General features: G+C 39.5%; 12 protein-coding genes across 20 annotated transcripts; 5 read left to right on the forward strand and 7 right to left on the reverse strand.

The window, feature by feature from the left end:
• Positions 1-4,469: 4,469 nt before the first annotated feature.
• On the reverse strand, positions 4,470-6,328 carry LOC115634040 (facilitated trehalose transporter Tret1-like). The gene is made up of 6 exons (XM_030531584.1): positions 6,202-6,328; positions 5,894-6,123; positions 5,704-5,834; positions 5,314-5,645; positions 4,828-5,252; positions 4,470-4,760 (listed from the first exon to the last, which is right to left on the reverse strand). Exons 1-6 carry the CDS (start codon positions 6,287-6,289, stop codon positions 4,560-4,562), a joined length of 1,407 nt encoding a protein of 468 aa, XP_030387444.1. The 5' UTR covers positions 6,290-6,328; the 3' UTR covers positions 4,470-4,559.
• A 6,061-nt stretch (positions 6,329-12,389) lies between these two features.
• Positions 12,390-17,923, forward strand: LOC115625990 (eukaryotic translation initiation factor 4 gamma 2). The gene is made up of 4 exons (XM_030521274.1): positions 12,390-12,398; positions 12,816-15,427; positions 15,516-17,257; positions 17,325-17,923. Exons 1-4 carry the CDS (start codon positions 12,390-12,392, stop codon positions 17,501-17,503), a joined length of 4,542 nt encoding a protein of 1,513 aa, XP_030377134.1. The 3' UTR covers positions 17,504-17,923.
• A 467-nt stretch (positions 17,924-18,390) lies between these two features.
• On the forward strand, positions 18,391-19,082 carry LOC115634107. Its single transcript, XM_030531665.1, has 2 exons — positions 18,391-18,528; positions 18,595-19,082. Exon 2 carries the CDS (start codon positions 18,600-18,602, stop codon positions 19,017-19,019), a length of 420 nt encoding a protein of 139 aa, XP_030387525.1. The 5' UTR covers positions 18,391-18,528; positions 18,595-18,599; the 3' UTR covers positions 19,020-19,082.
• Positions 19,083-25,469: 6,387 nt separating this feature from the next.
• Positions 25,470-26,865, forward strand: LOC115627712 (zinc finger protein GLIS2 homolog). Its single transcript, XM_030523461.1, has 2 exons — positions 25,470-25,963; positions 26,036-26,865. The coding sequence occupies exons 1-2, from the start codon at positions 25,497-25,499 to the stop codon at positions 26,757-26,759; spliced, it is 1,191 nt and encodes a 396-aa protein (XP_030379321.1). The 5' UTR covers positions 25,470-25,496; the 3' UTR covers positions 26,760-26,865.
• LOC115626097 (DNA repair protein XRCC2 homolog) lies at positions 26,685-27,657 on the reverse strand. The gene has a single exon (XM_030521383.1). It carries the CDS (start codon positions 27,655-27,657, stop codon positions 26,878-26,880), a length of 780 nt encoding a protein of 259 aa, XP_030377243.1. The 3' UTR covers positions 26,685-26,877.
• An 885-nt stretch (positions 27,658-28,542) lies between these two features.
• LOC115622657 lies at positions 28,543-31,378 on the reverse strand. Of its 2 annotated transcripts, none has more exons than XM_030516680.1 (6): positions 31,279-31,378; positions 31,027-31,172; positions 30,788-30,948; positions 29,045-30,725; positions 28,837-28,976; positions 28,543-28,778 (listed from the first exon to the last, which is right to left on the reverse strand). In XM_030516680.1, exons 2-6 carry the CDS (start codon positions 31,092-31,094, stop codon positions 28,603-28,605), a joined length of 2,226 nt encoding a protein of 741 aa, XP_030372540.1. In that variant the 5' UTR covers positions 31,095-31,172; positions 31,279-31,378; the 3' UTR covers positions 28,543-28,602. The 2 variants fall into 2 exon arrangements, with proteins under 2 accessions (XP_030372540.1, XP_030372531.1); XM_030516671.1 differs by having other exon boundaries at positions 31,027-31,228; positions 31,297-31,345.
• Positions 31,379-32,047: 669 nt separating this feature from the next.
• On the reverse strand, positions 32,048-34,004 carry LOC115634805 (DCN1-like protein 3). Its single transcript, XM_030532717.1, has 4 exons — positions 33,238-34,004; positions 33,026-33,151; positions 32,636-32,969; positions 32,048-32,574 (listed from the first exon to the last, which is right to left on the reverse strand). Exons 1-4 carry the CDS (start codon positions 33,422-33,424, stop codon positions 32,187-32,189), a joined length of 1,035 nt encoding a protein of 344 aa, XP_030388577.1. The 5' UTR covers positions 33,425-34,004; the 3' UTR covers positions 32,048-32,186.
• On the forward strand, positions 33,615-44,409 carry LOC115634804 (Usher syndrome type-1G protein homolog). 2 transcript variants are annotated; one of them, XM_030532714.1, is made up of 6 exons: positions 33,615-33,743; positions 35,869-35,934; positions 36,030-36,173; positions 36,859-37,080; positions 37,141-38,226; positions 44,138-44,409. In XM_030532714.1, exons 2-6 carry the CDS (start codon positions 35,912-35,914, stop codon positions 44,301-44,303), a joined length of 1,641 nt encoding a protein of 546 aa, XP_030388574.1. In that variant the 5' UTR covers positions 33,615-33,743; positions 35,869-35,911; the 3' UTR covers positions 44,304-44,409. The 2 variants fall into 2 exon arrangements, with proteins under 2 accessions (XP_030388574.1, XP_030388575.1); XM_030532715.1 differs by lacking the exon at positions 33,615-33,743 and adding an exon at positions 34,590-34,706.
• On the reverse strand, positions 44,297-51,344 carry LOC115634802 (multidrug resistance protein homolog 49). Of its 4 annotated transcripts, none has more exons than XM_030532711.1 (9): positions 51,291-51,344; positions 48,860-49,053; positions 48,545-48,738; positions 48,230-48,475; positions 47,124-48,165; positions 46,569-47,052; positions 45,959-46,386; positions 45,283-45,891; positions 44,297-45,153 (listed from the first exon to the last, which is right to left on the reverse strand). In XM_030532711.1, exons 2-9 carry the CDS (start codon positions 49,004-49,006, stop codon positions 44,401-44,403), a joined length of 3,903 nt encoding a protein of 1,300 aa, XP_030388571.1. In that variant the 5' UTR covers positions 49,007-49,053; positions 51,291-51,344; the 3' UTR covers positions 44,297-44,400. The 4 variants fall into 4 exon arrangements, with proteins under 4 accessions (XP_030388571.1, XP_030388573.1, XP_030388570.1 ...); XM_030532713.1 differs by lacking the exon at positions 51,291-51,344 and adding an exon at positions 49,443-49,582 and having other exon boundaries at positions 44,297-45,150; XM_030532710.1 differs by lacking the exon at positions 51,291-51,344 and adding an exon at positions 49,443-49,582.
• A 2,275-nt stretch (positions 51,345-53,619) lies between these two features.
• On the reverse strand, positions 53,620-55,842 carry LOC115631934. Of its 2 annotated transcripts, none has more exons than XM_030528788.1 (2): positions 55,728-55,842; positions 53,620-55,116 (listed from the first exon to the last, which is right to left on the reverse strand). In XM_030528788.1, exons 1-2 carry the CDS (start codon positions 55,729-55,731, stop codon positions 53,735-53,737), a joined length of 1,386 nt encoding a protein of 461 aa, XP_030384648.1. In that variant the 5' UTR covers positions 55,732-55,842; the 3' UTR covers positions 53,620-53,734. The 2 variants fall into 2 exon arrangements, with proteins under 2 accessions (XP_030384648.1, XP_030384655.1); XM_030528795.1 differs by lacking the exon at positions 55,728-55,842 and adding an exon at positions 55,191-55,283.
• Positions 55,843-57,288: 1,446 nt separating this feature from the next.
• On the forward strand, positions 57,289-63,046 carry LOC115632442. Of its 3 annotated transcripts, none has more exons than XM_030529600.1 (3): positions 57,289-57,313; positions 61,899-62,452; positions 62,641-63,046. In XM_030529600.1, exons 1-3 carry the CDS (start codon positions 57,304-57,306, stop codon positions 62,938-62,940), a joined length of 864 nt encoding a protein of 287 aa, XP_030385460.1. In that variant the 5' UTR covers positions 57,289-57,303; the 3' UTR covers positions 62,941-63,046. The 3 variants fall into 3 exon arrangements, with proteins under 3 accessions (XP_030385460.1, XP_030385452.1, XP_030385469.1); XM_030529592.1 differs by lacking the exon at positions 57,289-57,313 and adding an exon at positions 59,842-59,884; XM_030529609.1 differs by lacking the exon at positions 57,289-57,313 and adding an exon at positions 61,349-61,460.
• A 14,938-nt stretch (positions 63,047-77,984) lies between these two features.
• Positions 77,985-95,950, reverse strand: LOC115626184 (polycomb group protein Psc). The gene is made up of 5 exons (XM_030521500.1): positions 95,671-95,950; positions 91,339-92,367; positions 87,147-87,237; positions 82,156-82,359; positions 77,985-82,023 (listed from the first exon to the last, which is right to left on the reverse strand). Exons 2-5 carry the CDS (start codon positions 92,342-92,344, stop codon positions 77,985-77,987), a joined length of 5,340 nt encoding a protein of 1,779 aa, XP_030377360.1. The 5' UTR covers positions 92,345-92,367; positions 95,671-95,950.
• Positions 95,951-120,550: the final 24,600 nt, after the last annotated feature.

The following is a 120,550-nucleotide window of genomic DNA, read 5'->3' on the forward strand; positions in this document are numbered from 1 at the left end:
ACATCTTAAGGTACACATATGTATGATCAGCATATTGACTAAAATCCAAATCGCCATGTCCCATACCCATCATTCAAGAGCATTCTACGAGGCTTTTTTTGGACGGACACAGATAACGCGTCGAGACCGAGGTTATTTATTTATAAACAAGAAAGGAATGCTAAAGTCGAGCAGGCTCAACTCTTAAATACCCTGTACCCCCCCACAAAAAATTAAATTAATTTAATTATATTTATTAATTAATTTAATTTAATTAATTTACTAAATTAAATATAAAATATTCGATACATGCATACATACATTTACATTTACATCAGAATCGTGCCTTTGCGTGTTTGTGTACTTGTACATATGTATGTATGTGTGCATTGGGCATGTTTATATGGCTATTTCTTTCTGATCAACCTATCATAATGAAACTTGGTATATATAATTACTAACTGGATGTGTCTACCAAATTTGAGTTTAAAATTCTAAGAATTACGGGAGTTATAGAAAATCTTGAATAGGGGGGGAGTGGGAGGGCGCATCGGGAAAAATGAACAAACTCGTCCTTTCTCGGGCTCAGGAGAATCTGTATACCAAGTTTGGTTATTCTAGCTCTTATACTTTCTGAGATCCTTGCGTTCATACAGACCGACAGACGGACAGACAGACGGACATGGCTATATCGACTCAGCTTGTCATGCTGATCAAGAATATATGTACTTTGTGGGGTCTGCCACGCCTTCTTCTGTGTGTTACATGTACACTCGCACAAAACTAATATACCCTTGACCCTTTGGGTACAGGGTATAAAAACTGCAGTATTTCATCAAATTGCATCGTTCATGGATTGCGCAAGATAACCATAGATGACCTTTTTTTCAGAGGTCACGTAAAATATTTTATTCTTTATATTAATTTGGCTGTTATTATAACAATAACTTTTATTAACGTGTTCCATAGTTGACCAAATGAAAATTTAATAAACAATGTTTTCTAATAAATGACGACAGAATACAAATACTGTAGACTTCGACTCATATTCATGTAATGACTAGCCACGCTAGGATAAAGTTTATAAATAAAAAAAATAAAAATAAAAAATATTAAAAAAAACAGTTCTGGTTTTAAAGCACGATGTCTTCGACGCCCACATCTACTTCCATCAAGATCATAATTTTATTTATAATCTGTATTACGATTTAATTTAATGAGGTTTTTGGTTTATTTTCTTTTAAATTGCTGCCTTCAATTTTCTCTTCCTATAATAATATGTTTTCTACGAAAGCTTATGCGCGTAGATCTCAAATGAACTTAAACTACTAATTTTGCATTACGACTTGCACATTAAATAAATCATAAGTTCTTGCCATTTACCGATATAGAATAGGCGAGTATGACTTAATTACATGTTGTCGAGCTTGGATTGATTTACTTTATTAATAATATTCAACTTTCATTTCAACCATTCACTTGAATCAATTGATATTGACAACCTTTCATCATCGTCCATTTGACTGCAAGAGTCTTTCTGGCTATCAACCGCCGCCATCTGCGCAAAGACTCTTTGCGACCGACTCATCGTGTTTGTTGTCCTCCTGCCATTGCCTTTTCCGCAACTCTTATGATTTTTTGTCATCTGCTTGGCCAACGTCAATGAGTAGATCAATCAAAAACGCCGTCCGAGACACAGAGCACCATTAAATGCCATGCAATAATGACCAATCGGAAGAATCTTAAATGCATCATCACGTTTAGCGCAGTATCCGGTCGTCGGTCTCTTGTTGTGGCAATGGCAGTGTCCGTGGTTGTGGTAGTGGATGTGGCAGTAGCAGTGGCAGTCAGTCGATTGCTGGACAAACAGCGCACACGAATGCATCGGCATTGTATGGGATGGTCGGTCGTCGCTTTTCCCAATGTGACGAACGCGATAAGAAAAACAGAAATTAATTTCGAAAAATTTCATGTTTGGCATTTCATTGGTCTTTTTTTTTTTGTGCACCACCACTGCACGAGTATGCCTCAAAGTCTCCTTACTTTGCTGATTGAACGCGAATGCAAGTGCCTGTGTCTGTATCTGTGTCTGTGTCTGTGCCGACGCATCAGAGAAGTGGTTCGTTCTTCGGTAGCCATTACTAAATGCTCTTGGGCAGGCCCCTCCCCAAGCGTCTGGCACGCAAGAGCTCATTGAGCCATTTCTGGGGTTCGATGGGTTATTAGTTAGCCGCATTGCATGTTTGCCCTCAATGCCTGCTGTGTTGGGCTCTGTTCGGGCCAAGTGTTAATTTGGCCTGCGAACAACCGCATGTGTGGCTCTAGATTTCTAATCATTGAGGCATGGTGCAGTGAATGCGCTTGGATTTCGGTTTGGGGGTACATCCACAATTGCCCAAAGGCATATGCACAACTTTCATTAAATTATTGTGCACAATTGAACCATGGACGGAAAGTGTTTAGAAAATTTAATTAAAATTTCATTGCCAGTATGCAACTCACACAGAGCTCGGACGGAGGCTGAGGCTGAGACTGAGGGCGGTCCTGGTCGCTTTATCGCCCATACCAAACGTCGCTCCTTGATGCCATGACGATTAGGTTTTATTAAAAAGCCAAATATGCACAATTATTATGCTACGCCAACCACTTGACAGTCCATGAGCCCTAATATATTGTCCGTCGTGCCCTGCACAGTCGCGCTCGCCTCGCCTCGCCTCGCCCAGCCCGCACATCATCCGACATTCTCATTCACAACCACCAACCACCCCAACCATTAACAATGCCAAAGCGTAGCTGTTGTCTGCGGTGTCCTGCATCCTGCTCATATAGCACACAATTCGTTTATTTGCTTTTTAATAAAACAGGTGCTCGACCTTCAACGTTGGTTGACGCGTAAATGGCGCGACCGTCAGAGGGTTCGTGTTCGTGTTCCTGCAACCCCAACGGCCAGGCAATAATAGTCGCTCGACAACATACGCTTTCTGCCCTCCAAGCAAAATTGTGTGCGGGTGTGTGTTTGTGTATTTGTGTCATTGCTATCTTTTATCATTTAATTTCGCATTCAAACGTTTCGCACCCTCAGCATCAAAAGGATGCAAAAAGGATCACGCACACAAAAACCCACGCACGACTCCAGCACAGAGCACAAAGTCATTCCTTCATCTCTCTGCTTACTACTATCTGCTCTGTTCTGTTCGGCTCTGCTCTGCTCCTCCATCCAAGCCTGCGAACATGCGTGCGGTCGTTGTCGCTCTAGCTATTCCCGACCCTGAAGTGTTGTCATTTTTCATTTTGCGACTCGACCACCCCCCATCCGCCCTTTCGCCCTTTCGCCCTTTTCGTCCACCACTGCCTCTGACTGGGACTGCCCTGCAAAATTTGTATATGTCGAAAAGTCCAACATTCCGAGCATCATCGTTGGCTGATCCAGCAATTAGGCCAAGCGTAAAGCGTGTGCAACTATTGAAGGGCCCCACGACATTGACGATTGCGTGGGCATTGGCATGGGATGTGAAGGCAAGGGATGGGCAGGGAACGGAAAGGAAAGGAGAGGAAAGAGGATGGTGTGTTGGCTGTTGTCAGTATGCCGCCTGTATTTCAAATCGTTTTGTGATTGCTGAAAGCTGTCTTTGGACTTTTATTGGTTTTTTAGCGCGAGATTTCATCTACACTGAACGAAATGCAACCCAAACGAAATAAAATAATAAACACGGCATTCTTTATGAAGGAATAAGTTTTAAAATATCAAAATACGTTAGAGTGTTAAAAGATTATAGTGTTCTCATTGTCAGCACATTGTCGGCTTTAACGATCTATCAGATCTCGGACCAGGCGGAAAAAATATGCATCCCACTTCTTGATTACAAAGGATGCACATTTTCTCAAACTTTAGAGGCAGTGGCTCACCCAGAGACGGCACACATTCAAATTGTAGCCAATATAGTATTTTATAGTATATAGTAAAAGGACGTTTATATCTACTTATAAGGTTCATCTTGCTCAGCGCACTCCCGGCTCATGATATCCAACCGAAGTGAATTCCGTTTGGAGGAGTATTATTTCAGTACTATTAAAGAATTTCAGGCTACCAGGCGCTTCAAACTCATAGATTAAATGTAAAGTGGGGTCTTCACCATACGCTGATTAGCAAGTCCCTGCCGACCTCGAAGATGTCGACTAGAAATCTTTTAGAATGTGTGTATGTAATAATATAATTGCTTAATAATTTGTCTAATTTCGCATTCTTTCTGGGCGTTTCAAATTATTAGTACCTGTCAATTGAGGACCGCATTTTAGGATGATACTGATACTACTGATTCCCTCCCATTTCTATTAAAATTTTATTTTCTATGTATTTATGAAACATTAGAATAGAAAGTTAAAAGTTTTAAAAAGGCAAATAAATTCAAATGAAGGGATCACTTTATCAGCATCTTTTTTTGTAATCTACAAGTAGAACTGTATGTGATAAAAAATATATGATAGCAAGCAAAGGTCTACTTGAGAGTAGTTGCCAACTGATTTAAATCATGCAACTAAATTAAGTACAATTGTAAAACATGCATATACTATTTAAATAGCTAAGAGTCCAGAAGTGATTTGCCCTTGGTCTCTTCTAGAAAACAGCAAAAGTACAGAAAGCCACAGAAGGCAACCCCGCTGCAAGACCACATTGTCACCGATATACCCCACTGTTCCATGCAAATAGGGAAGATCTTGAGTGTGACAAAAACCGAAACACTAAGACAAACAACGAAAAACGACAATGCTTGGGATCGAATCTATGAAAAGAAAAAAGAAATCGCATCAGCAACTAGGAAGGTTGTGTCCTGCAATAACCAGACTTACTTTGGCCGGAAAGACTTCGACTAGAACCACGAAGAGGCAGCCCACAAGTCCAATACCACCCAGGAATACGTCCAATGCCATTAGCAACAATGGCAGCCAATCGACTGAAGTCAAATGGGCAGCATAATCCGGATTGTCCGCAAAGTAAGTGAAACAGCCAAAGGCCACTAAGCTTACTGCGCATCCAAGGCAGGATACGAACAATAGGATTTTACGCCCGTACTTATCACAAAGCAGAGTGGCCGTATAATTCCCCATCAGTTGCACTACGCCAATTGTAATTGTGCACATATTCTCGTCCAGTGTGGTGTGAGATGCAGCAAAGATGTCGGTCATATAGCTGGTGAATGTGAAGAGTCCACTAAATTGATTTGCCAGCAGCAGGGCAAATGCTGTGCCGTACGCTCTGAAAGCGGGCCTGGTTACTGCATTGGGAGCAGAAACACAAATTTAAATGAAAGCTCAAAAGTTGAATGCGCGACTTACTAAAGTCCTTGTAGCTTAAGGCTCTCCTCTCCATCTCCCGATCCTTCGTTAGCTTCATCTTCAGCTCGTCGAATTCGCTCAGCGCTCGACTGTCATTCACATCGAGGTTCTTATAGAAACAGAAGGAATGTAGAGCGGCAGCGGATTTCCCCTTACGGATGAGATGGTGCGGCGTATCCGGAAAGAAGAAATTGCACACGAAAAATAATACGGGCAGTACCATAATGCATAGCGGAGCCGTATGGTAGGCCACATATGTGGAGATGACATAACCAGCCAATATACCCATAGTGACTGACAACATGACCATGGAACCCAAAGTTCCTCGAATGCTGCAAATACAAGCTAATGCACCCATAGGCACCGCTCAGATAAATTCTACACACTTACTTTGTATCTGCTATCTCGCTTATAAAGATAGGTAGCACCACATAGCCGCCACCACCTGCAATGCCAGCCAATAAACGACCAACATACAAATATTCCACACTCTCTGCCAAATACGCTAGCAACCAGAAACACTGAAAAATTTCATTTTCAAATCACATGTTTTTCAGAATACCAAATTTTCGCGAATTACCAAATGGGGTATGGCTATGGAGTGCAGAACCAGCTTACGTCCTACGCGATTCTGCATCAGTCCGACCAATATATTACCTATAACGTTCCCTATACCCAACACGGAGCCAATCCAGGATATCTCCTCGACAACCACACTGAAACTGAGCGGCGAGTCCTCAGTTTTCAAGTCGCGCATTACTGGCGACATCCAGCCCACACCAAGGCCATGAATGAACGTTAAAATATTGACTGTAGGAGAAAGGAAATACGAGAACTAAACTCCTGTTTCTATTATAGCTTCCTTAGCTCTCTAAAACAGCAACTCACTCAGAAATGTTGCCAGAAACTGAATGCGATTTCTGCGCCTTAGCAGACAATTTTGACTTTCAAAAATTGTCCTTAAGCTGAGCTTCATTTTATTTTTGGAGTACTCGGCCAAATAGTATTACTGAGTTAGTTTCATTGCTGCCACCAGCAAACTACTGGCATTGTCAAATTAGAAAGCTTACTATATTGTCGCCTCTTACACATTTATAAACCTTTATCTGAGTAAGATTATTTGCAACATTGTAGTGCGGAAACACAATTAACCTTATTCTTATCAAACCATGCTCGCATATAGAAAATTAGCTTATCTGTTCATTTTCGTTAGAAAGTCAAAATGCTGTATACAAGCTGTTTCATTTCTGTCTCACATTTTTTCCATGCATCTTTTCTGAATCGAGAATTTAGTAGTAGTAGTAAGTCGTCCAGAACAATATATTGCCACTCAGTTTATCAGACTATTGGTTGAATAGAGCAGGATCAGATATTGAATATTAAGCATCGTCCATAATATTGGCCGTTGAACGTGATGCAGGGCAAGGTTATATAATGTCTAGGGCGCGCGGGCCGAGCTCTTGGAATCCCAAGTATACCATATGATATAGAGCCTCGAATTTGCAATAACTTCAAATGCAACAAAATTTGAAGTTTAAAGTTAAATTTAATTAAAATATCTTCCTAAACAAAAAAGTGATTCTAGTAAGAATGATATTTGCTACGTTTATTTGCTATATTTAATAACAAATACGTTCTTTTGCAATAAACTTAATCTGCGTATGAGTAAGACAAGTCTAGTTAAGGACAGTCAGACGGATATTTGTTTACCGATTCGTCTCGTCATGTCTTCTTGCACTTGTTACATATGTAGATCTCGTGTTTTGACTTTCTAGTAGGTATACCATTTCAAACTAAAAATTAACTTCTTTACTCGATAAGATTTTCAAGTGTCCATTCCGGTTCAAAATTACTTCACCAATGATAAGTGTGGATATAAACTGTATTCATTTTCGCATGTACCATTGTTTTAAAATTGTTTGGTTAGTTTTTCATGAGTTGTTTTCCCCCACAGAATACGGAAATACAAATTTGCATTTAACATTATCCCTTTCCCCATTAATATAGCCCGGCTCAAATTTATAATACGCTTATGTTATCTTTACTTAGTTTGATATTAAATTTGTGCGATCATAAAATTTGATTAATTAAATTTGCCATACACACAGAATTTTCAAAATCTGTGCATTTGTTCAGTTGCGAACCTATTTTTATAGAAATTTACGCATGCATAAGAAATTATAACAAAAGTGCAGACGTATTAGTTACACAAAAATTTGTTAAGTGTAAAGCAGTTTTCGATGCAGGACAAAAATTACGAATATTGTACAAGTATTTTCGGCTATCATTTCTATTATCAAAAGTCATTGACACCCGTTTATTTATCTTTTCATTTATTGTTTTTCTCCTTCATATATCCTTGCGATAATCACTTACATGGCACTTGTTTGGTTCGGCCCTGCACGCCGGCGGCATTGGGGTGCTGATGATTTCGGAACGAGCTTGAGAACAATGCCGTGAAATAAGGATTAATGGTGTACACGATTATTTGTGCCGAGCGACAAACATATTAAAAAATACAATACGAAAACTGTCGTGAGGGCGGAAAGCAGAAGGGCCGGGAATCGTGCTCGTATATTCATGGCATGGTGTAGGTCGAATTTAATAAAAGTCCTTGCGCGGCAACATCTCGAGTGTTTGCTTGACGGGGTGTCTGTGTGGGTCGACGACTGCTCCGCTGGGTATGGGTATCCGGTGGAATTGTTGCTGTTGTTGTTGTTGTTGCTATTGTCAGGATTTAGCCACGCTTCTGGTTGGCTGACTGTTTGCCTGCGTGCACAATTGTTTTTCCAGCTTGGGGTTTCCTTTATTTCTATGATGAAGAATTTATTTGAAAATTAAGAAGACAAATTATTTAATTTCGACTTTATGAGCTTTTCGAGCCTACCCACCCCTCCCGGCACCAACAGAAGGGCTGCTCAAGTAAAATGCTTTAATTTCAGTACACACTTTCATTCGGCTCTCTTATTTCCTTTGCTCATGGACTGTTGGACTGGCCAGCTTAATGCGTACTTGGGCCAAAAGGGTTCTGCTCACGAAGCGGCGGCCATTTTGTCTCATTTGGTTCGACGCGTTTTGCATTTTATGTCCTTCGTGGTAATAAACACGGCGAATGCGCGCGGGCTTCGCTCACTTCTTGGGCTTATGGCTTAGCACGCCACAAACTTAATTTCATTTAGTTTTATGTACATTTCATTAAGCAAAAATTTTCTAGCGACGCGACGCCATGGCCAACAGGACTCACAATGTACACCACGTTGAAGTGTCCTGCGACAGTGCGACTGTGCGACAGTGGGACAGACCTGAGCGAAGGGACAATCAAGATAAATAGCAAGCGGAATTTTTATTGCCGAAAGGATACGAAAAAAAAGAACGAACGAGAAACAAAAACAAAACGAAACGGCTTCAAGCCAAAGAGTTAAAAGTGTTGACGTGACTATGTCGTCTATGTGTGCACAAGAATGGGCCCAGACCCTAGCACTGGTCACAAACATACACACACACACATACATATGTACATATATACATATGCACGGAAAATTGTCAGCATGTTTTGTATTTTCCAAATTTATTGCCACTTGCAACATTTTGTAGCCAGGGCGCCCATAGATTATCTCGTCGTTTAGAGCCTAATATGCTATGCACTACTGGCAGCCACAATATGATTTATCACCGGCCTACCGATATATGATCGCCACATTTGTGTGTGCCTGAGTGTGTTGACATTTTCCAATGGCAACTTTACTGCCAACGCTAGCGGTCTGTTGCTCCAGCTGCGAAGCGGACATTTTTAATTACACTTTTTACAAGAAAATTAAATGGCAACATGTCATCGCTAATTAAATTGTCCTCTTTTCGGAACTTCCTTGCTATCTATTTGGATAGCGTATGTGTGTAACGAAAAGGGTTGTACAAGATGGAACCGATAAAAACATTGCCACGGGATGGGTTAATTAAATACATTGGTTTGTATATTGTTTATTCTAGGTAGTTACATATGTATGTATGTATGTCGCCTGAAGTTTACAGATAGACTTACAGGACTAAGCTGGAATACGACTGCGTGAAGAGCTAGGTACGGGCCAAAAAAAAATCTTAATTTTATTTCTAGCAAAAAAAAAATTACTTTTATTTTCATTTCTCTAACTACTTATGTAAGCCAATATATGTATGTACTAATGACCGTAATCCAAGTTACACCCTTAAAAATAGTCATACCTTCGATTTTTACACAAGTACTTTTAATAAAAGATAAGATAGTACGGAAAGTAACATGAAGGAATAAAGATTTTTTGTAAGGCATAGTAAGGGTATACATACTTTTACACACATAAGTACATATGTATACATAGCTTTGGCTCAGACGAAGATAATAGTTTAGCTCGTTCCAATATCAATAATATTTTTTTTTAACCTTTACGTTTTGAAGAACTATAATTCAAATAACATAACAAAAACATTTTTTAGTAGCGTATTCACTTTTTCTGCTTTGCTTATAAGATAATACATTTGTTTCCAATAACCAGGTCCATGTACAATATAAATTTCGACGAAATTTTATTTGAGTATGTATGTATAACTAAGGAAAATTTACAAAAATAATTGTTAGCTACACTCGACCGAAATTCTAGAAACCCGTTTACTAACTTTAAATTTGCAATTATAAATTGTTTTTGTTCAACCAAAATGGATTATTTCTTAAACTGTAATAAAACATCAACACGATCGAAAAAAAAAACAATTCCAGTGGTAGCAAAATATATTCGAAGTACGCGCGCAACAGAAATTACTCTGTCCAAATGCAACCCTGTTGTTTTCGCAAAGCAACCCTGTGCGTGAGTTTGGGCCTTTGTACATCGCAATTGTTCCACACCACTGACTGCTATCGCTCATTGTTACTCATTCTTGGTCGTGGTAGTTCGCTTTTTGTGCACATTTGCCATAAAGAAATTATTTCGAATCCAGGTTAGTATAATGTAATTAAAGTAAATTTTTATTAAGTTCCTTTGCATTAATCAGTGTTCAGCATAAGGATGAGTTCAATTGCAAAGTGAATTAAGTTCCCTTAAATTTTGACATCCATAGCCTCAAAAATTTCTTCATGTAGTTGAGTGAAAACGACCTCGTTGAAATCAATAAAAGTGAAAAATGTGATAATTGTAAAAGTAGCTCAATTGTGGCGAGCAATGGTAGACTGATTTAACTCATTAAACGCATTTGCGTTTTAGGCAATTCAAAAGAAAAAGTTGATGAAAATGAATCACAATCACCTCGAACAAAGAAAGATAGAGAGAAGAGTCAAGTGCCAGCAAACAAAATGGCGGCGTACCAGCGGAAAACCTAATGACGTTGACTGCACCACCTCCCCGCTTCTCATGGTCTGTCCATAGCTGAGTTTTCACACAGCTTCATTTTGTTTTCCCGTTTGCCTTCGCTTTGTGCCATTAGTTATTATACAAACAAATAGATTGTGTATGTGAGTGTGCATGCACTTTGTACTGGTTTGTATGACGAAAGCAACGAAAAAGTTGGGCGCGGATGAGCTGCAGAATTTTTTTATGAAGGGACAGGTTAAACGAGTGCGGGCATACAAAGTTTGTGTACTCAAGAAATGTGTACATACATACATACAAATTTTGGTGTGTGTTTGTATGCACATACATACATACATATGTTCGATTGGTGCGCACTTGTAAGCCACATTTCAATACCATTACCATTTTAAATAGCAAAAGTAATGCATACATTTTTTATGTGGGCGTGCCTTCGTCAAAGTCGTCTCATAGTCTGTTGCCGTTTAAAACATTTTCAACTTGGTATTGACTGTTAAACATAACCAAGTACTATACACGAGCAGCAAAAAAAACGACGCGTTCGAATTGAGGTCAAAATCATCCACAACTGGGTCTTTTCGTTGTGTGGTGGCGTCGGTGGTGGCGACGATAGCATCGGGTCGGGGTCGTCGACGCCTCGTTGCAACTTTCAGACGGTTGCTGTGTGCACATTTTATTGGGGTGGTTTTACATTGGCACTTTGGGGGTGATTAGAAGACATTGCATACACACACAACAACAATACAGTGACAAGAGGAAGACTTAGCCAGGGTTGTCCGATTGTGGGGACGCGGTGGAGCAAAAATTAAAATATGTACACCTTTGTTTACGCTCTTTAATGCATTTAACTTTTATAATATTATTAATATCTGCTTAACTACGAAAATTAGCGTGTGAATCATTATTGCTATCAACCCAATATACTTGTTGAACATGCTAATCAGGTATTTGGTCTTTTGTTTAGTACGCACATAAGCTTCTCAGGTCAAAAGACTTTAATTCGATGCGCAGAAAGCTAAGCTAAATGAGGTCAATAAGATAGAAGACAAAGACAGGACACTGACTTCTACGCAAATTCTCATTTGTGTGCCAGACAACAACTAAACAGCTAATTTTCGTACATGCGTGCTATACATGTCTCACCCGATTCAACCGCGCTGCCCCTCCAGACTTCAGCATCCAGAGTCGTGCATCTGGCACAAAACAGAGAGAGAGAGAGAATAACGATTTTGTATTTTGGAGTACACGCTTCAGTTTAGCTTCAGTGAACGAACAAAGAAATGGTCAACAAAGAACAAAAAAAAGCGAACGACCTGAGAATCAGCATCATCATCACATGCTAAAAGCAAAATTTTAAGATACTCTGCTATCTCACATATTTTCATACGCACTTTGTGTGGGATAAATTGCGTTGCAAATAATGAAAATAAATATGTATGATGAGCACACAATTTAAATGCAATGCAAATAAACAACAAACATTTAGCAGAACGACAAGCCTGTAGTGCAGGTGCACACATACATACATACTAGTACATACACACGCGTACGTAACCTGTTCCAGGTTGAATGAGAACGATCTGTATCTGAGTGTTGACTGTGGGCATTGGAGCAGACGGAAATCAACAAAATAAGCTTGAAGGTCTCTTCGTACGAGGTTGCTTTAATTGATATTGCACATTTGTAATTGTTCACGCTCCCAGTTAGTGTTAATTTAGAAGCTACTTTTGGATAAATTTAAATATGGAATCTGTATGTATGTACGCGAAGCTATGTACGTATATATAATTGCAGTTTTCTTTTAGATATTTGTCACAATCGTACGTATATTAGTTTATTGTCTGGTCTAGAATTTTTGTGTATTCACCCATAAATATTTTTTTATTCTCTACTCTATCCCATCTTTTAACACGTTTCGGCACGGCTTCTTTCTTTACCAGGATTCCTATACGCAAGGCTACCAAGTAACAGAGAAGTAACAGGAATCATAAATTTCGAACAACTGAAGAACAGAAAACGCACAGGACTAAGACAAAGCAACCGGAAGGAGCCACAATAGCATATATTCGTGTTTGTGTGTGTTTGATTTAGTGTTCGTTTCGTGTGTGTCCAGTCAGTAACGGTTAACACTTTTGGACGACAGCGCAGTTGTACTGATCACTTTTTAAGATCGAACAACAAGAAGCGAAGACGAACCCGGAAATTCTGCGCGAGAAAAGCGTTAGAATATATTATTCGCCCCCCCAGTCTTCCAAAAAAGTTATCACCATTCCTCATTCAACGTACGACGCCGCTCCCCTTTTGCACTCTTACGACGACAGTCCGCAACGTTGGGATAATACCAACGGGCATCAAGCAGGCGTCATCATAGATCAGTTCCGGAGCGGTAAAACGATCACCATTGAGGGAGGCACCAGTACCGGTGACACGAGCATCGGCGGCGGCAGCGATTTACGACTGGTAATAACGGCTAATCAAAACGATAGTGAGCGCAATTACGACCAGCTCAGTAATCGAGGCGGCGGAGGAGGCGGCGGCGTTATAGGCGTCAGCTGCGGTGGCCAAACACCACCGACACCTACGGTCGGCAAGACTCTGCTCAACACCAGCCCCAATTTACTACCGATTACAACCGCTACCGATACGTTTAATAACCTTAAGAATCTGGTGAAAATCGACAAGGGTTCTTCACCCGCATCGAATCACGCCGGCGGCAATAGCAACTATCGCATCAACAAGGGTGCAGGCGGTGGGTCCAGTTACAAATCTGGCAGCGGTAGTTCGCAAGTGGTAGGCAACGAAAGCATTGGTAGAAACGGCGCACTTGGCCGATCAGTTGGTGGCCAATCTGGACACTTTTCTACTGGATATAATAAAAATTCCGCCAAAATTCGTCAACACGATTCGGAAGTGAGCCCAAGACCTCGACGATCTTACCAGGGTGACTCGTCGTCGTCGCGTTACTATAACAAAAATAGTGACATTTTGGGTCAAAGCAGCAATCAGTCGCAGCCAAACTCAGTAGTTACTGGAGGCAGCGCTGATACAGCATATAACGGTGGTCGCTATACCATCGGCAGTGAGCAACAAGCTGGAGGACATCGCGGTGGTGGTGGTCGCAACTATCACCAAAACTCTGATGGCGGCGGCTACAATCGCAATCTAAACTCCAACGGCGGTGGCAGCGGTGGTGGTAACTATCGCTCCCAACAGCACCACCACAACTCACGCTACGAGAACGGCAATGGAAATGGACAACAGCGTCATTACGGCAACTCCACGTCGAACGCTAGCTACAATAACAACAACCAGCAGAACAACGGCAGCAACAATCCCAAGTCATCATCATCGTACGGGCCGCGTGGTGGCAACGATAGCAATGTTGGCCTGAATGTGCGCTCGAATTACCGCGACGATTACAACACCAACAACAGTTATCGCGACTACGACGACTCACCGGCTCACCAGCGCTATAATAGTGGGGGCAGTGGAAACGGCACCGGAGCGGGCAACACAAACAGCCTAGAACGCAACGGCCACGGAGGCGGCGGTCGGTTTCGATCGGGAGCTGACTCGCTACCGCCATCCGCTTTGCGCAACGACGATCGTTACGAGCGGGGGCAAAACAACCGTACGCCCCCGGTGCGGAACGGCAATGTGTCTTCGGCACAGGCTTCTACTTCAGCTTCAACTTCTAACTCTTCGAATACTTCTCTAAACGCAAATCGCGGCCCTTCTACACAGCAGGATTCGGTGAATGTGGCTCAGCAGCCGTTGAAGTCAGCCACACCACCACCTGTCGCTGGCCGCTGGATACCACCATCTTTGCGACCACAGCATGGACTCACCCAGAGCGAGAAGAACGACGCAGTGTTCCGTAGAGTGCGTGGCATATTAAATAAATTAACTCCGGAGAAGTTCCAGGAATTGAGCGATGAGTTGCTTAAGCTTGATTTAAATACAATTGTCATACTCAATGGCGTTATTTTGCTGATTTTCGACAAAGCATTGGACGAGCCGAAGTACTCGTCTATGTATGCACAGCTGTGCAAGCGTCTCTCCGAGGAAGCACCATCTTTTGAAAAGGAACCGAATAATTCGTGCACATTCTTGCGCTTGTTAATTGCTGTTTGTCGCGATAAATTTAACAATCGTTTAAAGCGTGACGAGAACGACAATCGACCACCAGCCGAAAATGAGGCCGACGAGGAAGAGAGACGCCACTTGGCGAAACAGCGGATGCTGGGGAACGTCAAGTTCATCGGTGAGCTCAACAAGTTGGACATGTTGTCGAAAAATGTGTTGCACCAGTGCATCATGGAGCTATTGGACAAGAAGAAGAAGCGTACGGCCGGTGCGCAGGAAATGTGCGAGGACATGGAATGCTTGGCTCAATTGCTCAAGACTTGCGGCAAGAATTTGGATTCAGAACAGGGCAAAGAGCTGATGAACCAGTACTTTGAGACGTTGGAACGTCGTTCAAAGTCAACTGAATATCCACCAAGGATACGCTTCATGCTAAAGGATGTTATCGAACTGCGCCAGAATCACTGGGTGCCACGCAAGGTAGGCACAACCGAGGGACCAGTGCCGATAAAGCAAATACGCTCGGACGACGACTCGATAATACGCACGCCATTCGCCAATCGGAATCGCGATATGCGCAATAATGATCGTGACGGAGATAGCTGGATGAACCGATGGATGAATCTTCAGCCCGGTGGCTACAATGATATGTTCAGCGGCCTTAGTGTAACCGGTGCCTCGCCTATTGTATCACCGTAAGTTTCTCTACAGATCATGCCCAACCCAAATGACGACTAATCGTTATACTTGTCTAAATAATATGTTTTTAAATCTTCTTTTCAGATTTGCAACCAGTGCAAATAACCAACGTGAGAATCGTCAATATAATAACCGTGATCGCAACAATCAGAGTGGCGGTGGAGGCAATTACAACAATCGCTATAATAAACATAACCAGAATAGCGGCGGTAATGGTGGAAATCGCGAGGATTCACGCAACTCCTCTCATAGAAACAACGATCGAAACGATGCCCAATATGGTGGTAATCAACTGCTGGGCAGCAAAGAGCTGGCACCGCGTTTCAAACGTAATTTGATCTCGACAAATCAAGATGCAGTCGAAAATTTGCAAATGCGTCCGGCTGCCAACTCCTTGCTTTTCCGAGCAGCTTCTCAGAATCAGAAATTTCCGACAACACTTCCCATATCAACACCACCCAATGTTAATGGCACCTCACAAAATAAGGAGCAGCAGCCACAGCTGTCCAATTCTCATTATCCTTTGCTTGCAACTCCAACTTCTCATCTAATCAATCCAACGCGTCCGGCATCCACTCCGTCGGCGGAATATGCTGAGAACAAGCAAACACAGGCATCTCATTTGCAGGGTGGCGCTGAGAAGGGTCTAAAAGCCACATCGTCCTCGCCCAATTTTGGAACAACACAAGTTTGCGAGAAGCCCACTGAGCAGCAACATAATGACAACTATTTGGCAAAGAGAACACCTTCTGAAAGCAAAGATCAAGGCAACTCGAAAAACGGCTCGGTTGAACGTCCATCCACTCCTGTTGGTGGTTCCAACAAGCAACTGAAGAAAGACAAGGGGCCAAGCAAAGAAGAATTGGCTAAGAAGGCAAGTGTGTACTTCAAGGAGAAATTCTACTATGACGAGCAGACCGAAGAGATAATAAACTGCATCGACAGTGCTGTAAACGCGCCAGATCAATTCGCCGAGCTAGTTGATGGATTCCTTGAGTTAAAACTTCCAGAAAAGTCTTTAAAGGACGTGTGTATCAACTTGCTTATGGAGGTGTTGGACCGTGTGAGCGATGTCTACCTGGAACGCGTCGTGCGTTTCTTGCAGACATTGCGCAAACAGTCCAGCATCAAACCGAACGTTGTGGTCGAAGTTTTCAAGCAGCTCGTTAACAAGATGAACGAACGTGAAGCTCTAAACCCACGCATTACCGCCCTTGTTGCAAATGTGCTCAGCAAGGCAGTGTGCGAGGAGCCGGCATTAATTAAGTTAAATGATATTGCCAATTACACTGACAACGGGCAACACTATCCGCTATTTTTATTGGTGCTGCAGCAGCTTCACAAAACAATTGGAAAGGAAGCACTGGAGGAGAAGTTCCGAGCGAGTAGAATCGATTTAATGAACAACTTACCGGAAGTGGATCGGAATAAAGAACGCATGGCCGAAATTTTAGAGGATCGCCAGCTGGCTTTCCTTTATCCATTGCTTAAAGTGCAATCTGAGATGTTGAAACAGCTACAAGGCGATCCCAATCCAAATAACTTCTACAAGTGGATTAAGGCAAATGTAGACAACAAATATTATAAAGATCCTGGTTTTATTCAGGCCCTGATGACGGTCATTGTCAAATACATAACTAAGGAGACGACATTGGCCAACAATGTAGACCCAAAGGAACATCCAGAGAAATCAGTGACACAAAAGGAGCAAGCTATGCTCGAAACATACAGCCAGATGCTTCAGACCTTTTTAAGCCAAAACGAATTGCAACTAATGGCGCTATATGCTCTACAACTTTTCTGCTATAATGAAAATTTCCCCAAAGGTAAGATACAATATATTCACTAAATTAATAAATTTCTGAATTGAAATTTAATTTTTGTTGTTGCTAGGTATGCTTTGCCGCTGGTTCAAATATCTATACGATTCCGAGATTATTGAGGAAGAAGCTTTCGTTCTCTGGAAAGAGGAAATTTCCGACAAATACCCAGGCAAAGGGTCTGCGCTGTTCCAAGTGAACGCCTGGTTGACTTGGCTACAGGAAGCCGAATCTGAAGATGATGAGGATTAAGCACCTTATAAACACTATTTGTATATCACTGCTATATTTATTCAAGATTAACACATTACGTAACGGAAAAAAGCTAGAAAAACAAAAAAAAAAAACAAGAAGGTTTAAAATTGCGGTTGCAAGTCTTAGTCAAATTGTAGTAAAAGAAAACAAAAAATAACTCAAAACAATACAGATCAAAATTATTTGATATTCGTTCAAAAAATCTTAATCCAAAGTCAATAAAATGCAATAGACGGAAACCACAATTATGATATTTATCGGGAACCTAGCAATCGCAGCATTCAAGAGCTGCATAATTCATTTGACGCGCGAAATGTTAAACAAAAGTTTTTAATTATATTGAAGTCCTAATTGCTAACATACATACATATAACCATAAAATAGTGAATTCCATTTATTTTACTAACTAAAATGAAACTGATGTTTTTTCCTTTAAAATTTTGTTTTGTAGCCCGCACAGTTCTTAATGGTACATTTATATATTAATTAAGTAGTTCAAATCGAGACCATTACAACTTACGAGTATATAAAGCCCTGCCCATTAATGATCAACAAAAGTAATTGTGCGTTCGTTGCCAAGTTCACAGGCCTGATTGTAATTGTGAACTTAATAATGGACATCAGTAACAGTATCTAAATACGTATATATGTAAATTAACAAAACAAAAAATATCGCCTATAGTACATCTGAAAGCCTTAATAAAACGAAAACAACACTGCGAACGGCGAAAAACAGTAGTTTTTTTTCAACAAATGTTTTTCGCGTTTGTATAGTAATTGCGGTTGATCTGATTTCAAAACGACTTGGTCGCAATGAAAAGCGTTCGCGTGCTACTTGGTAGCACTGTTGCGTTTGGAGCCCTAGGGTGTAGTTTGACGTTGCCTAACACGCTCTGCCAGTGCTGTCAATATAACTATTATTTCACAAAAATATTGCTGATTCACAAAACAGGTTCATGGAGTCTTAAACAAACAGAATTTTAAATCTTTTACTAATATTATTTTTTGAACATAATAATAAGGTAAGATACTGCCGTGCGATTTATAACCGAAAGCATTTGTTATTTGTTGTTCTCTTTTGTCGAAAGCCCAAATGAGCTCTATTGCGGCAGAACAACCAGAAGCCGGCGACAACAAATCGCAAGTGGCCAACGACCAGACCTCATTCACTTCACATGTTGCCAAATTGAAGGCCGGCGAGGACAACTTTATTCTACGCGTGCTTAAAATGAATGGCAGTACCTTTTTAATTTTTGGCGCCAGGGAACACGAAGTTTTTGAGGAGCTGGGAATGGCCCTACCTATGCGACCTCCTAGCAATGAAATTTTGTCCTCCACCATCTTGGGTGGCATTGGTCATAGCGATTCGGCGGCGCTGGCCACCAAATTGAGCAAGCGGTATGGGCGTCAATTCTTTGTTAGCCTCAATTTGAAACTGGACCGCATTAGTATGCCACTTTTTGACAAGGAACTGTCCACTTACATGCACGACCATTTAGAGTATTTCGTATAAGATAGTTCTAGCTTAAGCATGTACATATGTATTTATTATTAAACTTGCGCTCAAAGCGCCCTAACTCAATAATAACAATATTTATTTATGGTATACCATCGCATATGCATGAACATACTTGGATATGTATGTATGTGTAGATTGCGGCGTGACACGCCGTGGAGGGTCATTGGCAACAATGCGGTTATTTTGGTGCACCACGACCCCCACGGACATACCTACGGCTCATATTTATATGCAAGCACTCGTAGGTCAGACGTTCTGCATGCGTCAGTGAGTGCGCGCTTAATACAAAAACGTGATATTTCTAAAAAAGTTCACAAATTGGTTATTTTCAGTAAGTTCTGATAGCCAATTTGGTTCGTTGTTATCAAGTTTTGTGATACGTATTGATATGGGTATGCAGAGGAAAATTACCCGGTGTGTTCGAGGATAATACTAATAATAAATATTTCTATTTATTATTTTAAATTGGCAAACCAGCTATTATCATAAAGTTATGTTTATTTGTACATACTTTCATTTGTATGCTTATGTCATTTCAATATTACGCTGCGTGTTATCATTAAAGATTTGTGTGTGCCAACCTTCAAGCGTGCTGTTTATGTCCCATGCAAAGTCTCAGTTCGTCTGCCCCGAAATTCAAAAAAGTGAATTTATATACAAGCATACATACATACATATAGTATGTACATATGTTTGTTTGTTTGCATTAAGTGTGTTGATAACATGTGAGTGGTTTGGCTTTTAATGTCACACGTGCAATGTTCTTCAAAATTTCGTCATAAAAACATAAAACGTACCCGAATATTTATGTAGATGCAGTTATTTCTAAATAAGTACATTATTGGTGAACCCATAAAGTGTGTATTTCCATATGTATGTATGTATGTATGTATATGTACACATTGAAAATAAATTGTCTTAAGCAATTACAAATAATAATAATACTCTGCATAAGCATTACATAATTATTTATAGATTTATCATGTATACATAGAAAAGCTATCTACTGCAGTTTTGTAAAAATTTTAAATTTTATTTAATAGTTTCAAATTCTAAACTGATGCATAACAATTGGGATATATAGTATTTCTATGTACATACATACATATACATGTACATGTGTATATGTACATATGTATATCATTTCTTCCATTAAGTCGTGTGCAATCGTGGGTGCTTTTTGAATAACGGTTCAGAGTGTCCCAATCTTTCTGAATGTGATTTTTCCCAATTTGTATTAACCATGAACTGTCGATAGAGGTGCTGTAAAAGAAGGAACCTAAAGTCTACATTACAAACATTCTATTTTCATGAGAAAATAAATATACAATGGGCAGAATGTTTAATATGAACTCCATTAATGGACATCGAATTCTAGATAAGGTCCTAATAGTAAAATTATGCTCAATCATTGTATATAACACACAGCACAGCATGTTCAGTAATCGTTGCACATAAAGCAAGAAATCGTTCGGAAACCATAAAACATTTCAGAACTTCAGAGGCCCTCCAAAAATTATGGGGTGTATTGTTTCTAATAATACCTAGTCTAGACAAGATATCGTCTGTAGTGGCATATTGACGGAAATAATAACAACAAAAATATCGCGCAAATATTGCCAAAAATTCTTGTCCACCTACCACTGCAAACTTGTCGCTCCCACGATAGTGTGGAATTTTTTTGTTTATTCGTTCTTCTGTTGCTGTTGTTATCATTGTTGGCGCTCGTGCTTGTTACCAATTTGTTGTTGCTTTTCGGAGGCCATATCAGACTGTCTGGTTAGCTTTTCTTTGATAAGGCGCGGCGTGTGCATAAATAATGTGCAGCATTTTTTTTTATTTTAGGCAACTCAGTGGGGAGTTAAATTTCGGTTACATGGCTTCCACTACTAGGTGGGCGATCTGTGATAGATTTATTATTAGCAGTTTTACTTGACGGGACGATCCAATAAAACGATCCACTAATATTATTTGTATACTTATACATATGCATGCATGTACATATGTACATACATACATACATATTTATGTTAGTATTAGGCTCAACTATTGCAGTGAGTATGCCACATACAGCTGACTGGACTTTGCACGTCTATCGTTGTCAACCACAATAACAACAATAATAATAATAATAGCACAAACAAAAGCAACAAAGCAATTAGCCAACCACCAACCAACCATCGGACGCCGCTATATCTGTGCCAAAGTTCGTTCATATCAGCAGGACGGCGGCCCGACTCGGCTTGGCTCACTGAGAGGTTCTATCGCTGCCGCCGCCGCTTCATCCGTCGCTTTGCGTCCCGCGTTCCGTCGCTTCTAGATAATACACGCGCCGCCTCACACCATGCAGTCCAAAATGAGACCGAGAATAGAGTCGGTCAGCCAAACAGTCAGTCCCAATGTCCTTCACGTGTGCGTCTCAAGTGCTTAACAGAGCGCCCCACCACACGCCATCAGTCTCAAGCCGAGCTGATAAACCTACCGGCTTGAGCGCACGCCCCATAACCTCACGCCCCAAAAGCTACCAGTCAGCTAGCTAGCCAGCCGTGATTCTCAACAAGTCCCCGCCGATTATCAGTGCAGTCGACGTCGCTGTCTCATGGCACCTTCTGGCAGGCAGACGACCAGCTAGCCAGCCACAGCCCCAACCCCAACCCTCATCCAGTGCCTGGGTCTTATCAGTTGAGTACGTTGTTAATGTGATAGAAATACATATGTGGCATTATAGTATGCCAGAAGTCGGGAACGCTGCTAAACCAGTCGAAAGCGGTTTGCTGTGTATTGCTTCTGATTTTTCGACTTAAATCATTTGATGAACATGTTGTTTTTATTTACTATTTACTTTTAAGCTCTGCTTTTTGACCGGCAACAACAAAAATATGAAAATAATAATTAAGCGCAATTTTTTTTTAATATGTATTTTGATTTGCAAAATCAACAGCGAACGCTTATCAGCATTAGCAATAGCAGCTTCCCGAGTTTTGATGAGAAATATATACATACATACATATGAACATACATTCGTACATAGTTTTCTCTCTGTGTTAATCTTTGCTTGAAACAAATGTTAAATCTGATGCGGCGTCGTCTTATCAGCCCCTCACGCTACAAAGTTCAGAGCTCGATCCAGAAAATCCAGTTTGAATATTTTGTCCCTACCATTTGTTGAATAATTGTGCTTAATAATTGCCCTTGTTGATGTGATTTTGCTGATTATGTTCAGTCGGTTTGATGAAAACATGGAAAGTTCTATACTAATGGAGGGACTTAGGCTGCGGACCTTCACTGGAATTTGCCAATAAAAATAATAAATAAAGTCTATGGGTATATAGTATATGTACGTGTATGTGTTTCAACGAATTGCTACCAAAGGGAGGGCCTACGTGACCAGAGAATGGAGATAAGCTTAGCCTTTACCAAAAGTAAATTGAATGAATTTTTTGAAAAAGGCCGACTAACATTTACTATGTAAAATATTTTCATTTTTTTTGTTGCTTCTTACATTTTCCAAAAGGCTCAATAATCCATTAACGCCTAGCGTCGCTTATATACATACATACATGTACACATGTATTTTACAAAAATTTTGAATATTTTGAATATTTTTTTGAGGTACAATTTAATCTTCTTTATATATTGCATTGATCCCAAGTGATTCTATTATAGGCAAAATTCAGGTGTTCTGTTTTAACTCAAACCAAGTCAATTGACAATGGCAAACAAAATTGTATACATATCTATTCATCCATACATAAATAGTATTACTTATATACTCGTATGTATGTATGTACACAAATTTTCTAATTTGATCAGCAAATGTTCTATTATGATCGCGATCTAAATAAGAAACAGTTGAAGATAAATCAATCAGCCTTAAACAAGCCATTTATAAACGAATTATAATGTTTCTAGCCATGGATTTAGAGGCAGTAAGAATAGATTACACCTGCTGCGTGATTTCACGGTCATATGCACATATGTATATGTATATACATATGTATAGGTTATCAAAATAAACTGATGTCATTTCCGACAAGGTCTTTATGTAAGACATGCAGTAATCAGAATCACGGCCAAGACCCCTGGGGTATTGTACACGCGGGAACACTTCAAAAGCGAGTTATAAAGTCTTTTGCCCGATTCAAACATGTGAATCATTTCCTATCGCTTGGCTAGGGGCGGGCTGATAACTTCACCACCCAGCAGAGCGATACGGCCTACGTTCCAACGTAAACTCAATGAAAAGTAAACACAGACGACTGACAACTGAGAACTGACGACGACTCAGCTTTTTCGTCGTTCGATAAGAACAAGACCAGAGAACGAACGCCCGCTCCCGTAACCTCCCACCGCATAGCGCAGCAGTTGCCTCGAAACCTATTGGGAATACGCGTCTGGAAGATACGGAAAACAAGTGGCGAGCCGTCGTCTTCTTGACGTTTCGCTGACAACCACGATGCTTTATCAGACACACCTAACCCAGACATAGAGCTGGGATTTCTCTCCTGGGAGTGGGGACTACTGGTCTATTCTTGGCGCCAGTGAGATCGCCAGTAGTGCATAGCCTTACTTGCAAGCACACATACATACATACATACGTACAATGTATTTACATACTATACATATATGTATGTACACATGTGTATGAATGTGTTGGGTACGAAGTACAAGCAACGCGCAAAGTAGCGATAGCGCTTGCCCCCTAGAGCTCTCGATTTTCTGTTAGCAGCTTTATTCTTGCTAGTGATCATAAACACACACATACATATGTGTATGTTTGTATGTACACATATGTATATACATATATATATGTACGTGCATATGTACTATACTATATGCAAGCAGACACACATTAGTGGTTTTTCATTTTAGCGATTGATAAGCCGTTGCCTTCCTTCCCACCTTGCCCCAAGCATGACATGGCTAGGAAAATAACTGCAGACGATAAACGCTATTTCACTCACGTAGTGCGTACTGCCGCTCTAGAACCTGGTACGCATGTACGATATCGCCCCCTACTGGCCCCCCTGGGATACTGTTACTTCACAAAAGCAGCGCCTGACTGTTGGTCGAGCAGTACGTTTGCCACGCTGCACCAATTTTGGAACCTCGCTGAACAAAAATTGATGACCAGGTTTATGCGGAGCACAAAACTCGGCAGAAGTCATCCGAAATTATATTCCAAATTTCATATAATATTTTAAAAATTCCACAAGGATGAGGGATTTGTCTTTATTTCCGAGTAAATGGGAGTATAAAGGGTATTCCTAACTGAAACGGAAGACCATTTTCGAAACACAAATAAACGTGCCAGGTTTTGTACCTGATATTTATTTTTAGTCAAAAACGGTTATATGCATTTCACGATTGGCATATAAGATACATTGTCTAGTTTATGAAATTTATTGGCAGATATACAATCCTTGCCTTTACTGTCTTTTATAAAAATAAAGATTATGGGAGCGTGGCATTCTAATCGCAACCCTGTTTTCGGCTGTTTGTTTTGCCTTTGTTTATATAATCAAGAATTCAATGCTAATGTGCCATTTTCGGCTTATTTAAAAATAATATTCCAATACTCACTAACTGGTCTATTTGGAGGCTATACGATTAACGCCGATAAATTAATCAGCTTGTCAGTCAGTTGGGATAAATCGCTCTTTATAGGCAAATAAAAATGTATTACATTTAATTAAAATTGTTATTTATGCAGACGAAGCGATAGCAGAGGATTTGGGGGGCCTACGGACCACAAAATAATGATTTTATTTAAATGTGTCTTAATTTTTTCGTGATGACCCTGCGTGTATTTGAAAAACAAAAGTGAAGACTTTCAAATACAAGTATATGTATTTCTGTGCATTCGAATTTTTACAAACTGTTTATAAAAAAGCTCTTAACAAATGGGCGATACCTAAACAAATATTGAGAATTCTTTTTGTTTGGGGCTTTTGAATTAAAATTTACATTAAATTGTGTTAATTGATTTGATATAATTCTACACCAAAAATGTCTCTTCTTGCTTTGATAATTCACCTCGAATTCTCACTTGCATTGAGAGAGAGAGAGTTATAATTATAATTATTAAGTACAATTAACGATTTTTTGGCATGGTATAAACTGTGGCACTTTAGGCATACACACATGGATATATGTATGTACATTCTAAGTATATGTGTAAAAGACACGCGCACGCACCTAACATGCCGTTGTTAGTCTGTGTCTGGTGTTTTGGTTCTGATTATGTGAACCCACTTTCGTTCGCGCACTCTCCCCTGGCCTGTCTGCGAGCTACGCAGCCTTCGCCTGATAAGCGTGCGCAGCTCTCTTATCGCGAATAAACTTTCAATATTACACGAATGCCTGCAGACAAAACGCTCATTCGTTTGAAAATCGCACAAGCGCACGCTTCAATAAATTATATACAAATAAAGAGCTAAATCTTTAACAATTACAACAACAAAACACAACATGGATATAGTACAAAAGTCTTCACTCTATCACACCAGCAGCAGTGGCAGCGGCAGCGAGGTTTACGTGCCACCTGCAGGCTTCTACACGCCTTATAATACGCCGCCATACATAGCACCGTCGTATTGTCAGCCTAGCTGGCTGAGCGAGTCAGCAACACCATCATCTTCTTCACTGCCAATCTCCCTGGACGATGTTCAGCAACAGTTGCAGCAGCAGATGCAGCACGTAAGATTTCCGACGCCACCCAACACTCCACCGCGCGCCGATCACGTAGCCATAGCTGCTGCACCAACGTCCATACCCACACACAGTGCCCGCACCCAGTCCGTCATCATGAAGGTCCACAGTCCGCTGCATGCCTCCGCATCCACGCTGTACACGCTCGACGAAGGCAAGTCATGCAGCAGCAGCAGCGAGTGCGGCACTAGCAGCGACTTCCTCTGTAATTGGCTCGATTGCGGCAGGTAGGTTGGCACTTCCGTTTGCTTATCAGCATGGCGTACTAACTTGGCGCTGTGGTCTCTTTTTCTATACAGTATTTTTGATAGTCTGGAATCGCTTGCGCAACACGTCACCCAACTGCACGCGGTGGCATCCATGTCCGATGGTCTCTACTATTGTCGCTGGCTGGACTGCCAGCGTAGCGAGCGCGGCTTCAATGCTCGCTACAAGATGCTTGTTCATGTGCGTACGCATACCAAGGAAAAGCCTCATCGTTGCCATTTATGCGAGAAGTCCTTTTCGCGTGCTGAAAACCTCAAGATCCACATACGCTCCCATTCGGGTGAAAAGCCCTACAGATGCACCTTCGAAGGTTGTCAAAAGGCCTACTCAAATTCATCAGATCGTTTCAAGCACACGCGCACGCACTCCATGGAGAAACCATATATGTGCAAGATAGCTGGCTGTCAGAAGCGCTACACAGATCCCTCATCATTACGCAAGCATGTGAAGACGTTTAAGCACAGCATCCAAATGATGGCCAGTCAGCCGCCTCTCAGTGTGAGTGTTCATCAGCCCGCTTTTCATTTGGACGCGAGTGAACCGTCCTACACGCTTTGTCTGCCTGCTGTCAGCGGAGAAGCACCCGCTCGATACTACCTGGACATGTCCGAAGAAATGGCAGCCACTGATTACACATTGGGGTCCAAGCTGAATGCGGACTCCCGCTACTGGCGTGCACCACCGCACGGGTATCTGCATGGTGACGACTTCGCCATGGTGGACTCGCCGTTAGATTTACGAGTGAATCGAAGCTGAAAGTGGCGCCACAATGCGTGTACGCACTATCCCTCTAGTCCACATGCCATCTAGTCCTTTTAGGTTTACCCATTAGTGTTTAATAAATAATATCGTTTATTGCCTACATCGAAGTTTCTTAACTCACATCCAAAAAGTTCACGCCATCATCGTCTATAACAATTGGCTGATCGTTCAAGGTGCGTTGGTTATCGGGCAACAGTTTCAGTTGTATTTTGTGGTCTACTTTTATTTGAATGGCTAACTGCGTCCCTGTAGTCGCCTTCTGCTCCGCGAAACTCTGATCCAAGGTGTACATGCAGCAGACATTATGCTTGTTGCAGATCTGACTCAAACGGGAAAGCCACTGCATATAGTAGCTGTGTTTGCGCATACGCTTCTCTCGCACATCCAGCCAATAGAACTCGCAAAGCGTATCGACAGCTATTAGAGCCACACCCTCGTTCTCTGCAAGCAAATGATCCAACATTACCAGAGCCAGCTCCAGTTCCTCAGAAGAATAGCAATTGAGGATTTTTATAGCTTTTAGGCATTCATTAGCTGCTTTGTTCAGTTCATCAGCTGAATGAAGATGATCCGTAGCCGTTTCTTTCATCATGTCCAGGAAACGTCTCTTAAACAACGGCCCAGACAACTTGTGGCTCAGATTTAGCAGTATGACGTCACAGCCCTTGCCATCAAATGAGCTGGGCAGCGCACAACGTGCCATTAACTCCATCAGTAGAAAACTTTTGCCCGTGTCTGTTTTGCCCGATATTTCAACCAAAGCTTTTGCAGCAGGTCCTTCTTGGAAAATCCGCGGGCTTAATCCAGAAATGCGTGGACGTTTTTCCCCGCGCTGCTGCAGCACGAATTCGGACAGTTTCTGGACCCTGTTAACGCGCCCCATGCCCAGCATTTTGTAATTTAATAATATTAACTACAAGCCAGTTAATTAAAATAAAGATTAATAGTGTTGATAATTCCCGCTCAATTGTTTTAAAATATCGATACCTTATGCAGTGTTGTAAAAGCCAAGCCATAGATGATAGTCGCCCGCCAATTTTAAATTAGTGTTACTTTATTAAATGCTACACGAATTTTTACAGTTTATATTATTTTTTGAATGCATTTAGAATTCAATGCATTATTAATTGTATTATTAGAATCAATTTTAAATATGTTCATTTTAGCGGAATGTTAGTCAATCTACTTCCCCGCGCATATTATACAAACAACAAGAACAAATAAATTAAAAAGGAGAAACCTTTACACGTACTGAAAATATATATCATATGTATGTAGGTACTTGTTAAAAGCTGAAACTTAATGAGTCGGAAACAAATGTTTCCAACGTATAAATAATGCACAAAATTCATTTTTCTGTATAAGGTATAAGGAAACAATGATGTTCTTTTTAGTTTTATAGCTGTTGAGCATACTGGACAGCTAATTAACGATGGTTAAGAGTGCGTTCGAAAAAAAGGTTACGAAAAACTGTTGGAATACATATTCTTAAACAAAATTTATGTCCAACAAGGAAGAGTTCCTTTGAACGCAATGCTTGGTACATATACGAATATATGTATACAAATATGGACATAACATTTTTTATAATTTAAGGAAGAGTTCCTTTGAACGCAATGCTTGGTACATATACGAATATATGTATACAAATATGGACATAACATTTTTTATAATTTAAGGAGCTACGACAAACAGAACAAGTAACATTGCCTGCAGTCTTGTGGCTCTAATACATACACATAGTACATTATAAATAAATATATGAGTTTTAAACCCACATAAGCCACATCCTATTTATATTAATATTGGGCCACCACAAACGAACCTAAAAACGAGCTTATGCTCTAAAGAATCTTACAACTCTTACAACATATTGTCGACAAATTGGACACTCGGGGCACTGCTTGCCACAGCTGGTACATGTGGCCATATGTCCGCACTCCAAAAATACGCACTCAATGGGCGCATCCATGCATATTTTACAAAGCTCATCAGTAGGAAGTTTCTCAACGGCTGGAAAAAGCGTAGTTTTCTGATATTAGATCACTTGAAGAGTTTTGAAGATACTCACCTGGTGTTGAGTGCATATTCTTCCATAGTCTGGTCACGCGATCCAGCAGTTCCTGTTTTTCGCAGCAGCCTTTGTAGTCAACACGATGCAACATTAGCACCTCTTTTAATTGTTTCACCGTTAAATTCTCCAAGTCTTTTCTGTGATATATTAAAAGAAACAAAACGGTTTGATTTGCAAATGCATAAATGTACTTGACCTGACTTACATATCCTCAAAGTCTTGCAAGTTAATAAAGCGCGAGTCTATGCAAGCTGAAGGCTCAAAACCCAGTGGCGCTGCATACACATGTATGCCCTCATCATCATCCCAATGCGAATCATCGTTTGTCGGCGAAAATTCAATCGTGGGCGTTATCGGCATGCCGAGGGCACTGCCCCTGGCACCCGCACCGCTTCCTGCGACGCTATCAATCTCCACACTTAGCGGCGACAGCGCGTGACTTTCAGCATCCGAGCAGTCAACAGATTTCGTACGCTGTTCCAAGTAGCAAAGAAATTCCTGCAGTTCGCGCTTAATATCCTCCTCCGACATTTGTGAACTCTCCAAATGCCGTCGCATGCGCTCTACATGACGCTTGATGCTAGTTTTATTTTTACCACAGCGCTGACAGCTATTTCGATTTTCCTGTGTCTCAGCAAGAGTTCCCGCCTCTGGCTGTTCACTCAACGTGGCCAAAACGATATTCTGGATAGCGACGGGCGACTCATCATCGCTGGAATGATGCCGACGATTCAAGCATCCATCGGATCGACGTCTGATCACCTTTTTTGTGCGTCCATGCGGTGCGTCGGCATATGATGATTGTTGGTATACTGACCCACTCGGTACATTGCGTTGTTCGATATTTAGCGTCTGTGTTGAAGTCTGTCCCTGCTCTCCAGCGCGTACTGTCACCTCTAATATTTCCTCTGGGCCATTTTCCGTTGGTATATTCAGGCTCAGATGGGGAGCGTCTGCAGCTGCTGCCGAAGTATCAATATGCTCGTTCCGACCGACCTCGAGCACTTGCCACTGATCCAAGTTGCTGCTGTTCGTATCTGTTGCCGCCTTGCTTTCATCGGAAATGCCACCAATAGCACCTAGTTCTTCAAAGCTGGATTGCGATGAAACATCGGCACCACATGCGTCCACTTTAGAGCTTAGGGAGCCATGTTTGGAATAGCCTGGACTAGTGTTGGTTGTCGTTGTGGTCGATGGTCCCAGGCCAGCTGAATTTGGCTCCGCCGGAGGTTTACTGAGGCTTACCTGACCACTGTTGTCCGTTTTGAGCGACAAGCGCTCGCTGAAAGTGGCAATGATTTCATCATCTGAGCACTCGCAATCTGATCCATCCAAATCGTTATTTTTATGCTTAGCTGCCTCCGCACCATTATGAGTTGTTGTGGCAGGATTCCCACTAGTGGCTGCTTGTGCTGTCGTTGGCGACGTTAAGGTATTTGGTGTTGCTGCTGCACTAGAGGTCGTGGGGGTGTTGCTGCTGCTGTTGCTTAAATCACTAACATGCACATGAACACGTTCAGCCGAGGTGTTACTAACAGGTGCAGCGAAAAACGATGTATTAGTAGCACTGGCATAAGTTGGAATCTCACGCGTAGAGACACGAGGCTGTTCAAATATATGCGAAGGTCCATTGTCGTTGGAGGTATGACGACTGTTTGCACGGCTATTGCCTTCCGCTTTCGACGTCGGCTTTGTGTCGAAAGACGCAAAGGAATCACTTAAATTGTCGCTCAGGTTGGTGAAGAAATTTTGGCACGTCTGTTTCAGGTTGTCAATGGGATTGGATTGACCCCGACCGGGACTATTCGGGGAATTGGGGGAACAAAAACTGTCACGATCTATTTGGGCGACATGATTCATCACGAGCCCGACTAGTTCTTCTTTTTCTGCAATATCAAAATCAAGTTCATAAATCGGTTTGTTTTTAAGTAAATAACAGAGTACCTACCCAAACAGCCCTCCGTAGAAATGTGTTTGGACTGTAGGAAGAATATTAAATCCTTCGGTTTCAGTTTCAACAAATCGGTTCGCAACAGGGGTCTTTTGGCAAATATTGCACATCTCTGACATCGCTTCGTTGCAGTGAGGCAATTGTTGCAGTAGTAACGCCTAGATATTGACGAGTGATCGTTATTTAAGATTCGTTGTGTATTATATTTTAAAATATCATGGTGAAAGTGAACTTACCTGCAATCGAAGCAGCTGCGCTTACGGCGAAATACCGTAAATTCCACACGACACGTCTCACAAGGCATGGTAAAAGACCCCCCTTTCGTGCGCCTTTTCGTTCGACCCTGCTATCCTTGTCCTTCGTTCCTACGCAGTAAACATTGCTGTTCAATTTCAAATTAATGAATCACCTCAAACTAGCATGCTGCATTGACGTAAGCTGCAGCGTGGAAACGGATAAGATAATGCATATCGAAGATAAGAACTTACATCGATCTACAATACAACCTCAACAAAAACTACTTATGTATCCTTGCCCCTTTACATCAAACTGCTTTCAACTAAACTATACAAGCTGCTGAGGCTGCAATATCCAACATGTTCACAATAGCACATTCACAATAAAAACCATGGCCGAAAACCAAAAATCCATTATGTAGAATGGGTAGCATTGAAGATAGGTAGCACTCCTCCAGAAGAGATAAATAACTGAGAATTGAATTTTAACGACCCCCTCTCAGATCCAATGCAGGCAGGATTAAAGTTTTATAGTTCAGGCGTGTTCACATAATTTTTGTTTTTACATTTATTTAATACACATCCACTACTTAAGATTAGGCATGTAACTATGTATATGCATATTATAAGTTAGGTGCATTAAAAGGTTGCAGTTTTCTTTTAAATAATACATTTTTTAATTGCTAAATATTATAAGATTTGCGATCATTAAAAATACTTTTTTATAGATACTAAGTAAATTATGTATATACACATGCGTTTTTATATGATTGAGCTTTCAGAAATTCTTGTGGATAAGTCTTTAATTAAATAAACAAATGCGACCGTTGCTCCTGTTACGGGAAAAATATTTGTAAGTAAATTATTTGCTTTGTTTGCTGGTTACTCTTTCTTTTGCAAGTTAAGCACATGCTTTGCGATGAATCATTTAGCAGCGCCAGCACCGCATCGTACGGCCGCCTTTTTTGCGGCGTCAGAGTGGCTACAATCGATTTAGTAGACATATATGTGAACATATGTATATAGCTAACAGCGAGCAAGCAAGCAAATAAATATTGAAGTTGAAATGTACAATTTGTTTAAAATCTATTGGCGAGTTGAAAGTTGCTTGACCTCTACTTCTACGTGCATTCTGCGCTGACTACGTGCTCAATTTAATACTATGACACATGGCTTGGATCGCCGCCACCTTTGACATGGGCCTGTAATGGGTCGTCATTATTGTTGTCGTCGTCATGCATTGCTGTAGGTGCAATCGATTCAGTTGCAGTTTTCCCTTCCAGCGCTCGAGACTTCTCATAGTCGACGAAGTCGTCGAATAGACTTGGCCACGCCTCGGTATCGTCGTAATTGTCTATATCACATTGTTCTGTAAAATTGAGGTACATGTTCCATGTATCCTTCGGTATGCGGCGTATATTTGGATGCTTTTCGAGAAAGTGTATCCAGTTTGAAAAGAGATCAGGCGTTTGAACAGTGAACACCAATTTCCACAGATCGATGGCCATGTCGAGCGAAAGTACACGCTGATCTGGCTCCAGACCAAAACTGTAAATGCAATTTTTCATAATTTAGCAACAATTGATATAAAATATTAATGATGACTTACCGAAAGGTAAAGCGGTAGAGTTGCTTGAACATTTCTGTGTCCACCCTCAACATTTCTATTGTTTGCTCAAGCCTAATGCGTATTGTTGCAATCGTGTCGGCGCGCATCTTATGCAATCCATCGATAAACTCTGTTTTGGTAAAACGACACATTTGCGATGCATCCAAACACCAGGCGAGAACCAGAATAGCGAATTCATCGGGCTGATAGTTCAAATCATTGCACAAACGTTCAATGCCCTCAGGGAGTATCATATCCTCATCAACAGGATCTTTGTACACATCGAACAGCCTATTGAGGGTTTGATGTGACACCTCCATTGATTCTTTGACCGCTACAAATTAGGATTGTTAGCTTAATAACATAAATACTACAAGAAATTGTCCTTACCACTTGTTATTATATCACTCATTGTTGGTGCACTTCCATTAAGCAAACCAATAGGCTTAAAACTATTACGCTTAGTATCACAATTTGATTTGAGTGGACTTCTTGTAGAAAGCAATTCGTCAGTTTCTGCAGCAAAACAAATGAACAATGAGAATTTGGCATTAAAACCCCCGGCCTTAGTGATCAAATGTAAGTTGGCTACTACTACTAACCTCGTGGCCTGTCGTAAATGGCGCAGCGATCATTCGCATTGACAACTCTTGTTCCGTAGCAGTTGTTGTCAATACTTGTGGCAGCTTGGCAGGCGTGGTTGGAGTGAGAGGCGTATGCGTTAGGAGACGACGATGTTGGCAACGAATTTTCGGTAGACGTTTGGAAGCATTTCAAGCAATTGCCCATAATTGACACTATTTAAAAATGTTGCTCCTGTGAGCTGTTGCTGTGTTGCTTCCCCACACGTTCCTTAATATCTTTTACTAAATGTTCTATACATATACACACATACATACATATGTATATCGTTCTATATGTATTTCCGAAGAGTTGACACTTCCGCTGCACTGACTGGCAGAAACAGCACGAATCGTTGTCAGATTGGATGGCTGTTAGACTGTTACTAAGTAAAGCGATGGCTGCGGGGTTTGGCACTATTTTTACTGGAATCTGCATGAATCGAACAACTCCAACTGATGTGACGCATAGACGAACTAAACATATGGTAAGGACTCCTTGTTGTACCCTGCTGGTGTTGTTATTTTGGTACTTCCTACGCAAACGCACTCATGCAACCTCTCATATACGTATATATGTATGTACATACATATACACAGTAACGTAGACACACACAGCTACTACTACAGTAGTAGTCCACCAACGTGTGTGAGCTTGTATATGTTATTTTAGTTTTTACATTTTCATCTGCTCCACTGCACTACCCATATTTAGTTCACACTATTGAAAATAATTATTTGGAATTTAAATATGTCTAAATAGCAATGGCAAACGTTGTTTTTCCGTTCAGAGTATGCTTCTTCGTGCTCCTGTAGCAGTGTGTGTCGATACTTGTATGTATTATCGTTTATCGAGTGTACGTACGCAATCGAAACAATATCGTTTTAATTTAAAGAGCTGCATGTTGAAATTAAATAATTGAAAAAAAATGTTAATATTTACTTTTACCGTTTATGCTTAGGTTTCTTTGGCATATACGCGATTTATGTTTGACATTTTCAAACGATATATTAATTTCTTTTCGATGACTTGGCACCTCTACCCTAATTACGCGCGCTCTCTTGTTGGCCATAACAACGAGCAATTGCTCATTCCCGGTTTTAAACCAACTCCAACCAACTTCAGTTACCAAGAAGCACTCGACGCGATAATTTGTGTGTTTCAGCTCTTCTAGTGATCGTTGGAAGTTTTCGCAAAATAAGCAAAAGAAAGCCGTCAACTTTTGTCGTTGTGTTTGTCTCAAAAAGAAAAGTGTTAAGCTGTTCACTGGGAAATTTTTATTTTTTATTTAACGTAAAAAAGACGCGTATGAAATTCGGCAAGATTTTAGAAGCCCCTTTGTAGTCATCAACAGTTAAGGTTGAGTGACCCAACTTGGCTTTTTCGTTTTTTTTTTATTGTTTTGACAATTGCGACCAAACAAAAAAGGTTGAGTGAACTTGTAAGCTAGGTAATGAAATTTTCTAACCATGCTTATGCGGTTGTGTGTGTTTATATGTTGTGCATGAATTCCGAAACGTACGCAAGTGCGCTTTCCACATCATTGTTATTACATTCATCGTGTGAATGAATGATCGTACATTTTTTAAAGGAAAAGTTGCACATCATTTTCTTGTGGTCAGTTTCATTTTTGTTCTTATTGGAGTTGTGTTATACTTAATATGCGAGTTTGTTGGGGTGGGTTCATTGCTTAACGGAAAAGATAATTCTAAATAAGTTTTTATTTGTTCAATGTATATAAGTAGTTTCCTAAATAATGCAAAATATATGGATTTGGCGCTTTGTATTCAGTCGTCGTGCTCTATAAGTACATTGATTCGGCCATTTGGGACATCTTTTTGGGTAAAAGAAGCATGGTGTCGAGATAGCTTGCGAGCTCGTTAGCGTTGACATCATTCAAAATATCTACATGCATTGGTGTAGAACGGTTGTAATTCTTGGGGCTTTTGTCCAAATACCCATAGATATTTGCAAACGAATGCCCATCATCTGTATCTCCATTCGCAGACGGACACTCGACTACAAAACTCGTGAAATCGTAGGGATCCAGCTCATTGGAACACGGGCCAGTTCTCTTGGTTATCCAAGATACGTCCTCGTCATCTATCAGGTTGCATTGTAACCATTGGCGCCCCATATTTTTTACTTTATTCTGCAAGCTTTGCAAGACTGGCTGCTTCAAAATAATTCTGGGCTTCATTGGCTGCACTTTAACGCGCAAAGCACTCTCGTCTTTCAAGTTCTCGACATCGACCGAACTTTGCAGCTGCGTTTCGTCTGCCATAGAGAGTTGCTTAATGTCTCCTTTAAGTGGCGCAAGGCTCGTACTTAAAGTACAGCTACAATAGTGGGAAAAGAACGGATTCCGATCGACGGAAAGGACACCTTGCTCTTCACTGATTTTTAGATTACTCAACTGAACATTCAGCTCTTTAACAGACATAGTTATAATAATTGGAATTAGAATGTTGATGTGTATGTGTAGATGTTTATGTGCAAAATGAAATTTTAACTAATATTTGAAAGTATATTGGCATGTAATACCCATGTTGTCTGTTTGTTACAATAAGTAGTATTAATTTGATTTGACATTCTTTCCACTTTTAACATAGTTTATGGAAATCAAGTAACTGGCAGATAAAAACAGCAACAACAATGTCTTCGGATCGTTTTCACAAGTGAGTACATGCAATTAATTTTATTCTATCTTATCTGCATTCGGTTGCACACAAAAAACAGAAACTCATTTAGATATCAAATTTGTTTGCATTAGAGCTGCTAAAGATGGCTTGCTCGATGTGCTCAAAGAAGCTACCCGCAAGGATACGAATGCCAAGGACGATGACGCAATGACGCCCGTTATGTGGGCTGCATTCGAGGGACGTCTGGATGCCCTTCGTTTGCTCTGTGGCAGAGGGTTAGTAGGCATCCCACTCTCAACATTTTCGTTTTCTTACAATTAAGGAGACAGCTTATTCATGTTTTATCTTAGCTTAGGAAATGTCCGATTAGGTTTTTTTTTCAATGTAAAAAGTCCTGCGTTTATACATTTTCATATGTACATATACAAGTATGATAAAGAATCGAACCATCTTAATTTTCAATATATGAATATCAAAGTAAATCTGATTAAAAAATTCCTATTGTTATTTTAGAGTTTTAATGAACTCAGAAGGTGTGCCAGACTAAGATAGGATTTATTTTTTTCAAAACAACTCATACCCATCCTTAAAAGCAATCATCAATTTAGTGATAAGATGAGAAAAATACTAAAAATTCGGCTATATAGAAGTCAAAAATGTAGAGAAAAATTGCTTGTGTCCAGATGTTGCTTGAGACAATAACAATCTTTAACTTCAAAATATAGTTTATAATTACTCTTTTGATATAAATTTGATTAAGGTTTTCTAATATGTTTATTAATTATTAAAAACGTATTTCAAGCATTTCCAATGAGCTCCTCAGATTATTTCCAACATATCTTACAAGGTAGAGATAGGGCACTAAATGCTTACAGTACAGCCTTGCTTTTAAATGCTCTCCGAAATTCAAAGGCAGTTTTATAGTTTGGGTTGGATAGTAATTTTCCGTTTGCTTTATAGGGGCGATCCCGATAAATGCGATCAGTTTGGAAATTCTGCACTGCATTTGGCAGCTGCCAAGGGCCACTTACATTGTGTCGATTTTCTCGTTAAATTTGGTGTCAACATCTATGCCTTGGATATAGATAAGCATACGGCAAAGGATTTGGCAGCTATAAATAATCGCGACGAGATTTTGCGCTACTTGGATACAGCTGCAGCCCAATTTGAGGCAACGGAAAAGTGAGTTAAAGACTCGTAAGACCGACAACTGAATAATTAATGAATTTATTTGTTTCACAGAAAAAAGTCGAAGGCCTTAAAGGAGTTAGCTGAGAAAAATTGTGAGAAACGAGTGCGTGAATACATGAAGCGCCAGCAACTGCAACAGCAGCGCCAAGAGCACGAATATTGCGACCTAAAGCCACCGAATATATCCACCTATGGCATAAGCAAGTCCAGCAATATGCTGTCCACTTTAAAGCAGAAAATATGGTCCAGCCAGGGCAATCTGAATAAAACACCACGGGAACAACTACCCGCCCCGGCAAAGAGTGGTGCCAGGTTCAGTGACCTGGTTGGTGCTGGTGGCAACGGTGGCACCAGCAGCAGCGGTGGCTCCACTATAGCGAGTCGGTCAGGTGCTTGTGGCATGCACAAGATGCAGCAGCAACTGCAGAAACCACAGCATGGTAAGGCTTGTCCGCATGCCTCAGATAACGGCGCATTCAAGGTGCGTGAAACGGAGGCGGATGGGAAACGGACAATAACGTCGCTTACGGGACTACAGCGTGACTCCGAAGTGCTATATGTGGGCACATTTAGCTCCACGGAGGACGGCAATGGCAAGCGTGGCAAAATTAGCGACGTCTTCGAAGTAGAAGAGACCTGCAGCGATTCCGAACGCAATGGCGGCCGAATAGGCTACAATACGTCCCTGGCACGCTCATTCTCCCAACCCGACATACTGGGTGATTCGCGAGAGACGGGCGAACTGAACGAGGACTTGACGCTGCAAAGACCTGTTGGCCTTTTCGATAGACCCACTATGTTGGGCAGCATTGCATTTCGGCGTTCGGTAACGGCGGCCCTAAGTCAGCTGCATACTGACTCAACGGATACAATATCCACCTCAACAGCCGCCACAGCCCGGCTTCGCAACACGATGGTGGGGCGTGGTAGCAGTAGTGGCAGCAACAATACCAATAGCCACAACAAGACTCGTTCGGGTGCTGGCAAGGCACGCTTGTACCTGAATCTGTCCGATGACACAGACTCGGAAGATGGCAATGATGTTTACAGCGACGACGATGAGGACGATCAGGAGAGCTCGGGAGGCGCCTTGCAGCGTTTTCTTGCTGTTTGGGCCTTGGAGGAATATTTGCCAGTGTGAGTACTCTTATAGTAGCATATTAGTTGTCACTTTCAAATGGTTAACAAACGTTTCTTAATTTTAAAGTAAAGCTACAAAAATTATTATTAATTCATTTATTTGATTTTCTTGGTTTTTGATGCTGACGTGGCTTCACTTAGGTGCCTCGTAGGAGAAGCGCAGAGGAGGGCAGACTTTTGAATTTAATTTCAAAAAATGTTATTTATTTATTTGATTTTTTGGACTTTTGATGCTGACGTGGCTTCGCTTAGGTGCCTCGTATGAGAAGCGCAGAGAAGGGCAGTCTTTTGAATTTAATTTCCAAAAACTATTATTTATTTAGTTGATTTTCTGGGTTCTTGCTGCTGACGTGGCTTTGCTTAGGTGCCTCGTATGAGAAGCGCAGAGGAGGGCAGTCTTTTGAATTTAATTTCCAAAAACTATTATTTATTTAGTTGATTTTCTGGGTTCTTGCTGCTGACGTGGCTTTGCTTAGGTGCCTCGTATGAGAAGCGCAGAGGAGGGCAGTCTTTTGAATTTAATTTCCAAAAATTATTACTTATTTATTTAATTTTCTGGGCTTTTGATGCTGCCGTAGCTTCGCTTAGGTGCCTCGTATGAGAAGCGCAGAGGAGGGCAGTCTTTTAAATTTAATTAACAAAAATTATTATTTATTTATTTAATTTTCTGGGCTTTTGATGCTGCCGTAGCTTCGCTTAGGTGCCTCGTATGAGAAGCGCAGAGAAGGGCAGTCTTTTGAATTTAATTTCCAAAAACTATTATTTATTTAGTTGATTTTCTGGGTTCTTGCTGCTGACGTGGCTTTGCTTAGGTGCCTCGTATGAGAAGCGCAGAGGAGGGCAGTCTTTTGAATTTAATTTCCAAAAATTATTACTTATTTATTTAATTTTCTGGGCTTTTGATGCTGCCGTAGCTTCGCTTAGGTGCCTCGTATGAGAAGCGCAGAGGAGGGCAGTCTTTTAAATTTAATTAACAAAAATTATTATTTATTTATTTAATTTTCTGGGCTTTTGATGCTGCCGTAGCTTCGCTTAGGTGCCTCGTATGAGAAGCGCAGAGGAGGGCAGTCTTTTAAATTTAATTTGCAAGAATAATTACTTATTTATTTATTTGATTTAAATAAATAATAATTATTATTTATTTGATTTTCTGGGTTCTTGATGCTGCCGTGGCTTCGCTTAGGTGCCTCGTATGAGAAGCGCAGAGGAGGGCAGTCTTTTGAATTTAATTTCCAAAAATTATTACTTATTTATTTGATTTTCTTGGTTTTTGATGCTGACGTGGCTTCACTTAGGTGCCTCGTATGAGAAGCGCAGAGGGCAGTCTTTTAAATTTAATTAACAAAAATTATTATTTATTTATTTAATTTTCTGGGCTTTTGATGCTGCCGTAGCTTCGCTTAGGTGCCTCGTATGAGAAGCGCAGAGGAGGGCAGTCTTTTAAATTTAATTTGCAAGAATAATTACTTATTTATTTATTTGATTTAAATAAATAATAATTATTATTTATTTGATTTTCTGGGTTCTTGATGCTGCCGTGGCTTCGCTTAGGTGCCTCGTATGAGAAGCAAAGAGGAGGGCAGACTTTTGAATTTAATTTCCAAAAATTATTATTTATTTATTTCATTTTCTGGGTTCTTGATGCTGACGTGGCTTTGCTTAGGTGCCTCGTATGAGAAGCGCAGAGGAGGGCACTCTTTTGAATTTAATTTCCAAAAATAATTACTTATTTATTTATTTGATTTAAATAAATAATAATTATTATTTATTTGATTTTCTTGGTTTTTGATGCTGACGTGGCTTCGCTTAGGTGCCTCGTATGAGAAACGCAGAGGAGGGCAGTCTTTTAAATTTAATTTGCAAGAATAATTACTTATTTATTTATTTGATTTAAATAAATAATAATTATTATTTATTTGATTTTCTGGGTTCTTGATGCTGCCGTGGCTTCGCTTAGGTGCCTCGTATGAGAAGCGAAGAGGAGGGCAGACTTTTGAATTTAATTTCCAAAAACTATTATTTATTTAGTTGATTTTCTGGGATTTTGATGCTGAGGTGGCTTCGCTTAGGTGCCTCGTATGAGAAGCGCAGAGGAGGGCAGACTTTTGAATTTAATTTCCAAAAATAATTACTTATTTATTTATTTGATTTAAATAAATAATAATTATTATTTATTTGATTTTCTTGGTTGATGCTGACGTGGCTTCGCTTAGGTGCCTCGTATGAGAAGCGCAGAGAAGGGCAGTCTTTTTAATTTAATTTCCAAAAATAATTACTTATTTATTTATTTGATTTAAATAAATAATAATTATTATTTATTTGATTTTCTGGGTTCTTGATGCTGACGTGGCTTTGCTTAGGTGCCTCGTATGAGAAGCGCAGAGGAGGGCACTCTTTTGAATTTAATTTCCAAAAACTATTATTTATTTAGTTGATTTTCTGGGTTCTTGCTGCTGACGTGGCTTTGCTTAGGTGCCTCGTATGAGAAGCGCAGAGGAGGGCAGTCTTTTGAATTTAATTTCCAAAAATTATTACTTATTTATTTAATTTTCTGGGCTTTTGATGCTGCCGTAGCTTCGCTTAGGTGCCTCGTATGAGAAGCGCAGAGGAGGGCAGTCTTTTAAATTTAATTAACAAAAATTATTATTTATTTATTTAATTTTCTGGGCTTTTGATGCTGCCGTAGCTTCGCTTAGGTGCCTCGTATGAGAAGCGCAGAGGAGGGCAGTCTTTTAAATTTAATTTGCAAGAATAATTACTTATTTATTTATTTGATTTAAATAAATAATAATTATTATTTATTTGATTTTCTGGGTTCTTGATGCTGCCGTGGCTTCGCTTAGGTGCCTCGTATGAGAAGCGCAGAGGAGGGCAGTCTTTTGAATTTAATTTCCAAAAATTATTACTTATTTATTTGATTTTCTTGGTTTTTGATGCTGACGTGGCTTCACTTAGGTGCCTCGTATGAGAAGCGCAGAGGGCAGTCTTTTAAATTTAATTAACAAAAATTATTATTTATTTATTTAATTTTCTGGGCTTTTGATGCTGCCGTAGCTTCGCTTAGGTGCCTCGTATGAGAAGCGCAGAGGAGGGCAGTCTTTTAAATTTAATTTGCAAGAATAATTACTTATTTATTTATTTGATTTAAATAAATAATAATTATTATTTATTTGATTTTCTGGGTTCTTGATGCTGCCGTGGCTTCGCTTAGGTGCCTCGTATGAGAAGCAAAGAGGAGGGCAGACTTTTGAATTTAATTTCCAAAAATTATTATTTATTTATTTCATTTTCTGGGTTCTTGATGCTGACGTGGCTTTGCTTAGGTGCCTCGTATGAGAAGCGCAGAGGAGGGCACTCTTTTGAATTTAATTTCCAAAAATAATTACTTATTTATTTATTTGATTTAAATAAATAATAATTATTATTTATTTGATTTTCTTGGTTTTTGATGCTGACGTGGCTTCGCTTAGGTGCCTCGTATGAGAAACGCAGAGGAGGGCAGTCTTTTAAATTTAATTTGCAAGAATAATTACTTATTTATTTATTTGATTTAAATAAATAATAATTATTATTTATTTGATTTTCTGGGTTCTTGATGCTGCCGTGGCTTCGCTTAGGTGCCTCGTATGAGAAGCGAAGAGGAGGGCAGACTTTTGAATTTAATTTCCAAAAACTATTATTTATTTAGTTGATTTTCTGGGATTTTGATGCTGAGGTGGCTTCGCTTAGGTGCCTCGTATGAGAAGCGCAGAGGAGGGCAGACTTTTGAATTTAATTTCCAAAAATAATTACTTATTTATTTATTTGATTTAAATAAATAATAATTATTATTTATTTGATTTTCTTGGTTGATGCTGACGTGGCTTCGCTTAGGTGCCTCGTATGAGAAGCGCAGAGAAGGGCAGTCTTTTTAATTTAATTTCCAAAAATAATTACTTATTTATTTATTTGATTTAAATAAATAATAATTATTATTTATTTGATTTTCTGGGTTCTTGATGCTGACGTGGCTTTGCTTAGGTGCCTCGTATGAGAAGCGCAGAGGAGGGCACTCTTTTGAATTTAATTTCCAAAAATAATTACTTATTTATTTATTTGATTTAAATAAATAATAATTATTATTTATTTGATTTTCTTGGTTTTTGATGCTGACGTGGCTTCGCTTAGGTGCCTCGTATGAGAAGCGCAGAGGAGGGCAGTCTTTTAAATTTAATTAACAAAAATTATTATTTATTTATTTCATTTTCTGGGTTCTTGATGCTGACGTGGCTTTGCTTAGGTGCCTCGTATGAGAAGCGCAGAGGAGGACAGTCTTTTTAATTTAATTTCCAAAAATATTTACTTATTTATTTATTTGATTTAAATAAATAATAATTATTATTTATTTGATTTTCTGGGTTCTTGATGCTGCCGTGGCTTCGCTTAGGTGCCTCGTATGAGAAGCGCAGAGGAGGGCAGACTTTTGAATTTAATTTCCAAAAACTATTATTTATTTATTTCATTTTCTGGGTTCTTGATGCTGACGTGGCTTTGCTTAGGTGCCTCGTATGAGAAGCGCAGAGGAGGGCAGTCTTTTCAATTTAATTTCCAAAAATAATTACTTAATTATTTATTTGATTTAAATAAATAATAATTATTATTTATTTGATTTTCTTGGTTTTTGATGCTGACGTGGCTTCGCTTAGGTGCCTCGTATGAGAAGCGCAGAGGAGGGCAGTCTTTTCAATTTAATTTCCAAAAATAATTACTTAATTATTTATTTGATTTAAATAAATAATAATTATTATTTATTTGATTTTCTTGGTTTTTGATGCTGACGTGGCTTCGCTTAGGTGCCTCGTATGAGAAGCGCAGAGGAGGGCAGTCTTTTCAATTTAATTTCCAAAAATAATTACTTAATTATTTATTTGATTTAAATAAATAATAATTATTATTTATTTGATTTTCTTGGTTTTTGATGCTGACGTGGCTTCGCTTAGGTGCCTCGTATGAGAAGCGCAGAGGAGGGCAATCTTTTATTTGATTATTTGATTTGATTATTTGATTTGATCGTATGAGAAGCGCAGAGGAGGGCAGTCTTTTTAATTTAATTTCCAAAAATAATTACTTATTTATTTATTTGATTTAAATAATAATTAATTTTTATTTGATTTTCTTGGTTTTTGATGCTGACGTGGCTTCGCTTAGGTGCCTCGTATGAGAAGCGCAGAGGAGGGCACTCTTTTAAATTTAATTTCCAAAAACTATTATTTATTTATTTAATTTTCTTGGTTTTTGATGCTGACGTGGCTTCGCTTAGGTGCCTCGTATGAGAAGCGCAGAGGAGGGCAGTCTTTTGAATTTAATTTCCAAAAATGATTACTTATTTATTTATTTGATTTAAATAAATAATAGTTATTATTTATTTGATTTTCCCGGCTTTTGATACTGACGTGGCTTCGATTAGGTGCCTCGTGTACTTTGAAATATCCCTCCCTCCCCCCTCTCGCATATAATCACAGATTTTCCAAAACTGCCGTATTTCTTGGAATTTGCAACTAATAATGATAGGCCGATTTAACAAGAAGTTATAGCCATATATGTCATCTGTGACCAAGAACTACCCCACGATATTGTTGTTGTTGCTGTTTTGCTTTTGAGCTTTTATAAAAAACTGACAAATACTGAACTTCGTTGAGATATCGATCGATACTATGGCATCTAATCGGGTAATATTCTTGTTCTGCATACGGATAGTATTTGTAAACCAAGTGTGATATCCCTAGCCCAGATCTATCGTCTCGGCGAAAATACATGTTGCATACATCCATACTTTCTTGTATACTCTTGTTTGTAAATGATTTCGGTTCAGTACACCTTAATTATTTATGATTTTCCGCATTAAGTGTTTAATAAGCCTCTACTTTAGTTTTCAGAAGCAAGAAATAGACCTGGACACTCTGATGCTCCTAACGGAGGCTGATCTGAAAACGCTCGCCCTTCCTCTGGGGCCCTTTCGAAAGCTAACGTATGCTATACAGGAACGTCGTAATGCCCTTGCCAATCCCGGACCCATGCTGGACAGTCGTTTATAATTGAAGCAACACATCTGCAGCTACATGGCATTTAATGTTTAAGAATTTTCGCTATGTACAATACAAAAGACAAATATACATTCATTGGACAATGAAACTAATCAGCCACCTGTTGTAGTTGATAGAGCTCGGCATAGATGCCATTCATGCTTATGAGTTCGTCATGCGTACCCTGTTCCACTACAATGCCCTTTCTGAGCACACATATCAGATCTGCATCCCGCACAGTGGTGAGCCGATGAGCAATGGTGAGACAGGTGCGACCTGATCGAGCAACATCCAATGCCTCTTGCACAACCTTCTCGCTCTCTAGGTCCAACGCCGATGTTGCTTCGTCCAGAATCAGGATCTTGGGATTACGCACTAGGGCACGAGCGATGGCGACACGTTGCTTTTGACCGCCCGATAGCTGAGCACCCTTGCTACCCAGACTGGTGTCATAGCCCTGCGGCAAGGTTATAATAAAGTTATGTATGTTGGCTTTCCTTGCAGCCTCCATGATTTCGGACATGGGTATATCATCGCGGAAGTTATTGCCGTACGCAATATTCTCAGCAATGGTCCGGTCGAAGAGCACGGGCTCTTGCGATACAAGGCCCATTTTGGAGCGCAAGGTGTCGAACGAAAAGTCTGTGGTTGGCACACCGCTGAGATTAACGCTGCCGCCAGTCGGATCGTAAAACCGGAGCAGCAACTGTACACAGGTAGACTTGCCGGAGCCAGAGGGGCCCACCAGCGCCACCGTAGTGCCCTTTTTAATGGTTAGATTGAGATTTCGCAATATGGTCGTGCCTTTCCGGGTGGGATACTCAAATTCGACGTGCTCGTATGTTATGTCTCCTTCGGACTTCTGTTGAAAGTAACAAATTAGTATGTATACGTATCTATTATTGAATCCGTGTATAAAAGAGCAGTAACAAGTTTTGACCGAAAATCTAGGTGTGTGTAATCAGATATTTTATACCTGTTTCCAACTTACCTCGGCTGTGTTATAGGGCTTATCGGCAGGGTTGTGCACCGTTGATTTACGTTCAAAGAGCTTCATTAGGCGACCAGCTGACATGATGCCCTCGTTGACATTAGGCGCATAGGCCAAGGCCTGACCCAGCATCCAAGAACCAAAAATTAGCGCCTCTGATACTTTGATGATGTCCTCGTAGGGCATTTCATTCTTAGCGACAAGCGTTCCACCATAATACAAAGACAGGCCGTAGGCCAGGAAGGGAGATGCCTGTCCCAAGCCAAAAACAAGTCCTCGGTAGCGCACCTTACGGCGACAAGCTTCCTCCATCTGATCGATTCGGTCAGTATAGCGCTTAATGACATCACTCTCCTGGCCCAGACTTGCCACCGTTCGTATGTTGGCAATAGCCTCAACGGCCACTTGCGAGGCATGCTCGATGGCTTCCCTCTCGGCTCGGGCACTGGACTCGACAAAGCGCGATTCCAAGAATATGGTGAAGCACACTACGGGTATAGTGACGAGGGTAAGCAGGGTCATTTTCCAAGAGAAAATGAAGGCTATAATCATGCCAACGATTACCGTAGCCGCTGCCTGTACCATAATCCCAATGCGCGCTCCAGTGGCCTGTGGGAGGAGTGGACCAGCCATGAAACACTTTCCTTTTGACATGAGATTACAAGCTTCCACTCACCCCCTGAACGCTGGAGCAATCGGTGGCCAAACGGGCACATAGTGCGCCCACCGAGTTCTTTGGATCATCGAAATACGCCACTTCCTGTGAGATTATCGTCTTAAAGGCCGTCTTTCTCAGCCGGGATGTCATCTTTACGCCAGCTGTGTTAAACATATATGTCTGAGCCAACACTCCCAATCCAGCCAAGAGTCCAATGCCAACAAACACCAGCGCCAACTTGTTTGCACTAGACCGAACATAATCAGCATCTTCGTCGGACATAATGCCGAAGAAATTGCCGAAGAATACGGCCCATATTGGAAAGGTCGCGCCCAGAGCAACGGCAGCAATGCAACCACAGAGTAAATAAGGCCATTCCGGAGCATTTAGTCTCAGCAGCTGACGAAAGGTGATATTATACTTCTCCTTCTTCTGCTTATAGCGGTCTACAATATAATAAATAGTATACTTAGTATAATCAGAATGCACGAGGCCCTAAAGCTTAGATTTTCATTTAGAAATGAAAACCCTAAGCGGCTCAGGTGTTGCGCCTTTTAGAGAATTTCAACAGACACTACAATTTTGCAAAACAGTGTTTCCTTGTTCGTTGTGTTTAGTTTATACTTACGTCTTGATCCCTCGGCCGTATCTATTTTTTGATGGTACACATCTGCATCGTCGTCCTCCGAGGAAGATTCATAAGGCTTGGGTGTTCTGCTATCGAGACTAGGACGTATTGTCTCAGGGTCTTCAACGTCCTCAGTAGCCTCTTTACGCTTCGTAATATTTACTAGCTGGTTGTAAAATCCACCCTTGGCCATTAGTTCCTCATGTGTGCCCTGTTCCACCACCACACCGTCCTTGACAAACACAATTTTGTCCGCGTTAGTCACCGTTGAAAGGCGATGCGATACCACAAGGGTTGTTCGTCCCTGACTCGCCACCTCGAGTGCGTCTTGCACGCGCTTCTCGGACGTTGGGTCGAGTGCGGAGGTTGCCTCGTCGAGCAACAAAATTCGTGGATTGCGCACCAATGCCCGAGCTATGGCAATTCTCTGTTTCTGGCCGCCCGACATTTGTGCCCCTCGTTCGCCCACCAATGTGTCGTAGCCCTTTGATAACAAAAAAAAAAAAAACGTAAGCAACAGAAACTGGAGACTATGTGCTTCGATTGAAAACCCACCTTTGGCAGCCTGACAATAAAATCATGACAATTCGCAGTTTTCGCAGCTCTTTCGATGTCTTCTTGAGTTGCCTGCGTATAGCCGTAGCGTATATTTTCCCGGATTGTGGTCGCAAACAGCACCGGCTCCTGGCCCACAACCCCAATCTGGGCTCGCAGCCAGTTAACGTTGAGTGTGCGCAAATCCTGGCCATCCAGCTGTACGCTACCGTCTAAAGGATCGTAAAAGCGTTGCATAAGCTGCAGCAATGTACTCTTGCCACATCCGGAAGCGCCCACAAATGCCACCGTCTTGCCTGCCTCTATATCCAGTGATAGCCCTCGAAGTATTTCAATGTCTGGTCGTGCAGGATATCGGAAGGTGATATCTTTAAACTGAATATTCCCAGTTATATCCTCCGGCTTCTTGCCATGCTCGTCCAATGGATCGATTTTTGACTGACGATCGATGACGGCGAAGACGCTTTGAGCTGCACCTCGAGCCCCTGCAAACGCCTCTACATGGGGCGATGAGAATCCCACATTCTGGGCACCCATAATGATACCAAAGAGCACAATGACCAGCACAGCGGGTGTATAGGTGCGCACCTCCTCGCCCCGATCGTCAAGAATCAATGTGATGCCATACCACATGGCTAGGCCATTGCAGGCGAAGATAATGAACCACATGACGGCTGATCCGATGCCAGAGTAAAGGCCCTTCTTTCGGCCTGTTTCTTCAGCCGGCCCCAAAAGCTTAGAGAACCGCTCTGTCTCCTTTCGTTCGCCACTGAAGGCGAAAACTGTACGTATCCCGGAGAAGACTTCCTCAGCCACTGAACCAGCACCTGAATAGGACTTGAGCTCCTTTTCGGTCAGAGAACTTTGTATCTTGGCCACCATCGCCGTCGAAACAATGATGAACGGACAGCAGGTGAGCACCACAAGCGTGAGCTTCCAGCCGTAGAAGAATGACGCCACAATGGCTAACACGAATGTCATAATCAAAAATGTGAATATGGTGACCTTCTCGCCAATGCCCTCCTTCATTTTATCCAGATCCCTGAGAAAAAGTTGCATCAATAAATAAATTGTACTTGTAGAAAGTTCTTGGGCTGAACACGTACTCTGCAACTTTGCTCGCGAAATTCGTGGACGAATTGGTGTCATACCAAGACATTTCCTGACGTAAAACGGCCCTCAGAAAGACTTTCCGTATGCGTCCAATTTGCTTGAGGGCTATGCGATTTACTATATCCACAGCCATAGCTATGAAGACCAGTAGTAATATCGCACCTGCCAGACTTCCTAGCCCATAGGCAATTGAATCATCGACTATGGCCGCATTATTCTCCTCCTTCGTGGCATTGGTTCTACAAGTATAGAGTGTATGTAAATATTTCAAAATTTATTCAATATCTGAGCTGATTTATTCCACTCACAGCACTTTCCCCCCTCCAAACAGGGCAAGTATGAATGTGGGCGACGAAGTTCCCACGCCCCCCGTGCGATCTATAAGCAGGGAAGAGAACTCTCCGTATATCACAACAGAGTAGGGTATAAACACAGCCGCAATTGTGGCCAGTATTACGGCCAATATGATTAGCAGTCGTTCTCCGCCAGTTGAGTAGCGATACTGTTTAAGAAAAGAGCATTCGATTGAGTTGTGAATTATTTCAGATCCGAATATTTAGTTTAATGTAAATTAAATTATTAAATTGTAAAGCAACTAACTAACTCTAATGTGATTTACTAACCAATTGAAAATAGCTGATCCTTTTGGCGTGCTCTTCTTGATTACTGTCTACTGCCGCCTGCACCTGAAAGTCATCTAAGCCGGGCAGCGTGTGGGATTTCCTCTTCCGTACCGAATGCGGTGATAATCTGAGCTGATTTTTAACCATTTTGATTTCGATATTTTGTACTTTCGTCTAGAGATCTTTCTGCGTAGCTGTAAAAAGTACATGAAAATATAACCTACTTATTAATTTGATGTTAGTCGCGGAAGGAAGGGTATTGTTTTGATATATGATATTTATAGATGAAAGAATTGCTGTTAAAATGAATATAATAATTCCAGCATTCACATTGCGCTTTTTCCCAAGCCGCTCTCAAAAGGCGATTTCAAACTGCAATTTCGATGAATTGAAACAAAGTCGCACACTTTGTCGGGCATCCATATATAAATAAATTAAGAGCAATTCGAAAGTAGAATGTTTCTTAATTATTCGCGCGATAAGAGTTGACATTTAATCTTTTGCCGCTTTAGATCTGAGTGCATGCTTTTGGACAGATACTTGGCACGGGAGCAATAAACCATTTAAGCACTGGTAAACAAACCGTATATAAGTATAGAATTCTAGTGTAGCACGTTTCTATGGTTTCCGATCACGCGAAACGTTTCGCATTAGCTGCGCTCCTAATGCGATTTCACAGTTTGGCCAACAATTCCGCAGACCTGTACGTCCACATCTCGCAACTGCGCGATTTCAACTGACTGAATTGTGGACATTGGGCCTCTAACGATAGCTCGGTAGATGCCGACACTCGACTAGCGACAATCGGGAAAATTCCTAGCTAAGAACACTCGCCGCTCAATTGAGGCAATAAAAATGTTTGTATAATATTAATCGGCAATGTTAATTACCGCACTCACTAAATGCTTCTCGCGTCTAGAGAGTCCGCCAGCGAGTTTGGCGAAAACAAATCCAAGAAGTTGCACAGTCACAGCCGCCTGGACACCCACCCACTGATAAACACATGTATATAAGTATATAGTATAGCACGATGATATGGCGAGGACAATCGTCTGAACAGATTAGATAGCCATTCTCGAAATGCACAGATAAAGTTTGTTTATAAAATCTTAGAAACGTGGCATTGCCTTTGAACAATAAGCTGTCAGACTGTCTCAGTATATACCCGTGAGTACGCCGGATTTTCCAAGATCCAGTTAGTCGTTAGTAATGTCATTAGTTATGCGTTTCAACATTCGACTGACTGACTGAATTAAACTTGGCATTTCCCCGTGCATAAGTGAGGCTTGTGGGGGATCTTAACACTCGGAGGCGGCGTATTACAAATGCATTCGAAGCATACGAATATTACATCTTGTTTCTTGTAAATTACGTGATTCCACATACTATGTACTCGTATTGGCAGTTATGATGAAATTGAAATTGAAATACAGACTGTGCTTCGGTTTTACAATTCGCTTATCAAAGTTTTTGTTATTATTTGTCCATAAAATTTCAAAAATAGGTGAGACTGCAGAGCTATATACTTATTTGTATTGTATGTTGTTAATCGTGTTGTTCTACTCAACGAGTTTCGGTTATCAGTTCATTTAACTTAACTAATTGCCGAAGAAATTAGTTTATATTCTGATCCAATTGACAACAAACCTCTAGTTACTAAAACAATTAAAAAGAAGGTTGAGAATTTTAGGTTTGATTATCGTAACTCTACGAATGAGTCTACTAGGTAGACAAAAAAACTATTTCAACTGGAAGCAGCATGTTTTCGACCAACAATCAATATTTTTTGCTATCCATTTTCCAGATCTACTGAATTTTTTAAAAGAATTTGTAGCCAATCATTTTTGTTAAGTAAAGTTACTTTAACACCTTAACAATACGGGTTGGCAAATACAAAATAACCCAACCTCGAGCACTTAGTAAAGTTATTATTTTTATATATTCAGAAAAATGATGGCATACCCCCGAACTATCGAGGCTTTGTGTTATATTAAAATTTCAAAAAATGTTTAATTATAATAACAACTATATTACTTTTTCCATTAACAGCTACAATTTTGTATATCCTGTACCCGAAGGTTAAAAATGTATTGTTTGTAACAAGGAGAAGGACCATCTTTAAAGTATATATATATTCATTTATTGACAATAGTAGTATAAATTTATCTATATGTCCGTCTGTCCCTCTGTCTGTTTGTCTGGATGAATATCTGAACTTTGGTAAGCAAAATAAGTTTTATTTTTTCCCCATTTTCCCTGTTACAGAAGTTTATCTCTAAAATTCCAAATCGACATACTATATATTCGGATATATATTTACTGAGTCAGCAGACATAGACTGTCAGATGAAAATACTTTATAGCATGTAATACGATCTAAGAATGCTAGGCAGGCGAACATTCTATATTCGATTCTATATTTTTTTACTTACCCAGGCTCTACGAAAATAAAGCAAGACCATATAGTTTCATAAAACTTTAAAGCCATCAGTTTTTGAAAATAATCTGGAGCTTATGTTTATAATTCTAGCCTTCGCCTGCATAAAATAATGCATTCAGTTGTCACAAAAAATTTGTTTTGGGTATCCAAGAATTAAAAATCGGAAGGTGTTATAGAAATAATAAATTAAAACTAAAAGCACACTACGTTCGAAATATTCTTTCATTTCCACTGCCAATTATGAAAAGCCTTGGATTGTTGTTATTGTTGGGAAAGCAAAAAGCAGCAAAAACAAAACTTCAAAACATTTTATTAATACCTGATTATACGAGTATGTGTGAGTGCATACATACATATGTACTATATAGTAAGTAGTACTCGTTGTAAAGTTACGTTCCCCAATAGTAAAAAGAATATAGACCTTATCGTTTGATGGCGCATTCTAATCGCGTTGCCCAATAAAAAACGCTCTTGTATTTGCTTTAATATGATAACCGAAACACGTTTTATTGACCCTTAAATAGAATTTGCTTACATTACGGGTTTATTGTAGTAACATTCTACGACACACCCATGGATGCAATATTCACGGATAAAAAGATCACCTACAGACTCCAATGCCTTTATTTGTGCGAAAGCCAGTAAAGTGGCATACCCTTTCATTTCGTCATTTCGTTAGAGCGTATTTCGGGGAAACTTCTTTAATGTAGCGATGTGAAAATTACTGACAAACATATATAACTAGCGTCCTGCCACTGCTTTGCACGGCTATTTTTACAAAAATTTTAAAAATTATACCTTTTATAACACACACACACACACCAGGGCGTAGGAGCTTCAGGAGCTCCGAACCGTGATAAGTCAACATACAGTAAAACATTGCTTTCGAATGTCGATCCCTACCGCCTTGAGACTACCGGAAATTGAAGCCATATAAATGATCCAATGGGATCTGCGGTATCCTCATTATATGAGCTAGTAATAGTTGCCTCATTTTAATTGTCCTGCAATTCCTTAATAAGAAACCTCGCCCCATTGCACATGCTTGGAAGGCTTTAATTTCTCAAAATCATAATTGTAATTCCGAATTTTACCGTCAATTCATGTGGCGGCAGTCCAGAAGGGCTTAGTGAATTTAAATGTCTTCAATATTAATCGCGGTGTCGATCGATTTGTAGTTTTTTATTTGGCTGGGGGCTTTTGAATAATATTGCTTTAATATTTAAAGTGACAATGTTGCGAGGATGATTATGAACTAACAGCTTTCTATTCAGGAGTTTTTTAAGGTAATTTTTGTACACCTTTGGTTACATTATTGGCGTTTTAGTAAGGATTCCATTCTTTTTTGCACATATAATAGCTTACCAACATTGAAAGAATCCATTAAAGCGGTCCAGTAGATTCGGAGCCTTTGCAATTCAAACAAACAATCAAATCTTCCCTCTTTATAAGATTAAGTATAAATTAAATTATTTGAGCCTAGGACGAACATAGGAGTACTACAAGTATGCACAGAAAAATGGAACGGAATTTTTTACCTCAACTTCAATAGTGACAGCGCAGGGAAATTCTTATACCAATAATTTAAAAATCCCGTTTTGTTGTTTGATATTAAATCGCGCCACAATAATCCTATTTGAACACTTAATAAAAGATTAAAATTAAATTAAATTTGAAAATTAAAAATATTATATATGGTTGCACGACTTTATTCCATTTAGCACGATTCAAAATAACATATGACCAATGTATTTTTTACACGATATATTAAGTAGATATATTAAGTATTTAGATAGATATATTAAGTAGATATATAAAGTATTTTTTTCATGAAATTAACTTATTACCATGGCTATATTTTTTTTGGTCTTGAGTAGATCTTGATTGGATTAAGATACACTCATTCAACAATTTCATACTTAAAATTTCAAGTACGATCTCACCTTATACTAAGTACATATACATTTTTCTATCAGTGTAGAGACTGAACGCCATTAATAAGTAGCGAACATTTCCAACTCAATTCAGAGTTGGTTTCTAAGTTGTATTTGTTTAACAAGAAGAAGACCGCCGTATCGAAAATTGTGAACCATCACATCACGTCTATGGCACCACCTTTGACTGAAAACTAAATTTAAAGGTGAAATAGCAAATCCAGCAATAGCAAAAAGTCCAGCTCTGTTCCGAAGCTCATAGAAAGTCTCTATCGGGCCACAATGTAACGGTATTTGCGTATTTCCAATATATTGGAATCCAATATAAGTACTATATGAGTCATTCTTTATACATAGTTCAAATAAAATTGAATTTATTATACATCATTAAGCTGTTTTTTATTTATTTATTTATTGTGTATATAAATAATAAGTATATATATGAATGTTTAGGTTAATCGTCTTTGGTTTACAGGGAAACATTTCGTATGCCTTAATGTCCTTAATAAGTCAGATATATGGCTTGTTGCTGGTAGAAATTCTTGCGTACCAGAACCTCATAGTTGATAATACGGTGTTCTGTGCCGCCGAACGGAATGTACAAACACTTATGGGAGGGATGCACTTTTCCGGGCGTCAGGGTGCCGCAATATAGAGCACGGCCTATGTACAGGATCTCGCCGTTTGCATTGCGACCCGCTTCAACCGCACCCAGAGGAATGCTGCCGTCGTAGCCGGACACCCAGCGGTATTTGCTCTGACCAATGAGCACTTCATAGTGTGTTTGGACAATTTCCCGGCCAGCATGGGAAATGTAGGCGCAGCCCCGACTGGGCACCGCTTTTCCTGGCACATGGAATCCATCGTAGTAGGCGCGACAAACTAGTAGCTGTGACATATCCGCGTCATGGCCGGCGACTACCGCGTCTGCGGGAGTGTAACCGGGGGAGGCGGTAACCCACATGTCATAGCCGTCTGCGGGAGGCGCCACCGAAACAGCATACTGTGTTGTAGTTGGAACGCATTCAGCCGGTACGTAGGAAGAACAGCCTGGGCCATATGGATCCAGTGGTGGCTTGTAGCTATCAGCCGGCGTAAACGTTGAAGAAGCGGGAATATAGGACGATGCAGGTACATAGCCGCCAGTTTCTGCAGGTGTGTAGACTTGTCTGAGGGGCGGTGGAGGTAGAGGATCGGTTGACATTAGAGGTGAGGCAGCAGCAACAACGATCGGCTGAGGTATAACAGGTTCTGGAGGATATGTTGGGGCAGCTGTGGGTGTATACATGGGCGGTGGCTCCTGATTGGGAAACGGCATTGCCACATTTATGGGATAGGGAAACCGATATGGTTTCTCCGATACTGGTGCGGGAGGTGACGGTGGCGGTGGTGGTGTGAGCGGACACTTCTCCGCCTCCTCTGGTGGCGGTAACTGCCAGCCAGGCACCACTCGTCGTTCCTCCACTAAAATTTCATAAGAGTCCAAGCGACGTTCCGCTCCACGATAGGCTATAAAAAGGGCACGATGTACCGATGATATTTTGCCAACGATCAAGTGTCCCTCGTAATGCCCCCGCCCTATGTAGACGGGCTGGTCGAGCGTAGTGCGACCGCAGAGCACGGCCGTTTCGGGAATAACGTGGTCGTAGCACTTCACCCAAGCCAAATTCTGGCCGCACAGAACTTCGAAAATATCCTTCGGCAGCGCCTCGCCACGCGTCGATATGAAGCCGATCTGCTTCGATGGAACCACTTTGCAGACATGCATGTCGCCGTCCTGCTCGGCTCGTCCCACATAAATCATGGCCCCATCCTCATCATTGCCACCGACTACGGCATTTGGCGGTATGGAGGAATAGGCAGACGACTGCACCCATTTGTAGGCTACGGGAGAGGCAGGAAGAGTTTTTTCATTAATTAATTAATGCCGTAGCGCCCATACATGAACGGGGACTTACACTAGACAAATGGGTACCCATACACACAGCGACCCATTAGCTTACTCTTATTTAAATAAAAGGCCCGCCAGCAGACACTATTTACGAGTATTCTGCAATAAGAGAGGCGGACAACGGGCGTTAAGAGAGTTGAGAATTATTTTTGAAGACCGTCAGCATAGAGTTTTGTAATCATTTGCTTGTGACTCGACTCAGGTGTTAAGGGATTATGAGTTAGAACTACTATATACTGGATTACATTTAAATAGCACTCTATAGTGGCAAAAAAAAATTAGTTGAGGAAACGAGTTAATAATTAGTTGTTGAAGACCCAAGCTTAGTAAGCATGACGAAAAAGTATCAATATCGGAGGTGCATTGCTTGTGACTTGACTCAGGTGTTAAGGGATTATAAGTTCGAATTTTGAATTACGGAAATATATATATATATATATACATTTAAAGCCACTCTATATTGGCATTAAAATGAGAAGAAAGTGTGTGCCAGCTATATGGGTTACATATGTATATAAGTATTGCTGTGACTTCAATTTCTTACCCATAATTCTCTTTAGCTGATAAGTAGGTACTTTTTACCCGTCTAGGCCCGGTTGCAAATATACACAATACTTGTTTTACTGCCAACTGCTCTGTTCTGGCTTTGTTTTTCTACTGAAAGGTGTACCCTCTGACAGCGTTGGCGAAAAACCAAAACAATTCGTCATCGGGAGCTAAATACTTATCAAAAAGCTCTGCTGCTATATCGTATGAGAAAACGAAATTGATAATAATGGGGCCTCTAAGTCGTTATCAATACCAATGCCAAGTGAGTCATAAATGTTTGCGCCAGAAACCTTTTTGAGAGTAGGGAACTTTTTGGACACCTGTTCCTTTACTATAGTTTGGAGATAGAGTCCATAACAAAGGCCACAAAATAGGTGACGCTATAGTGGCTCCCACATTTCATTTCAATAGCAATGCCTATGGCGGATTAATTAATCCAATATCTTATCTCAAATATGTAGTTTCTACCTTAGCAATATTGAGAGAAAACATTTTGTACAATGGAAACAGCTCGACCCTTCCTTAATAAATCGTGCTGGCTTCTGAAGGACTTTGTACATATTCAGATTGTTAAAAGAGGCCTCTTCAAGCCATTCAATGACAATAGTTACAGATTATATACCTGTACTATATAGTACACTAAATATCTTTCCGATAATGCGGCTTATCTATAGGCAGACTTTTGCTTTTAATGTCGACGTTGTGCTCTCGACTATGTCTAATTATTGTACACTAATTTATTGGTGCACTGGTGTCATTATTCATTACATTTATTATTAAGTTGCTTCAATGAAACATAATTTTAGAGTGATTAGTTTTTGATTAACAACAACTTTTGACTCATACAATTTTTCTATTTTTGACGCAAGCAATCTTTTGATTCATGAAATGATTATATTGCGAGTGGAGTTTAATTTCTGACGAACGAAAACTTTTGACTCAAGAAGAGGTGAGTTTCAAAGTTAATATGGCCTTAGGCATGTGTTGGTTGGAAAGGTAAATCCCTTCCCGACTTCCTCTACAAAATGCATGGCTTAATTCATCAAACATCAGCCAAAACCTTCATTAAACATAAGACAGCAAATATCAATTCAGTATTTCCCAAAATTTAGTCCCTTTCGACGGATTTTTGAATTAAAACCTTGCATTTTAATCATCAACCACTTTCCGCATTCCGGAAAAATGCATTTGCCGATGGAACTAAAGCGTTATGTGAATGTAGAAGCCAATCGAAAGGGTTATACCGACATCGGAGGGCAATCCGACCAGCGAGCTAAAGCACTTCTTCGAATTTATTGAAAAATAAATTGATTTTTCAAAACTGTTGTTTGTTTTTAAAAAGTCCTGTTTTGAATCACTTTGGAGCACATCTTGTATTTCTTTGTTTTGTACACTAATCTATCGATTCATTGCGGGAAAACAAAAGAACTGAGGCAGTAATTAATTTATTTTAGGCTCCTGTGTTGATTCGGCGTGGCTGTTTTGCTATAAAAGCAGATGCAAGGCTCGGGATCACAGTTTAGTCCGCATCAGAACTGTACTGCAGTTACAAGTTTAGTTTAAAATCGAAAATGTTCCAGGGTAAGCTGGAATATCTATTTATCAGAGTGTGTTCAGTGGTTTCTTAATTGCCTTTTGAAAATGTTTTAAAGAGGAACAGTGCGCAATTTTATTGATAGTTTCTCTCTTTTTTTGTGATGTAACTCGTCCGGTAAAATAAAACGAATCTAGGTGTTTGCAAAAAAAGTGCGGTGTTTATATGTATCTGAAGAATTGTCAGGTGTATTTTCGAATAAGTTTGGAGAATTTTTTTGGATGGAACAAGCGCGAAAAATTGATTTGGCGACAAGCAATTTGATTGCTAATTTATTTTTATAGAAATTTCATTATTCGATTTGATAAAAATATATTTTAACATACATATGTATGTGTACAGATGTATATGTAGAGAGAGAGAGAGAGAGAGAGAAACAGAGAGATTGTTTTTTTTTTGTTGGGAGGCCACGGCCGTTCCCCCCGTAGGCAGGGGACCCTTGGTTGTTACTGTGAGTTGTTTCTGTGCTCCCCAAGTTTAATAAATCTATCCGATTTTAAATTACCTCGAAGGACATTCTATTGTGCGTAGAGCGGGCAATTGTGCATTTAAATTTGTTAAATATTTGTTAAAGCTTTGGGTTTTTAATAATATGGCGAATTTTTATGCTTGGGGGTTTCACAGCTATGCACAATTTTGTGGTGCACCCCCCTCCTCCTCCTCCCATAAATTCAATCTCTGCCCAAGCGCTGCCGCAGCTGTTCTTGTTGCTGCTTTGGTTCAACTCTATACTGCATACGTGGTCACATGCATAGATTCACTTAGAAACAATACCTATGTTTAACTCCTGGGAACACTCATCAGTCGCATAACTGTCTGTACATTCCCTTGGGGGGTCAGGAGGTGCCTTTGGACCACTACAAGCACCTCGTAGTAGACCTAGACCTCGTAGTAGGCCTAAATAGTAGACAAGCTTTTGGATTTTGTATTCTTGCACCTGTTGTAACCTAACTTATGCATTCCATTTGTAATTAAAATTTATTCTGTTCTACTTTTTGCATTTTCACAATTGTTGACGGGGCAAAGCTTTTGCAAAAGCTTGCATGTGCTTTGCTCAGAGTGTAGAGTATGCAAGAGAATGTGGACCAAGTCTACAAAAAGTCGGCAGCGCCCCGTGCTCAGCTTGAGAATAGGATTTTAATTGCATTTTTGTTATATACTGGAACACATATGACAACACTCTGAACTGGCATTAAAATTGGAGGAGAACATGAGTCAAAGATTTCCGGAAAGATGGGGTCATATGGACCTGGAAGATACTTTTTAAGCGTCTGCAATTATACACTACGAGCTGCTCTGTTCTGGCTTTGTTTTCCTACTGATTGGTGTTCACTCTGACAGCGTTGGCGTCAAACCAAAACAATTTGTCACCACCGGCAGCTAAACGCTTATCGAAAAGCTCTGCTGCTTTATCGCATGAGAAGACAAAATTGATAATAATGGGGCCTCTGGGTCGTTATCAATACCAATGCCGCTACTCCCTGGCCCTCTCTTCGATGGTCGTCTGTTTTTCTTATCTGACATGTTGGTGTCTGTGAGTCATTCATGTTTGCGCCGGGAACTTTTTGACACATATGGCCAAAGTAGGAAACTTTTTGACACCTGTTCATTTACTATAGTTTGGAGTTAGAGTCCGTAACAAAGACCACAATATAGGTGACGCTATAGCAGTGGCACTTGGCCCTCCCATAACTTGAAACCCCGCATTCGATTTCAATAGCAATGCCTATGACGGATTTTTGAATCCAATATCTAATCTCAAATATGTACATTGTTTCTACCTTTCGTACTTGTATAATGCCAATCGCTCGATTTTGGTCTGACTAATCCGTTGTCCAAAGAAAGTTCTGTAAATACTCAGGTTGTTGTCACTTCTCAGCTATAAGGGGACTCTTCAGTACTTCCTGTCGTTTGTCCATTGCATGACGATAGGGACAGATTAGCTATAGTAGTATATGAAATGTCTGTGCTTCCGATAATGCGACTAATCTAAAGGCACACTTTTGCTTTTAATGTCGAACTTGGGTTCTCGATTATGTCATAATATTGTACACTAATTTATTGATGCACTGGTGCATTATTATAGTTAATACTATTTATTATTTTGTTGCTTTAATTAGACATTATTTTCGAGTGGTTCGTTTTTGACGAACGCTGAAAACTTTCGACTCATAAAATATAGTAGTTCTATGGGAACCAAATAGTCGATTCAGCTCTCAGAACGTTGTGCTGTACACTAATCTGTTGATTCATTGCAGAAATGAGGGAAACCAAAACAGCTGGGTCTTTAATTGTGTTTTCTTCTGGCTTGTGTATGTGGCTCGGCTAGTGACCTCGAGATATGAGAAATGGCAATGGAAAAATATGGATATCGCAACATGTACTAGTATATCTACATATATGTATGTATAGATTGTTGTGAATTGCATTTATTTTAAACTCCTTTGTTGACTGACTGTTCTCGATAAAAGCGAGTGCCAGACTCGGGCGCTCAGTTTAGTCCGCACCAAGCCTTCACTGCCGTTACAAGTTTAGCTGAAAATCGAAAATGTTTCAGGGTAAGCTGGAATGTCTATTTATCAGCTGGTTAAGTCAGAACTATTGACTGTCATTTAAAGTGCTTTTTGGAAAGTTGTGACTAGTCTGTGCTAAAAGAAATGCTTGCAGTGTTTATATCTGAGGAACTGTCGTTCCTCAAGCGCATTTTAATTTATAGTTTATATGATAAAAAATGTGATTATAAATTAATCGTTATAATCGTTAGATTGATTGGAAAATATCCAGTTTTTTATAAATATGTACACAACAATAGAATACATCCAACTTATAGTTCTTTAATTCTTTTTTAAATGAAAAACTACTTATTAAGCCCATTTAGCCCGATTAGTATTTCACTATATCCCGTGCAGATCTGTTTAGATGAAGATATAGTACATTATTAGTGAAATGAGTCTTCTTTCTGTCTGCTCAAAAGTGGCAAGGAGTATCATTTGCTGATTCGATTTTTTTAGGAGGTACAAATTAAATAATTAAACCGAACAGACTTTAGCTGTTTCATTTATGTTATGGCTGTGCCAAAATACACTTAAGTGTAACCCATACACAAAATGATTAGCGAGCAGGCAATCGATTAGAGTTGGCCATAAGCTCACTTCTATATTACTCACAAAACTTAAACGATAAGAAATTCATTAGTATTATATGAAATCATACAAAGTTAAAGCGCAACATGAGAGATTACAGTTCAGTTAGCTCGACCGTAAAATACTCTGCACCCACAAGAAAAGGAAAACATCATTAAGCAGCTTCGTATTGATAGAACAATTGTTTCGTACAAAGAAAGTGCTGGAGCATTTTTAAATTGGTTTCATAATTTCGGGACTAGACTTTACAAGACTACACTGGCTTGAGGGCTTTGGACATTTAGATTGTTGAATGAGCTAGACTTGGGTGTACTTCTGAGTTTAAAAGGTGATAACAAAATATCACAGATTACATATGTACGTAAGTTTAGATATAAACATAGGCTGTGATTTGAAGTGTTTCCCAATCCAGGCATTCGCTCTCCGAAGACTTCCAAATCAGTTCCAAGTCTCGATCAAAAATATTTGTTTACCCATTACATACTAGAAAACTGCTAATATATTGTAGACTTTTACCCCTCGTGTAGGGTGTATAAAAAAAAGTTGTTTTTTACCGCCATTTAAAAATACACGCTCCTAGCAATTCACACCCTCTAATGCCTATGTACATACAAGTATGTATGTATCTGTGTGTTTATGAATGTACTTAGTACTAAGAAATTGTTTGTTTGAGTGGGCCCTGATGACAAAATTTGTTCTGCCGGCCGGTGACTTTTAGAGCCAAATATCATTTAACTGGAAAGCCTTAAGCAACAGCACGATATATTGTATAGTATGTATGTATGTAAGTGGTATCTTATCGGGCCTCTGTCAACGACCAGTCAGTACTCTAGTGATAACAGCTTTAAATACGCACCTGCCGCGCCGGCCACAATTCAGTTCTGTTCTAAAAGCTTGCGAGCGCGTTCCAGTAACGTGTCTGTCAGAAATACATATAACCTTTTGATTTTTCCTTCATTTTCAAAATTAAATACAGCAAACACATAAATGGGTGAGTCCAGTGAAGTGGTGCAGTGGTGCAAATTGTCATAAAATCTGAGATATTGTGAAAATATCGACTGCATTTTTGGCCCAAACACTAGGCCCTTCTTTCAAAAAGATTTGTCCCCAGTTCGTTTGGAATACTCTCGACTAATTATAAAATGTCCTGTCGCTCGGCCATATAAATATCAAACATTTGGGCAGTGTTTTAAATTATTGATTGTGTCTCTTGTGATATCGCTAGTTAAAGCAACTAAGCTAGAAAATGTAGAGCTTTTATGGCTCGCAGATAAGGTTTCAAGTTCGTGTGATTAATGGGCATTGGGTTCGTTGTTGGCAACAACAGGCGGGGCACCTGGGTGTGCAGCCACTATCAGAGATCCCGAACACCCGATAGATACAAAAATGTAACCTTGATATTTATTGCTTTCTTTCGAAACCGTTTCAGATCACACTTGGGTACCGTGCAATGTCTACGGGGGCTTGCCACCCTTTGCAATTGTGGCTGGTAACGACTCCGATGGCGACACTATTTACGTGGGTCGTGCCTATCACAATGGCGATATGCTGCCCGCCAAGATCATTCCCAGCAAGCAGCAAGCCTATGTGGCCTGGGGTGGCGAGGAGATCAACAAACACGACTTTGAAGTGCTAACTGGTCATCATTACTGCTGGATTCCAGAGAGCGGCGGACGTGTGCCCCCACATGCCCTGCGCGTTGGTCAGACCACGGATGGAGAGCCTTTGTTTGTGGGTCGTGGCCATTACCACGGTAGCTTGACTCCCGGCAAGGTGCATCCTTCGCACGGCTGTCTCTACATTCCGTATGGCGGTGCCGAACACAAACTGGACTCCTACGAAGTGCTTGTTCAGCCAGAAACCTGGGTCTCCTCCCATGGCAGCAATATTGTGCCCGGCACCATTTTGGCTGGCCACGATGCCGATGGCGACGCTATCTATGTGGGACGCGCCTATCACGAGGGCGATTTGCTGCCAGCCAAGGTGGGTATTATCTTAGATCGGAAGGTTATTGGAAAGCTCCTTTCCAAATCTATAACTTTCTTTTTTTATTACTTGGCCAATATCATAAATGCTTTACTTATTATAGACAAGTTGAGGTCATTAACCCCCAGTTACACACATATTAGCAATACTTGTGCAATTTTATATTTATATATTTTATATTTCAGGTGATTCCCAACAAGAGCTGCGCCTATGTCCCCTACGGCGGACACGAGCACGTGAAGCACGACTTTGAACTGCTGGCTGGTTATGGCTATGGTTGGGTGCCAGACGCCAATGGCCATGTGCCACATGGCGCCGTTGTCTGCGGTCGCACCAACGAGGGGGAGCCCCTCTATATCGGACGTGGACACTATAACGGCAGTTTTACTCCTGGAAAGATTCATCAGTCGCATAACTGCCTGTACATTCCCTTCGGCGGTCAGGAGGTGCGTTTGGACCACTACGAGGTGCTTGTAAAGGCCTAAATAGTAGACAAGCTTTTGGATTTTGTATTCTTTCACCTGTTGTTGGCATTTTCTGTATCAACCTAACTTATGCATTCCATTTGTAATTAAAATTTATTCTGTTCTACTTTTTGCATTTTCACAATTGTGGACGGGGCAAAGCTTTTGCAAAAGCTTGCATGTGCTTTGCTCAGAGTGTAGAGTATGCAAGAGAATGCAGACCAAGTCTACAAAAGGGTGTGTAGACTATGGTGTCTCACTCTTCCTCTCTCACTCTCACTCTCACTCTCCCTCTCTCATGTAACACAGTTTTCTCTCTCACATGCAACTGTGCTCCGCTCGCCGCTAATTGGTTGCTGCTCACTCACTCGTAAATACTGCTCAACCCCTATTGGTTGCTATCAGCTATTCAAGCTGTTATTGTCACACTTCGGGTGGAGACGGGAAACCTGTGACTGGCTGACGTTGTCTCTGCACAACAAGCGTGTATCCAATTTAAGGCGTGTCTTACAATCTTCGTTTTTGTCAAACACACGATGAGCAAGTTTTTATTATTGCATACTAAATTAAATTTAAGTTTTTCTTTTTTTTTTGTCAACAAATACTTAAATAGTATTAATTTGCTACAACCTGATTTTAAACAAAGACAATTTTGTAAAGAGAGCTTGTGTAGTGGATAAACAGGTTTTCGACTAATTTTATTGAATATGCGCAGCAATCGTTCAAAATGCCGTCGGGCTGACAGCAACCATTCCAGCTACTGTAGGCTTTAATTGGTTAAGAAGAATATTTGTTAAAAACACGTAATTCGAATGCAATATTACAACTGAACAGAAACATGCTGTTTAACTCTATCAATGACGATGATAAATGAAGATGTATGGAATTAGGACTTAGTTTTTAAACACAGCCATTAGCTTAAATCTACCTGCACATATGCATGTTTGTACTTTTATGTATATTTTAAATTATTATTCGCATGAATTTACGGAATTAATTTATTTTATACTGTTTTGCGGTCCACTATGGTACCAAGCAGGCATTATGTTTGCCATGTTAGCTATAATATTGAACAAGAGAAGCAAGTTTAGTATACACCTGCATGGGGAAGGGAATGAACATATATAAGATTGACCTTACTAAAAAGCTTGAATCTGCCACAGTTTCAAACAAATTTAAAACGAAACACATTACTGAATGTAACATTAAGCGCATACATATACTTGTATTAAATTGATTTTTTATTATATCTTAAGATGTTGCTTAAATACTGATCGATAAGCCTGCATCTCAGTTCGCTATTAAGAAAATAATTCGGATTTTCAACGTACATTCGTATGCTAACAATTAATAGTTAATTTTATATAATACAAGTAACCATAGATACGTGCGTAACTCGATCCATGGTTACAGTCCAACTGATTCTTCTGAACATTAACAATATTTGGAGAGCTGTGGGGGTCATAACTTGTAGAGCATGTTATCCAAGCATTTTTCTTGCATAAACTCTGTGTAACTCTGCACTTCGCAGCTTAATTTGCTTTTTAAAAAGTAATTGCATAAAACGGACATTCCACACACACACACTAAAGCATTCGCACATCCCAAAATTCCAGACCCAATATCCATTTAGCTAAAAGATATTAAATGAAAAAAAAAAAGAAAGAATGAACTTCGATGCTATCAAAAGCCATCCATTCAACGACAAGCTCTTGCACACGGCCAAGCAGGACCACAGTTGGGCATCCAGCGACGAACCATCCCTCAAATAATCTTTGAAATGCTCGAAATTCTTGCCCAGAGCATCGCACGGAATATCAGTTTCTTGGTCGCTTTGAGGCAGCGTGGAGCAGGCGAATGAAACGAATGACAACATTCTGCCCGTGGGCTGTATCTGTACAGTTATACATATGTATGTATGAAGAAAGGCGCTGAAAGACTCAGAGACAGCAACACACACACACACGCTTACCCAGCCAGGCAGCGACAAAGGAGGCAGCAACAGCAACAACAACAACCACGCACATTTATTTGATGAGCAATGGGGAGAAATGCCGAATAAAAATACAAATCAGAATATTTAACAAGCAGCCGTCGTTCTGATGGATACTTTTATATACTTACATACATACACTGCTGAGCTCAGTTTGCAGCTTATCTGTGCATGTATGGATGGATGTTTGTATATAGAAAATATTTGTTACCGCTGCTGTTTTTGTGTTATGTACATATATACTGCGAAGCGGCACTCATCAGCGTCTGTTTGTGTGTGTGTGTGTTTGTGTTTTGGGCAACAAATGCGATACAATTAGCTGCGACAAGCTGTAGTATCTAACAATGAGCGCTGCAGACATGCGGCAATGTGGCAAGTAGTGTGGCACGATTCGGGAAGTGGGTATTAGAGTGAGTGCGAGCGTTTTTTGAGTGCAACTGCATGTGGCATGTTGACGGGGTTGTTGCTTCTTGTGGCTGGCTTGTGCTGGCCGCTGTTGCAGACTCTGCCTCTGCAGAGTGTTGTGGTAAATTGCTTCCAGGACAGACATGCAATGTTTGTTGGGACTCAGCTGTTGATGTTGTTGATGTTGGGGTGCCAGTGTCAGTTTTCATATTACAGCTCGTCCGAGTGTGGCATCATGTCTGCGCCTGCATCTGGCTCCGCATTGCGTGCCTCTAACCCCAGACTTGAATTTTCCTGGAGGATGTTAATTTAAATGTCCATTATATTTCTACAGATTTTAAAGATTTAATTTTAAGTATATTTAAATGTATGATACCTAATTTTTGCATGCCTCTAGGATTAAGCAGACGATCCACTCAGCTCTCATATACACCACATATGTACTATATGTACGTGACCATTATAATAAAATAAATATACTGTGCTGCTTGCAACTAACGAGGAAGGTTTTAGAATGGCTGTGGCGATTGTGGTGAAATGTAAATGCAAAGAAAATAACGAATAGTATGTACGAACAAAACGCAAAATGAGAAATGTACATAAAAATGAAAATGCTGCGGCTGCGGGGTTCGTAAACCCAACTCATCTCGCTAGCTAGTTACCCTCGTCCCAAAAACGAACAGGGGCACAAATACAAGCACACATACATACATACATACATACATACATAGTATATGTGTGCTTGTATGACCATAAAATGAAGTTGAAATCTTTTTTCTACCGCTCTATGCCGCCTGCCGCAAAATACACACAAAACTGGCTGGCCTGTGAGAGGGGAAACCGTTAGCAACGGTAGCTGTACTGTTCCCCTTCCTTCCCTTTCAACAATGTTTTCGCGAGCACTGTCTTGACAGTGTTTAGGTAGTTGAAGGGAGGGGGATTGAAGGGTGGGCGTTGAAAGTGAAAGCAGCGCCCAGGGATGCAGACACAGATGCTAGCTAGCTTGCTAGCCCTTCAGCACTTTAGATTCTAATTAGTTTTTACAGTAAAAATAAAACGGAAAAACTCTAAAAATATAACAAAACGCATACATTTTCAAATGGGGTCGGGTGCTGTTTGTCAATTATCGGTAAGATGTGGCGGCATTGGAAAAAAGAAAACACATTTCATCTGGCGCTGTCTTCCCTCTCTTATGCGTGATAATTCAATTAGAAATGTGTGAATCAGCGACAACAACAACAACAACAACAACAAGAGCAGCAGCAACATTACTGAATGCAGCAACAGCAACGACGGCAACAACAACAGCAGCATGCAAGCGGAAACAGAAAAATGTCCACAGCAAATGCTCTTTTTCTAACTCAAAGAAACAAAACAGCAGAAACAGAAACCCAAGCCCAAGCCCAACAACAACAACAACAACAACACTTCCAGAAAAACCACACCAAAGCAACTGTCTACGTTGTAGAGTTGTATGCAACCCTGTTTTTTTCTGGCAGTTCGCTCACACAACAAAAACAACAGCAACAGCAACAACAACACAGCGTGGTGGAACTGAGAATCGGTTCGGAGGCATGAAGCAATTTATGTGCATGTATTTGTACATAAAAATAGCGGTCGAGACCGTTTCCGAGGCAGAAGCAGAAGCAGAGGCGAAGCATAGGCAATGTGTATGTATGTATGTATGCATGTATATTATGTATGTATGTAGATGGCTGTGCTCAGCCTGTACACTCTGCTAGCCCCGCTTGCCGCCTTTGAGTGAGCAAGTCGGAAATATTTCAGCACTCTGGCATGGGACGACAGTGAGTACGCGCAGTGGCGTAGCGCTCAGGGGGCCTCTTAGCATTCAGAGTGCAGCGGTGTGATATAAAAATATGTATGAATATTAATCGCATTTTAATTAAGAAATGGAAGCAAAAAAATTTACTTACAAACATAATTGAAATAATTAATCGTTTATTTAACAAATTTAATGATTGTCCACGATAGACAGTTTTAAAATTTAAATAAAAATAAAAACACTGCTAATACAAAAAAAATATATATGTACATACATGCATAGCTACTTTTGTTAATTCAAGGATAATAAAGCGATTCAAAAGGGAAAGTATAAGTAAAAATGTTTTCAAAGTTATCATAAAATTTAATAATATTTATAAAATTTAATAAAATAATAATTCTAAAAAGGCAAAAATATGTTACTATTATCTGTACATTAATTTGACTATCCCTTCAGACCCCTTCACACAGCAAACGCCGCCACTGCTTTGTACCTCACAGTTTGCTATATATGCTTGTATTAAATACATAAAATCATATACATACATACATACTTACATAAGTATATATGTATGTAGGTAAGGTCTGCGAAATAAGTCACCTTATCATGCTTATAACGTAATGCCACAGATTTACCATTTATGTTTTCCACTTCATTTTTTGCATAGTTTGCTTTCATCTAATTCTCTTACTGAAAACAGTAAGGAGAAGCAGAAATCCGTTATTACTACCGTTATTTCTATCGAAAATTGCTGCTGCCTCTCTTTACAGAACGAAATAATTGAGCTGATCAAATCAGTTTTTGTCATTGTACCAGTGCATTCAAGGGCCATTTTCATTAAAATTTTGGGATTTATAATTAAAAAAATTAAATAAGTGAGTTTTGACTTTAATCCAGGCTTAGAATATTAGATCAGATTATAATTAACCATAATTTTAGTAGAAATGCATCAAAGCCGTTACCTATCTGATAAAGAAAGAGCTAAAATATTAGTATATCGAGAAACTGGAATGCCATTACGTGAAATTGCTTCCAAAATACAAAGGAGCTTTTTTACTATACAAAAGTTTTTGAAAGACCCCGAACACCACGGAAAAAAGCGACGCTCCGGTCGCCCGCCATTGGTACAAAATCGCGATAAGAGGAGAATAAAATCGTTAGCACTCAAAGAAAACTTGAGCGCAGGCGAAATTTGTCAGAAACTGGATCTCTCAGTGTCAAAACGTCGCGTGCAACAAATTTTACGAGCCGATCAATTCATTTCATATGAAAAAAAAACCGTCAAATGTGAACTACTTCCTCGGCACAAAGTTGCCCGCATGCACTATGCAGAGATGCATAAGTTTTGGGACCTGGAGTGGAAAAAAATGATTTTCAGTGATGAAAAAAAATTTAATTTAGATGGACCAGATGTGTATCAATATTATTATCGTGACCTCAGGACCCCCAAACAAATGAAAGTGTCGCGCAATTTTCAAGGAGGATCGCTAATGGTGTGGGCTGCATTTTGCTTTGCTGGAAAGAGTCCTATATGCTTTGTCTCACATAAAATGAGCTCCGAAAACTATGTAGAGCTATTGGACGAAAACCTGATTCATTTTGGAGAAGAAATGTGTGGAGATTATTGGACATTCCAGCAGGACAATGCTCCAATCCATGTCTCAAAACGCACAAAACAATTTTTTGAGGATAAAAAAATACCACTTTTGATGTGGCCTGCAAAAAGTCCAGATCTTAATCCCATAGAGAACCTTTGGGGAATCCTTTCCAGTAAGGTTTACATGCATGGCAGACAATTTAGATCCTTGAAAGAATTAAAAGAAGCAATCGTAACAGAGTGGGCCAAATTGGACGGATCACTTCTTCAAAACTTGGTTAGTTCAATGCCAGATCGCATGTTAAGAGTAATGAATAGTAATGGAGGACATATCTAAACAATTACCGCTAAAAACACAAGTAAATCGAGATATAAATATAGTTTTTTGAATTTGATCAGTTCAATTATTTCGTTCAGAAAAATTTTCATTTAATTTTTAAAAAAGTTTCTTATAATTTCTTAAATATTACTAAACTGAATTTAAACTTTCATTTTATAAAGTTTAAGGAAAAATTACAATCATTTTAAAATATCGAAGATTTTTGTTTTAATTAAGGAAAATATGTTGATAAGGTGACTTATTTCGCAGGCCTTATGTACTTATGAAGTATGTAGCTAAGTGTGTTGTGACCATAGCGCCGCTTTTGCCAGTACATGCACATAGTATATGCATGAATATCTATGTACACAAGTATTTACTTAACTCTGTATGTGTGTGTGTGTGTATGTGTGTACTTCTTGTGTATTCAAGTGTGTGCAACTACGATAGCGACAACCACAAAGACAACACAGCAACGGCTTAGGCCTCGTTACATTACCAATTTAAATTTCCATTCAATGCCTACACGTTGGCAAGGTATGAAAAGTATTTAATGAGCACTCTTATGTACATACATATACATACATATGTATGTACGTTCGCACCCTCGCTTATGGTGTGTGTGTGTGTATGTTTGTATGTATGTTTAACGTCTATGTAAGTAGCACGGCTCACTGGTTGCTTGGATGTTCCCCGACTCCTGCGTCCTGCGGCCAGGCGTTGCGTTGACAGTCATTGTGGAAGTTGTACGTTCATACCCTTCTCTATTTATGTATGTGTATGTTTGTATGTACATAAATTGTGTGCATTTATGTATGAGTGTGGCTATGTGTTCTCTGCTCTGTAGCTGGCATGCTGATAATTCAATAAGCCGCAAGAGCAAAAAAAAATGAGGCAATAGCTGATGAGTTGGGTTACAAATTCTGCCGATGAGTGCATGTACGAGCATGCCTGCATTTGTATGTGTGTGTGCTCTCTGTCTGAAGCTTTTATTTACTGTGCCAGCAAACGGTAAATGTTGTACAATTTTTTATGCAAACTCACACACTTGTGCGACCAACACTCGATGTTATGTAAAATTCAGTCAGCCAGCAATTGGCGTCACGCAGCCAGCTGAAACTTCATTTGCAATGCAAACGCAGCCAGTGTGTGAGCGCGAGAGTGAGTGAGAGGGGGTGAGAGAGAGAGAGAAAGAGGACTTTCGCACGAGCGTCAGTGTTGCCAATTCTTGAGTGCGAAAAAAGCTAGATCAACAACTGTGTACCCAAATGGTAAATGGGATACTTGTTTATTGACAAAAAAGTCTCTGTCCGACCGTTCAATTGTCTGCCCGTATAAACGAAAGCACCTCAGCAAGTATAATAGCTAGGCTAACCAAACTTGGTATCCACATTCCTCTAAGTCCCAGAACGGGCAAATTTGTGTTTTATTGTGGAATTTTTCTTTGACTTTTTTACTCAAATTCGACAACTACATTACGTTTAAGGGTCTATGTGTCCTCATTTTTCAAAATTTTGTTTTATTATTTTATTTAAATAATTTCATTTTTTATTTTAAACAAATATGTTTTTTCCTTGAGTGAATTTATAAGTTGAGCTCCCTCGACTCTAGCATTTCTTGTTTCTGTTATCAATCCCATAAAGGAACTATGTGCTAGTTTTAGAAGCTATTGTGTTTAATTCAAGTCTGTTTCTGGTCCAACTGAACTCTATATGACTGTAAGTATTAGTAAATCGATTCAAAATTTGGAACCATCTTTCTTCATAAAGAACAAAAGCTTACCACCATTGGCCTCGTTAAAAGAATTCTCATTTCTCAGACGCTAGACCACCAACTATGTATCTAAGCTGATCAGTTTTGTGTCAGCTTTTCTATGCCGCTTTGTCTGAGTTCCAACATATTTGTCTTCCAAATATAATAAATGAAAGCCAAATAATACCTACAAAAATAGAGGTGTGAGATTTTAGGGCAGCACTTATAACGATCTTATTGAGCAACCAAAAATTGAGTTCGCGAATATATCGAGAATTCTCAAACGTACCGGTTGGTTAAGGGTGGATTCTCAAATACAAGAGATTTTTAGGTATTATAAGGGGCCTTTCAGACCTATGTAAGTGGGTTGCATGAATATTTGTATCTGTTTTCTGTTTGTCTTTTATTTTTAAAATAGCTACCTCAAGTTTAAGAAACGCTTTGAATCGCATCAGCATGTAACCATTTTTTTCCGCAAGCGGTAATTGAAGACATCCTGAGCTGGCGGAAAAATAGCCAAGTTGGCAACACCGATGCGAGTGCGACTTGTGCAATCAACTAATTACAGGCGACAGCCGCCAATGTCAACGCCACCAAAGCATTACCTCCTGCACGGCGAGTCGTACTCACAACTCACACACCCGCTCATTAATCTCGTTGAATTGACTTTTAGGCGTTTGTAAGCTCATCATGGTGCTTATCGAACTCGTAGAAAGACAATTGAGTGGCTCTCCAATATTGCGCTACTGTCAATCAATCAATGTGCGGCCCCAATTGCCCCGCCAATGTTTTCCTTTCCTGCACAATTGCTGGTCATGCTGTCCATGTTGCCCCAGCCCCTGGCCTCCATCTTCATCAACTGTTGCCGTTTTTTTCGCCAACTCGTTTGGAAATTCGCGCAGTTATTATTCTTATTTCCGGTTCAAGAATTTCGTTGATTTGCCGGCATCGACGCACTTTCTTCTTTTCGCTTTTCGCTTTTTGCTTCCCTTCCTTTTCTTATGCTCTTTACCCGCGCATCTCCTTTGCGGTACCCTTAAATATACTTGAGTCCTCAACTCTCTGTAAATTGATACTTTGCTGCGATTCACATTTGTTCAGAGGGCTATTGATGGGCGCAAAAAAGTGGCATTGGGTTTGTCTTCCTGGGTCTGCCTCGTGCATATTCATAATGGCGCACTAATTGGAACTTAATGCTGGGATTTGATCTGATTACATTATTCAGTTTCTGATAAAATGACAAAGAATTACATCACATAATTTTGTTAATTAAAAAAATGCCACAGTTTTCCATTACTTTAAAGTTGCGATTTGAATTGGAAAAGAGAACGCTTTGTATTTAAGGCACTTTTGTTGTAAATCAATTTGGTTTATGACTGGTCTCAGTGACATCAGTGACGATATATAATCATATAACTTTTTAACATTTAAGTTAATACAGCTTTATTTCTTAAACAAATATTAGATGCTACATTTTTAAAGTGGCTTAAATGTCAAGATTTTCATTAAGCTCTTCAAAATAATCTTCTGCAGAAGCATAATTAAAGACAACTGTTTAGTTTGATAATAAAGACAATAAGTATTCTACTGGTTTTTACAGCAAACTTCTTGAGCTCATATGTCTATACAAAAACATTCATTCATTTATACAGTCATATTTCCGATTATTTTTGTGCTGACGGCAAGAGCTAGAAATCTGAAATTGAAACATAAGTTTCCTTACACAGCAATAAGAAGTGTTTTTTGAAAATTTCAACTCCCAAAGTGGAAAAACGGGCCCCAACGTTTGTATGAAAATTCTGTATTTCAATTAACTTCAAATTGGATGTGTATACTATAAGAGGAAAAAACAATATGAAATTTTCTTGGAGTCTGATTTATTGGGGTTTTCCTTTATTTTTATTAACATGTCCCTTTAAATTAAATATGCACTTTCAATCATTAGTGGCGTCATGTCGCCAATTTGTAGATAATTAATAATTAAAAAGGAAAATTGATCAACTAAGAAGATATTTATTTAAAAAAGGGCTGCAATTTTTTGGTTCTATTAATAATTAATGAAGAAAAGGCATTATTCAGTACAATTTTAAAATAGTGGACTTTCAATTACTCTGCCCCCAAAGGCATAAAAGGTACACTAGATTGGTGAGGGTGTAGTATGTCTAATACCAAGAACATTTCCATCACCAGTTTCAGGGCGAAAAAGTATTATTGACACCTGTTTTTACTACAATATTACGCATTTCAATACAAAATAAAAGTGGATTTAAAAAGACCTAATGCCCGAGAACTCATTACCCTTTAGCAGCAGATTATTAGCCAAATGGCGCCTGGACTACTATTTAAGATAAATTTTACTACGCTTGGAAAAATATCTAAGTGCCCTTTGGACAAAATTAAGCTCTTCTTAAATATACAAACCCTAACTAAAGATAAACATATCTCTGTAAGTGCAGCTTTTAACATATTTTTTCAGAACAGCCTTATTATTAAATATTGCATTATATTTTTCGTTTAGTAGTCGCTGGATTTATGTACAGCTAAAATGTTTGAGAATAAAAACGGTGAACAGAGTGCCTGAGCCCAAGTGGTAAATCAAATTGAAAGAAATATTTCACTTTTACACCAATGTATGTAAAGAAGTTGAGGAATTATTTATTATATCGAAAATTAAATTATGTCTAAAACATATTCGCATATTCCCCACATAAATTGAGAGAAAAAACTGACTTGCATATTTTATAAGGATAAGCTCAAGGGGACTTGCGTGATTAATGATGTTTGGAGGAGAGGAAGAAGTACGTCTTGTGCTGTATCTAATAAATGGCAGCACCTGCGAATGGGTTTATAAAATGCATTTGACAAGACAGGTGGCGCGATTTCTACGAATCGAACTGCACATAAAAGCAACGCTGCGGATACTTGAGAGTCGGAAAAATAGCCCCATTTACCTCATTTTCTCTCGATTTTGTAATCAACATTATTTTGCACCCATGATCAAAAGCACCCGCCGCCGTCAGCTCGTTACATATACTATATAATGTATATTCTACTTATAATAGCTATGTAATTGATGGCGCACACGCCGGCAAATCAAACTCGTTTGAGTGTCCAGCACACACACACACACACTTACAAATGCATAGATACTAGTAGTGAGTCTGTGTGAGTATAATTAATGAAGCTGTATTAAATTACGAGCGTTTATTGAAATAACCGGCACACACGACAATATTGCGAATGATGCCTTTAATTCAGTTTGTGAAAGTTTTGCGCAGACTTGTCTAAGCATTGCCATAGCCTGCCGGAAAAGTTTCTCCTGTCCTGCCATGGCTATTTGCATCCTTTATGTGTATTTGTTTAATGTGTGCTGAAAAAAAGATTTACGTGCTTAACACTCTCTAGCTAATGGCACTTAATTCGATTTAACTGGAAAAGGCACAACGGTTGCTGGCAATACAAAATCTAGCAAATCTAACACTTACAGAAAGAAGGAATCAATACAAACAAGGGCGTGGGCAGAGGGGGAGATGACCCCCCCCCCAACCCCCCCCCCCTCCAATTCAGATCCATTTTAAGGCGAAATAGTGCGTCATAATAATGAACGTGTGGTCGATTTTATATAGCCCCCCCCCCCCCCCCCCCCCCCCCCCCCCCCCCTGCCTACGCCCTTGTATATATATAGTCGTATATGGGCTAGATGGTTGCAGAGTTTGCTTACAGTAGCAAATAAACAATATAGTAAGGTTGATTCGAAGGTTTCGAGTTTTTCCGTTAAATTCCAACTGTGTTCCTGCTTCGATGATTCATCGCAAATAAAAAGGGATCCGTCAGTACTCTCCAAAATCTAAGAACCAATTCAAACAGCGATGTTTTAAAGCTGGAGTCGACCATCTAGGTGGTGACCTTCTTGTACAAGGGGTAATATTAATGGAAAACGTCCATATTGGGTGAAGAATAAAAAAATTGTGTTGGTGGAAACACAATTAACAAGTCTATAAATTTGCAGAAAAGGAACATACTATGTTTAAGGTATATGTTTGGATTGAGGACCTTTCGAAATAATTTTAAACAGGATAAACCAAGTGGCTCTTTTTCGATACAAAATACGAACCTGACCACACAACCCATATTAAACCAGATTGTTATAGAAAGCTCTCATCAGAACTACAGCTTAAAAATCACCTTTGATAGAACAATTAATAACAAAATCATTTAAATTTAAAAGTATTTAATGTTTCCTTAATATGTACATATAGTATATGTTATATATTCTTAAATATGATCAAAATCTTCAATCGCTGTCAAATCTGTGGGAGGATTACTGTCTCACATAAAATACGATAATCCTATTCATATAAATGATTTTTAAAAACCATATTCAAAGATTGAACAATTTTATTTAAAAGAAACAGGAAACCACATCAATATTTGCCTTTCGATTTTACGAGTATATAGTGTAAGTTATTTCCGAGATCCTTGAGAGCCTGTCCTTGACTTGTCAGGTCATCATACTTTTTGAGCAGCCAGAAGGTTGGTGAATATTGTTCTTTTGAAACGATATATTTTAAGCCGGGTAGAAAAGCATTACATATTGTATCTGGGGCGTAAAACTTTTTTTTTGTTTTACAAATTTCAATGTGTAAATTTTGAATAAGCAATACAGATTCCTGTTTTCTTGCTTGCAAGTTGATGACATAATGGATAACAACATATTTCTATACGAAGATGGGAATCTTTAGAAACCAACGTATTTTCAATCGGTATATTTTGGTTAAGCAATAGCGATGGGTAACAAATTTTTAGTCGAATATTGGATACTTCAAAAGCCACTTTTCGAAAGTTTCTGGGTCAGGCACTTTAATTTTTATACTCTTTACATGAAATGTACAGAAGTATATAAGGTTTGCGGGAGCTGAAAAATATAACAGGCACAAAGTATATATATTCTTGATCAGCATGACGAGACGAGTCGATCTAGCCCTGTCTGTCTGTCTGTCCGTCCGTCCGTATGAACACCTGGATCTCAGAGACTATAAGAAATAGAGACACCAAATTTTGCACAAAGATGCCTTATGTGTGTATTCTATACGAGTTTGTTTTATTTTTTTGATCCCCCCCCCATACAACTTCACCCTATGGGGGTTTTCCCGATTTTCCATTCGTATAATTGCCTATATCTCGGAGACTATAAGACCTAAGAACACCAAATTTTAGTCCCAGATGCCTTATGTGAATACGCAGAAAATGCTTGGAATTTCCCTCCCTCCCCCCTCTCCCATGCAAATCGCGATTTTCTCTAACTCCCGTAATTCTTGGAATTTCTAACTAATTTTGCAAATACCCCCAGTTAGTTATTATGTGTCAGTATGCCAAGTTTCACTATGATAGACCAATTTAACAAGAAGTTATAGCCATAAATATATTTGCTGCTGCAGCGCTGCTCAAGCGCTGCCCGCGGCTGTTGTTAATGTTGCTGTTTGGTTGACTGCTAACATGTTTACACAGGCACGAATAGATGCGCATAGGCATTCATACACTCACACGGACGCAATTGCTATGTAAATGTGAAATTATACACCCTTTACGTGAGTTCGAATACCAAGAAAGGTAAAATCGATCAAAATTTTTTTTTTTAATTTTCTTAATTTTTTTATTTTCTATAACTATTGTACAGAGTATTTCAAAGTCGGGACACCCGACTTTAGCTTTTTTACTTGTTTTTTTTTTTAACACATTTGATGTACATTTTTTAAAGATTTTTCAGGTTATTATATACTGCCACAAACTGAGCTTTATAGGCTATATCTTGTTTGTATTACCACACTTTATTATTTGTACTATTGCGCTGGCTCCAAGTATACTTACAAGGCCGCCAAATCACACTCAAAATACCTTTTATTTTGATCACACACTGATTCTTATCCTCGAGCATACTCATTATGGGAATTATATGTTCATGGACGTACGAAAAAAAAAACAGAACAATCGCATCCACTAGGGACTCGTTGGTGAAAATTGCCAATTTGCGAAATCGGAAACTTGTTCAAAATAACAAGAAAACATAAGAAAAAGGGAGTGCAACTACAAAGCGCGGGAATTTCCAATCGTTTTTACAGATTTTCCTCTAGCTGGCAAAAAGGAAAACACACACACACACATACACATATGAGCCGTCACATACAGATAACAAACAAATACCAGACAATTTTGCCTTAAAGCGCCGCAGCAACAGCAAGAGACCCAATAAAGTCTTTTATATTCTTTGTGCTGTGCATTTTCAATTTTCGACAACAGCAACAACAACAACAAAAGAAAAACACAAAGCCGTTTGACATTTTCCCAAAGACAGAGATGCATGCCGAAAATTTGAAAATAGGAATGCGGTTCAGCAGCAGAGCAAGGCTGAATCAGCGACCTTCGCATTCCCGTTCCCGTTCCCATTCGCATATGCATCGACCTTGACCGATGCGTCGAGTTCGTCGAGACAGACAGGCAGACAGACGGCCAGACAGTCGATATGAGTGGAAGGAAGAAAAAGGTCTTGTTTTTAAATTTGTTACTTCAGTATAAAATTGGTTTATTTTTTGTGCATGTACCTGTATTGTGGTATAAAAGTTATATAAAACACTAATACATATATTTGCTTAAATAGCTATTTATATCATCATGTACATTTGCTTAAAATATATAGAGATGCTTAGTCGCAGTGGCTATGGTTTTAACTTGGCACTTATATCTACTTTAAAATTAAGATTACATTAATTAATAGAGTCTGTGCTAGCTTCAGATTCTGAATCGTAAACTAACGCGTTATGCTATATACTATGTACATGAATAAGTCATAGATTATAATTAAGTGATACATATATCTACTATGTACAAAGTCTGTTTGGCGAGAATGAAAAGTTGTACGCTCGCAATAATAAAGGGTTAAGAGTCAAGTAACAAGTTCGAACTAAAAACAAAAGTCTTTAAATATTAATTAGAGGAGCGTGCGTTGGCGTTGGTCCTCGTGCTATGCTCATGGACCTCACAGGTCGTTCTCCTTCAACCACGACGACACCTCACACCTGTCCTCAACTTCCGATAAGGGCGCCCTCCTTGCCAAAAAAAAAAAAAAAAACAACAACAAAAACCGACTGACGTGTTTTACACGTGATGTGGTGGTGGATGTTTTCCGAATCTTTTTCGTACACGGAGTTGGACTCCGCGCTCACTTACTCTTCGTCGACTGTGGGGTGGCCGCCGATTGTGGCAGGGGGCTGGCATTACCCTTGGCCAGCGTCCCCGGAGTTGCGGCTGCCGTCAGGTTGCCCGTTGGCAGTGGCGAGGTCTTGGGACTGCTGGCCGCCGTCACGGGGCTGGGCAGCGTCACCGTAGGTAGCATGGGCATAATGGGCTTGATGCCGCCACTGCCACTGCCACCGCCGCCGCCCATGTTGCTGCCATTTGTTGCGCTCTTTAGCTCTTGCAGGTACTTGTTAAAGACTTCGTTGCCGGCGCGTTGCATGCGAGACAGTTGCTCAATGAAGTAGGCCTGATGCTGATAGTTGGTTAGCATGTTGCCCATTTGGGCAAAGTTGAAGAACAGATCGTTTTGGTTGGCGGCCGCTGCTGCTTGTACGGCCTTAGCATGAGCCTGGGCCACCTGGGCGCGCATTAGGTTCTCCGTGATGAACTGATTCAAGTCGAATTGCGAGGCAGAGGCGGAAGCAGCGGCGGAGGCGGCTGCGGCGGCCACAGCGGCGTTCGAAGCAATGCTCAGCGGTGCATTAACTGGAGGCAGACCACCCCGATTTGCAATGCCATGGGGCACATGTGGCAGGGTGGCGAGTGTGGAATGCGGCAACAGTTTGTTCGTTGGCTTCGCAGCCAAAGCTGAGGATGAAGGCGCTGTCGAGGATGCCGGTGTCGCACAGTTTTTGGGTGTCTTGCTGTTCTTGGCGGTGGGCGATGATTTCGGTGGCGTTGTTGTCTTGCCCATTGAAGGCACATTTGTGCCATTGGCCAGTTTTGGATTTTGATTTGGCGACTTTTTAGTGGGTGGAACCTTCTTGGCACTGGCATGCACCTTAACCGGCACGCCACTGGGACCGGAGTAGGTGCCAATGGTCACGCCATTGTTCATGCCGGCAAGTTGCGGCACTTTGTGGGCCTGTTCAGCAGTCTGGGAATTCTGGCGCGGCAGTATGGGACGGAACTTTTTGGTCGCTGGGTCGGACGAAGCGGTGGTAGTTGAGGAGTTGGCAGATTTCGGTGACTTATTCTCACTGGCCGTGGGAGAAATGCTGCCCATTTGTGTGGCGTTGCGTTTCTCCGGACTGGGCGTTTTCTTGTCCATCTGCGTGGGTGTCAACACCTGTTTAGGTGGCATGGCCTTCGAGGCACTGCCTGTCAGTGGTGTCGTAGGTGATGTCTTGGGTGGAGCTGTTGACTTGGACTCAGCCGAAGATGTTGTCTTGAGACCATTGAGAGGAGGTACTGGCGTCTGAGGTGCCGCCATCCGAGCCATCAGATGTTGAGGGGATGGAATGGTCTTCACGCTGCTATGATGCTGCATGAGAGACTGTGCGCTGGAGGTAGGCACCGAGTGCGACAGTGGAGGCATGGTGCTCGAACTGTGTGGCTGCTTTACGGGCGCGGGCGGTGAGAGACGTTTTTGTGCCTCCAAAGCTGCTGATTTGTCAGCGGGTTGATCCGGGAGCTTCACAATTTCGATGTAATTGTTCACGGGGCTCTTGTGTTTCGGATGCGAGCCATTGTTGGTGTTGCAGGCATCGCCATTATCTCGCGAAATAGTGATGGACAGTGAGGAGGGTATGTTGATGTTGCAAGAGTTGAGCAGTGATTTAACCTTAACCTGTTGCTTCTCGGGCGCATCCTCGCAGGGGCTGGGACTCCGTTCAAAGGGATATACACGCTTGCCTGCATTGCTGGAAGCAGCCTCATTTGTTGGTTGCTTCTCCTTTGGTGTGGGATTCGTGTTTTGATCCGTCTTCGTGGGTGGTGAGGGGAAAAGACCGGAGAGCGCACTGTTATTACCACTGAGTATATTTTGCAGATAGTTGGTCGTGTTGGCCGGCTTCGGCGTGTACTTATAGGTAGGCATGGTGGGTATGTTGTAGTTGGGAACGTACTGCGGCGAGCTGGGCGAATAGATGGGCGAGTTGGGTGTGTACATCGGTGTGCGGCAGCCAGGTGGCGCCTCCTTACCCTTCGATTTGCCGGAATTAAAGAGCGCCAGGCTCAAGTAGTTGTTGGAATTGTTTGATTTATTCGATTTGTTGCTGTTATTATTATTATTATTATTGCTGTTACTGTTATTATTGTTATTGGTATGCGGCGACTTTCCACCGGCATAGAGGTTCACCCCACGTCCGGGAGAGTTCTTTTGCCCGCCAGCGGCGCCGGTAGCCGTCAGTGGAGGTGGCGGTGGACCCATTTTGTTGGCATCCACTTTGGGTCCATAAACATGCTGCTTGTGGGCCCCACCGGCAATGGATTTGATCTCGGTGCCGGCATTATTCAGTAGCTTATTTACATCGTCGGGTATGTTGGCGAATGGGTTCGGACGTGCCGCCTTAGGCAGTATTGGCTGATAGCGCTTGGCAATAGGAGTACGATTGCCAGGAGCAGCCAATTGTACGCCCTGATGAAGTGGCGGTGGAGGGGGGAATTGCATTGCAGGTTGCTTGCGAGACGGGGGCACGGGTACGCGAGAAGGCGGTGGCATGAGTGGCTTATCGCTGCTCCTGCCTGCCGTAGAGATCGTTGTTGTAGACGTGCTGGCTGATGAGGAGGAGACAGAGGACCCAGGCGTAGGGGTGCCATTAGTATTTTTGCTACTGGCCGGCGTGGGTAAACGAATCTTGAAGTCCTCTCGCGGCAGCGGTGGCGAAAGTTTTGGTTTTTTAGATATTGCCTTCACAGGGTCTTTGCTCTTACGCTTTGACGAGGCTATGGACTTGGGTGGCATAGCAGTCGGTGGTTTCATCAACATCCTGTCCTCAACTGCACTGGGACTCTTCGTTTTATGAGTGGGATAGCTAGTTATTGGTTTCGGAGACTTATCCGGCACTTCTACCTTGAATTTGATGGGTGTCAATGCAAACGATTTCAGGAATTCCGACTTCGAGTCCTCTTCGCTGATGCCGCCAGTTACGCGTGGACTCAGTGTGCTTACACCATTGGGACTAGTAATACGCTCTGTGCGTATAGTCAACGGTGGAACGGTCAATGGACTGGGGCTGGGACTCTTGCGCTTGCGTTCAGAATGTGAACTCGGCGAAGATTTGGGACTTGGGCTGGGACTCTTGCGCTTGCGTTCAGAATGCGAGCTGGGCGAAGATTTGGGGCTTGGGCTGGGGCTCTTGCGCTTGCGTTCAGAATGTGGGCTGGGGCTCTTGCGCTTGCGTTCAGAATGTGAGCTGGGCGAAGATTTCGGGCTCCCGTCTTTGTCCCTCTTGCTCTTGGAGCGACTCTCTTTCTCTGGCTTTAATGGCTTTACAATTTCCTTGCGGTCAGGATCTGACATATTGATGATTGTCACGCTATTCTGCTTGGACAAATCGATTTTCAGCTTAATGTTGGGCTCATCTTTGTGCGAGGGGCTTGGCGAGCTGGCGCTTGTATTGTCGGCAGCGGATTTCTTTGCGGGTTTTGAGGACTGTGGTGATTGATTTTTAGACTCTGAGCTGCGCTCATGTTTTTCCAAAAGATTCATATTGATAACCAACTTGAGCGGCTCTGTGGGCGAGATGACACTGGGACTAGTGGCATTCGCGACTGGAGCAGGTTGCTTGGGCACAGTTGCGTTCTCCTCCAGATTTTTCGGCTTGGGACTCATTTGTGTTGGCATTGTATTGGGTGAGGATGGTGTCGCACATAGCTCTGCAGCGACAGATTCGGGGGCAGAAGCGATTGCGGGAATCGCTACAGCGCGACGAGTCGGTGGTGCTGGCTTCGACATCGATACCAGCGCCTTGGGCGACTCATAGACACGAAAGTAGAAACGCATGGGCGCATCACGTTTCCATGTGTAGATGTAGGCAATGTCCATGAGCGTGTAGTAATCGAGCAGTACGATCGTCTTCACCTTGTACATGATGTCGATGCTGAAGCGCTGCGGATCGATTTCAAACTTGTCGTACACGAACTTCTTGAGATGATTGACGCGACACATGGCGGGGCATTGAAGATAGCGCGGACGCAATTGATCTCCAAATTCGATCTCGGAATCTCCATTTAGCTCGCTGTGAATTAAAATAAGAAAAGCAATAGCTGCGATTAGTTGGTTGTTCAATTCAGGGATGCTTGCTAAAATGCTTATTCGTTCAAAAATAAATAATAGAGCCACCAAAATTGACTAACAGTTGAACACTTACTCTAATTCTGCGTATTCCAGCGAGAGCGACATATCATCCGATGGACCGAATATTAAATGCTCTGTATCATCGCCTCTCTGCTCAGGAGTGGCCAATGCCGCATCCTCAGGGCGATCCTTGTAGAACGCGCGTTTGCGCATCAGCTCGCGCTCATAGAGACCCGGCACGAGCTTGTAGACAATGGCTTGTAGCGTGGTATCCGATCTGGAAAGAGGGAAACATTTGTTAAAAAAAAAGTGCATTACATAATAACCATGTGCATGCGCGGTCAAATGGAAAAGACACAATCCAAGGGAGAGGTCTGGCTTGGTTTGGATATAATTCAAAAGGCGGCGAAACCGAGTCAAAATAAAAGTCAGACCTTTCTGCGCCATCCAGACTTCCCTTACGCATGACAATCTATCAAATGCTCACACACACACTCACGCATAGAGCAACACGAGCGCGCAAAATAGACGTAGACAAGCGTACAAATTAAGCAGCAGATGCAATTGCTTCAATGGAAGGAGCTGCTCAAGCGGTTCACAGCACACGCAACTTGCAAGAAAGGAAAGGAAAATCGTTTGAATAGCCCAACAACCCAGGAGAGAACGGAAGAGAGCGCGCGGCAAAGAAATTACGGCAACAACAACAACAACTGTGCCAGGTCGCAACCCAAAACGTGGCATGCGCTAAGACGCAGCAGTCCAGGCAGAGGCAGACCAGAGACATGCTCTGGTGGTGGTGGTGATGGCGCAATGAAGGAAGGAACTCGCATTAAGTCGCATTTCAGACTGGAACAGGATGGTGCAGAGGCGCTTGCCTCAATCATTGAAGAAAAGAAAAGAATAGGATGGAATATAAATGCGGGGCAGGTAATGAGCGAGCGCATTCGTACTGCGATGGAAAGGAACACCATTTACATAGGATAAACGAGATTTTAGTTCCCATTATGAGAAAATTGCATTACGACTTTGGGCAAATGATTTCCGAAATACAAATATGTATCCGAGTCCCCCCCTCCAACGCCATCTGATTATAATTATTGAATGCGGAACTAGAATAAACCGGGTTTCATTGTTAAACTCTTTTCTGAATGAAAACTCTATTCGGAATGGTTAAATATATTAATTACATATTTCGCTTAGGATGTAAAAACTTTGGGTGTGTGAAATCTTTTTGTAGAATAAAAGTCGTGCTGGCTAGCTCAAAGCATTCCCAGAAAAGTGAAGAAAACTTATTAAAAAGTAAACAACTTTAAAGGCAGCAACTTTTTATCAGATTATTGAGATCATTTTGGTTAAGGCTGGGTCTTACCCTTGACAAAAAGAAAATCCTAACTAGATCTAATAACAAATAGTTAAATATTCATTCCCATAACAAGAAATCTCGAAAAGTAAGGAAACTTTAAAGGCAACACTGGCCGCAATTGATTTTGGCAAAATATTTTATCAGATCATTGAGATCATTTCAGTTCAGGCTGGCTCTTACTCTTGACAGCAAGAATACTCCTAACTAGATCCTATAACAAATACTTAAATATTCATTCCCATAAAATGAAGAAGAAAACTCGTAAAGGAAACTTTAAAGGCAACACAGTCCGCAATTGATTTTATCAGATCATTGAGATCATTTTGGTTAAGGCTGGGCCTTACCCTTGACAGCAAGAATACTCCTAACTAGATCTAATAACAAAAAGTTAAATATTCATTCCCATAAAAAGAAGAAGAAATCTCAAAAAGTAAGGAAACTTTAAAGGCAACACTGGCCGCAATTGATTTTGGCAAAATATTTTATCAGATCATTGAGATCATTTCAGTTCAGGCTGAGTCTTACCCTTGACAGCAAGAATACTCCTAACTAGATCCTATAACAAATACTTGAATATTCATTCCCATAAAATGAAGAAGAAAACTCGTTAAGGAAACTTTAAAGGCAACACAGTCCGCAATTGATTTTATCAGATCATTGAGATCATTTTGGTTAAGGCTGGGTCTTACACGTGACAGCAAGAATACTCCTAACTAGATATAAACTCTATTCAATAATAAATATGCAATATGATTCGAAAACTTTAAGACAATTCCCCCAATTTCAACTCAACTTTGCTTTGCAAGTCAAACACCATTTAGAAAACTTTGTGAAATAGGTACGTTTTGAAGGGTACTCCCTAATTGAATTACCAAAAAAACAGAGGTCTTTAAGGCTACCTTTACTATACTCGCATTGTCTATGCCAACGGACGAACTAGGTGCGCTTGCCTAGATCGCTATCGTGTCTTCTTCTATTCCACCTTTTGTCCACGTCTCTCAGTTTTTGTTCCACCTCGATGACGTCGACTTCATAGCACGTACCATTCGCGACCGCAAACTCTGTCTCTGCCTGTGTTGGCAGAACAAAAACTAAATAGTCCTCCGTCCGCTCTGGCGCTGCCTTCTCTGGGCTTCGTCCGCGCTAGCGGCTTTGTTTGTGAGCACTTTTTTGTTGTTGTTGTTGTTTCCAGCTGCCTTGTGTGTTGCCATTGCCATGGCCATTGCTGTAGCTGCAGCCGTAGCTGTTGTTGTAGCCGTCGGCGAACAGAGCGAAAGACCCGCCCGTTAATTATCTTGCCGTTTTTCGATTTGTTTTCTTGGAAATGCGTGTCTCCGACGACGACGACGACGATGTCGTTGTTATTCGGTGGCTCGGCATCGTCCCAAACGTGCATTTCTCTTTTTGCGGAGTTTATCAGTTACATTTTTTTCACTTTTCTTTCTTTCTTTCTTTTTGCTCTGTACTTGGCATTGGGGTTTGGGGGCGGAACAATAAAAACATGGCCGGCATATTGTATTTGTTTTATTTTATACAAAAGCATTGAGAAGAGCTGCTGTTTTGCAATTGTAAAGAATAAAATATATACATATGTACTATGTATATACATATCTATATACATTTGTTACCTTTTTGGGCCTTTTCTGCTGCTGTTGCTCAGCTACTGCTTTTATTGTTGTCGTTGCTTTTGTTGTCTTCGTTGTGGGCTGAGCAATAAACTTTTGCAATAAATTTAATTGGAGACTTGAGACTGCCTGCTGCTGCTGCTGCTGCTGCTACTTCTACTAAAAATTCATGGCAGCGACGCTGTGACGAAGCGGCTGCCTGCAGCCATTTAGTGCGTCACACGTACAAGAAACACTTGTTTTAAGTTTTGCTGACGCTGCCTCAGCTGGCGGCCACACCAACATTTCACACCAATTGTGCTAACCAAAAAGGTTCAGCCATTCATACATACATATTTATATATATATGTACATATGTATGAACACACGTTCACCTTATTGCTTCCACTGCCACCAAAGCTAACCCAAGCGCGCGCTCTCTACAATCCTGCCGCCTTCACTCTTCAGCCAACTCCGAAACTCACAGCTTGCCCCGTTCAATGTGCCATTGAGCAGAACTCTGAATTTGTATTCATTATCTTTTTGTGTGCAGGCAGATTACAACCTGAATGAGCATCAGCCGCAGCAGCAGCTATGGCGGCGGCGGGTGGCATTGGCGGTGGCTTCATCATCAACAGAATTTTAATGGTTTGGGCGCCTGATTTGTATATTGCCAGGCATAGAGGCAGAGAGGCGGGCAGGGAGTTGTGTTTGAGTTTGAGTCGAGCCACCCAGACTGGCAGCGGCGGGTGGCTATTTGTTAGATACTCGTATACACATTTATTTTATTAAAGTTCCAGCTTAAATAGAGGCATTTCAATTTGCTTTTTCATTACGCTGAGGCGAACTAAAACGTGCGTACAGAAACGCCAACATAAAGCCATCCAGCCAGCCAGCACACAGTCAATTGAATAGCACAGTCTCGAATGTTTTCAGGCTCCAACCCACATACACACACTATATATCTATACCTATGTATGTATGTATGTATTTATATAAAGCTAACCACAAAAAAGTTATTGCCAGCAAAGTTTGCGCGCACATTTCGGTTAAGTTTAAGGTGGATGGATACAAGCCTCAGCTTATGCCCACTTAGACTTTGGGTTAGAAAGTTTTTGGCCAACCACAAGTGCTGCTAACAAAGTTGCACGTCATGTGGCAACTCCTGACTTCAGTCACACGCCATATCAAATCTTTCTGGTCTACAATCTGAACAGGGTTTGTTAATATCGGCATTGATGGCAATATTTTCAGAACTTGACAAATCGTGTTTGTTTTCAAAATCAGACAAAAATAACTCGCTTTCAAAAGAATTCAAATAAGATGGATACACAGATAGGGTGAGAAGCCTTTTAAGTCAAAAATGGAACTAAGATTCTTTATCTAACTCTATAAACTTATAAGAATTAGTTGTATGTAAGGACCCGAGACATACAAAATGTCAGCAGCCTTATAAGACAAAAATCAGAAGAAGATTCTTTATCTAACTCTATAAACTAACCCTTATACTACAAACTAACTCTTTACAGAAGATTCTTTATCTAACTCTGTAGCACACTCTTCAATGACTGGGTATGGCTACCAGTTAAGCTATCTCTATAATAGTTTAACTTGTCCGAACGAACGGCACAGCAATTCTGAATATGTTGATCGTTACATAATTATCCTAACACTAGTTACATGTCTACCTTTCTTTAACACTAACTGGAAGGATATGTTTTCCTAATCGACGCAATCTATCCAACTTTCTGCAAAGGCTCGTAAAAAGAGTTAAATGCAGGCTTAGCAGGTGTTTCTAAGAGCAAGAGAGAAGGGTTTCCAATCTTAATACTATACGATAGTATGGATTAGATTTTTGTACTTTTTTCTTAATGTCAACAATTGGATAATATCCAGTTTCAAGATCCTACTGTACCGCACAATGAGTGGTAAACATGCTCATTGAATTTAATTAATGGAGAAATACGTGCACACACACAAAAATAAGTATATAAGTAATATAGAAAGATCTTGCCTACATGTGTACGAGTGAGTATATTATCTTATCTAATCGCGATTGTCACTCTCGGGTACACAAAAACAGTTCTCAGTACTTACTTGATGTTCGGCTTGGCATTGTTGATGACCATCTCGCAGCGAGGACAGTAACGCTCCTGACGCAAATGATTAATGAGGCAACTGTGGCAGACTGGAAGAAAATAGAGAGAAGGCAGAGTATTGGTAAAAATGTAGCAGCAATTTATGGTATAACTGATTAAAAGGCAATGCCATTGATATGCGCAACAGCACTTAACATACAAATATCCAAATTAGTGAGAGCACAAAACCAAATAAATTCCACCTCAAGTACACACTACACGTTCATTGAACATTTGTACTCGTCCATCTAGATGAATTGTTGAGTACGCTCTGTACGTCAATGGTGTACAGATTTCCAATTGAAATGATTCAAATTTATGTAAAAGCTCGCACCGAATTGGTTGCCAATGCGCAACAATTCCCAGCAGCTAACCGTACTCAAAAATTGTTGCCGGAAGTTGGGAAATAAAAGGCAAGGCATAAAAAAAAGGAGGAAAACACACACAAAATTGCAGCCAGCATTGAGGAAAAACACCCCCCACACAGCTCTCCTTCGACTCCAGGGTTTATCCCACCCAAAAAAAAGAAGAAGAGGAAACGAAATCAAGCCAGCTAGCCAGGGCAGCCATTCAGTCAGCCTGCTAGCCTGCCAGCCTGCCAGCCCGACAACCGACAGACAGCCACCCACGGCATAAGGAAAAACCTTTAGGAAAAATGCTGGAAAAAGTTGTTTTGACTTTAATGTCAATGCCAGTGTCTGCTGTTCTCTGTCTGTCTGTCCTCCGTCTGCCCGTCCTGTTCCATGCCCCTCAGCTCTGTTTGTTGCGTTACACGCTGCACGCTACACGGTACACAACTGTCACCCAGAGAGTTTCGACCGCCCGGTTGTTGGTTCGTTTGTTGGTTATTCGCTTTTGGCCAGGCTGCCGCAGCTTCAACATGCGCGCGCCTGTTACGCTTGTCAGTCAGACGTTGTGCGTCCCCACCACCAAAAAAATAAGATGAACAAGATTTACTTTGAAACACCGCAGATTTTGTACCCTTGGAAATGCCATTTCCGATTCATAAAGGACATTTCATTTAAATGATTTCGTCCACAACCATATAGGAGTATGTGCATATATCCGTAAAATGAACAATCATTTTATTGATTAATCATTCCGATAGTAGCCAGAAAATGTTTCGACTGAACTTGATACTGAAAAATATTTGCAATTAAGGAACTCAATAATTTGCACACAAATTTGAAGAAGAAAACTACATATTTATTTTAATATTCCAAAAGCTATATCTAGTCATAAAATAGTAATGAAATTTACAAAATTTATTGTGCAATTATACCTTTAGGTGAATTAATAATCTACAAATATGTTCTTGAGTGTCTGATCATACCTTTAGGTGAATTAATAATCTACAAATATGTTCTTGTGATCAGAATTGAAGCTAATGTTGACCGCAAATATATGCAAAACAAAAAACGAAAAATGTCGAAAGTTTAATATTTCCACATAGATAAGAGGAAGTTCATTTCAAATCTGTGCCATTGTGGCAACGCCACGTCGGCAAGTTGGCAGCACCTTTCTAAATTAACCATAAGAGGGCAAGAATAAATTGCCCAACAAAGGTCAGCTGAAAAATAAAACTAAAAACAAGTCAGTTGCAATATTCATTTTTTATAGAAATGCCTGCAAATATTATTATATTAGTTGGTGCTGCCACATACGCAAAACTTTGGAAAATGGGCAACACTAGTATTCTATGTTGTTGTCAACTTCTTAACAGACAGGTCAGATAAATTAGCAAAAACATTAGAAAGCGAAATCGTGGCACAAACACATCAATTATTTATGGGTACGAAGATGCTCGGTGGGGTAGATGTTAGTTACATACGACCTTGTTTTTGGCAAGAGTATACAAAAAGGCAACAGTACCGTGTGCTGGTCTATTTGAGTGGGGTGCAAAAAAACATACGGAAAAAAAAAAACCAAACAGGAGGAGAAAATTTGTTGCTGCCGCCAAATGGCCTCGAGTGCAGCAACACGCAGTGGCAACGGCGCGGCGGCAGCAACACGAAAAAAGCTACACTCTACAGCTGTTGCTGGCATATATTTAACTGCTCGGTACAAGCTGCAATGGCAGTTTTGGATAAGTCGAGTCGAGTCAGAGTCAGAGTCGACTGGTCTGCTGCTGCTGGCTCGACTGGCGCAGGCCAACGACTGTCTGTTTGACAGTTAGATGGCACTCTCGGGTGTGCTATATATGCATCGTGTCTGTCGTTCCGTTGGTCACTCTGTCTGCCATTTTTGTGTACATATATATACATATGTGTGTGTGATGCTGTGGCTACTTCGAAACAGATTTAAATGAGTTTGACCATAGGAATGCATTCACATCAACACATTGGCTCTCCGATTTAGTGGCGGCTGGCTGACTGGCTGGCTGGCTGGGCAGGAGCGAGCATTTCAAATGGGTGGAAAATGCAGCACCACATTAATAATGGATATTGCATGGGAAAGTCAATTTTGTTGAGAGTCGCCATGAGATATAATCGGCAACTAGCCATTCCATATATTAAGTTGATTTATGCAGCGCTACATGTACATATGTATATTTCTAATGCAGCATTAAAGCACTGAGTTCTAGTATCTGATTAAATCAACTTTGAAGATGCATTCAATATTCGTTTGACAATAAATGTAATAAAATGATAGGCAAATAAACTGAATAATCAGATGCAAAACTTTAATTACATGTTTTCATTTTCATACAACAAATTATGCTCGATACTAATCTACTTGTATCTATGTTCGTCTTAAAACACTTTCTAAATTAGATCCTCATTTAGAATCATAAACTTATCGCAAAGCAACATCTGTGTCTTTATTGCGGCAAATTGTTTATTTCTTAGAACGCCCCATTTCAATGCTAACAGCCATAATTCATGGGCCGACACAATTTTGCAAAGTGCCCAGGAAGAAGACTTTTCAGAACGTATAGACAGACAGACAGACAGACAGACAGTACATATATAGATATGTATGTATGTGTTCGTCGTGCAGGCGGAAGGCAATGTGCCAAACGCGATGGCATTCTAATTAAGCCAAACAGCAACGAGTTTGAAGCACAGCCAGGCAGCAGCCGAACTGATAGATGGATGTGGTGTTGCTAGCAGTAGATACATAGATACTAGATACGCACAGAGAGCTGCAGACATGCACTCAGCCAAATAGCCATGTGGTTGCATGTCAACTATCTACACATAGTCCGACTTGATTTCACACCACACTTGACTCCACCAAACCGCACCAGAGGTGTTCAATTTCTGTAACTTCGCTGAACTAGTGATTAGCCTGATCGACAAGGCTTTCAATAGTAGACTGCCGATAACCGAACTTCTCAAATGTTCGTAAAAGAGTAAACAATCTGCAGTCGAGTCTCAATAAACTGAATTTGCCTTAAAAAAATATACGGTTTTGAGATGAAGATCCAAGAAAATATCAATAAAAAAATTTGTCTTTTAAATTCTCAATATTAATCATTTTCACTAAAAAGTTTATATACATAAAGGTAATAATTTAACTGAATAGAAAAAAATAGATTACTGCATAGGCATTTGAGTTATGGTTGATTTGAATGGGGGTTTTGTGCCTAGACTTTTATTTATTTTGAAGGGCCCAACGTTTGAGTTTGCTGCAAAAACAATAAAAAGTAACAACTAGGGTTGCTAAAAAACATCGATTTATAATGAAATTCGATGGTTTCCGATGTTTTTTGAACACCGAAGATCATTGATGTTTAGGCAAAAGCATCAAAAGTCTAATTTTAAATGGAATTCAAAAACAAACGGAATGTTGTTGGTCACTTAGGAATTAAAATAATACATATATAAATTCCACATAAAAAAATGGATTAATCGATTTTTTGTAGGGATTTATCAGAATACAATCGATGGCACTCGATTGTGTGAAACATAAATGCTTCGTACTTTATTTACAACCCTAGTATAAACAAAGATCCTGTATCGTTCATTACGGTAATTAGGATATTTAACGATATTGAATAGCGAAATTTAAGTAGAAAACGATATCAATTTCGATACCCATTTTAAGTTTTTATCATATACATACATATGTATGTATATAAACCAGTTCATTGAACTGGTTAGTAAATAATGAGTTGGGACCACTTTAATGCAGTTTCTGGTACTTACATGAGTGCAAACATTCGACTATGGTTGTTGCATTGATCAGATAACCCTTACACAAGTGGCAGATTATGTGCGGATTGACGGCAGTCAACAGAACGGGGCGTGGCGTTTTCATTGATGTTGTTGTTGTTGCTATCTGGTTAGTCTCCGCCATAGTCTTATTGTCTGCATCGTTCAGTTCCTCATCATCCGCGGCACTGCTACCGGCATCTTCCGATTGCGCTGACGACACTGATGATGACGTTGTTGTTGACCAGCCGGATGACGTTGAAGCTTCTGACAATTGTGAAGAAGTCTGAGCTTCGATTGCCGTCTCGTTAACAGTTACATCTGGCTCCCCTTTCATGATGTTGTTGTTGCTGCTGCTGCTGCTGCTGCTGTTGTTGCTATTGCAGCTGCTGCTGCTGCTGTTGCTGTTCAAATTGTTGGCTAATGGTGTTTCTATTGTTGTTGCTGCATTTTTGCTTTTCACTTGAATGCTGTGCACGGCAAATTGTTGTTGTTGTTGTTGCTGCTGCTGCTGTTGCTGTTGGTGTGAGTCTTGATATTGCGTCGCTTTTATTTGCACTTTATCAACACTTGTCGCTGGCAACGCCGACAGTTTTGTTGCTTTTTCTGCTCCCATTGTTGTTGCTGGCGCTGCTTTTTGAGGCACCGCGAGCTTTTTAGCATTCCCGGAGCCGTGAATGTTATTATTGTTGTTGTTGTTGCTATTTTTATTGTTGTTGTTGTTGTTGCTATTATTATTATTATTGTTCTTGTTGCTACTGTGGGTATTTGCATTGCTGCTGACAACGCTGTTTGTCGCTGCCGGCGTTGCTGGCTTTGCATTCGTATTTGCGATTTGCATTGCAGGCCCATTTGTTGCCAATGTTGACAATTGTGCTGCCGGCTTTTGTTGTGTGTTCGCCATTATTGTCGTTGTCGTTGTTGTTGTTGCTGCTGCTGGTGCGCCTACCGTTATTGCAGTAGGTGTTGTTACTTTTGCTTTCGACTCTGGCGTCATCATTATACTCGTGCTAAATTGATTTTCTGCAATGGTAGAGAAATAGATACATATACTTTAATAAACAATTAAATTATGTATTGGACCTAAATGGAATTCACTTTTCTTATTAACATACAACTTCTAAAGTTAAGTGGCTACGTTTTAAAAAGTAGAACCAAAACTAATTAATTGCGGTATAAACTATATTTATCTCTGGATTACAATTCCATGACATACTTCATATAATTTGCCAGAATAGTTCAACTGATCGTGATATGAATAAATAGTCAACATTTTTGTTTTGTGATTGTCAACATTTTTGTGCAAATAGATAGATAGATGATATTAAATCTACAAATTTGAATGAACTTCTCAGGATTAGAATAGTAGAGTTTTTCTTTACGAAATGAACCCAATCTCGAAAGGCGCCCTCTCAAAAGACCAATAAGTTTATAATAATGGTTTTACTGACTCCGATACTCTCGGTAATTTAGTTTATTTCGATTTTTTAAAGATTACTGCATTTGTTAAAGAACATTAATTAATAAAGTCGTTTTACTTTGATGTAATCTTAAAAATCAGAACATTTATTTATATTTAACCTCGTTCACTATTTAAGAGTGTATTATAATCTTTAATAAGGAATGTTGCTACTCATGTTCAGCCTTATCTATAATAGTTGAACGAGAGAGAAACTTCGCTTCTGCATGCAAAGTTGCGAAAGTCGGCGAGAAGTCAGCATTCAAATGAGAAACCACGCAAGGGGGATAAAAAGAAAATAAACAGTTACCCGCAGCCGCATAAACAATTCATATGGCGCTGCTTGATGACCATTTAGAGACTCCTCAAGTTGAAACAAAGACCGACATTACTGACGAGAGGAAGACGTATTCTTAATGTGCCCCACCGGTGTCTGCAATTACATTTCAATTAAATATTATGCTGAATGTGCCACATAGAGTGGGGAGTACTGGTCCAGCACACCTAATTTTCTCACTCATATATTATACATATGTATAAGTGGCTATAAAAATGCACATCACTGTACAAATTTTCACTGGACTGAGTAATTGAGAGAGAAAATTGGGTAATCATTGCTAAGAACAAACATAAAACAATGCATACATGCAAGTTTATACATATATGTACATACATACATATGTACATATGTATGTATGTACATGTGTCCATATGAAAGCTATTATGTACATTGAACGGATGTAAAGAGCTATGTGTCGATAAAGCGATAAGGGCATCGTTGTCATGGGAGTTATTATTGTCCATCTACATATATATTTATGTACATACATACATACATACTTATATATAGCGAATGAAGTGCATGACACCCGAGAGAGCATTGCAATGGGGGAGGAGATGGAGTCAAAAGATGGGTGATGGGCAAATGGAAATGGTTTTAAATTGTACAAAAATATTTCAAACATTTTCAAGTTGTTTTTGCATCAACGCGCCAGTGAAAAAGTTTTGCAAACTTTTTCCGAACAACAACAAGTGCAAATGCGCGAAAACAGTCAGACAAGCGCTCTTATATTTTTTATATGCACTATATGTATGTACATAATTTTTATATGTGTGGTGCGGTGCATGTGTGTGGAGGAATATGAATAAATGTGAAACGAATGCCAGGCAGTGGAGAGCCACCAAGGCTTTAAACGAAATCCTTTTACATAAATTTAAGTGTTTGTTGGTGCGTTGCTGGCTTTGCCAAACGTACAAGGGCTATGAGTGGCGTGCTGTTGACGACGACGACGACGACTACGACAGCGAAGCTGAGACCGCCAGCACATGACGTAGCCAAGCGGCAACACACACAAACACACACTAACACTAGCACGCTCGCAAACAGTGGAAACGTCGCACACAGGCGGCGACCCAAGCTTAACCCTTCCCATGCTCATTGCCCTGGCAGTGGCATAAAAACACGCCAGTCAGGCAGGCAGCGAATCAGCAGAGTGCTGAGGAAGAGGGGAGAGCGGAGCGCGGTGTGCAGCACTGACGCAAAAAATGTGAGTACCGAACATGAAAAGGATAATAAAAAGCAGCGGAATTTTGTGTTCCAAGAGCGCTGCGAGCACGGCAAAAGCGACTGTGACAATGCGCTACGGAACGAACGTAAGTATACAGTGCAACTTCAAAAAAGAACTTACAGGTTAGGGATAAGTCGATGTATTTCTACCTCTACTGGAGTAGAACTTGTTCCTCTTTACTTGTTAAAAACCTCTTTGAAAATCAAAATCAGGTATATTCGTAAAGTTCAAAAGTATTGCCAAATTCTATTTATTGAAAAGCAATGAATGCTTAGACCAAAAAATATTTAACTTCAAAATATAAAGTTTGAAGCATAGAGAGTTGAAAACGTTTAAAAAAATATTACTCTAATTTGTATACAATTTTATAAACCATTTAAATAAAGTATACATTAATGAAGTGCACTGTACTGAGCACTAGTTGTTATACATAAATAATGCTGAGAATGCAGACGGCAAGTTGTTGTTGCTTTGAGTACGGGACCCGCACACTCGGTGTAGGGTGCGCAGCCTTATCTCCTGTTTCACACAAACACACACACACATCCACGCACATGCCGAGCAGAGCGACCGCTTTCATTCAAAAATTTCAGCAAGAACGACAACAACAATAGCAATGGAAATAAGAAATAATAAATGAAAATTGTACGAAGCATGCAACAAAATAAAATACGAGAAAATCAGTGGGTACACAAAAGACACGGGCACGGGCACGGGAAAGGACGAAGATTGGAGAACGAGGCTGAAATGCTCGTACCAATCGAAACGTACATTTGGGGTAAGTTGTAGTTGTTGTTGTTCCTGCTGTTGCTGTTTTTGTGTAAGCGCGGCTGCTCTTCTACTGAATCACAGACCCAGGACTGATTGTGCGCAAAAAGGGCGGGAGGGCTGGCAGGCAACTGTAGATACGAATTTGTGTGTGTGTGTGTGTGTATGTGTCCGTATATAAAAGTGTATTTACGTGAGAGTTAAGAAGATGGGGAGAAGGGCATCCACACAACAGCTGTGCGCGCGCTGTCACTGCCAGCAGTGTTGAAAAATGTTGCTAAGGATAGCACTCAAAGCAAATTGGCAGCCGGCATCAGCAAGCGGTTTTATTTTGTATTTTGGAGCGAAAGCAAATCGCGCCCTTTATTCATTATGAATTAATTTTATTATTAATATACATTTATTGATTAATATAGGCTAAGTAATAATAGTATAAGTAATAAATAATTTGTAGTGGTATTTCCTCAAAGGCAACAGATGAACTTATCCAAGAGCGGCTGTCATGCACATTAATATTAAATTATTTTTTACCTGTAAATAAATGAAGCTGCTAATCCGAAGTGCTATGCGACATTTCGTTGGGTTCGGCTTTAATCCAATACAATAGCTTTTTAGGGCATAATCCACACATATAAGTGCTGTGTTAATCCAAAATGCAATAATTGCAGTTGCTGTTGTTGTTTTATTATGATATTCCGAAATGCTGGTGGTTTTGTTGCTGCTTTTAATTTAATTGCCGATCTTATGAACTTTCACAATTTTACACACACATAGACAAAACTTGAGTAGTAGTAGTAGTTGTGTTGTTGCGCTACTCGTTTAATTAAATTTTCTTTTTTTGCTTTTCTTCAGCTGTTTGCGCTACGTTTTACTTCTTTTCCTTTACACTATTTCGCTTCACTCTGTGCCGCTTCTTTGCGTTTTATTTTCACACAAGCACTCGCACAAACATACACATACACAAACGCGCGCTAGCTGCGGCTGCTACTTTTGGCTATTTGCTTTTATGCGCACCTTCATTGTATATTATGCTTTGCACTCTATTTCGTGCACTCACACTCTTACGCGAGCACGACACGACGGCGTCGCCGACTGCGGAACGTTTTATATAGGCGTGTACATAAGGCAAGCTGTCGTTGCTTTGGTCGTTGATGTTGGTTGTTGTTGTTGCGGCATTTCTCATGCACGAGACACAAAGGAAATTTCTAGTTAAGAACCTTGTTACACTACTTCATAAATGTATTTTGTTGATTAAAATAATAACAAAACAATTATATTAAGCTGCAGCACTTTTCTATATCAACATATTCTTCAGCATATTCAACTAATTTTAGTGCACTTTTCTGGATAATTTGTTATTAATTAAGCAAATGTGAGGCTTCGTTCGTAATGCGATAGCACGTCCACACGCTTCAATGTTTCGCGTTCAACTGAATTTAGGCGCCACTGCTGACTGCTTGCTTGCCTATGTAGAAACTCGAAGCGCTGCAAATGCTATATATTCATATATATATACATACACACACATTGGCTTATTTACTTCGGCCAACTGCCTGCCTCTGCTTTGACGTTTTCGTTTTCCTTTTTCACAACTGCGCGCTCAGTGGCTACTCAATGCTCGCTGCTGTCTCTATCTCGCTCGCACACACATCAGCTTATTTTGCGTTGGGCGTACAACTATTGCGCTCTCGCTTTCACATATGCACTGACGGTTGCTTTGGCCTTCTGCTTTATTTGCTTGTACCGACGGCTTTTTTATTCGTCGCTCTCTCAGCCGAACTGCTCGGTTCGACGTACTTTTCGCACTGAATTGGATTTTGTTGATGTTGCTGTTGTTCTGCGCTCTGTTGAGTTTCTCAGCGTTGCTGTGGTGCGCTGCTTCGCCCTCTGCCGGCGTTGCTGTTGGCTTTGGATCGTTTTGCTTTGACTGCTGTTTCTGTTTCTTTGTTCGAGCAACATCATTTGTGTGAAAGGAAAGGGCTGTTGTTTGTGCAAGCGATTATTCGACGACGACGACGACGACGGAGAAGCTCGTATCCGCAGTTGGCCTTTATTTACAAATCAAGCATATACATAAGTATGTACATATACACACATATGGATATATGTATGTACGTATGTCCATGCATACATAGTGTGATTCTTTTGCGTGATGTTGATAATTGAGTTGGCGAGGGTGTGTGGATGTATTTACTTCAATTCTGCTTTGTTCTTTTTCTCCCTGGACAAAATATACAAATGCACACACATACATACTATGTATATGTATGAAGACGTACATATGTATGCGTGTACCGCTGCAGTTTCTTTAATATGTACATAGTACATATGTATATGTACATATATGCTGATTTATTATTTACGTACAGTAAATGAGTTGCAATCTGTATATACATATATAATGTATATACATATGTATATGTATGACTATACCATAAGTAGATACATATATATGGGTTGAACACTTTTTCAGCCATTTTTAATAAAGTATAATCAAATAACGTCAAATCAAAATTGGTAAATGTTTTCAATGCTGAAAAAATTATCGAGTTTTTTTAAAGCGGCTAATATACAGAGAGTTCTAGGGTGTTGAGGTTTTCATTGACCATAAAGGAGGCCATTCACATGCGAATTTATCCGTCGACAAAAATTTCAATTTGCCAACTAAATGAGCCCAAAAAAAAAGACGAGAAAGCACTTAAAAATTGATGTGGAAAGTAATACAGTCGTGGCATTGATGACAATAAAAATTTGATGATTTTTTTATTAATAATTAATTTTTTATACAACTTCACAAATATACATATGTATGTCCATATGCATATTTCTTCATTTTCTTAGAAACTGAGTTGTTCTTGGTCTTGAAAATAATATTCCACTTTACGCAATTTAAATTACCTAGAAATGCGTGATTCTACCGTTTCTTCCTATTTTCGCCTCACACATACGAACAAAGGTTAATACTTGGGAGAACCTTGAACCAAATTCAATTTTTTTCCCGGTTCTGGTATATACCGAACACTAAACTAAGCTAAGTTTATTTCTTAACACAATACATAATTTTTATCTGTAATACTATATAATGTATTTATTTTGAAACCAAACTAAACACTTCATGTACATACTATATTACAACCGATAATATTCGTGGGCTGTAGCACCTCGGTTTTCTTGAAGCTTCTTGGCACGAGTCATCTTATTTGTCATATATTAATCGAAATAGTGCCCTATGTCAGTTAATATGATAATGGGTGTAGCCAGGGTTTCACCAAGTAATATGTTTTGTTTTTGTTTTTTTTTTCAGTCGTACAAGGCAGTGACTCAACAATACTCAGAGCGGTATTAATGCTAGGGCAGAAAATTCTAGCCTCTTTCTACACTTCTTAAAGCTCTACCTCTGACATATTGACTTATTTTCTCATTGCATAACTTGTTACATAACTCGACATCTTTTGAAATTTTTTGAAACTCTCTGCTTTCAATTTAGTGTTCAATATTAGACTTAAGCATATTTTAAGGATGCAACAAAGTTCACAGAATCTATTTTTGAAAGTTGTGTAAAGCGAGTCAACATACAGTATAAAAATTTAGCTTTTCCAATGGTCAATAGTTTTGTCTTGAAACGAATCTTGGAATTTTCATATCAATACCAATTTTGCTTCCAATTTAATCCGCATTAAATAAAATATTTTGTATTATTTCCGTAGCATTTTCGCGTTATTGCTGAAACTCAACCCATGAATATGATAATCTGTTCCAACACAAGAAAATCAGTTAATAAAATCGGCTTCTTCAAAATATGTAATACTTGTATCTGTTAAATCTCTGGATTTTAATCGGTTTATTAAGAACCTTAACTGATGAACAATACGCGCTAAGCATATAAATAAAATGTCTATTGACATCTAGAGTCAAATCATCAAATCTCAAAATATTTGTTGCAAAAATTGGCCCGCAATGTTCTACAAATTAAAGGAATGTAATTAATTTACAAAAAAAAAAAAAAAACATCTTCATTTGAGGGGATCACTTGTTTGCGCCTGATTTAGCTATGTCCGATTTTATTTATGTGTCCCAAGGTCTTGACACGATTGAGAAGATTCAATCCGAATCGAATAAGTTACTGAAGACTATTCCGGAAAAGGAGTTTTCAGACAGCTTTAAGGATTACAAGAGCACTGGCATGGCCGTAGCGAGGGGGGTGCAAAGCGGGCAGCTGATTTTATCGAAACCTGAGGCAATATATATTAAAGCGACTAATTTTAGAATTTTATTATCTCTTAAAAATAGTTTTGGTTTAACAGTTCAGAAAATGCAGTTTCAGTTCTGAACTGTCGAAACAAAATAATTTGAGATTTCTTTATTTGCCATAACTTTCTTTAGATAACTGCTCCGACCCCAGATACGGATCCAATCCATGTTAGCTTGTAAAAAAAATTCTGTTCAACTGAGAAGCATACGAATTTATTTTAGAAAATTAACTAGACTTGATACTATAAATTGATTTACAAACTGAGAGCAGCACACTTTAGAAAAATAGCATATTTTTCTCTCCGTTTGCACGCCTTTTTATTTAATTTAATTTTTTCCCTATTTTTCCATATTTTTCATTTTTTTTTTTTGTATAGTGCAAATAATTTGATAGTAAAAAATTAGCAAAAAAAAAATGTTGCCCCCCCCTGGTCTAAATCCTGGCAACGCCCATGAGCACTGAGATTATTTAAAAGGCGAAACAATAACAATAACTTCCAGATCATATTTCAATACAGTGGTAAAATGAAATGAAAATGAAATGGGGTTTTGCGGGTCAAATATAATATAAGATACCAAATAGCTAGATTCGTATTTTAGATTAACAAACACATGAAATGTATATTTCTTTGCTTGAAGTCCGTTCAAAATTTGAATTATAACGGTGTGTTTTTATTTGCTAAATATCTTTCACAGACATATTGTCTAGTGCCAGTTTTGGGTCCAAATACTCGGTTTATGAATATTATTTCCCAATAATTAATTTCGTTTAAGACATACTTCCGTTTCAACCTAATTTCATTTCGAAATTGTCTTCGGAGTGGCTAGCTATACCCATGGGACAACGATACGTCCGCCCCGACAGTCTGATGTTGAACGATTTATTAAATAATATTGCGTGCTATTTTCGTCCTTCGACTGGCACAGCATTCTTAAAGTGCTGAAAACTTGGTGGTCGATTGCATGTCACTTACCCAAGAAATTTCTATAAATATAGTCAATGTCAATAGTTGGAGACTTATTGATTAGGAAACGCAATACATACTTACAAAAAATGTGTTTTTGTTTGTAGATTTAGACGTAATGAAATGAAAGTTATACTTTAAAAATAGTCATCCTGCCAAATGTTTATATATCTGGATTCAGAATCTGTATTCGCAATTCTCTATTTTACTTGGTAGCTAAATATACTATCAATCTACAAGTTTTTGAGTTAGTCCTTACATGCTTATAAAAAATCTATATTTGTTATTTTTTATGCAATTACATACTGCTTTCAGAATTCAGTATTTTTCTCCACTTTTACGACCAATTCTAATTCCGCCAATACCAATTCAATGAGGATAAGATAAAAACTATTTCAATAAACCATTTTAATTCAATACTTGTCTTTGATTGAAAAAAAGGAGACCGTACAAACATGAATCTGCTTATAATAAATGTATACAATATAGGTCATACTATAACATCTCTTTCTGTTGTGGGATCTATTTGGGAGCGAGGAAGCTGAGACTTGGACACAGTATAGGTGAGCACTATGAAATTTTGATTAATTCGAACGCCAAGGGGGAAGACGGACTCTAAAGTTTGTTTGAAAAATCCACAGTTTTCATCTGATGGTCATCAAACTTGATTGATATATTCTATTAAAGAATGCAAAAAAGTGGTATAGAAATATTATATAGTAAATAAATATACATATAATAAAATATAAAAAGCAAATAAAAAAGTTTCCCAGAAAAAGCGGACAAGAATTGCTGTTAATTCTTACTGAATGCCTGATTGGTGATGAGCGCACGGACCTAACAGCAGGAAATAGGCGGCTGAAATTTATTTTCAAAGGTCAGCATCAAGCCTTAAGAAGTGGTTTTGGAAAAATCGAACTCCAAAATGCGGGAATACGGACTCTAAAGATCCGCATTTGTTACCCGATTATCTTTAAACTTGGTTTGTTTGCTCTAAGAAAGAATACAAATACGCATTCACCTAATTATATTAATATTATATGTGATAAAACGAGATATATGTATGTAAATAACCCAATCTATATTGGAATTAAGTTTTTAATATTAATACAAAAAGATGCCGAAATAAAAAGAATAAAAAGGAACAATTTTTACCGATTTTTCTGAAATAACGACTTAGCTCTAACTTCGTGTACAACAAAAGTTTCGCCACCTCAACTAAAGGTTCAAAGGCAAGATAGTTTAAGCCATACAAAAGAAATATTTTTGCAAAGTTCCCCGAAAATCCAGTGAGCAATTATAGAACCGTCATCAGGTTCGAAAATATCGATTTAAATGCTATATCACGGACCTCCAATGCATTTCACAAAGCTCCCGGAGTTTTTGGCCAGTCATTATGGATGTGTGTGGTCGGCCGTTGTTTTGGTACGGAACATGATTATACAGAGCTAAATATGTTCGTAGTTTCTAGGTTATACGTTTACTTTCCAAATAAAGTATTTGTCTTTATGGGATTTCATTTCTCAGCCAAATTTCAGGCATTCCCAGCCCAATTTCTTTAAAATACATATTACGACTAATTCTTTTATACAATTTTTTTATTTACCGCTCCATAATATTTAAGAGACTGTTTTCTACAATGGACGCCAATTTCGAGATGTTATTCTTTTGATTAGCCAATTGTGGTAACTTCTTGGCAATCGTCCTACGAAGGCGCGATTACAGTGCTTGGCCCTTTAGAAGCTTGCAGATGATTTCCTTCCAGATAAATTCAATGTACAAAAAAAGCAACGATCCCAGTAATGTCAAGCAAAAAATATTCCATAAATCATCGTAATGGTTCTTGGAAAAGACTGTTTAGGTGTTAAAATCAATGGATTTTTAATATCGAACAGCAAAAGGCATGACTCGTTTTTAAGAGCTAATGAAAATATTTTAAATTTAAACGTATGCGTATTTTAGTTTATTTTGCTGCATTTAAACTATATTTTAAAACTTTCTAGACCAATCAAAAGCAACGATTCCATTAATGCCAAGCAAAAAATATTCGATAAATCATCGTAATGGTCCTTGGAAAAATAGGAATGTTTTAAATTTAACGTTTGCGTATTTTAATACGAGTCATTCCTTTATTGCTGCATTTAAACTATATTTTAAAACTGATCGTTGAGACTATATTTGTAGTGAGATAGATCCAAATCGCATTTATGGTCTTTACTACACGCTGATTATCTCATTACTTCAGCAGCAACGAATCTATTCGAACATTCCAGTCATGTAGATTTTCAGTGAGCGCCATTTTAGGTTTTATGTTGTCTGGTCTGAATGAGCTCATCCTGTCATTGAAACGGGGATACGTTTTCCTGCTGCTCACAAATGTCGCTCGTAAATTATTGATTGGCTTTAATTCTTCCGATAGATTGACTCAACTGGTTTTAACAGCTTAATTGAGACCCCATGCAGCAATAAATGCGATAAAACATTACAACAACAACAGAAACTAATCATGTGGCCCGTTGTTGACGATGACGACGACGACGATGATGCTGCCGCCAAGTCGTGGCTGAAGCTGTAGCTGAGGCTGTGGCTGGCTTGCTGACTGTGGCAACGAACAATTTCCAGCTACAGCTTTAGCTTTAGCTTCGGCATCGACATCAACAACACCGGCAGCACAGCATCTGCAACAAACAAACTCCAGTAGCAGTGGCCAAGTGAACGGGCATTTAAGTTTAATTTGTGTGTGCCGCGGCGCTTTTTCTCTTTCGCTCTTGCGCCCCGACACGTCTGGGTCTGTCGGCTGCCCCCACAAATCCACAAATGACCGACCGTCCAAGCAGCATCAGATATAGATATTCATTCGCTGTTGCTCGCTTGTATGCAGGGCGCATGCCGAGGTTCCAATGAGTACAGAGATGCACACACACACTCACACTCCTTAATACATAATAGGCATGAGTTTGGGTGTGTTGGTGTATTTTCCAATACGAAGACCGCACACAAATTGCGCTGTGACGTCACAAACGTCATCAACAGAAGCATCATAATCATCATCATCACCGCCATCACCATCATCATCATAACAGCCCAAGCCGTCACCAACAGCAGCAGCACAAGCAGCAGAGCAGCATTGCCAGTGAAGAGGCAACCAAAGTCCCACAACAGCAGATGTTTGTATATCTATATATATGTGTGTGAGTGTGTGTGTGTTTGTGTATGCATGAAAGTGTAAAAAGTGTATTTGTGTGTGCGGGCCTAAGCTGTTGCTAGCGGCCGTGGCATGCAACGGTAGCAATAGGGTTGCCAGGGCTCAGAATGCAATGCTTGGATATAAAGGTTGGGGACAACACTTTCAAAACTACTTTTGAGTTTTAATTTGTAGATAAATACAACAAATTAGTTAGACATAGTCACTAATTTCAGTCCTATACTTTTTTATTTACCATTTTTAAATTCAAGTAAATTTGCTAAATTAATTAAATATTGCTTCAAAAATAAATGATGGTATGAACAACAAAAATGGTTATGAAAGTAACAAATTTTTCCTTATATATTCCACAATTTCCCTTAACTAAAATCAAGTTTATCGCTTGCCTAATGAGGCGTCAGCTCTCACTTTCGTTGATGTCGACAACCCTGTTCATCTTTTTGTGCCTTTTGCTATATCTACGCGTGCACACACAGCCAACATCCAAACAGAGCTCGAGCGGCGGCTGCTCGCAGCATAATAATGAGTTTCCTCGCCTCTGCTTCCTCTTCATTTTCCATGCTTTTCCCATATAACGCTGCATTTGTTGTTGTTTCGTTGTTGTTGCCATTAGGACAGTTTCCCAGTGTATATATGTGTGTATGTATGTACATATAAATGTATGCATGTTACATATGTACATACATAGAACGCAAGGGCAGCGGGCCATGGTGGTGTGTAGGCAACAAAAAAAGTACAAATAATGCTGGAATCGTAGGCAATCATTTGAACGAAGGGGCTGTTTGCCATAGAGATATGTACAAGATTCAGATTCACGTACATAAGTATGCACATACGTATGTATACATATGCGAACGAACGAACGAACGAAACGGGCATACAAATGGGCAAACTGGTTGCGAGTGGCAGCGACAGCGACAGCAACAACAACAGCAGGCAAGAGGCAGAAGCTGTGTGGAATGGAAGAATGAAAATAACTGACGACAGCAGCAGCAGTAGAAGCAGCAGCGAAGCCATATGCGAGTCGGGCATGGGTACGAAAATCAAAAGCAAAGCGAATGAGGCAAAAACCAACAAAAAGCAAGCAACCAAACGAAATGTACGTGAGGGTCGTTGAGAGCAGCGACAGAGACGGACGCAGAAGCAGCGACAGAGGCAGCAAAGTCAGAGCACGACGCTTTTAAAAGGTGGATAGATATACATACAGGCACAGTACAGAGATACAGATATACCGATGCGAATACATACTACAAAAGATAAGCAAAAAGTCTGTATGTATATTATACGAATGAAGAGCACAAAGCAGACTGGTGAGTACATAGCGCAGAGACAAGCTGTGTATGTACAAATGTATTTAATGTTGCTTCGCTGCTTTGGTCCGCTTCTCATATGACGAGGCCGTGCGCCTGCTACTATGTACATTGCATTTATGTATAAATATGTATGCACGAGTGTATATGTATGTATGTATGTGTACGAAAAGAAAAGGTTTTAACGCTGCTGCCTCTGCCTCTCATAATTAATCAAAAATATTTTAGTTTCAATTAAACGTGTGCTGCCCCGACAATAAATTATTTGATTAAAGTCGTCGCACTTTGACAGCAGCGGTGGCCTGTGGATGCACACGAAGTATTAAAACGTTTGTGACAAGCGTCAGCCTAAATATTGTTGAAATGGGTAGAGGTTGCAGCAATAGCTGGAAGGAACACGCCATATTTGCCATTCGTCCCGTCCCCCTTCTTCAGCTTTAAGAGGCATAAACAACATTGGGAAACAGCAAAAGTTTCACGACAGTCAGAGACAGAAACAGAGCCAGAATCGGAGTCAGAGTCAGAGCCAGAGCCAGCCGGCAACTTGAAGTTGCCCCAAAAAACTTGGGCTTAGCGAGCAAGCCAACGAAGAGCACAGCAAAGTTCACTTAAGTCGTGCAACTTTTTTATGTTCACGCCAATTTTATGCTGCCTGTACTCGACGGTATCAGTAAAAGGAAGTAGAAGCGCGCCGAGGAAATCCGGCAACGTGAACGGATCAAAATGTTAACGTTCGAGTGTGCATGTGTAGGTGTTATTGTCGGCATCAAAAGGCAATCCCTCCTCTTCCACCTCTTTCACACGCTGTTTGGAAAAAAGGTACACGGGTCCATTTGCAAATTGAAAGAGGATTTAAGCGCGCTTTTAAAGATGTAAAATCAATTTTATTTACATAAGCCCACAAGAGTCAAATGCATCGAGCTGATTGGACATTTGATATTGGAAAAGCGGCTTAGCATTAAAGTATTTTTATTCCCGGCCCTGCGGTCGAATCAGCTAGTGGAAAGCTGTGCCCAAAACGTTTAAATATTATTTTTGTGTGTGCATATATAGTAAGTATGTACTTAAATTTCTTATTTTAGCATTTGTAAGAGTTTGGGAAAGAGGTCACAGTTGTACGCTTTAAATAGGTATTGGATGTCAGCAACTTCCTCTAAGGATCTCTTTGATGTTGTGTGGAAATCCGCACTGCACATGTATTAAGTTTATATGTGAGAAGAGGAGGAATTTGTGGCATGCTTGCGTACTTCTATAAACATATTCTATATACTGTATGTATAAGGTTTCTTATATTCATAAACAAATACATATACTCGTATATAAGTATATTTTAATTTATAAGAAAATGTAGAAGGGCTGCGAACAAATATTTGTCAGAGATATAATAAATATATAACATTTAATTGTCTTTAAATTAATTAATTAATTTTATTTATTATATTTATTTATTTATTATTTCCGGAGACTTTATTTGATATATCGAATGCTGTGATGCTGTTATTTAAAATCTAGTCTTATGTTTTTCCGCACAATATATTTAGCTTCTAATACCTAAGTTCAGGGCACTTCTTTAAAGAGTTCAAACATAAAACACACTCTGGAAGCCTATAACATTGAGCGTAGACTTAGTTTTCTCCTTCAAGCAGTCTTAGTGGAATTTGCCATCTGGATTGGAAAACGAACGATCTGCTCCGTCCAAAAACTAAAGACACATTTGTCATCTGTATAATATTCATCTAACCTTTTAGCGAATGTCAAAATTGGGAAAAAACATTAAGAGCTCGGACCAAATCATTTGTGGTTATACGACATCGAAAAACTCCGGATAATTGCCAAACAATCTACAACACTAATCTCTTTCCAGAGGCAATCTGAAGATTGTTCAGTTTTCAGCAGAGAAACTAGTCTTTTAGAGGAAGTGTCTGATTGCTCATATTTTCAGGTTCAAAATTGTGATTATATCGACTAATTCAATAGAATGCTTTACTTTAGATTTCTTGTTAATAAACTAGATGGAGTATATAATTTATAGTACACTGACTGCAGTAAAGGTTTAAATTGTAAGATAACCCCAGATTCAGTTTATATTGAACCTTTCCTAACTCAATACTGTCGTTATGCTTTAAAATTCTTGGTAATAGGTTTCAAGACTGACACTATTCGTAACCCCTTTACTCGAAGTATGAAAGGCTGTAATAAAAAGTCGAAAGCAGATGATGATCTATCAAATATCATAAGCATAATGAACTGATGATCGACTGTTCCTCAAGAGCACATGAGCCTTATTATTTTTAGCAAAAACACATTATGTTCATTATGATATCGTTACTAATTTTTATCGTGTCTTTATATTTTCAATCAATATATCTTTTAGATATTATTGATAGGTTTGGTTCATAATTCCCAACGCGGTTAAGAAATTCTGAAGGTTGTTTAGGCTGTTTCAAAATCAGCTAGGAAAACAAGCGCTGACCTGATGTAATTCATACATTTGAGTAAAAATTCAAAGAAGTACAGGAATAAAATTATCAACAATTGCTATTTAGATCTTTGGGAACTTTATATTCAATTAAATATACCTGCGGTCAGTCTAAAAATGGTATAATTTCAGCAACTCTTTGGCATATTACGATAGGGTTACGATATCGTCATGAAATTTGATATTTTGATATGCTAATGACTAATGTTGTCTAGTATTTGAGGGCAAGAAATCGGATAGGGCTAAGTTACGTAGGTCACCAGAGCGGTTAGGATAGTAGTACCAAGATTAAGTTGTCGTGTAGTTGAGATCTTTTATATGTCAGTTATCTGGGGCTAATAGCATGTGGAGCCTTTAGACTGTTAATCCTATGTTTACATCACCTGCACTATTTCTAATCTTCTAGTCGACTTTCGCGCGCTAATTTCTTCGAAGTTAGTCATAGTGCTAAGTCTCCAATTTGGCGAATCAGTTCAATTGTGTAGATTGTGCGCATGGAAGTTTAAGAAAGTATTTAGCTATAAAAACAGCGAGTACTCAGAATATTGAAAATAAATTCCTAAACCGCCGAACGCAGTTTACAGGAAATGTGACTATACCGCTTGATGTGGTTGAAGCCTAAGCGTCTATGACGTTGGGTTTTGTCATCGGATATTCTGGGCGGTTCTATGGTTGCGATGGACTTACAAAAATGAATAATTTTGATGTATGACAGAATGGAATTATGTATTTCTTGATTTTCGACCATCTGTAACAAAATTAAAAGTTAAATACTAACACTAGTATATAAAAAAGTTCAGGTATTAAAGATGCGATGTGAAAAGGAAAATAACTTTACTTTTAGGAGTTGGACTTGATGGGAGCTTCCTTTCCCCAAAGCTGTCAAAATCTTGTAGACTTGGTGCCAAAATGATCCTAGTATTAGTCTAATAGTAAAGTTATAACTAATTTTGGGAAAACTAGTATTGTTTCGATCAGCTTGGGTAGATAGGAGAACTACAGATGAGGCATTAGTAAGTATAGACAACTTTTTTTTTGAAGAGTCATAAACGTATCCTAATAATTATGCATGAATATTTTTGGACAACTCCAATAATAAAGTAATTCAATGTTGCTCTTGACGATATTTGCCAACTCGTATAATCGTCTTGCCTACCCAATATTACTCCCATTACAAAACTAAAGCATTAGCATTTATATTTCCATTGCCGGGTTGATTAACGACCACCCTTAATAAGAGCTAAAGAAATGGTTGAGGTGGGGGAGCCTTTACGGAATGCCTATGGATAGGAAAGAAAGAAAGAAGATTAAGGGAGCAGCATGTTCCATAAATAACGCTTGATTAAGATTTGTGAACTGAATCTAAGCAACTACTTGGAAAAAGGGGTTTCTTTTTCGTATTTCGAGACAACAAATTTTGCCATATAAAGTCAACCACACGTTCATTATTATGACGCACTATTTCGCCTTAAAATGGAACTGAGTTGGATTTGTTGAAGTTTTAATCAAAATTTTAATTTTTTGGTCCCTCCTTTTTTCAAAGCTGCGTACGCCCTTGACTATAACTAACTAAAGATAAATATTATCTGAATTCTGATTATTTTTCAGGTCGTTAACCTGCAAGTACCTTTGATTTAAATGGATTCAGCTACCAATTGAAATTATTCAAAAATATTTCATGGCGAAATTTTTCAATTTTTGAAGAAACTCGTACGAAAAATTTTTTTGCCTTATTGAGATAGCTATTCAAAAAATCGGTTTCCAGATTGTACGTTTAGATATTGATTTGAAAATGGTTAGAATAGTAATCTTACTGTTGCGATGTTCTTTCTATTTAGTTATGAGAGATGTTTGTTGTCGGAGGAGGAACCAACTGCTTGAATTGCATTGCCGAAGTTGCCGAAATGGACAAAAATTGTCGTTTATATTTGAAAGAAATAGAAAATCAGCATATAGTAGTATATAGCATGTCGGTTAAAAAACGTGGGCTTAAAATCGATTGCTTAAACCTTTGTGAGATCTTAGCTCTTCGCAATATTCCCTCGTCGAATATATTTATAATTTCCATTTCCATTCAAAAGACAGCATTTTTCTTAGCTCTTATTAAGAACCACACAACTAACAAAATAAACGAAAAACCCTCCATATGTCATAAATGTGTGAAAATGAGAATTTGTAGAAAGATTAACTATAAAATAAAATCAATTCTTTGAGATTATTTTTAATCCTGTCTGTTATAAAACATTGTGTCAGAGCTCCGTTATTGGAGGCGTTCGACTATAGAAATTATTTTTGTGTGGAAGTATTCATGAAAAGGTTGATTGTATAGTGCGAGAAGTTAAATAATAACAAAGAATACTTTTTTTTACCCAAATGATTAAAGCAAGTATTATAAACTGGAATTAAGTATACGAGAAAGATGAAAACTGTACGCTCCAAATCGTAGTTTTTAGGTGGGACAAAGTTTTCTCCGTATTTGAAAATCTTAATACATAGCTTGCTCTTTGTTTTGTACTAACATTGCATTAAATTTTCCTAATTTCCTTTGGTTAGTTGCTTCGAGCTATGGATTGACAAGAATTTACAGAGGTATGGATTTAATTGATTACTAATTAGCAATAGCATGTGATTATTGTAGTTGTTTAGTTTTAGTTTTAAGCGAAGCTTTTTATTCTATTAGTGCAATGGTAATATTACAATTATATCGACTCTCGATGTAGTTTCTTTTCTTTCTAAATATATGAGTTCAAGCTCTAGGCTGCCACAACGGATGTACAAGTAAAATATGTAAAAAAAAAATAAAACAAGTTTCTTAATTTTCTAAATGTTCATAAATGCTTACGAATTGATGGCATTAACTATAAAACAATACTAAATTTAATTAAAATCGGTAGAAATAAGTGTCAGGGCAAGAAAATATAAAATATTGTAAAATAATAAAATATTGTATCGTGTTAAAATATATATATATATACTGTCTTTATTTATCTTGTCTTTACTTATTAAAAACTATTCTTAATACTAGCAGTAATGTCATTAAACCAAAATGAATGTTAAATATGGATGCGTGCTTTAGAGTTTACTATTGAAACCATAATTCTGCAAGAATAAGTAGATCTTGATTAAATTTCTGATTTCTCTCACCTCGAAACTGCCTTAAAAAACTTTGTGCCTGCCTGCCTACGCCCTTGAAGCTAGGAAAGCCTAAGTAGGATAAATCTAATCAAATTATGATAAGTTATAACCCCGTCTCACAGCCAATCCTGGTCAGAGATTCCGGAGATGGCTGAAAAGGGAGGCTAAAACCCGAAAAGGATTGTGCGCTGCATAATCAGTTGCATATCTATTGAGAAAAAGGGAAAGATAATTTCTTGTTGTTCTAGAAGGTATTAAGAAATTAAGACGGCAATCTACCCCTTTCCCGATTTTAATTAAAAAACAATTATTCATAGACAATGAACGAAAGCTCACTAAGCAGCTAATGCTTAAATCATGATGTATACATATATGAAATGAATATATACCGGAATGTGTTGTTCAATCGCATCCATTTTCGCGGCACTCGTAATTCTACAGTACTTTGTATTTGCAGATGGAATCTGATTACACTTAGGACTTGTGACAATTTGCCATAATTGTGCATGCCTGCCAAAATGTGGTAACCCCAAAGATCTTCTCTGAGGCAAGTCAAAATCCACTTTAATTTCAACTTTAAAGTCAACTGCGCTCAAAGCTTACACAAGAAGCAACCAATTTAATCTCTTAAATTGCACATTTCTCATCGTCCTGCGGGGTACGGGCGGGCAAGGGCTTGATGCTGTCATTACCGCCTGCACTCAACACCCATCCCCCTACGCGTTCTGGTTGAAAATTGGAATTCCACCCTCCTGGCCAGGAAGGCAACAGTGTTCGGAGCGCAACATTTATAAACTAATTAGTGCCATAATTTCAAAGCCGCGGGTACAGAGGGTGTGACAAATCCCACAGGTCGACGACAAAGTCATGCGGCAAGAGAGAACGACGGGTAGGCAGAAAAAAAAAAATGCCCAGGCGACAAAAATTACGTAATAATTATGAGAAATTGCGCTACAATTTCAATTATGCGTAAAATTATGCCGTTTTCTGTGACCTCCAATACAACAAAAGTGCCTGAACTGAATGCCATGAGTAAGACACAAATATTGCTGCATGCCTCCACATATTTGTGTATATTGTATACTTGTATATGTATAAATATCTAATAATAAATAGTGTCGCGATTGTTCAGAGATTAGCGTTTCTGGCTGATTAATTAATCATGGTGGCGGACGTGCCCGTCGCTGCCATTCCCGTTGTTATTGTTGTTGTTGTTGGTGTCTCCATATACTATTGTGTGATAAATCGAAACAAATTATAATTGGACAGAGCAGACAGCCAATAACAACAACAACAACAACAACAACAGTAAGAAATACAAGCAAAAGCACATACCGTTTTGTATTGCATGGCTTTAGCTTTTGTTGTTGCTGCTGTTGTTGTGATACACACACACACACACACACATACACACTCGTACAATTTTTTATGGTTGCGCGTGCATACAAAATGAAACGTAAAAAGCAAGCAGAACAACAACAGAAATAAGAACAGAAAAAAATGTTAAACTACACCCACGAACGCGTCAAATGCGCCTCAACAGTGTTCCAATCAAAATGTAAATATTCAACCGACATCGTCCGACGGCTGAGTGGCTGGCTGGCTGGCTGGCTTGGCTGGTCAGGAGAACTTGTTGTGTGTGTATGGGTGTGTGTGTTGGGTGGTTGGTGATGGGTTGGGGGAGGGTAGGGGAGAAAAACAGCAACAGGCCTCAGCGACTGCCTTTCTGGCTGCCTGCCTGCCTGCCTGGCTGCCTGCAATTTTAGCGTAAATATTATATCTTTGTATCTGTATCTGTTCGCTTGTTGCCCGCTGTGTTCAAATGCAAAAAAACAGCGCCATGTTTGTGCACAACAACGTGAAATGAAGTTGACGCCGCTGTCGCTCTCGCTGCTGCTGCCGCAGCCACTGTCGCTGCTTCAGCCACAGCCACAGCCTCTGCCTGCTGTAGACGTCGACAGCAAACATGCCAATACCACGCGCGCTGGAAACTGAAACACGTCTCGCACGAAATGCAAACCAAGATACCCAGTAGGAAATTAGTACACTGTATGTTGATATATTCAAAATGTTGAATGTGATGAGTGTTGCATATTCCGACTTCGTTCATACACTACAATACGATAAAATACGAAAAAAAAAGTTGAGAACACTTTAATAATTAAGCAAGTTTCTTCCCATACATTTGTATGAACATATATCTCTTGTTGAATAAATAGCAAGACATTTCCTTGGAAAAGCCATGTGTGCTGGTTTCCGTTTATTCCTACCTATGAAATAATAATGTTCATTAATTGAAGCCATCAATATATACGTGTATAACAAATTAATATTTGGATATGGATATTTTAGTTATATCCATTGTTACTTTTTATCTACATATTATGGTTAATATTTGCATCATTTTAAAAAAGTTTGATCGGTTCCGTTGATACTAAAATTGATTGATATATTGGTTATGCTACTACTAGTTTTTGTCTACAGACAAATGTAGATTTAGACATTTTTAATGTCAGTTCTATCATATAAATATATATAGATATGCAATTAAATGATGATATTTTTTAAATCCATAAATATTATACGTGCTGCGAAAATTGTTTCCCGTTTTGCGTTTTTAAATTCGAGTTTTATGACCGTGTGGTGTCCAGGCAAAAATCTGATTAAGATTTTTACACGTGTTTTTAGAAGCTTAGGAGGTGTGTTTTTAATTTTAAAGAGTTATTTTGTAGTTTTAAAATAGTTTTAACTGCCGTTCTAGTTCAAGGATCATTTTTTTTTGCTTACCTTCTTCTAGTCACTTAGAGCTACCGCTAGATTTACGTTTCAATTTAGGTAAAATTAAAATTTAACAATGAAACTGCTTCTTATTTATTTGGCTTGAAAGCTTATTTCGTATTCCATTAGTATAACTATAACATTTATTTTGAATAAGGGACATTTGGTAATAATAATGATTTTCTACAATTGAATCGAACGCGGAAACTGTCCTATTTTTATTGAAATGAATGAATGGACTAGAGTTTCGAATTTGTTTACTTTATATGCCACAATAGCCAAATCGATGAACTCTTTCTGTCCGCCAGTAAGCAGTGCATTAGTAATCTAGTAGTAAGCTAAAGCTACAAAATTTGTTGGGTAAGTTTTTTTCAATTTTTATTCCAATGAGGCATATGATTTTTCATTACAAATATTGGGCAATAGCATCCAGCGTTCTTTGATGAACACATATGTACATATATGCTTCGAGCTAACAAATTCAAAATTATTGTAAGAACTATATTCGAAAACATTACGTTGCAGACATGCAAATAATTTGCAATAAACCTTATCAAATTTTACAAATAGGCTCTAAAGTAAGTCCCACAAAGTTAGGCAATTATTGCTGATGTAACATTATATGAAGGACTTTCTTGTGATATTTGAGCGTTTTGTACAAGAACTACTTGCACGTCTGACCATACATTTGGAAATAAAGAGAAAATACATGAATTCGGTAGAACATTTTAGATTTTCAGCCCAAGCGACAAGCTGCGTCGCATTTACTACTGGGTCAGCAGCTGTACTCGTAGATGTTGTTGCTTTGCTTGCCTGTGCGCTTTGTTGTTGTCGTCGTCGTTGGCTGGCTGGCTGGCTGGCTGGCTTGCTGGCGGATGGCGACTGGCCTGCTTGTCTACTTGTCTGCCTCTGTCCCGTAAATGGAACGATGAACGAACGAGTCGGGCAACAACAACTACTACAGCAACAACAACAGCAGCGGGTAGCAACTTATTAAAATTGTTGTTATTGCTGCTGCTGCTGTTGCTATTTGGCTGGCATGTAAGCGTGTGCGTGTGAGTGCGTGTGTGTGTATGTGTGTATGAATGTGTGTATGCATGTGTGTGTGTGTGTGTTTGATTGCTTGTGCTATTAGTGGTTGTTGTTGCCTGCGCTGTCGCTGTCGCTGTTTCGGGCACACAAAGTGTATCTCGCATTCATCGTATCGCATTATTTTGTACCGCAAGCAAGTGCTCATTACGAATTCGTATGAACGTTCGCACACACATACAGATACACACACACATACACACACACACACACACGTAAAGGCCGAACGAATGCTTTTGCGTTTTGAGGGTTAATAATAAGCAAAGTAAAAAATTGCATGCGCTTCACAGATTTCTTGCCTTCAAAATCCACACAGACACAGACACACACACACACACACACACACACACATACGTACAAACATTAGTGGCGCATCCACAAAGACCCACACAGTTACACACAGATTTGCAGAGTATGTGAGATATGCATGCATACCCTTAAAAATTTCCATTTCAACTTTTTCCAGCGCGCTCTTCTTGTTAATAAATTATACGCCCTTTTGATAAATGTCACTTTGAAAGTATTTTTTTCCCTTTGTAGCTAAGTAATTGCGGACATGGGCAACAGTAATTGCCGCAAAAAGCTGTAATAAGCGCACCTGTCCAAATTATTTTCCAAATTTTCGCATTTATTTGCCACACAGGAGATACATACTTGTACATATGTACATACATAGGCATTTACATATGTATGTGTGTGCGTCCCTGTTGGGTGTTGGTGTTGTTTTCTTGTTTTTCGTTTGGCAGAGGCTGCACAAATACATAATTAATGCTGCTGCTGGTGGCATTCATTCTCGGCTAGACTCGTTGCCAGCTCCACATAATTGAAATTAAACAGCCATACTGTAATCCCCCCAAAAAATTAATGAAACAATTTTCTGGGGCCAGACAGGCGCAAATGCAATTATTGCCAGGCCTAGAATGTGCTTGCTTGTCTGAGTTTTCTGCCTCTGCCTCTGCATCTGCTTGCCACAATCTCAAAATGTCGACTTGCACACATTAAACTTGCAAAGCGAACTTGTAGGTACACACTCGTCCATACATACAAACATACATATGTTTGTTGTGACTGTGCAACTCATATGTAAACCGCACAGACAAAACCACAACCAGTTGCCACATTAATTATTCATTTAGCCAGAGGTCTCATTTGCAGCTACTTCGCTTCGTTTGGGAGTTGGCTGGGATTGGCTTTCCTCACAGAGTTCAACAGAATAATAAAAATGGGGCTTTCGGTGTAACCAAAAATTATATCGCATTACCTAGATTGTTTGGTTAATTCCATTTTCTTTTTGTGGCCTCGCATAGGGAAATAACACATTTGAAGTTGCTTAATCAATCAATTTTTGTTTAGTTTTCCAACATAAAGCCGTTTATTTTATTCTTTTTTACATGGATGTGAATCGGTCTGAATACTTAGGACCTAATTGGACCACACTTAACAAACATTTATGAGCGATAATTGGTAAGTTCATTTCATAAGATTGTAGTATAATGCCGTTCTTGAAACCAGCACCAAACTTTTGACTGTAACCAGACCTTAATCTAATTTTAGGAGTGTTGGCCACATTTTAAATAGTTTGATATCAAAAATAAATTATTGTTTATTTATTTATTTATAATGCCGTTATTGAAAACAGGACTAATCTTTTGACTATAACCAAGCCCTTATCATATTTGATCAATGTTGTACATATCCAAAATAGTTTGAAATGTAAAATAAATATTACACTTGTTTATTTATTTATTCATAAAACTAACAGATGTCATTATGTTAGCAATGACTTCTAGAGCCTTCAGCACTTGCTCATATTAAAGAAAAGAAAGGTCTACAATGTTAAATAAATTTTTGAGTAAATAGTCAAACTTCTACATTTAGAAACCGATTCATTGATGAAAATAATGTTTTCAGAAAAATATGATTTCCTAATTCGAGCTTCCACAACTGGTTCCATCCTCCGAAAAAATATGCACCTGTATGACAGTCTAATCAATATTCCAATTATAGTGCTGTGCAGAACAAAATTAGCACCGGACAGCGTTCAGATATTATTTATAATGAAGAAAATAGCTTGACGGATCTGCAATTGAAAGCCCAGATAGTGTTAGACAATAGCTTGAATCGTGTTTATCCATAAACTGGCTTTAAGCTCAATTTATTCACCCAAATTAGTACTTCAGACAACACGATTATACAGTAGGATTGGAATTTTTAAAGAGTTAGGAATAATGTTGGTAAAATTATGTTATAAATAGGTTAAAAATTGTGTATCTATATACCGACCTCATATATCTTCCAATTAAAGACATTCCGTTCGTTGTAAAGAGTAAAGAGATTGCTTAACTCATCACTCAACAAATGTTCAATCATACAGAGCGACTGCCAATTATAAACTGTAAGCCCACATATAACAGCTTTATCTTAAAGAAGAAGCGATGCTCTGTAATGTATGTATTTGTAAGAGAGGTAGAGTTTTCTTCCCAGTTCTTTCTTAGAGTAATTTATATTTGATGGTACTGCTGAAGTGGATAATATACCTTATAATGAATAAACACCTTTACTAACAGATGCAAGTTATTTTCGAATTTCGCCAGAATAGGTCAAGAAATTTGTTGGTAAGTGTAAGTATGTTCCCTGCTATGGATAAAGCTCTCCCAGATACCTATGATTTGATTGGTAAAGTGGGGCAGCAAGACCAGCTCATACGTAGCTTGTAAATAATGAAAGTTGAGTTCTTGTTTATAAACCCCAAACAATACTATTAAGATGTATGTATATATATTTGTACATTTTTGTTTGGCACTGGAATAAAATAAAGCACAATTATCCTAAAAGTACAACTTTCGTACTCTCTCATCGACTCTAATTTTGACAGGACTCTCTCAAGATGTTGTAAATAGCTAATCGTAATATTTGCTTTTAAATACCCTATTCATTTCTTTTTATGAAGGGTTTATGACTGAAAAGTATTGCGATTCTTCACTTTCTGAAGACTTACCATAAAAGTTTCAATAGGCATCAATCGTAGATGACTTTGAATTTAATGTAAAATTCGGTAAAGTGGAAAGAAGTTTATGATTCAGCCAAACATTTACAATTATAGGGAAGAACACTTATAGGCTGCTACTAAGAATGAACAGTGCCAATGGTTAGGGAAGTACAGACATCTTATTTCAAGAACAAAATCGTTAGTACGATTTTCAAGTTTAATAATAGATCGCATTTTGTTCGTTTTATGCTTTAAAAAATAGCAATTTTCCAAACTTTTATAGATGATATTTTTGGTGTTTTCTGGGGGCTCTACTTATATCCACTTACTAATTGATAGATATATATGTACAAGATGGGGCGCCAAAAAATTAAAATTTTGATTAAATAATACGCGATGCGTTACAATAATAATTTATGCATATGATCAAGAGAAAAACTTCAAAAATTCCAATTCAGTTCCACTTTAGGTCGAAAAGGTGCGCAATAATAATGAATGAATGGTCGACTTCAGATAGCGAAACAATTTTTCTAAAGATCAAGGGGGGGGCGATGTCTCCCCTGCGTACGCCCTTGTGTTGTACATACATTTAAGCAGTCCAGCATATATACAGCCCGCAGGGAGCATTCAATTGATTCAAATACTTACCCTTTTCCATTTCTGGTTAGGAATTCTATTGAATTTTGTATCTGGGATTAATTCATACTAGATTTAGCAAAACTGAAGGGTGAAAAAATCTTTAAAATATGAAATACAAAATGGTCAGCTAGATCTTATCAAACTGCGGAAAGCGGGTACTTCAATTATTATTCAATTTTTTTCGAAGGCCGGCAAGAAAATCATTTTGAAATTGTTGTCAAATACAAATATTAATGATCAAATAGTGAGTAAGAATCTTTTCTATAGAAACTAATAATTTTTCAACACTATAATTAAACTTTATAAGGGGCCACGGGTTGACCACAAAAGAACTTACATTGGACAGCACATCTAGAATTGTTGTTGGTTTCCTTTTATAGAACAAAGCTCATCAAATCACATAATCTTAGACTGCAGGGGTTTTTTTTTTTCTGAAATACACCCTCTGCTTTATTTCTGACTACATTTATTTTTGACTACAAAAATGTGTTTCTTTCTTATGTTTAATCAAAAACCACATACACGGTTGGGTTAAGCCGGTGGGCATTAGATAGAAGGACCATAGATACCGCCACAAGTTGGTTATTACTTTTGCCAGCAATTGGACATTAGCTAGAAGAGGCTTGGCTGAACCGTCAACCGTGTCTCGGGAGAGCATTATGGCGCCTTCTTCAATAAGGACATCTGGTCCTGTTCACTGTAAGTGCTGAACAGAGGGAGATGTGCTTCTAGTTCTTTGCATTTCCAGCATATGTATGTCTTTCATTGTTATACACAGCTTAGTGGCATGGGGCAGCTACCAAGCGGCGATATGTGAGTTTTTTGTATCTTTGGTCTTGCCATTGACAGTTATCCGAAGGATATTTCACCATTTTGTTCGGCAGAATACACAATGGAGCTCGCATTCCATACAAAAATTTCCACACAAGAAATAGTAATAAATACTAGCCATGGAGTTGAGCCTGGATTGTCTTTAGTTCAATTTTATAGCGAAAATATTTAACCTGAGGCTTTAAAGTCATGCTGGAACCACTCTTGAAACCAGGTTCTCGTAGTGCATGGAAAAGAAGCTGCTGTTTTGTGATCTGGCTGATGGGTCAGTTTTAATCTCTAGTTGGCTTTAAAAGGTGGGCAAACACAAGTAAAAGAAGTGTGAAATGTTTTTTCCTTGAAAACTCACCGACAACTTTTTTAAAAAAGTGCTAAAGACCAATGCATACAGGCATCAGAAACTGCTGAAGTTAATTTACAAACAGAAAAAAATATTTCGAGTCATGTGAACAGCTAAGTATCGGAACGACTCATATGATAGTCTGTTTATATTTTGTGATTCACATCACTGCGTTTTTTGAAATATTGCTGCGGCTTAAATATTTATAGGTTCAATTTTTCGCTTACTGCCTATTTGTAGGTATTTCCATATGAAATATAGATGGGTATTTGTGCTCAAGAGGGCAAGAAAAGTGTGCGATACGTGCTGAGATTTTGTGAAAAACGCTCAAGGACTTATGTACATACACACATTTATCCACAAGCCTTTGAAATGCAAATTTTGCTGGCGTTGAGCATTTTTCCCCCATCAATTGAATTGCAAAAATTGTTTTCAGCCTTTGAGCAAAAATATTTGTTTTCCCCATTTCATCTTTTGGAGGCCGAAAAATGGATGCAACATCCAGTGCACCACGTTTGTACGTATGTATATCAAAGCAAGCGATGTCAGAGACAGAAACTCACACATTCGTACGCACACCCACACACACAGACACCCACCCATACATACATGCGAACATGCAGAATGTGACAAAAAGGGCAGAAACTTTTGGCGGCAAACAGGTTCATATTTTCAACAAAATGCCTACGGCCGACTGGCAGTCAGAGCCAGATATGTGATGCAGATACTCAAGTGAGCGGGCCAACTGCGGCATGCAAAACAAAGTTGCTAAAAGAAAGCAAAAACAACATGAACAACAACAATTGAAGCAACGGCGAAACAAACAGAATTCATTTATAATTATAAACACCAAGGCCAATATGTAGACGGCGCGGCTAACGTCGCAGCCGACGCTGTCCTTGTTGTTGTTGTCGTTGCTGTATTGTGTTGTTGTTTGTGTCACAACAGCGAGCGATGTACAAAAAACGTTAATCTCTCATTTGACAGTTGAATTCAATTAAAAAGTGCCCCGCACCCACACACACACACTCACGCATTGTAGTCACAACCACCCCAAAAATATAAAACAGCCTCTCTCACTCACACACGCAAGTGAACGAGGCGCTCGTGCGGCTTCGGCGAAAAGCCGAGCGCACACGAGCCGCACTTACAGCCAATCAAGCCTCTCGTCAGCCGCAGGGTGGGCGGTTAAAGCAGCAATGGCGTGAAATAACAATAGCTTTGCTCCCGCTCGCACTCACTGCGAACACTTCGGCTGACACGTGCTGCGGCTCTCTCGGCAGGTTGCTCAGAGCGCAGGCGCAGAAATACGAACGCACAGATACAGATTTAGCCGCGCCAAAACGTTGGCCGGCCAAGCAAAAGTCTAATCAGTCTTTGAAAAGTATTCGTGCCGAGCA

This window comes from Scaptodrosophila lebanonensis, unplaced genomic scaffold, assembly GCF_003285725.1.
Source record: "Scaptodrosophila lebanonensis strain 11010-0011.00,11010-0021.00 unplaced genomic scaffold, SlebRS2 tig00000001-arrow-pilon, whole genome shotgun sequence".
NCBI classification, from domain to species: domain Eukaryota; kingdom Metazoa; phylum Arthropoda; class Insecta; order Diptera; family Drosophilidae; genus Scaptodrosophila; species Scaptodrosophila lebanonensis.

What these genes read in the sequence shown, in the direction of transcription:
- LOC115626097 (XM_030521383.1), bottom strand. Translation starts at nt 27,657, where the DNA reads ATGCTGGGCATGGGGCGCGTTAACAGGGTCCAGAAACTGTCCGAATTC.
- LOC115622657 (XM_030516680.1), bottom strand. Translation starts at nt 31,094, where the DNA reads ATGCCTTGTGAGACGTGTCGTGTGGAATTTACGGTATTTCGCCGTAAG. An exon ending in TTCTACGGAGGGCTGTTTGG is followed by an intron (nt 30,726 to 30,787) that starts GTAGGTACTCTG and finishes TTGATATTGCAG; the next exon opens with AAAAAGAAGAACTAGTCGGG. An exon ending in TTGCAAGACTTTGAGGATAT is followed by an intron (nt 28,977 to 29,044) that starts GTAAGTCAGGTC and finishes AATATATCACAG; the next exon opens with AAAAGACTTGGAGAATTTAA.
- LOC115625990 (XM_030521274.1), top strand. An exon ending in GCCTCGCCTATTGTATCACC is followed by an intron (nt 15,428 to 15,515) that starts GTAAGTTTCTCT and finishes TCTTCTTTTCAG; the next exon opens with ATTTGCAACCAGTGCAAATA. An exon ending in TAATGAAAATTTCCCCAAAG is followed by an intron (nt 17,258 to 17,324) that starts GTAAGATACAAT and finishes TGTTGTTGCTAG; the next exon opens with GTATGCTTTGCCGCTGGTTC.
- LOC115634040 (XM_030531584.1), bottom strand. Translation starts at nt 6,289, where the DNA reads ATGAAGCTCAGCTTAAGGACAATTTTTGAAAGTCAAAATTGTCTGCTA. An exon ending in CCATAGCCATACCCCATTTG is followed by an intron (nt 5,835 to 5,893) that starts GTAATTCGCGAA and finishes GAAATTTTTCAG; the next exon opens with TGTTTCTGGTTGCTAGCGTA. An exon ending in AGCGAGATAGCAGATACAAA is followed by an intron (nt 5,646 to 5,703) that starts GTAAGTGTGTAG and finishes TTGTATTTGCAG; the next exon opens with CATTCGAGGAACTTTGGGTT.
- LOC115627712 (XM_030523461.1), top strand. Translation starts at nt 25,497, where the DNA reads ATGGATATAGTACAAAAGTCTTCACTCTATCACACCAGCAGCAGTGGC. An exon ending in AATTGGCTCGATTGCGGCAG is followed by an intron (nt 25,964 to 26,035) that starts GTAGGTTGGCAC and finishes TTTTCTATACAG; the next exon opens with TATTTTTGATAGTCTGGAAT.
- LOC115634805 (XM_030532717.1), bottom strand. Translation starts at nt 33,424, where the DNA reads ATGGGCAATTGCTTGAAATGCTTCCAAACGTCTACCGAAAATTCGTTG. An exon ending in CATTTACGACAGGCCACGAG is followed by an intron (nt 33,152 to 33,237) that starts GTTAGTAGTAGT and finishes GTTTTGCTGCAG; the next exon opens with AAACTGACGAATTGCTTTCT. An exon ending in CTCTACCGCTTTACCTTTCG is followed by an intron (nt 32,575 to 32,635) that starts GTAAGTCATCAT and finishes TTGCATTTACAG; the next exon opens with TTTTGGTCTGGAGCCAGATC.
- LOC115634804 (XM_030532714.1), top strand. Translation starts at nt 35,912, where the DNA reads ATGTCTTCGGATCGTTTTCACAA. An exon ending in TCTTCGGATCGTTTTCACAA is followed by an intron (nt 35,935 to 36,029) that starts GTGAGTACATGC and finishes TGTTTGCATTAG; the next exon opens with AGCTGCTAAAGATGGCTTGC. An exon ending in CGTTTGCTCTGTGGCAGAGG is followed by an intron (nt 36,174 to 36,858) that starts GTTAGTAGGCAT and finishes TTTGCTTTATAG; the next exon opens with GGGCGATCCCGATAAATGCG.
- LOC115632442 (XM_030529600.1), top strand. An exon ending in GCGATTTGCTGCCAGCCAAG is followed by an intron (nt 62,453 to 62,640) that starts GTGGGTATTATC and finishes TTTATATTTCAG; the next exon opens with GTGATTCCCAACAAGAGCTG.
- LOC115626184 (XM_030521500.1), bottom strand. Translation starts at nt 92,344, where the DNA reads ATGATGACGCCAGAGTCGAAAGCAAAAGTAACAACACCTACTGCAATA. An exon ending in AGTCGAATGTTTGCACTCAT is followed by an intron (nt 87,238 to 91,338) that starts GTAAGTACCAGA and finishes ATTTTCTTCCAG; the next exon opens with TCTGCCACAGTTGCCTCATT. An exon ending in CTGGAATACGCAGAATTAGA is followed by an intron (nt 82,024 to 82,155) that starts GTAAGTGTTCAA and finishes TTTAATTCACAG; the next exon opens with CGAGCTAAATGGAGATTCCG.
- LOC115634802 (XM_030532711.1), bottom strand. Translation starts at nt 49,006, where the DNA reads ATGGTTAAAAATCAGCTCAGATTATCACCGCATTCGGTACGGAAGAGG. An exon ending in GGATCAGCTATTTTCAATTG is followed by an intron (nt 48,739 to 48,859) that starts GTTAGTAAATCA and finishes TTTCTTAAACAG; the next exon opens with TATCGCTACTCAACTGGCGG. An exon ending in ATTGCTCCAGCGTTCAGGGG is followed by an intron (nt 45,892 to 45,958) that starts GTGAGTGGAAGC and finishes CTCCTCCCACAG; the next exon opens with GCCACTGGAGCGCGCATTGG.
- LOC115634107 (XM_030531665.1), top strand. Translation starts at nt 18,600, where the DNA reads ATGAGCTCTATTGCGGCAGAACAACCAGAAGCCGGCGACAACAAATCG.